The sequence below is a fragment of the Dasypus novemcinctus genome, chromosome 26 (assembly GCF_030445035.2).
Source record: "Dasypus novemcinctus isolate mDasNov1 chromosome 26, mDasNov1.1.hap2, whole genome shotgun sequence".
Lineage (NCBI taxonomy): Eukaryota > Metazoa > Chordata > Mammalia > Cingulata > Dasypodidae > Dasypus > Dasypus novemcinctus.
In genome coordinates this window covers 55,515,973-55,638,436 of record NC_080698.1, presented here as the reverse complement: position 1 = coordinate 55,638,436, position 122,464 = coordinate 55,515,973, and the positions used below count along the sequence as shown (strand labels likewise).

At 49.3% G+C, this 122,464-nt stretch overlaps 2 protein-coding genes across 12 annotated transcripts; one reads left to right on the top strand and one right to left on the bottom strand.

The window, feature by feature from the left end:
* Window positions 1-8,084: 8,084 nt before the first annotated feature.
* Window positions 8,085-41,228, top strand: ZXDC (ZXD family zinc finger C). Of its 5 annotated transcripts, XR_009183615.2 has the most exons (12): window positions 8,085-9,126; window positions 11,686-11,838; window positions 11,938-12,016; window positions 12,929-13,059; window positions 18,898-19,068; window positions 22,463-23,157; window positions 24,240-24,302; window positions 24,974-25,058; window positions 35,829-35,998; window positions 38,233-38,334; window positions 39,614-39,793; window positions 40,924-41,228. XR_009183615.2 is itself a non-coding variant. In XM_004449094.5 (11 exons), exons 1-11 carry the CDS (start codon window positions 8,109-8,111, stop codon window positions 40,960-40,962), a joined length of 2,706 nt encoding a protein of 901 aa, XP_004449151.2. In that variant the 5' UTR covers window positions 8,085-8,108; the 3' UTR covers window positions 40,963-41,228. The 5 variants fall into 5 exon arrangements, 4 of the variants coding, with proteins under 4 accessions (XP_004449151.2, XP_004449150.2, XP_004449152.2 ...); XM_004449094.5 differs by lacking the exon at window positions 39,614-39,793; XM_004449093.5 differs by having other exon boundaries at window positions 39,614-41,228.
* A 303-nt stretch (window positions 41,229-41,531) lies between these two features.
* On the bottom strand, window positions 41,532-100,524 carry CFAP100 (cilia and flagella associated protein 100). Of its 7 annotated transcripts, none has more exons than XM_071212246.1 (17): window positions 100,450-100,524; window positions 99,221-99,325; window positions 78,630-78,755; window positions 69,970-70,064; window positions 68,834-69,026; window positions 65,905-65,972; window positions 65,650-65,813; window positions 65,363-65,443; window positions 58,989-59,173; window positions 58,593-58,634; window positions 58,392-58,515; window positions 49,896-49,944; window positions 49,658-49,809; window positions 44,944-45,079; window positions 43,772-43,977; window positions 42,870-42,963; window positions 41,532-41,813 (listed from the first exon to the last, which is right to left on the bottom strand). In XM_071212246.1, the coding sequence occupies exons 2-17, from the start codon at window positions 99,264-99,266 to the stop codon at window positions 41,700-41,702; spliced, it is 1,875 nt and encodes a 624-aa protein (XP_071068347.1). In that variant the 5' UTR covers window positions 99,267-99,325; window positions 100,450-100,524; the 3' UTR covers window positions 41,532-41,699. The 7 variants fall into 7 exon arrangements, with proteins under 7 accessions (XP_071068347.1, XP_058144556.1, XP_058144550.1 ...); XM_058288573.1 differs by having other exon boundaries at window positions 78,630-78,710; XM_058288567.1 differs by lacking the exon at window positions 42,870-42,963.
* Between the last annotated feature and the right edge of the window lie 21,940 nt (window positions 100,525-122,464).

The following is a 122,464-nucleotide window of genomic DNA, read 5'->3' as shown; positions in this document are numbered from 1 at the left end:
CCTTAAAAGCTATGGAAAAATATATTCCAGAATCTGGCAGTCAGTATGCCTTTTTTATGTATTCACAATTCTAGAATTTTATTAAAGAACAGGTTTTAGACCATGTGGAGGGAAGAAAAAGAAAAACATTTCTTGCATAAACTATAATTGTTTCAATTTTATTTGGCTTGGGTCTAATCTCCCTAGATTTATAAAATACTGATAAAATAAACTAGCATTATATGTATTAAATCCTTAAAATAATGAAAATTGCAAGTTTGTGTTTAATAAAATATAGATCTGTCCTAATATGAAATAACTAGTTTTCACTGAACAGAATGATAAATGTAAGACAAGGCTTATATGGATAAAAGTAAATTTCATTGGTTGCTAATTGTAATTTAGTAAGTTTATTTAAAGGTAAAAGTAACTTATGGTTATAGGAAGTTTGTAAAACCATTTTCTAAACTGAAATATTTAAATGGCTAGTTCCAAGAGGCCATTATTAATTAGAAACTTAAATTAATGTTGATAACAAAAAGTAATTTTGTAACAGGAAAACTTGCTATGGCCACTTCAATCTGCATATTAAAGTAGCAGTAGGGGGAAAATAATCTTAATTCCATTGGGAATATTAGGTTTTCATAAAATAAGAGAAAGTAGTTCTTCCTATACTGCTGAAATAAAATTCCTGTTACTTAATGTAATCATGGTAAAGGTATAAAAGTAAAAAGTAGAATACTAAAGATAGTTGAGTTCATTTAATCTGTCATAAACTGCATTGAAAGTATTTAGAAAATGTATAAAAATTAAAAGAGGTAAACTTCAGTATTGTCAAACTCTCTTGTGTCCCCAGTACCCTGCATACTGCCTCTCCATTTGAGTTACTTGCTAGGTCGGTCACTACTGCCCCTAAAACAATAAAAGTATCTACCACATCTCTGGACATGTTCCTGAGGTGGATGAAAAGTAGGTTGCTGCTTCAGACTCTTGTGGCAGCTGGCAGTGGTTCACTATGGCCATATGCACAATGGACACTGCCTCCAGGGGGTCTCCGTTTCATAGTGCAGAAGGGTGCTATGCACCAGGCCAGTGGAACACTGGAGCTCACTTCCAAGGGCCAACAGTGCTGCAGCACCCTGGCTGCATAACAAGTGGAGCAGTAACTACCAGAGTAATGTGAGTGGAACTTGACCAAACACAATTGGCATTATGGCCTACTCCCATGGAGAGCTGACAGGTATGGTAATGCAAACCTGAAGCTTAGATCTATTAACTGCAGCTCAGAGAAGAACTTGTGCATTAATTAGTGCGTTGATTAGTATTAAGTGCTGTACCTATATATCTGATGAATATAATAATATCTTTTCTATTCTAGATCATATGCAGAAGGGTACTGAGCATGTTAAAAGTCTTTGTAAGCTTAATTCATTTTCTAAGTTTATTTCTTTGAGAATCAGTGCCTTGTAGAACAAGGTATTAGTCATGCAGAGATTTCATCCAGTTCCAACCATGGTTCCGGACCTACATTCCCTCAACCTCAATAGAATAGCAGAGAGTTTTATACCCCATCAGGCAGAAACTATTGCCCTTAACCAGCAGGAAGCAACAGAAGAATGACCACTACATGTCAGCTCCCCCTTAAAAATAGGGTGTAAATTCTCTGAGGAAAAAGTTGAGGCGGATTAGTATAGGGAACAGGGAAGGTGGCTGGTCAGAACCAGGTCCACCAAAGACCCTGGCCTGGTCACAAGGTCCAGTTTGAAAGCTCTGGGCTCAAAAGAAGTTCTGGATAACTATAAACAGAAAGGCCTCCCCATTGATTCACTAAAAGCTGGCAAGTAAAGGTAAAAAGGCAGCCAATCAGGACAGCAAATGGCTGGGGCCCATGTGTGTCTACGTGAGCCCTCCTTATGCCTAAACTAGTTTTTGATGTCGCCACAGAAAGTGCAGGGCATTTAGAAGAGGAAAGTGTATGGCATTTAAAAGCCTCCTCACAGGACTCCCTTACTAATGGAAATATTGCTTATATACTATTAGACCAGCACAATTTGCCTTGAACCATAACTCCTGCAAATTGGGCAGCATGGAACACCTTGCTGGCATAGCAGAATACGACCCATCAACAAGTTTGGAACAAAACCTTCTCACTGAATAACGTTCGACATTGCATATATATTTCTGATCACTCTCACAATGTCTCACAAGCTTTAAATCATATGCAAGAGCACAGAAGTCATACTGATAAATTAGCTGACGAGCCCTTGTCTAACTGCTTTAACTCCCCCTCTTGGCCCTGGCAACATGTCTTTGCAAGTCTACTAGCTTTTGGTGAAAGACTCTTAGTATTCTGTTACCTGCTTTACCGTTCATATGAAATGTAAATGCAGCGTGGGTCCTATGGGAAACACAGGCTGCTGCTTCGGGGTGGATTGTGGGGGCCCTGGCTCCCCTTCCTAAGGAAAACTCAGCCCACGTCCAGCAGCCACCTTCATGCCCAGGACACAAGTTAAAATGTAACAGACCTCCTCACAGGGAAGCAATGCAGATGGTATCACAGGCTGTAATGTTCTCCAGGCTGTATAGTTCTTCTTACAATAGCATCACCAGACCCCATTTACGTAACTCTGGTATGAAATGTCTTTGTTCTAAGACCCTGTATATATTGCCTGTCATTTTCCTGCCTCTTTGTGGAGCGCTATCTTCATTCTCTGGACAGCTGCCACCAAAAAGAATCTCTCCTGCCCACTAGTCCCAACAAATAAGCGCATGTCTGACACCTTCCTGAGGGCATCCTGGGTCTTGCCGCTGCCCTGACCTGTGCCCTCCAGGAGCGGGGTTGCAACACGGGGTCACAGCACACCAGCCTGCAGCCAGCTGCCAGTAGGGAGAGGAGATGGCTGGCATCAAGAAAGGGGCCCCACAAAGATCACTGGGCAGCTCTGGCAGCTGATGATGAGACAGCAAGGCTCCTGCTGTGTCTGGTTTAGTCTTTGGTTTCAGAGGGCAGGAATGCAGAGTTAGGAATGTTTTCATCAAAATGATTAGAAGAGAAGCCAGTGGGCCACTAAGAGTACAGGCTTCCACTACCTCTGAAATTAAAGGTTGCAAAATGGCTCAGGCCTTGGTACTCCAGCCTGGGGAGCATCTCTGTGGGCAGCCTCTGCTCTCTGGGAACCAAATTCTGTGCTTGCTGGCAAGCCCCCAGTGAAGGAGGGCTCTGTCTGAGAAACCTGCTCTGGATCCTTAGTTTTCCCAGAGTATGTTCCCAAATGAGGGGCCAGACCTGACCTGAAGTCATGTCATATGTGGCCTGCTCTGTTTTAAAATGTTTTAATTTGACTTACCAGTTTTAACAAAGAAAGAGCTTTCACTTAAAAAAAAACAAAAACATACCTTGAGTTTACATTGAGAAATCAAAAGATCAGATGATAAACTATAATCCATGATTAGTGGCAATGTTTCAAAATGTGTTCATCGGGCGGCAGACTTGGCCCACTGGTTAGGGCGTCCGCCTACCACATGGGAGGTCCGTGGTTCAAACCCTGGGCCTCCTTGACCCGTGTGCAGCACATACAGTGCTGATGCGTGCAAGAAGTGCCATGCCACAAAGGGGTGTCCCCGCGTAGGGGAGCCCCACGTGCAAGGAGTGCGCCCTGTAAGGAGAGCTGCCCAGCGTGAAAGAAAGTGCAGCCTGCCCAGGAATGGTGCCCCACACACGGAGAACTGACACAACAAGATGACGCAACAAAAAGAAACACAGATTCCTGTGCCGCTGACAACAACAGAAGTGGACAAAAAAGATGCAGCAAATAGTCAGAGAGAACAGACAACTAGGATGGGGGGGGAGAGAAATAAATAAATAAATCTTTAAAAAAACAAAAAACAAAATGTGTTCATCAATTGCAATGAATATACCACACTAATGAAAGAAGTTGTTCAAGTGGGAAAGGGTGAGAGGTGTAGTGGAGAGTGGGGCATATGGGAACCCCTTATATATTTTAATGTAAAACTTTATATAATCTAAGTGTCTTTTAAAAATAAATAAAGAATATATTAAAAAAAAGATCAGATGAGGAAGTGGATTTGGCTCAAGTAGTTGAGCACCTGCTTCCCACATGGGAGGTCCCAGGTTCAGTTCCTGGTGCCTGCTAAACAAAACAAACAAAACAAAAAAACAAACAACAAGCAAACAAATGAAAAAAACCAATTCAGGGAACCAATATGGCTCGGTGGTTGAGCGCCAGCTTCCTGTGTATGTGGTCCCAGCTTCAGTCCCCGGCCCCAGTACCTCAAAAATAAAAATTTAAATAGCCTCCCACGTGGCCAATGGCTACTGCCCTGGACAGTGTGGAACTAGCCACACTTCAGCTGATGTCCACTGTATTATTCCAGACGAGGCTGCTTGTGCTCCCTTCTGGTCTCCCTGCCTCCATTCTCATCCTGATTCTATCTCTTGGCTTCTCTGAACTCAGGGAGTTCATTCTAGAATGCAATGCGATCATGTCACATCTCTGCCTGAGAACCCACAGTGGCACCCCTCCATCCCTCCAAGGCTGTGTCCTCCCCTTAGCACAAGGAATCCTGTTGGCTGTGGTCCCTGCTGCCTTCACACAGCCCTGCCCTCTCCTCTACTTCTGCTCCCTCCCTTCTGCCCTGGCCCATGGTCAGACAAGTTTCTCTTTGGGGCAGCAGAAAGTCCACTTGCCCCTTCTGTGGCTCTGAACTTTCCTCTACAGAGAAAGGAGAGCCATGAGGTGAAGGAGGTGGTCTCCCAGGCCCAAAGAAATGGTGTGTTTGCAGGATTAAAGACTTACTTGGAGAAACATAATAAAACTGGCATAATCCAAGTGCCTGGGCCAGCTTTGCCACAGTTTGCCATTTTTTCTTCATTTTGGGGCAGAGGATGTCTCAACCAAACAGGCTGATGTCAGGGGCTTAACAGTAGTATCTTAGAGGTCCTTGGCAGTCCTAAGTCTGTCCTTTCCTTCCACCCTTCTCATAGAGTGGGAGGGGGCCTGGGAGCAGCAGGTCTGGGATCGAGTCTTGACTCTCTTACAGACTAAGGCTGGAATTAGGTCCATTTCCCATCTGCAAAACGAGTGAATGGAACATTTGATCAGCAGATGAAGCTGGACCTTAGGGCAAGGGACAGATCAGAAAGTGTCTAATGTGCCATGTGTGATAATTTGAGGCTTTTGTGGACCCCAGAATACATCATGTCCTTAGAGCTAATACATTTCTGTGGGTGTGAAACTAATGTAGGTGGGGCCTTTGATTAGATCACTTCAGTGAGGTATGGCCCAGGATGGGTCTTGGTCCTCTTATTGGAGTCCTTTACAAGTGGGATGAATACACAGAGAGAAAGAGAAGAAGCCTCAGAATCTGACAGAAAAAGTCATAGGAGCAGTGAAAGAAAGCTACAAGAGGAAGCAGCTGAAATCAATGGAACCTGGAAGAGAAGGGAGAGACCATTACCTTGATTAATAAATCCCATTGTGAAAACCAACTCATTTCTGGTATATAGCTTTAGCAGCATTTAGTAAACTAAAACACCATCCTAGAGAGTGTGAGGTGGTTTCTCATAGTTTTGATTTACATTTCCCTGTTGACTAACGATGTTGAGCATCTTTTCATGTATTTATTGACCCTTTTGTATATCTTCTTTGGAGAAATGTCTATTGAAGTCCTTTCTCTTTTTAAGTTAGATGGTTTGTCTTTTTGTTGTTGAGTTCTAAGAGTTCTTTATATACTTTGGATACTAGAGTGTCATCAGATATATGACTTAGAAATATTTTCTTCCATTCAGTTGGTTATCTTTTCAGTTTTTTGATAGTGTCCTTTGACATGCACGAGTTTTTAATCAAGTCTAACTTACCTATTTTTTCATTGGTTGCTTGTGCTTGTGGTACCATATTCAAGGAACCCTTCTCTAAACCAAGGCCACACAGACTTTTCACCTGTTTCCTTCTAATACTTTTATAGTTTTAGCTCTTACATTTTTGATGCATTTGAGGTAATTTTTGTATATAGTGTGGTGTGAGAAGGGGTTCAAAGTCAAACTTTTGCATGTGGATATCCAGTTGTCTCAGAACTATTCTTTATCCCATTGAATGGTCTTGGGACAAAATATTTTTGGCGTTAATTCATATGTATACATATATATATGCACACACACATACATATGTATCACATAAAGTTGTACCCTTTTTCAAAAAATATTCTTGATGTATGTGGTGGTGTGGAACAGTGTACCCTGGAAAGAAGCAGGTTTTTAAAATTAATCATTCCTGCATGTGTGAGCTCTTGTAAATAGGATCTTTTGATGATGTTATGTCAGTTAACCTGTGGCTGGGCTGACTCAAAACAGGTCTTAATCCTATTGCTGAAGGTCTTATAGGGAAGGTCACAGAGAAAGAGAATACCACAGAGGAGCAGCTAGAAGCTGAAAGTCAGTGGGCCGCCATGTGCATTGCCATGTGACAGAAAAGTCAAGGACCAAGGACTAGCAGCTCCAGAAAGCCACAGTCTTCTGGGATGCCTTGATTTGAACTTCTCCTAGTCTCAAAACCAAGAGACAATAAATTCCTGGTGTTTAAGCCAACCCATTGCATGGTATTGGTTTTGGCAACTAGGAAACTTAAAACAACGACCTTGTTCTTTAAAAAAATAATTTAATAATAATAAAGCATTATATTTTCCATAAATATATACTAAGAGTTTTTCTTGCTAGGCTCTGGGGTTACAATGGTGAATGAGACAGACACAGTTCTTGTCTTTTGGGGGCCTACACTTTAGATGGGGAGATAGACAATGAATTAGCAGGGAAATGGACAAGTGAAACAATTGCATGATGTGAGCTATAGAAGAAAATGAGTAAGAGCAAAGGTAGAGAATAAGAGGAAGTGGGTAAGGGTCTACATTCTTTGGTCTGTTGGAAAAACTGGGATAAAGTGGTGAGGTGGCAGTAGGATCGTGAGAGAGTGAGCAGTGAGAGATGAAGGCCAAGGGTGTGGGGAGACCATGCGAAGATGTAATTAGGGTAAGGAGTACCCAAATTAAATGAGGGCAGGTCTTAATTCAAAGTGGCTGAATTCAACGAAGCAAAGGAAATTGGTCACAGAGGGAGAAAGTCATGGTGAGCAGCTGTTTTAGTTTCCTAAAGGCTGCCAAGGCAATTGACCAGAAATGGGTTGGCTTTTACAATGGAAATTTATTAACTTATAAGCTTACAGTTCTAAGGCTGTGAAAGTGTACAAATCAAGGAGTCACCAGGGGATGCTTTATCTCCAAGCTGCACTGGTGGGAGGTCAGGCACATGGCGACGTATGCCTGTCTCTGCCTTCTTCTCCAGGCTCCACTGCTTTCGGCCTCCCTCCGGCTTTTTTCTCTCGCAGGGTCCATTAATTTCAGCCTCTGGAAGTTTCTCTCTGCTCATGTCTCTCTGAATTAATCCCGTTTGTAAAGAACTCCAGTAAGAGGCTCAAGATCCATCCTGGGCTACACCTTACTGGAGTAATCTAATGTAATCAAAGGTTCACAAGAGGCTCATATCAGAGGAAGAGAGATTACGTGCCATCTGGCTTGCGGTTTAGTGAGCTCCCTGGAGAAGGTATGCAGCTCTGTGCTCCAATCCTGACCGCACCATTTCCTGGCGGTGTAACCTCGGGCAAGTTACTCAGGCTCTCTGTGCCTCAGTTTCCTCATCTGTAAAATGTGTGTGTGTGAGGATTAAATGAATGTGTGCAATGCATTTGGGACAGTCAACGCTTACCAGACGTTGGCTGTGGTTCTTTGCCCCTTGATCGGCACTACCCAGACGAAAAATATTCTTGTGAATCAGAGGAGCTTCATTTCCCGAGGAGGGAAGCAGACCGGAGCTCAAAAGGGTGGGGATCCGCCTGCGTAGAGCAGAGACTCTCCGGGCTGCGCCCACGACGCCCCGCCCCGGCGTCCCCCGAGGCGCGCCGTCCCCCGGGCCCAGCAGGCCTTGCGCGCCTCCCTCCCCGGGCGCATGCGCGAGGCTCCGGGCCGCGTTCCGCGCCGGACTTTGGCGCACGCCGCGGGGCGGCGCGGGCTCGCGCTTCCTCCGCCGGCCCGGCTTCCGCTGCAGCCTCGGGGCCGCCGACATGGAACTCCCGGGGCCGCTCGCCGCCCGCACCTCGCGCGGGGGCCCAGCTGGCGGCGACGGCTCCGGCCGGCTCCGACGAGGGCCAGGGCCGCCCGGCAGCCCGGGCCCCGCGCGCCGCCGGCTGCTGCTGCTGCGGGGCCCCGAAGATGGCGGGTCCGGGCCGCGGCGCGAGGAGGCCCCGGCGGCTTCCGAGCTGGGCCCGCCGCCCGCGGAGGACGGCGGCGCCGGCGACTCCTTCGTGGTGCTGCTGGAAGTGGCGCGCGGCAGCCCCGCCGAGGCCCCCGAGCGGCGGGATACCGAGCCCGGCCCGGGGCCCACGCGAGGCGGGCGCAGCGCGAGTGCGGCGGCCCGGCCGGGGCAGGGCCCCAGCGGCCCTCCCGCCGCCCCCGGCCCCGCCGCCGCCTTCGCGGGCACCATCACCATCAACAACCAGGACCTGCTGGTGTGCTTCGACAACGGCGTGTTCACGCTGGCCGCGCCGCCGCCGCCCGGCCCGCAGCCTGGGGTTCCTCCGGCGCCGCCCGGCGCCCTGCTCCTGGCTGAGCCCGCGGCCATCCTGACGTCGGGCGAGGAGGCCGCGAGGGCCGCGGAGGGCCGCTGCGGCGCCCCGGGCGCTGGCCCCGGCGCGCCCACCTACCGCTGCCCTGAGCCGCAGTGCGCGCAGACCTTCGCCAAAAAGCACCAGCTCAAGGTGCACTTGCTGACGCACGGTAGCAGCCAGGGCCGGCGGCCCTTCAAGTGCCCCCTGGACGGCTGCGGCTGGGCCTTCACCACCTCCTACAAGCTCAAGAGGCATTTGCAGTCGCACGACAAGTTGCGGCCCTTCAGCTGCCCCGTGGGCGGCTGCGGCAAGAAGTTCACCACCATCTACAATCTCAAGGCGCACATGAAGGGCCACGAGCAGAATCTGTTCAAGTGCGAGGTGTGCGCCGAGCGCTTCCCCACGCACGCCAAACTCAGCTCCCACCAGCGCAGCCACTTCGAGCCCGAGAGGCCTTACAAGTGTGACTTTCCTGGTAACCGCGCGTCGGATGCCGGCGGGAGGCGGGCAGGGGGCTGCGCGAGGTTCCCAGGGCCCTGTTAATGAAAACTGGGGTTACGAGTCCCCGATGGCGGCCCGACAGCCGTGCAGGCCCAGGGTGCCCCATACCGTCCGGGGGAGTAGGCGTAGCATCCGCCCGTCGCTGGCCGCTCTATTCTGGCAGAATTTTAAATCGGGGGGTCTCATAACACGGAAGGGGAATGGTGAGATTTGGAAGCACTCCTGATTCAGGGTCCCTGTTCTTTCCGGGTGCTTAAATGTGCTATCTCAACCCTACCTTGTTGAGGATTTGACAGTCCCGTGGCTACAGATAATCCCAGTTTCCTTTCCCTTGGTGGAGGCATCATCTTTCTTAAGATGTGCCTGTGAGTCAGGTCTTTTGTTTTCCTCCGTCATCAATGACTGAGTCAATAGTGGGTACAAAATCTGGCAAGAGGAACAAGGATGAGTGTGGCCAGATACCAGACCTCAAAGCGCAGTAAAGACACTGAAGTCTGCTAGGCTCTGTGGTTTTTTTTTTTTGCCTTTTCTCCTTTTATTTTCTCAGAGCTGCACAGTGTTTTGTGCTCTTACCCTTTTATTTTCTTTGAACTTCCTGGTGATCCTCACTTTACTGGTGGAGGACTCAGGCAGAGCAGTGTGGAGATGGAGCGTGGGTTCCTTCCCCCACACGCTGCGTCTGCCTGTGGTCACAGTTAATAAAACACTCCCTCACAGTTAACTGGCAGACCAGGCAGGTTTTGGGTGTTCTAGAGGGACAGTGCTCCGGACAGGGAAGAGATTGCTGGCTGTGGACAAGGCTCCGGGAGCCCTTCGGGAAGGATGGGCCGTTCCTGGGGCAGGTGGATGAAACAGCAGAGCCTGGCTGGGAGCTGTGGGCTGACTGTGTAAGAGGTTGGGGGAGTGGAAGTGAGATTGGAAGAGTATGGGAGGGCGGGGGAGAGAGGGGAAGGCCGCCCACTCCCCACTCATTAAAACATCAGAACTTCCAGCGCACACCAGCATATCACCGGCATATGTGTGTACGTGTGTACTACGTGTCTACGCATACTATGTACGTGCTCTGCTCTTCCAATAAAGTGTACAGTATGAAGCATGCACATACAGAAAGTTTGAAAGGGTGAGATGACCACAGATACTAGCAGGTTCTAAGGTTTTCCTCCCTTGTGGTGGTGGACTGTCTTGTGCAGACCTCACCGTAGACAACATGCCACGATTGAAACCTTTTTCATACATCCATTCTTTGGGAATCTGGTGGTAGCTTCGATCCTTGCCCTAGTAAAAGGCGGAAAGAGCATCATTCTGTCCAGCCTGGTGTAAGGCATGAGATCCCCCTGATGGTTTTGAGTTGGATGGTCAGTCTGGGAGATTGATAGAATCAGGTGAGGCCAGTAAAGCACCATAAGGCCTGGGCATGAGTTTTCTGAAGGCCTGAATCAATCGGGCAGCGACAGTGGGAAAGGTGAGGAGGCTCCAGGAAAGAAGGAAGGGGCAGAGGCAGAGGGCGGGATTACTGCTGGAGGAGGTGGGGGGCACTTTTCCCTGATAGACCAGCAAATGATATACCAAAGCCCGAAATAGGAACCTGTGCTGGCAGAGGAGCAGATTCAGGCCGAAGAGGAGGCTTTTAGGGTGTTTAGGGAGACGGGCATTTAAGGTGAAGTGTGGCTGGGCAAAGTGGGATTCCGGGATGCATTCTTTTCCCCAGTGCTGGGTAGTCTCTCTGCTTGGTGATTTGCAGGCCTGATGGTGGCTTGTTAAAGGCTCTGTGAAGAGCTGCCACAAAGAAACCTGTTCCACAGCTTTCAGCTTATCGTTCTCCACCGTACTTGAGCATTGAGCATTTTTGTCAGAGCATTAATATGGCGCCTTTGGGAGTTGCAGAGGTATGCGCTGTTCTGTGGCCGCAGGTGGAGGTGATGGGAAAAGCCAAGCGAGTGAAGATCGCTGTCTTAACTTCGTTAGACAAAACAGCAAACCCTGGAAATGGGCACAAAGTGAGAAACAAGGTGGTGGTCGGTAGCTGCAGGGGATGTCAGGGGGAATGTTTAGAAATGTAGAGAAGTGAAAAAAAAACAAACATCTTCATGTGGTTTGTGGCCCTCCAAAGTTTCACCCTCCACATTAGATCTTGTTCTTTTGTATTTAAATTCTCTCATGTGTTCTCGGGTATCACACAAGCAGCATTGAAATTTGAGTTCACAGAAGATGCACAGATTTTTTTAAAGATCAGTGCTACAAAGCTGGCAAACAGGTGGCTGTGATTGGAGGACTTCCTCTTGATTAATTGTACCATCTCAAAGTCAGCTTGCAAGAGGAGACCTGGGTGTCCTTTTGGCTTCCATTTGCCATCCCGATTTTAGCTGCCCCAGAGCCCACCGTTAATGGTCATGTCTTTAGAGGTGCTTACGCATCTTTTTTTTTTTCCTGGTCTAGTTCAGTGTGAGCAGTGGCCTGGGATTGTGACTTAGCACTAACTGTGTGGTCCTGTCTTCGTTCCACCAGTGGTCAGGGTTTGCTTTTTCTTTGTTAGGCTGTGAGAAGACTTTTATCACCGTGAGTGCACTCTTTTCCCACAATCGAGCCCACTTCAGGGAGCAGGAGCTCTTCTCTTGCTCCTTTCCTGGATGCAGCAAACAATATGACAAAGCCTGTCGCCTGAAGATTCACCTGCGAAGTCATACAGGTAATGGGCTAGAGAATGCCGCTTCATTTGAACACCAGACTTATTCCAGGGGTAGCTTTACATTTATAATTATGCTGTATTGCTTTTTCCTTTTATCAGGTGAAAGACCTTTTATCTGTGACTCTGACAGCTGTGGCTGGACCTTCACCAGCATGTCCAAACTCCTAAGGCACAAAAGGTTGTCTTTACATTTTGGTATACATTATCTGTTTTGAAAATGAATGATTTTTGTCAGTAGCAGAAACCCATGGATGAAATATATTTAGCTCCTAAGTTATAAAAGTAGGAGCTCACTGTAGACAGTTCGGAAAATTCAGAAAATGATAAGAGAATTGCCAGAATTTCATCATGTAAATAATTTTTTTCTGAAAAATACCTTTTTTATACTTGATTGGTATACTTCATATGCAATTTTGTATTTTTTTTTAACCTGTAATTGTAAAACAAGCTTTCCTTGTGTCATTACAAACTTTGCGTAGCGCTGTTGACTACCTTGCAGCGCTAAGCCTGTGTCCGTGTGGGGCTGAGCACCTCACACTCTGGTCTTTGTGCAGGCTCTGCAGCACCTGTGTTCCTGTTAGCCTCCCGTTGTCTGTGGAGATTCAGGGAGGGTGGTTTCTCCAGGTTTATACAGCTGGGTATGAGGGATTGAAAACAAAAATGTTACTTAGGAAAAGACAATCTTCACATGTTGATTTCACAGAGGCTTTCAAGAATTACAGCCTTGGCTCTGCCTTCCTCAGGTAGCTTGGAAAGCTTGTTTATTATGGAGATTTCCAAACAATGAAAACAGCCTCATCAGTACATCTGGGACTCTGGTTCCTATATCGAACGAAGCAGCACTAATTGCTTGCTCTCTGACTCTAGGATCGGCTTCAGCATTCAAGTAGAATTTCTAATTTGGGGATGGTTAAATTGCAAATCTCTCACATGGATTAGCGACAGAATTAGGATTTTCTGAAAGGTACTGATGATTTTTTGGTAATGCAGGGGGTTTGCAGCATGGTATATTTTGCAGAATTTTCAAAGAATCATCTTTGAGACCTTGGGCCTTTGGGGTGTGTCATTAGTTTCTTCTTCTGTTTGGCAGGAAACATGATGATGACCGGAGATTCACCTGCCCCGTGGAAGGCTGTGGGAAATCATTCACGAGAGCAGAGCATTTGAAGGGCCACAGCATCACCCACCTGGGTACAAAGCCGTTTGAGTGTCCTGTGGAAGGTAGATTTTAAAACTTTACTTAGAGCTTTGCACCGAGTATGTCACTGTTTATGTTGTAAGCTTAAGTTGTTCAGAGGTAAGTTTTAGTTGCTTGGAAACAAGATACGTTCAAGTTGCAAGCATTACGTTTAAGTGGCTTGTATTGAGTTAACTGCTGTATTTTGGAAAGAGCATAGACTTCCAGATCAGAGCTTGGTTTGCACTCAGGCCCTCCCACACATCTGATGTGTGACATTACGTTAACCTGCGTAACTTGGGGGCTGTGAAGATCACGTGATCTGCCTATTTTGGCATCCAGCGTGTAGTAGGGCCTCACTGAACAGCAGCTGTTCCTATTGTAGCAGCCCAGCAGCCCAGCCCAGGGGTTTTTGCATTTTCGTAGGGTGTGCATTTTGTGGGCTGGCGCTGGCCTGGTACTATAGACTCCCTGGGGAAGCAGCAGGTGGAGTCAAGTCTGATGGTTGCGTGTTCACATCCTAGCTCCCCTACTTGCTTAGTGGTGACCCCAGGCAAGTTTCTTCTCTGGGCCTGTTTCCTTATCTGGAAAATGGGCATAAAAAGACCCATTTAAAGTGGGGACCAGTTCTTAGAACAAAACAAACGTAATACAGATGGCATTCATGGGACACAGCTCCTGTCATCAAGGTTCCATTTGGGGGTGTGCAGACAGGTGAACACATAGCTATGGGAACACAGAAGGTCCCCCCAGCTGTTCTTGGGATGAGAGGGGCCTCCCAGTCAACCGAAGAATGAGGAAGAGCTAGCAGGCAAACGTGGTCTGGTGTTGGAGACAGAAAAGTGCAACATGGGGGAGGCTCCCGGGGGTGCTGGGTGGCAGGCTGCATGTGCGTGAGGCCAGGGAGGTAGTGGTGGGGGAGGCTCCCGGGGGTGCTGGGTGGCAGGCTGCATGTGCGTGAGACCAGGGAGGGACGTGGTGGTGGGGGAGGCTCCCGGGGGTGCTGGGTGGCAGGCTGCATGTGCGTGAGGCCAGGGAGGTAGTGGTGGGGGAGGCTCCCGGGGGTGCTGGGTGGCAGGCTGCGCATGCGTGAGGCCAGGGAGGGACGTGGTGGTGGGGGAGGCTCCCGGGGGTGCTGGGTGGCAGGCTGCGCGTGCGTGAGGCCAGAGAGGGACGTGGTGGTGGGGGAGGCTCCCGGGGTGCTGGGTGGCAGGCTGCGTGTGCGTGAGGCCAGGGAGGGACGTGGTGGGAGAGGCTCCCGGGGGTGCTGGGTGGCACGCTGCGCGTGCGTGAGGCCAGGGAGGGACGTGGTGGTGGGGGAAACTCCCGGGGGTGCTGGGTGGCAGGCTGCGCGTGCGTGAGGCCAGGGAGGGACGTGGTGGTGGGGGAGGCTCCCGGGGGTGCTGGGTGGCAGGCTGCATGTGCGTGAGGCCAGGGAGGTAGTGGTGGGGGAGGCTCCCGGGGGTGCTGGGTGGCAGGCTGCGCGTGCGTGAGGCCAGGGAGGGACGTGGTGGTGGGGGAGGCTCCCGGGGGTGCTGGGTGGCAGGCTGCGCGTGCGTGAGGCCAGGGAGGGACGTGGTGGTGGGGGAGGCTCCCGGGGGTGCTGGGTGGCAGGCTGCGCGTGCGTGAGGCCAGGGAGGGACGTGGTGGTGGGGGAGGCTCCCGGGGTGCTGGGTGGCAGGCTGCGCGTGCGTGAGGCCAGGGAGGGACGTGGTGGTGGGGGAGGCTCCCGGGGGTGCTGGGTGGCAGGCTGCGCGTGCGTGAGGCCAGGGAGGGACGTGGTGGGAGAGGCTCCCGGGGGTGCTGGGTGGCAGGCTGCGCGTGCGTGAGGCCAGGGAGGGACGTGGTGGTGGGGGAGGCTCCCGGGGGTGCTGGGTGGCAGGCTGCGTGTGCGTGAGGCCAGGGAGGGACGTGGTGGGAGAGGCTCCCGGGGGTGCTGGGTGGCAGGCTGCGCGTGCGTGAGGCCAGGGAGGGACGTGGTGGTGGGAGAGGCTCCCGGGGGTGCTGGGTGGCAGGCTCGCGTGCGTGAGGCCAGGGAGGTAGTGGTGGGGGAGGCTCCCGGGGGTGCTGGGTGGCAGGCTGCGCGTGCGTGAGGCCAGGGAGGGACGTGGTGGGAGAGGCTCCCGGGGGTGCTGGGTGGCAGGCTGCGCGTGCGTGAGGCCAGGGAGGTAGTGGTGGGAGGAGCTCCCGCAGGTGCTGGGTGGCAGGCTGTCCGTGCGTGAGGCCAGGGAGGGACGTGGTGGTGGGGGAGGCTCCCGGGGTGCTGGGTGGCAGGCTGCATGTGCGTGAGGCCAGGGAGGTAGTGGTGGTGGGGGAGGCTCCCGGGGGTGCTGGGTGGCAGGCTGCGTGTGTGTGAGGCCAGGGAGGGGCGTGGTGGTGGGGGAGGCTCCCGGGGGTGCTGGGTGGCAGGCTGCGCGTGCGTGAGGCCAGGGAGGGACGTGGTGGTGGGGGAGGCCCCCGGGGGTGCTGGGTGGCAGGCTGCGTGTGCGTGATGCCAGGGAGGGACGTGGTGGTGGGAGAGGCTCCCGGGGGTGCTGGGTGGCAGGCTGCGCGTGCGTGAGGCCAGGGAGGGACGTGGTGGTGGGGGAGGCCCCCGGGGGTGCTGGGTGGCAGGCTGCGCGTGCGTGAGGCCAGGGAGGTAGTGGTGGGGGAGGCTCCCGGGGGTGCTGGGTGGCAGGCTGCGCGTGCGTGAGGCCTGGGTAAGCTCTGTTTGGTTTCAAGATGGAAAGTAGACCGGACTCTCGGGAGGTGCCACGGTCATCCTGGTGAGGCAGGATGGTGCCTGCCCTGGGATTTGGCTGCGGGGAGGGGCGGAAGGGCGTAGATGACAAGAGAGTTAGGAATGAGGTTGCCAGGGCTCGGTGGTCTATTTGGCTCCAGGTGGGGTTGAGGAGAAGGAGCAACTGAAGTCAGTGGCTTGTTGAGAGGGGCCACAGGAGGGCTGGTTTGCAGGAAGAGGAGTTTGGGTTTGGACGTGTGGCCCTCGAGTCCTTGCAGATTTTCCAAGTGCTTAGAGCGCAGTTGGGGTACAGCTCTGGAGGTGGGTGAGTGGGTGGGGTTGGGAGTGAGGTGAGCGGCATGGGAGACATCCTCTAAACTGTGGAAGTGGAGAGATGCTCAGGGAAGAGTGGAAATGGAAGGGAAGCCATGCGCGTGATGGTTAAGGGCCTGGAGTCTGCAGTCGGGCTGCCTGGATTCACGTCCCGAGCCTGCCATTCGGGCGAGGACTGTAAGCGTTCTGTGCATCTTTTCCTCACGTGCAAAGTGGGAGTAAAACCTCAGTGTTGTGAGGGCTCAGAGAGTTAGGAAGCGTAAAGCAGGTAGTAAACATGAATCAACGCCACTGCTATCGTCACGTGATTGCCACTGAATAAAAGAGAGGGCCTAGGACAGATCTCTTCAAGTGGCAGAATCAGGTGGAGCAGTGGAAGAGGCATCTGGAAGGAGATACAGCAGGGAGAACGAGCGGCAGGGTGGGGTGGCACGGAAGCCAAGGAGAGAAGGTGCTTGGAAAAGGAGGGAGTGTCAATTTGGATGGAGGAGAAATGCCTAGTGGCATTGGATACAGGGGTTAGTTCCTCGAGGTGTGAGGCTCTGAAGCGACAGGACAGGCCTTGCCCAGGTGCCCTGACAGCTTGACTGAAGGTGGACAGGGGGACGGAACCTCTTCCTGGAAGGCCAGATGCTGGCTGCGGGCAGGGGTGTGTTGTTTTCTTGATGACATTGTACTCCAGCGCTTTGAGCAAGTCTGACTGAGGAGCTGATGGAGAGGCTGGCGCTCACAGCAGGTGGAAGTGAAGTCAGAACCCCCTATGGGGAGGGCGCTCCAGACCCTCTCTTGGACTGGCTCTGACTTAATAGTTCTTGATTCTGAGTGGTGGCTCAATTATGCTGATTTCTCTACTTCCGTAGATGTTTGAAATGTTCCATAATGAAAATTAAAAAACAAAAAACTGCCTTTTCCCGTTGTCGAAGGAGTAAGAGGTAGGCTAGGCACAGCGGCATGGTGCATGAGGGGAGCGCTCTGCTCGCAGCTCTTGGGGCAGCTGGGGTCAGTTTGAAGTGGTGGTGGCGGACTGTGTGGGACGCTGTGGGCGACTCCTGGAGGCTTGTGTGCCAGGGCGGTTGTGGTGCAGGTGTGTGGCTGTGTGGTTTCACGTGGAGCCAAGCTTCGGGTGGTGCGTGAGTGGTCCCCCTGTGGGTGGCTGCTTGTGCTCTTGAATGCGGGCTGAGCAGGGGCTCACAGGGTCGGGATTGGAGCCTGTTTGTCAGGGATGGGCTGCTGCTGCCCCACGCCTGGGATTGACTGCTAAAGAACTGGCACAAACCTCAGCAGATGAAGGGTGCAGTTAGGAAAACACAGTATCCTCAGGCACAGAAGAAGGCTTCCTCACCTGGTCCTCAGAGGAGGCCCTGATGAAAAGCAGGTTTTGTTGTGTTAATTAGCAGGTGCCTTTAAAACTGGAGACTGCTGCTGGCGGACACATGGTGGGTGAGCCTTTCCTGGCCCCTGCCCTTGGGGAAAGCAGCCCCCTGCAGCGTGTTCACAGCCCTTGCCCGGGGAGGCTGGAGGCCTGTCTGGAGAAAAGGGGCCAAGGATATCGTCGTCACAGTGCACGCGCAGTGGCCGGAGCGCAGGCTGGTGAGGTGGGGGATCGCTCCCTCTTGTCTTCTCCAAACGTTCTGTTGTGAGCTGGTCCTGGAAGCAAGCTGGCAGCTGTATTTGAAAATGAAGTAAGGTTCAAAACGCCTCTCAGAGCGGTCCAGGTCTTGGTCCGAGTGCTGTGGTGCCAGTTGCTGCTTCGTAGGCAGGGGCTGAAGCTGTAGGTGGTGCTCCATGTGCCTCGGGGCACACCTGCGCGGTTGGTATCATTCCCTATCACAGGAGAGAAAGAGATCGGGCAGGGGGACATTTTCGTCCGAGGCCAAGCAGCCAGCAGGTGGCCGAGCTAGAGTGCAAAGCGGAGCCGGCTCTGTTCTGCCTCGCCCTGGTCCTCGTGGCCGTCCTGGCCGCGCCTGTGCGGCTCCTCGGCTGGCATGGTGGCTCTGGGCGCATTCTTCAAGGCCCTGCCCCGGGAGCCTCCCCACCTCCGGAGGCCCTTTCTCTGTCCACTCAAGGAGGAACACAGCTTCCTCTGTTTGCAGACACACGTCACCATTTCGGCACTGATTTTTTTCTGCTCCTTTTTGTGCTTACTGATTGTTTGCACCTGCCTGCCGGATTACAAGCCTCTGGCTGCCAAGAATCCTCTTCCCTTCTCTGTGTCCCTGTGGAAGAGAAGGACGGGGTGAGGGCAGTTTTGAGTTTGTTTTCCCTCAGACACCCGTGTGCCGGGCCCTGCAGGTTGATGATCTGGTAAGCAGCGAAGTCTGTCTGGGAGTAACAGCCCGGGGCCCCCACTGCTGCTCACTCAGGCCGGCGGCCCGCTCTCTGCTCGTCGTTTCTCAGTGGAGAAATGAGAGGTGCTGGCTCTAAACCTCGTAGCACTGCGGTCGTGTGTGTAGTGGCGCCTTAACAGAGTTCATCAGTACAAGTTTTTAGCAATTTAAGGGATTAGTACTGTGTTTGACTTAATCCCCGGACAGTTGTGTGCAGTGAGTGGAGACGCAGGCTCACCGTTAACTCCCCACAGCCACACATCTCACTCACGGCTGATGCAGGACCTAAACGTCTTACTACATCTCTTGCTTTTTAGAAACTGAGTTTGCCCTTTATTCTAATTCCTCATGGCGCTGCTCTTGGGGCTGTCTGCTTTATGTCCCTTGCCACACCTGGCCCTGGTGTGAAAGTGCAGCGTCTTGTGATTGTGATGTGATGAGGTCCTGTTGACGTTGGTTTCCCGATAATCCTCAGGTTTAAAATGTGTCACTTTTCATTCTAGGCTGCTGTGCCAGATTCTCCGCTCGTAGTAGCCTGTACATCCACTCTAAGAAACACCTGCAGGATGTGGATGCCTCGAAGAGCCGCTGCCCGGTCTCCAGCTGTAACAGACGCTTCACGTCCAAGCACAGCATGAAGACTCACATGGTCAGGCAGCACAATCTGCGCCAAGGTCTTTGTCCTTTTACACCATCTCCGGGGGAGCCGCAGAGTTGTGTGTGCTCGGCATGTGTAAGGGGCCCCTCCAGGAGAGGAGCAGCAGAGCACTGCCCTTCCTTCCTCATCGTGGTTTAGAAACTGCCCGGCTGTTCGGCTAAACGGCTCTTGTCCAGTGCAGGCTTAGTGGCCCCTGGGCTGCGGTTACTAAGCCTGTGGCTTCTGCCAGCCTCTCCTGCTGCTGTCTTGCCTCTGGCCCTCTCTCCCCTCTTTACATTGAAGTGCTTCCCTGCACTTTGTGGGTTTTCCTAGCACCTGTCTCCTAAATCTGTCTTCCACTCTGACCTTTGTCCTGGATTCTGAGCCTGTGCCTCGGACACTTCCATCTCTTTTACAAGTCATGTTTTTCGTTGTAAGCAGTGATGCTTGAGTCTATCTTTTCTTGTCTGTCTTCACTGTGAAGTTGATTTCCAAGCGTCAAGGAATGTTGTTTCCTCTAGGAGGTAGGAAGCCTTTGAAGAGCAAAGCACAGCTGTAAGGACATGCCACTAGCAGGGGATGCAAGGACCTGGAGAGAGAGACACTCCACTAGTCCAGAGGGTACGAAGGGGGTTTCTGAGCACAGGAAGGCTGTCCTCCAGGACCTGATCTGCAGTGCTGCAGCAGGACTTGGGTGGGGCCAGGCTGGAGCACTCAGGCTCTTCTGCTCCTTGGTGCACAGTGGGTGGGTGTAGCTTGCTGAGATGGGGTTACATCTCAGCCAGCCGTGGAGCTGCTGCTGCATCTCCAGCTGATCCATGGCAGGCCTTGTTTGACAGGCAACCTCCTGCTGTGGGCTTGGGGCTCAGCCACCTCCAGCTCTGTTGTCCTGGGCATACCTGTGCCTCAGATCTTCCTCTCGTAATTGAGGGAGGGAGGTAAGTTAGTCGTTCTCAGGACCACTTGACTTGCTCCCTGCAGGAGTGCGGTGGGCAGTGGCGCTCCACGAGAGCACCTGTCCTTCCTCCCCCGCCTCATCCCATTTCTGTGTAGGCACCTACCCCCCTTTGGAATCTCGAACCTTGGATGACAGTCATCACACTAATTGCTGTTTCTCGCCCTCTCCCCTTGGTTCTTCAGTGAGTGGGGCAGGAGTGGCTGTGTCCCACCTGATCCCTCTTGAAGCCTCCTCTTTGCCCCAGGGGGCCAGTTGGGAATACAGGAGCCCCTTGATGATGGGTTCCTGCCTCTTCCCTGAGCCTTTTCTCTCACCAAAGTCCACCTCCAGGTTCATGCTCTGTGGTGCCAGATTCTTAGTTGTTCCCCTAGTAAATCAGGCTTCTCTTCATTTGCTTTTGCTGCTCACAGCACAGCCCCCTTTTCTAAACCATCTAATGCAGAAGTCAGCAAAGGCATGCTTTTCACCCCTGAGGGGATGTGGGGACTCCCCAGGTGCTCCCGTAGTTCCCCGTGCATCGTTCACTCTGTGTGTGCAAGATCATGGTGACCTGCCCTGCCAGGTATCTAGGGTAGGCCGGGTATCGCGGTCCTTGCCAGGGATTCTGCTGGGCACTTGATTCATCCTTGCCATCCACCGTGTAGTGGGCCAACGAGGTTACTGGTGAAGAAACTGAGGCTTCAGGTGAATAACTTGCCCGAGGTCACACAAGCCAGGACTTGAATTGGCGTTTGTTGCCTCCCAGGATCGTTGTTTTAGCCATTATGTTGTATTTTCTATTAATGTTTACTTAATGGCTTTCAAATATTTGTCCTATGCACGTGTCAGTCATCCAGTAGATATTCATGGAATTAAACTGCTAAATAGGAAACTTATAAATAAATCGGTATGTCTCTTTGTACCAAGATTATTCTGAACCTTTCACCAGGAGCTTAATTCTCAAAATAGGCAAGGGAATTTTTGGAGAGTTTCGAAAAAGTGATGTAGTTTCACATTTTTAATTTCTCAAAACAATGATCGCCATTTCCCTTCAAAATATTTCATTGGTACACAGAGAGATTTATTGAAGGAGTGCTAGTATAGTGATCTTTTTTCCCCCAGTTTTCAGGTAAGGACTGCTAAAAAAGGTATTCTGAATTTGGTTTTCCTCTTGGCCTAGGGCTGACCTTTCCCAGGTTTGCCTTCAAAATGATAGGTGTTCCCTGGGTGTTCGCAGCTTGAACTGTGGGTTTGGCGGTAGCTGGCGGTGTGGGGGCATAGAACCGTAGAGCTGCGAGAACCTTCCCCTCTGACAGCTGCACATTCCTCCTGGGCCAGGTACCAGCACCTCAAGCTGCAGTCAGCGGGTTCTTGGGAAAGCACAACGTGTAACCTTATGAGGCTCCTTTGTCTGCATCCACTTTGTCCTTGTGTTCCTCTCTGCTTGGTGCTTGGCAAGAGTCCTTGGGTTTGGCATGCTTGCTGTGGCCTTGCCTGGAATTCCTAACTTGACTATTATTTGAAACCTTTTGGAAGTGTGCTAATATTCATTTTTCCCTTTGAGAGTCATTAGGTTATTTAAATTCCTTAATTGAATGGCACATAATGATTAAATACCTGAAAAGTATTAGGGCCCCAAATTAAGACTCCAGAAGAGGAGGGCGGGATCTGCTAAAAGGAGCTGTTCACGGTGGTTAAGTGCTGATTACAGGAAAGGTGAGGTGCAGCACCCGAGGGTACAGAGATGGGTCACTGGGATAAAGCCTGGGAGGAAGGGCGAGAGTGTGAGAGGCTGGAGGTACTGTGCAGGGGCGGGGTCACAAAGGGTGGAGGGGCTGGTCTTTGGAGTGGGGCGTCCATCAGGAAAAGCTTCAGAGAGAGCCCTGGGCTGGGCCTGATGCCCGAGTCCTGTGCACTGAGCTGCAGCTTTACACCCGCCCCAGAGTGAGGCCAGGCAGACCACTGTTATTCCCGACGGTGCCCTCAGGTGGGGGCGGCAGCTCCCTGCAGAGGGGAACACAGAGTTTGAGGAGACATAAGTTGACGCATGCTGCTTCCACCAGTGAACCCAGAGCCAGAGTCCAGCTTTGCATGGACGTCTTCCGAAGGTTAGTGTTCCATGGAAAGTTTTGCATTTATCTCCAGGGCTAGGTGCTAAGGTATAGAAGGAAGACTAGGTTTTGAAGCCAGAAGGATCTGGACTCAGATCTTGCTTCTTATCAACTAGTATGACTTCAGGGAAAGTTATTTAATCTCTCGAGTCATCTCTGGAAAAATCCCTGTGAGCGGAAAATGCCTGGCACACCACGAAGCCGTCCTTTCCTTTAGCTGTGTTTGTTGGTCACCTCGGTGTGCCAGACGGGTCCCCAGCAGTGGTAACCAGGCCACAGATACGTGGACAAGACAGGAAAAGCTGCTTTGCTGGGTTACTTGTTAGCATTGTGAACAGTCTTCTGAGGTCATCAAGTAACTGGAAAATTCATTCCTTTTTCAGATCTTCTGACTCAGCTAGAAGCCACGAGCTCGCTTACGCCCAGCAGTGAACTTACCAGCCCAGGACAAAATGAGCTCAATAACATAGACCTGGTTTCTCTCTTTTCTAACGCATCTGGTACTGGTAATAGTTCGGCAGTTGCATCAGACATGGCGTTGGTGAACTCTGGAATCTTGACCATCGATGTAACTTCCATGAGCTCATCTCTGGGCGGGAACGTCCCTGCTAATAATAATCCTTTAGGGCAGATGGACCCACTGGTGTTGGTGGCCAACAGTGATATCCCTCCAAGTCTGGAGAGCCCTCTTGTTCTTGGGTCAGCGGCCACAGTTCTTCAGCCAAGCAACCTGAACATGGATGATGTGCACACTGTGAGTGCAGAAGCGTTAGGTTGTCTGGTGTCGCTGCCGGTGAAGAACTCGAGTCAAGACCCACAGGCTTTGACCTCCGGCAGCGGTAATCTAGCACTGAACCTTAACTCGCTGACCCCTGCAAGCAGCCCCAGCGGAAACAGCAGTGTCCCGGGACTGCTGACACCTGTCAAAGTGGAACAGAACTTGCCTGCTGGCTCAGATGATGTTGGGCCGCAAGAAGGAAGTAAGGTGGTGACCCAGTTTGTGTTCTCTAACCCAGCAGAAAACTACAATGCTCAGAAAGACTCAGATCTCAGTGCAGTGGCTGGCAACTTATATTTGGTATGAAGTACTATCGATTTTCAGGATTTTCTGGATTAATCATATATATGCAGACGTTTCTTACTGATTTACAAAAGGACAGAGCCCTGGGCTACAAATCTGGATATCTGAATTCTGATCTTGATTCTGGAACTGACTAGTTTTTGCAACCTTGAGCAAATCACTTATCAGAGCCTTGAATTCTCATTTATTTCTAAAATGAAGAACTAGATGGCTAGATGACTTCTAAGGTCCTTTAGAGTTCTGTAATTCTGTGATAATGTGCTTTTCTTGAAAAACGTTGGGATATTAATTTATTTTGGGATGTGTCGCCTTTGTGCTTCTCATATAGTAAGTCCTAGAGACTATTGGCCAGAGGAGAGGTAGTAGCATATAAACTCTCTCTAAAGGTTTAATGGAAACTTTAAAACCATGCCAGAATATTTTTTAAAAATGAGAATTAACCAGAAAATAAAAAAGGAATGGTTTGTGAGCTTCATTCCGGAAGGGTTATAAAAGTGCTGCTCCAGTTGTAAGGCTGGACTTTTAATATACTTTAATTATATTTCTACCAAACATTTAATATAATTTAATTTAAGTAATTTAAAGACTCTCAGGAGAGTGCCTAAATGACTTTCTTCAGTCTCAGATGGGAATGATCAAAGAGTTTTTTCTTTGTAGCACAGGTTAAATTTGTTGGCAATATTTATATAGTTCAAAAATGTCCGATCTTTTGAATTAGAACACGTTCTGCGGGAGCATAGTCCCTGCCCTCCGTGGACCTAGCTCTTGTTATCTTTAGTCTCCAAGAAGTGCAGTCCCTGTCTCCTTTTCTGGTGTCTTCCTTTGTCAGTGTCATGGCCATGCTTCCTAACACTTGTCTAGGGGGCCGCAACCGCTGCTGAGCAGACAGGTAAATGGGCGCGGGCGGGGGGATGGGCTGCACCTGAGCCAGGTGGGAAGGCATCACTGCGTGCGGCCGGGGCCTCGGCTGCCTGGAAGTGGAGCCCTCGCGCGCCCCTACGTCTCCAGTGCTGGGCCTGGGGGAGCAGGGGCAGCTTGCCTGGGGCTTCATCCTAACCCCGTGTTCGTTTTCTTGCTAGCTGTGTGACCTTGGGCAGCCTCGCTTCTCTGAGTACAAATGGTGTTTGGTGAATGGGTTACAGGTATGCCACGAGCTATTGAGGGATGTTTGTTTGTTTTCCTCCTTTTGTAGTGATAAATATTAAACCATTTTTCTTATGAAATACTCATAAATTTACCACAAGACAGAAGTCCTATTTGAATACCGTTTGTCTTGCTCCCTCAGTAAACGTCTGAATTCAGTAATGTAATTGTTGTCTTGTGTGTAAGACTTTTAGTAAAGTACTGCTGCCAGGGATGCCTCTGTGATGGTTACATAAAATAGGACTCCTCCAGGTTGGCCATATGCAAATGTTACTATGTGGCGGATTATGAAAGAGATTGGGAAGTGCAGTAGTAAATTAATCCTGAGTCACCAAGGAAAGGCTGGCTATTCCTTTCAGCAAGCAGAGAAGTATGTAATTCATTTTATAACCGTTTCTTTGTAAAATATTTTGATATGTTTTAGACTTTGGAGGAATAAACTTCTCTGAATAATAAAATTATATATATCGTCCTAAGTCTGGTTTTGTTTAGCTATCACTATAATTGGATGTAGCATTTGATTCTTTGTATGCCTTTGCTGGAGATCCTAAAATGATTATTGGGGCTTTGATATGTTCAAGAAGCAGTCTTACCAAGCTTCAGTAGTTCACTTGCTACCCTTCCTTCACTGTTTAGCTCAAGTGACTGACACACTTTTCTTTGGTCTCAGGAAAGTGGGGGCTCAGCAAGAACTGATTACCGAGCCATTCAACTAGTCAAGGAAAAAAAGCAGAAAGGAACTGAGAACAATGCAGGTGAGGATGTGTGTGCTTTTGAGGTCATTTCTTCTGATGGAAATAGGGATCTGAGAGCTATCTTGTGTCTTAATTAAGGATAGAAGAAACAGAGTAGGCAATTCTGTGTTCTTTCTATTACTTTTGCTTCCCAAATTCCCTTTTATCAACCCCCAAGTGGACCTAAAGGAAAAAAAATAACAATTCCCAGCATCATTAGGGGCATGTTCTGTCTGCTAAAAGAACTGCGTGAAAGTTAGGGGTTGCTCCCGTGTCTCTTACTTGGAAGACAGACCCTGACTCCCGTGTCTCTTACTTGGAAGGCTACTGAGGTAAATGAGCGAGCAAGCCCCAGGCGTCGGAAAAGCAGAGACAGGATTGGGAAGGGAAATGGCCATTGGCCCTTGACTTTGGCCTTGAGAGCACCTTAGAGTGCGGGGCTGCTGCTGTCTCCAAGGACAGCCAGTACATAGTACCCGCGGGGGAGTGTCCTGTGCCATTAAGGGCCTCCATTTCAGAGTTAGGTCAAAATTTCATTGTAAAACATCAATTTATTTTAATTTTTAAAAAGCATTTCTGTGGATGAAACAAGACCTGCTAGTTTGTTGCCTCATGTGTAATCCAGCTCTGAAAATGCAATTGTGGAATGCAGTGTTTAAAGAACACTGGCAAATCTTTTTGTGAAGGTAACAGTGAATTATTTCAGTATCTGCCCCCCCCATATGTACTTGTGTATTTCATTTGTCTTTTATTTTAAAAACATCATGGTGTATGTAGGATCAGCGATACGATTTTATATCTTGCTTTCTATTAATAATATCACGCCTTCTTATTTAAAATAACAACGTCCTATTTTCTGTTAGTTTCTTGAAGCAAGTATTTCCCTTCAGTGAATGTTGTACATGTCACTGTTCACTATGGTTTAGGAACTTACCTCCACTATTTATACAATACCCAAGTGGAATTTACAGAGAAAAGAGACGTAAGCGTGTGGTGATAGTGGACATCCACAGCCTGCAAGAATTCACCCCGTCAGGCAGAACGATGAAGGAGACCAGGCAAGCTTATTTATCTTAGTTGGTGATCTTGAACTTGAAGGGGAAAGAATGCTAAAAGCATTCAGGCATATGAAGCACGCGTTGCCTTGGAGTAACAGATTTATTTTAAAAAGACTTGTTTTTATAAAGTCTTCATTTTTAAAAAAATAAGGACACTGTTGGGGATTGAACTACAGCCGCCATAGGACACATTCAAGACCTAACCCTGGGTCCTGTGAGTATGAACCCATTTGTAAATGGGATCTTTGAAGACCCTGTAAGATGAGGCCAAAGAGAAAGAGAGTAAGCCTTAATTCAGTATGGCCCAAGGCCTTATGAAAGCAAAAAAATTTGGACACAAGCTGCAGGAGGAGACTAGAGGCAGATGGCCATGTGATCAGAGGCAAAGATGGATTGCCAGCAGGCCACCGTCAGAATGCTAGAGTGTTCAGAGATGGCATGACCTGCTAATACCTTGGTTTTGGACTTCTAGCCCCACACTAACCCCTGAAACAGACAACAGATTCCTATCAGTTAAGCAGACCAGTCCATGGTATTTGTTCTAGCAGCCCTGGCAAACTAAGACAGTTTTTGATACTGAGAGCAGGATGCTGCTGTGACAAATACCTAATTGGAAGAAGTTTGAGGTACTTGCTACAAAAAGCCTATAGTGGTTTGAAGAGACTGCCAGTAGAGATGTGGAAATTAAAGGTGATTCTGGTGAGGGCTCAGAAAAAGGATCTATAGAGAAAGTTTCTATCATCGTAGAGAATGTGTATGTTATCATGAACAGGATGTTGGTAGAAATCTGGATGTTAAAGGTGCTTCCAGTGAGGCCTTGGCAGGAAGTGGCGAATGCTATTAGAGACTGGAGGAAAGGCGATCCTTGTTTGAAAGTGGCAGAGGACTTGTCAATAGTGAATTCTGATGTCAAATGGAAGGCAGAACTTCGAAGTGATCAAGCTGGATATTTAGCTGATGCGATTTCCAGGCAAAGTGTGGAAGGCACAACCTGATTTCTCCGTGCTGCTTATGTAAACTATGAGAGGAAAAAGATAAACTGCAGACTGAATTGTTAAGCAGACAGAACCAGCATGGGGTGGTGACTTAGAAATTTCTCAGCCGGAACAGACAGTGTGCTCTGAGGCTAGAGGCAGAAGCAGTCTAATGGTGTCCTCCTTGAGCTCTCAGGTGAGTCCCCAGAGAATGGGGCTTCATGGGGGTGGCTGGACAGCAGTTTGCTGAGGAGAAAGGGGTGTGACTCAGTGAATCCCGTCAACCTTCTCAGATAAAGTCAGAATGGGAGATCCACTTGTCCAGGAAGGCTCTCAGGAGTCCTCTTATATGATGACTTGGAACCCCTTCAATTGCACAGGAAGCTGGCAAAGTCTTTGGGAATTTTATATGAGAAGAAACACTGCCAGCCTGGCTAGAAAGGGACTGAGATGGGACGGAGGAAGGAAGAGTGACTTCAAGGGCAGAATGGTGGCAGCAGAGGTCTAGGCAGAAGAGATTTCATAAGATGAAGAGAGCGTGTTGTTGCCTGTCATTTGGACCAGGGGGTCAGAGTGTATACGGCCTCCACGCCGGTGTTTGGAGAGAACGTGGCTGCCCTCCGGGTGGCTGGAGGGGTGGGCTGCTGCTTCAGCAGAGGACAAAGCATTGAGCCACAGGCAGTTCTCAGGCCTTGAGTCTAATGGACCTATGACCCCTGTTTTCCTTCTTGTTTCTCCTTTCTGGAACTGGAATGTCCTATACCTGTCCCACCACTGTATTTTGGAAATAACTTGTTTTCTTAGGCTTCACAAGGTCACTGATAGAAAAAGAATAAACTTAAGAAAGTAATTTTTTTAAAAGCAGAGGGGGAACAGATGTGGCTCCAGCAGTTGGGTGCCCGTCTCCCACAGGGTTGGTCCCAGGTTTGGATCCCTGTGCCTCCTAAAGAAGAGTAGATGCAATGAGCTGAAGGATGAGCAGACACAACGAGCAGGGAATGGATGTGGCTCAAGTGGTTGCGCACCTCCCTCCCATATGGGAGGGCTCAGGTATGGTTCCCAGTGCCTCCTAAAAAGAAGATGAACAGACAACAAGGAGACACAATGAAGAGAGACAACAAGCAGACACAGCGAGCCGGCAACAAGTAGACAGATGAGGGAGCTGGGGTGGGTGGCAGGAATTGAATTGTAGCAAGAATTATAGAATGAAACATCCTAAAGTTGAATAATTGACTCACCAGACTCATAAAACAGGGACCCTCCTTGCTCAAGGGGTCACAAATGCAAATAAACACCTGCAGGACACTGTTCTGCTAACGGGAGTCGGTGAGGGGTGCTTGGGGGGATCAGGGGTGTTGTGTGGGCCCCGGGGGTCAGAGGGCAGGGCAGGGCCCGCATCCCAGGACATCCTTACCAGGCAGGCATGTGGGTCCAGCATGGCTAAGGCTGCATGAGTTTAAAGAAGAGTCAGAAACCAGATTTCAGTGCAAAACTTCTCAATGCATGAGTGTGACATCCTATTCAGGTTTTAAGAAGCATTCTGCATAGTCCAAACAACATATCTTTGGGTAATACAGTCCCTGCGTTGTCATTTTTTCACCTCTGAGCAGAAAGAAAAAAAAGCAAAAAGAAAAATTCCATACATTCCTTGGAAAACCAAGATGTAAGCAGATACTGTGTCAAACACAAAAACGCATAATTCAGGAGAAAGGATATCACCGTTTTTCAAGAATAAGAATATGAACAATAACCACAGAAAAAGTTGCACATGTCAGAGGCTAATGCTTGTCTAGATTTTCTGCTCTTTCATGGAATTTGTATGGTAAACACTCTTTCAGACCCCTAGGATTTGGGAAACTTCCCATAATCTGGATGCCAAAACCTAAAGACATGACAAAGATACCCTGCAAAAAAGAGCTGCAGATTGGTGGTTTAGGAATCCAGATGGAAATGTCCTAAATACAGCACAATTAGGATCTGGCAGCATATCTAATATAATAGCTCCAAATAATGGGTTTTAATCACATAGTTTGAAAATGATTTACTGCTAGGAAATCCATTAAACACATGTTCTTCACTCTGTCCCACGCTGTGTTCCAGCGGTACTCAGCCACTGCCCCCTTGACTACTGTAGGCTGCCCCCAGTTTCTCCGCCGCTATGGGCATTCCTAGTCATCCTGTACATGAGTTACTGGATTGTCCTTCCCAGCTATGCCAGTCATTACCAATTTACTGTCACATCCTTGCAAACTCTGTTTCCTCAGCTTACCTGTCAGTGGGCTTCCAGCAAGGTTTGTCCAGTGGGAGGCATCAATAGATTAAGATGTGAGTGGAAGAGAGAGACCAGACTCCTCTCTGCCTCTGTCCCAGCTCTGGTGGGAGTTTGTGGGCAGTCCTGATACAGCCCTGGCTCCTGGGCCCTGACTGGCTCTCACTGCTCTGCTGATGCTGGCTCGCCCCTTTGTCTCTCCCAGTCTTGGGGGCAGGGATGGTGGTGGTTTCCTGTTGTACCAGGCTCTGGGTATTTGGCTGCTGCATGGATGTCCCTCTTTGAAATACCTAGAATGTTCTGCTGTTCCTGATTGGACCCTGAATTACAACCCACACATAGAACTTCTCGAAGGCAGGGACTGTGGTGGCCACTTCATTGTATGTGAAACTTGCCCAGGGTCCCCCCTCAGTGGCGCCCTCTGCCCATAGGGTGCCCTGTACCTCCTCACGCTAGCAGGCATCACAGTGCAGTGTGAGTGTAGGTTTGCGGGCCCCCGAGAAGCATGCATCCCTGTCCCTGGATCACAGCCGGCAGTGTGGACTGACCGTTAGACCACAGTGCCTGATGCCTGGTCAGCATTCAGGAAGTACTCGTTGGTCTCTAAAACCTGACCGGACCATTACCACTGAACAGGTTTCAAATCAAAGCTGTGAAATTAAACCTAGAGGGCCAGCATCAGCCTGGTCCCGAAACCTGACAGAGGTGTGAGAGCTCACATTTTAAGGCTCGCACGCACCCAGCTGTTTCACGTTCCTTACCTCTATCACTTCAGTCTTCACGACAGCCCTTTGAGGTACAGGTACGATGTCTTTATTTTCCAGATGAGGAACTTGAAGTGCAAAGAGATTGACAAGATGGGTGGCTAGCTAGAGTGTGGCAGGACCAGGAGTTGAATCCAAGGCAGTCTAGTTCCAGAGCCTTCACCCAGCCCAGCGGCTACACAGTACACAAGACAGCTGTCCCACCTCCGGCTGGGATACGGAAATCCTGGGAAAAGTACCAGTACATGGGCTTCAGCACAGGTAGGGGCTGTTTGGCTTCGTAAGGCAGTCTGTGTAATTTACCAATCACAGAAGATCAGGAGAACCAGATTATCTTCTAAGATGTGCCCAAGGGCAGTTGATAAAATTCATCACCCACTGCTGATTTAAAAACGATTGTATACCTTCACCAGCTAGGAACCAAAACATTGGGAGAGGAGGGAAGAAATTTTTAAGATGTTTTCTTTTGTGTTGTGCATGGCAGACCTCCATGCTGCTGCTTCGGGAGCTTCATCATGTTTTAAAATGCTTTTCAGGCCATTTGGATGTCAGGCGGATGTTTATTTTATGTATGACCTATGGTGAGATAGGTCACAGGCCCGTTTTTATTAGTGTTATATTTTTATAACATCTATTCAAAGTGTCCATTATTGCTGATGTTTAACTTTGTTAAATCAACTTTTGGACTTTAAACAATGACTCAAAACCTTTCAAGCTTTTTTCTCAATTAACCAAGACTGTTGGAATCCTGACCTTTCCAAGCATGTAAATATCTAAACCAAAGCAAAATACCTAAGAGGAAAAAGGCAGCCTTTGAGCTGTGCATTTGGAAACCCAAACCTACATTACAGCATAATCTTATCACATCAAAAATGCGTTTCATTTTCTAGTTTGTTGAACATTCCATGTTCTTAACTCAGAAACTGACACACAATTTTTGCAGGCATTTCCCAGGGAAGCATTCCAGTAAAATGCCTTCATTATTTGTGATGAAGTACATGAAAGATCTCGCGTTGCTGCCCGTTCCCTTCACATGCCTTCCCCGTCGGATCTGTCTGGTGCCAGCTCCACATCCCATTCCAGCGGGGGGTGAGCCTGGTTGCTCTCGCAGCCCTCATCGTGGACCTCTTTGACATGTCTTTGTTCTGTGTGAATGTGTGGCACATCCTCTCCTTTTTCAGCAATGTCAAAACCTGGGTGTTAGTTTTCCAATCCTTTTCCAGTTCTCTTTGTTTACACTCGGGCATTTCTGGTTATTTTCAAGATGTTGACTACTGGCTGAGGGGCTGATAGGTTCTGCTAGCAAATTAAACAAAAACAAAAAACTGTTGCAAACCTTAACCAAGTAGGAACCAAAAACCTCCTCATAATAGCAGTCAGGCTAACAGCATTTTCAATGGAGAGATACTAGAAGCATCCCCACTAAAATTGGGGGAAAAGGCAATAAAAAGCTACCCATGTGATAATATTTGATGCTTTTATGGAAGATTAGAGAAAAAGGGGCAAGCAAATAGAAATGAGGAAGTGATGATTATTTATAGATGGTGAGATGATCAGGCTTAGAAAACCTAAGGGAATTGACCTAAATAATTAGAAATTAGAAAAATTCACACAAATATTTGCATGTATCGAAGTAGTAGCTTTTCTGTTAGAAGCGTCAGAAAAAATAATGAAAAAAATCAATTTCATTCATAATAGCCATAAACATTATAAAATATCTCAAGATCACTGATGGCAATTATGCTGCACCTGTGTCAGACACCTACTATGTACTTGGGTAGAAATATATAATTCTGCTTAATTTACATGCTTTATTCAGTCCTTTTAAATTCCCGAAGGAACTTAAAAACAGCTCTTAGTTTTAAGTTGATCTGGAAGAATGGAGTGAGAATATCTGAAAAAGAGAAGTTACGGGGCTGGGGAGACTGGTTCTGTTGTTACCAAGATTTCCTGTGACACGTTTGTCATATAACGTGTGGCTGGCGCTGGAGAAGAGCTGGGCAGCAGAATAAAAGAGTGTTGGTACCCTAAGCACGTGATACGGAACCTGTTTTTCAAACCATTGAGGAAGGGATGAGCATTCTGTTGAAGGCCCTGTAATACTCGTTTTCTCTTGGGAAAAAAAGTAATTTGGATTCCTTAGGCACGTTCACCTGCAGTTCCACCACCCAGAACAAACCACTTGATGTTTTCGTGCCAAACATTTTCCTGTCTGCATATATAAAACACTTTACGCCCATGTAATTTTACCTGCTTTTTGCTCTCAGTGATGTGATGTACTCCCTGTGAAGGAATGTATTTATATGTTGCGTCTTTTTAATAGCTGGTTCTGACTAAACAGGACATGGGAATTTTCGGGGTTCTGTGAGAGCATTGAGCCCCAGTGCTTCCGGCATCCCCTCTGTGTATGAGCCAGGTCTCCTGCCCGTGGGAGAGTCGTGAGGATGGCCACTTGGGTCCCTTTCCACACCCGTCAGGAGCAGGGAGGCCCCTGCGGTGGAGGCGTGCACCCTCGAGGACCGGCCTGCTGCCCTGGGGCCTGGCCTTCCCCAGCGGTGAGGAGGATCCCTGCATGTGGCTGGCACTGCGCTCTCCCGAGCTGCCCCGCGGCACCACCTTCAGGGGCCTCCAAGGCAGGGCCGCCAGGCTTGGTGGAGCCCTTGGTCTGAGCCAGGCTCTGTGGTCAGCAGGTTCTAGTGGCCCTGAGAGGCGAGGCGAGGGAGGTGTTGCTACCTTACGTCTAGCAAAGTTACTGGAATGATTTCTCCATGATTCCTTTTTTTTTTTTTAAAGATTTATTTATTTCTCTCCCCTTTCTCCCCACCCCCCCCCCCACCCCCCACCCCCGGTTGTCTGTCCTCTATTTGCTGCCTGTCCTCTATTTGCTGCGTCGTTGGCTTTGTCCACTTCTGTTGTCAGCGGCATGGGAATCTGTGTTTCTTTTTGTTGCGTCATCTTGTGTCAGCTCTCCGTGTGGGAGTCACCATTCCTGGGCAGGCTGCACTTTCTTTCGCGCTGGGCGGCTGTCCTTATGGGGTGCAGTCCTTATGCGTGGGACTCCCCTACTTGGGGGACACCCCTGCGTGGCACGGCACTCCTTGTGCACATCAGCACTGTGCATGGGCCAGCTCCACACGGGTCAAGGAGGCCCGGGGTTTGAACCGCGGACCTCCCATGTGGCAGACGGACACTCTAACCACTGGGCCAAGTCCTCTTCCCTCCATCATTCTTATTTACTTTAGCATACTTGCCTGCACACATTTAGTGGAGGAATGCAATGTTTTTATCCTATCTCTTGCTTCATAGATTATGAATTTACAACTGGTGTTGCATCATTATAAAATAAACAATGAAAAGTGAATGGCACACTGCTTTATCTTGTTCTTAGAAGTAAAAAAGTAGATAATATTAGATAAACATTATTTAAATCTTGACTACTTTTATAAGACCTAAAAAGATGCGTTTTTTTATGCCTTCCTAAGTTTTATTCCTCAGTGGCTTTTATAATATTCCTTAAAACATGTCTCAGTATGTTTGAATTTAAAAAGCAAAGTTAGACTTTTTATGAGAAAATCAGTATAACGTGATTAACTTTTTGTAATAAAGCTTGGCTTTGCCAGTTAAATTTTGTGGCAGGCCTTGTCCCTAAATTGAATGAGCTAATTCTATAGCTCCAAAGCTTTCATGGGATTAGATTTACATTTCATCAAGATGAGCATTTTGCTTTTAAAATAAATATTTTTAATTAGCAAAAGTTCATGCTGGCCATGTCTCATTCTTGGAATAAGTAACATTTATACACAGATAGATGAATTAATTAGGGAAAAGCCAACTAGCTGGTCTCACTCATCTTGAGATGCATTTTCAATACAATCAGGCTTTTAATATTTCATAATAGTCCATCAGAGCATCTAAGGTATTCTCTCGTTCTGACTGATTCTGTGCCACTCAATTGTCATGGTGGCTCAATCCAGAAGAAAAATCTTACCTCTAGGAAGCATTTTTTTTAAAGGAATACAATTTCCATTTAAGTATGTATTTTTATTACAGGGAAATATGCTAGAGCGATAAAGAGTTGACAACACACGGATGTATTAAGGTAAAATTCTTATGCAGAAGCAGAGATCCTCAAGGCTTGGCGCCTCTGCCGTGCTGCCTCGCCCTGGTCCGGGCCCTGCCTGCGGTTGGGAGAGACGACTGCAGGTGGAAAGGGCACTAGACGCAGAGCGCGCCCAGAGCTCAGCCAGCGCCAGGGTTGCTGGGCCCCCTGCAGTATTCCAAGGTGTTAGGGACCTACCTTTCCCCACCACGGCGGGGGAGCTAACTCTGTGGTCCCTGGAAAACCGAAACTTGACCTCAGTCATCCTGGTTAGTGATTGAAAGAGAATTCCTCAGGCATCGGGGGGAAGAACCCTCTGCACAGGAAGAAACCTGAGGCTGCCCGCAGGCAAGAGCGAGCCCTGAGGGCCGGGGAGTGCCCGAGGTGTACCCGCAGCCAGCCACCTGCAGGAAAGCTCGGGACACGGGCCGTGCTGGAGGACCTGGGGACCCAGAGAAGCAGCAGAAGCGTTCACAGTAGCGTAACTCGCCATGAGCAGCTGCAGGGGGTTAGAGCCTCAGAACTGATGTCTGCACCAACCCTCAAGTGAACGAGGGCTGCCACCAGTACAGCTCATCTCCTGTAGCAGAGTCAGGACACGCGATACCAGGAAAGAAATGAAAATAAGCAGAATCTAACCTCTTAATGTGTTTTGTCGATTTTCTTTAACTTAAGATTAATCAGAAGGTCTCACAAAGAAATATTTTTCAGATGTTTGGCGAGCCCTTCGTTGTCACTGGTTTATCTTTTGTTAAATCAACAAAATTAAATACTTTTATTAAAAATAACTTGTGTGATATTTGTTGTAAAATGGCTTTCCTCTACCTGTTCGTATATATGTATCTAGGGATGCCTGGACATAGCAATAATAACAGCTGAAAATCTTTGGTGTGTGCTGCCAACCAGGCATGATGCTAAGCTCTCATGTATTTACTTGTTTAATCCTCCCAAAAACTTCATTTGACTTTATTATGTGGTAAAGACATTGTACAGGTGGAAAACACTGAGGTCCAGAGGCTGTCTGCTCAGGTCCCATAGCAAAGTAGTTGGAGCCCGGGCTTGAGCCCAGGCCACTGGCCTGCGTACAACATGCTCCTCCCTGCTCCTCTAGCCGCCCCCGGAGTTTCTCAAAGCTCACACTGTCATTTCTGGGCCTCAGGGTGGTTTCTTTGTGCTTTTTTTTTTTTCCACATGTATTTTTACAAAGTGGGTGAAATGATTGTTTTTCAGAAAGGAAGCTGGACGGAAGGGTTTGGAAGCTGTTTGGCATGCTCCTGAACTGAGCGAGAGTGGGGTGGGATGGCCTGCTTTCTCGACCTTGTTCTATCACAGTTGTGCTCAGTGCGTCTGTTGGGCAGCAGGCGCTGGTGGAGTTAGGCAGGGTGAGCCTCTGCCCTCGAGAAATGAGAGGTGGCGGAAGATGCGTAATACATTTTTTAACTGTCTCATCAGATCCTCTTTTCCCTTTGCCTCTTACCTCAGGGTTGTCCCTGCTGAGTCATCCCGAGTCTGCCGGGCTGTGCACAGTGACCATGAGTAGAAAGGGTTTCCCACAGTGGGGCCTCAGCTAGGCCGGGGCCTGTAGAGAGTGTCTTCCAGACGTGCAGGCTTGTCTGTTTTATTTTAGGATCTGCAGGGTCTACTCAGAGAAAAAATAAAGGTGGCAAAGTCAGCCCTCCGCACTCCCACCCAAGCCGGAGCAGCTGGTTGTGTGGGAGCCTCGTGGTGCCCAGTGGAGGACTGACCGTTCCAGGCCCAGTGGCCGGGGCGCAGCGTGTTCACATCCAGTTGCTGCAGGTAAGAGCCAGGGGTCTGGGAGGTGGGCCGAGGAGCTGGGGTCCAGGCGGGGCCAGGTGGGCGGGGAGGAATCCAGACAATGGCTTAGGAAGGCCTTGTAGGTGAGGACAGTGTCCCAGCGGCCAGGACGGCTCACCGCCGGCCATTGCCTCATGTTCTTTCTCACCCCAGCTGTGGAAACAGGCCCCAAGACTATTTTACATCCTGAAGAGCTCTGTGCAGTGCAGCCTCACCCCTCTTCCCATCTGGTTGCATGCATTGGTTCACACTTTCACCTTTGGCTTTTACACAGGAGCCTCATAATGGTCTTTACGTGTTGGGGTTCTCTGCCTCCCCCAGTCTTTGGGGCTCTCTTACACTGGAATGGGTCTGTGGCATCAAGACGAGGCACTGCCCCTTGCCCTGCCTGGCTCTTGCCTGGACCTGCTGCTTTTCTGAGAAGGGGTGTCAGCCTCCTCTGACACCTCAGACAGCCCCTGTCGTGCCTTCCTCTGGGCTACACACCAGGTGCTGTGATCGCTCTTGTGCTATGTAGAAGGTGGTTTCATGTCGGGTCTCCCCCCCACCCCCCTTTTCTTGCCTATCAAGTATGTGAGCCCTTAGGGACAGGCCAGCCCCATAAGGACATGGCCTTACACGGACCCAGCAGGGCCTGCCTTCCCTGGCAGCCACTCCCTGGATGCTCTCCAGAAACACTGGTGTTGCAGCTCCAAGCACACTTTGGTGCTCAGGCTTGTTTATGAGCGTGGAAGTGAGGTCACATGGCAGGGTTTTGAGGAAGTAGAGACGTGAAGGCTGAGGACGGCTAGCTTGGATTCTTGACCCAGCATCTCTGGGATTCTTGACGCTCTGCAGGCTGTAGACTGCCAGGCAGACACCAAAGAACACCTGAGTGCTCACCCAACTATGGTTCTGATGCTCAGAAGACGAGTTGAGAGAAAGATGAAATATGTGGGGTTTGTGGTCCTGGGATAGGCCCTTGAGGGAAGGACTGAGCTGGCCATGAAGAGTCCATGGGGTTTAGATGAAGCCAGAAGGGGGAGGGTAGCAGGGGCGGCAGTAATGGGGCTGGTGCGGGGTTCGGGGGGATTCTTGGGAAGATGGGTGCAACTTGCAGCAGCACGTGCAGCAATTGGGAGCTGGCATGGGCACCTGGATGGCGGCGGGGTCCCAGGTTTGGCTGCAGCTCAGAGCTTGCAACAAAATAAACGGATTCTCCAAAGATAGGAGCCATGAACAGGGCAGGGCTGTGACCCGCCTGAGAGCCTCCGACCATGGGACTTTGGAGCATACTCCCTGCCTGGAGATCAGAAGCCAAGAAGAACTGTGAAGCTGGGAGATGGGAACAAAGTGGGTACCACTGGCGGAGCAGGAGCCAGTCGGGGAGGGAGTGGCGGGAGTCTTCTTAGAGACACCGCACTTAGCGAAGCCGAGGTTGCAGCCTTTGCCTGTCCCGTGATACCAGCTGCTGTGACCTTGGACAAGTTACCCATGCTGGGCTTCAGTTCTGTCATCTGTAAAGTGGGAATGGTGGCCCTCGGTGCCTGGCGCACAGAAAAGGTCCTTGAGGGTGTGGGGGAACGAGAAGTGTGGGCCTGGAGAGCTCCTTGAAGGCAACACGGCTGTGGTGGGAGGAGGCTGGGGCCAGACGCCCGAGCCAAGGCAGGCGCAGCCATTGCTGACTCGGGTGACCCAGGGCCTGGCAGGCTTACCCCCTCCCCTTCAGGGAGATCCTTGAGAATCTGGTTCCTTGCCGCTGTCCGTGGGTTGGGCCGAGGTGAGACAGGGCAGCACAGAGAAGGTCTTTTGATGTGGCCCTGTCTAGGTTGTTAGCAGATGAAGGTGGCCTCAGGGCAGGAGGGCCGAGGTGGGCACTTGGGGAGCAGTGTTGGCACCCTCCAACACAAGGAATTCAGGGACCCACAGGCAGGAAGTTGGCATTGGGACCCGGGGGAGGTGTTTTGCATGTAGGAGCCACTAGAAGCACAGGAGAACCCAGGAGAGAAGCCGAGGTGGGCGGAGGAGCCAGACAGTAGAAGTTTCAAGGCTCAGCTGGGATCAAGGAGAGAGAATTGGGCAGAGGAGGTAGGTCCAATCCCTGGTACCAGTTACTGCCAGGTCCTTGGGCCGTGGTGGTGGGACTTGTTCTACTGGGTCTTGCAGGCAAAGGTGAACAGCACTGCTGGGCTCTGTTTAATGACACACATGAAAGATTTTTCCATTGTCCCCTGCAGGATGAGCCCTCCAGTGAAGGAGTCTTGCCACTTGTATCCAGTCTGCAGCCTTCCATGGTCCACCCTGTCTTCGCCGTCGACTTGCCCGTCTATGTCCTCCAGGTGTGGATGCCTTATAGCTCTTTATTTTTATTGTTAAAATTATTAAACAGCTGGCTGGCTTCCTGAAGGCCACCTTGACCACAGCAGGTTGGTGCCCAGGTAGGCCTCCCTGGGAGACACGTTGGGCTGGTTTCCATGGACATTTGCTGCTTTGGGAAAAAGGTGGGTAGATGGCAAGGCTAACAGGCTCTAGTTCATATCTGTTTGTGGTGGAGCTCAGACTTGCCAACAAGGCAAAATTTCATAGACTCTTGGACTTTCTCCTCTGGGAAGTTGGTAGGCCAGCTTTTAACTTATGGGAAAATAGACCTAGAATAATTAAGTGGTTTGCTTAAGTGGTTAATAACAGGTGGCAGTGGATAATTCAGATTTGGATATAAAGTAATGGAAGGATGTAGCTTAGCTAATTTCCAAATTATTTAATATATGTATTATTCAATTGTGCAAGTAGTCATTTTAGTTCTGTCACATTCAAATTGGGCAGTTCAACATTTTTCTTATCATCGGAAGTAACTATTGAATCAAGTAATGGGAAGAGGCAGAAGAGTGGACCCTCGGGCCAGGTGGGGGACGAGGGAACATGTCAGTTGGATGGTGGTTTGGCAGTGTGGATCCAGCAAACCTCAGCAGTGTCTACTCCGTTTTGTCTGGCAACCCCACGCATGCTACTGTATTCCTAGGGAAATACAGGGGCATGCAGACAGCCAAAGTGTGCTTGCTCTGGTGTTGAGTCTGATGGTGAAAGAGTCGGGGCTCGTCTTCTGATGAGAGGAGATGGAGTCAGTGAGTTATATGCAGCCTGGAGGTTGGAATGCTGTTTGGCAAATAAGAAATGACATAGAGGAATTACCTCATAACTTGGAAAGATGTTTACCATAGATGAAGTGGGAACAAAGGGGACAAAAATAAGGATGATCTCATTTGTGCAAACAGATGTGTGAGTGCTTGAACGTGTGTGGGTATATATCAGCATGCAAAGAAAAAAAATCTGGAAAAACAGACTTTCTTCCTTGTTCTGGTTTATCCACATTTCAGTTGTTTGCTTCAAGAGACGTGCTTTTAAAATAAAGGGGAAACAAGTTTTTGTTAATGAAGAAAAATCAGAAATGCCTTCTTCGCCAACCCCATGGGCTTATGCTGTCTGTGGGCGTTTGGGTGAAACAGTGAACGCCGTCGAATCCCTGCGGTTGCACTTGAGCTGCTGGTGCTCAGAACCCAGGCCTACATCTGGCCTGACTCCCGCTCTCCTCTGCCCTCGCCCCCTCTGCTGCTTCCACAGGAGGTGCTTCCTGCTCCTGTCGACACGGCTGGTCCTGAAGGCGCCTGGCTCCCACAGAGTACCATCAACCTGCAGGACCTGCAGTGATGTCATCCTCCTGCTTTGGGAGAGACGAGTACTGTCACCTCCAGTTCGTTCTTCTCCCCCGAAGACTTGAGCTAGATGGTCTCGTGGGCCGGGGTGAGGCTCATCGCCAGTTTCCACTCCAGAGTCCCAGCTCCTCCTACATAAGACATTGTGGTGCACTCGTGGAAGATGCTTTGCTTTTGTTTTATCAGGAACCAGTTTTGGGGGCTGGGTGCGAGACTGCCTTGTCCCCGAGCAGCACTTGCGTGCTGTGAGCGCCCCTGGCGGCGAGGAACGTGCTCAGCTCGTTGTCCTTGTCTAATGTGATATGGGCCTTAGAGCTTGGGTTGCAGCTTCTGCAGGAAATAGGGCAGATTACACCTTGATCAGTAGAAAGTGAAAATGACGTCTTTTAGCTTCCGTGGTTGACAGTTTCACTCCAGAGGTAACTAGAAATACCCTGTTCTTTCTGAGCACTCACGTAACAGGCCATTTCCCAGTGCCTTGGCTGGCGTTTGTGGCGACCAGGGAATGGTGGCCACGTCGTCACAGGGAAGCCCTATCCTAGTCCACGTTGGAACTCTTGTTCTCACTGCGGAGGCAGCGTGGGCAGTGCCAGCTGGCAGCGCGTCGGGGGGCAGCGGCGGGTGGGGTGGGGCCCCCCAGGATCTGCTAGTGAGTCCTCTCGGTAGAACCCACTTGGCAGCTCAGAGTTTAGGAATGGGAGAGTTAAAACTTTAAAAATTTTTCCAGATTTCGTATTTGAGTGTTAACGTTTAACAGTCATTTAAGAACAGTTTGTAAAGTGATGTTTTGAATCCTGTAATTTTTCCTAGGACTGCATTAAGGGTGTGTGCCTATATGTTTTATTGTTGCGGTTGGCGATGTGCATATGTCAACATATATTTTTACAGAGCGACGGCTGTCTCGTGAAGGGAGACAAGTTGATAATCTTGCACATTATTTATTTGTTAACTACAGTTAATGGGAGGGACACAGGGTCGTTTCAGAAATGCTTCCTCTTGCCTTGTGCCTTTCAAAGTGTGTTTGTTCAGATGCTTTTTTGATCTCAGGCTTGGAATCTTCCAGACCCTGCCCGAGCTGTGTCTCCTCCGCTCCTTGAGGTCAGGGGCTTGGGGGATGACACCACCATTCTGCCGCGACCCCTTTCTACCTGTCCTGCTTGGAAGTATGGTCTGCCTGGAAGAATTCAAGCCACATTTGTGTCTGGTTCTTTTCCACAGAATTCTGTGCTGCGCCACAGACCAAAGTCCAGGGGCTGACCCCCTGGCACCGTACCTGCCAGGCCATCCAGGACTGACTGACTCGCAGCCCCTCTGCCCCCTGCGGGGAGCTGGGCCCACCTGCCAGTGCAGCCGCGGAGCCCCCCACCCCCTCAGGCCCGCTGCCTCCCCCGTGCCCCTCGGTGAAGGCCCTCCACAGAATGATTGGCACTGGCTGCCAGTGTTTTCTGGGCACTGTGGTTTGCTGCTGGTGAGGGGCCCGACTTTAGAGCAAATGAATAAAAGTTTTTTGTACGGTCCACCCAGCAGAGGCTTCGTGTGGCTTCATTTGAGGAGCTGTGTCCAGTGTTGAAGTAACTCCTCCCTTCAGTGTGTGGTAATAACCTCCACCGCCGCCCAGCTTGCGTTCTTCTGCCGGGGCCGTGGGGCCAACCCTGCGCTACGTCTGAACAGGAAATGGGAGTTTCCACACAATGCTGTTGTCCCTCTTTTAAAGCTGCCTTTGCAGGCGAGACCCAAGATGCTGCCCGCCCCCCCAGCTGATTAGGGCAGGGGTCTAAGAGGCCGCAGCGGCAGCCTCCTGAGACAGGCCCTCAGGACACCAGCGAGACCTGCGTGAGGTTTATTTCAGGGCCAGTAAGGAAACGTACAGGAGGACACTGCAAGCACGAGTGCCAGTTTAAATCATGACCCAGCCGAAGCCCAGCGCAGCCTCTCCCCCGCTGTCGGCGCCGTTAGGAGCTTCAGCCGAACACCCCAGCCAGGGCTGCAGAAGGTTAAGTGAAGAAGAACAGCAGCTCCTCCTTCTCCTTGTCCTGGAGCACGTGCTCCGACGCCTTCTTCGATCTGGTCGGCAGCGGGCGAGAGCGGCACAGCAGCTTTCTGCCTCTCTGCGGAGAGAGGATGGGAGCTGCTCAGCATTTACCCCCGAGGCCCAGCTGAGCAGTGATTTTTGTCTACCCCGCCCTAGGCGTGGGGCAAGTGTTGGGCTTGGGGACCTTCAAGATCCCTCAGACCCTCTCAGCTGCTCCCCTTAGCAGACTGGGTCAGCCCGGCAAGACTCAGGCTGATTTATTCTGAATAACCTGGGAGTGCCAGCAGCCTTCGCCAGCATTTACTGGTGTCTGTGCCCTGATCACTGGCTCCTGGACGGGGGCGAGGAGGGGGGTGGGTGGTAGCCTGGCCACATAGAATGGAAACCGCCAGAATGCCCCCATTTCCTTTGCTGAGGCCCCTACGGTCTTGGCCCCTTCCCCAGGGCCCAGGGTCCCGTCTCCGGGTGAGAACTGCTGGCCTGGAGATCAGAAGCCAGCTCCCGTATTGTCCGCTGGGTGGCCGCATTCAGGGTCTAGGCCTTTTTTAGGGGCCACACGTTCTGTTGTCAGGGCTGCCGTGGGCCAAGGGACTTGACCGGTCCAGGTGGTGGTGGCAGCTGCGGCCCACTCCATGGGGTGGGGGCTTGGAGACCAGTGCTAAGGGGGCGCCTCGTGATGGGTAAGGAGCTTGACCAGGGGCCTGGCCGCCTTGTAGGTGGGACCGGCAGTGCTGCCGCCTGCCCTGAGCGGGGGGGCACACCCCGGGACAGGGCCTGGGGGACAGGCGTGCGTGTGCAGCCCGAAGGGCCTGGCCCGGCCCACCTCAGGCAGGGCGGCTGCCCCCGAGGCCTGCCCAGCGGGCTCGGCCTGGGTAGAAGGCCTCCCCAGAGCTGAGGGTGTCCCCAGGAGGAGGCCGGTCCTGAGAGAAGGGGGCAGAGCCTGGGCGCAGCGGACGGCAGGCCCCGGGAACTGATGCCTGTCTCGACCCTGGCCTTGCCTGGCCACCAAGTCGCTCCTCGCAGAGCCTCAGATCACTCTGCAAAGTGGGGTGTGCCCCATTCTGGCCCTGCCGGTCCCCTCCTCAGATGCCCTTCCTTGGCAGTGACCAGGACGAGCGAGCGACCCGCCTACCTTCTTCTTGATCTCGGCCTGGGCCCGGGCCTGGGCTCGCTGCAGGCGTTCCTCCTGCAGCTGCTTTTGCAGCCTGACTTTCTCTTCTCGCAGTCTGGGTGGAGGTGGTGGGCAGGAGGTGGCATTAGGGCTGGAGCGGGGTGGGGGGAGCCCTGGGGGTCCTGCCCACCCCATCCCAGCCACACCACGCAGCCCCAGAAGCCAGGCTCCAGCCCTCCCCCGCTCACGGTCCCCTGCCCTTCCCCAGCAGGACCTGCTCCCACCCACAGCCAGAGAACAAGGTTCCTCTGGCGAGGACAGCCTGTACCAGGAGGTGCGCTGGCCCTGCCTGGCCTCTTGTTCCTGCTCCTGCTTCCCGGGGATCTGGCCCCAGCCTCCCTTGCCAGAGGCCAGTGCGCCTCAGTTCAGATCCCGGGCTCACTCACGGCTGTGCCCTTGTGCCCCTCATCTCACCCTTCGAGACCCCTGCCCCCAGTGAGCTCAGCCAGGCCAGGCTCTATCCAGCCCTCCTCCTGGGCAGCAGCCGTTCGCCCAGCGCCTGCCCTAAGCGGGGTCCCTCACCGGGCCCCTCACCCTGCCATCAGGTACATGCTGGCCACACCCTCGCTCTTCTAGGTGCTCTCCCTTCCCTGAGTCTCGGGACTCGACCTCTGCTGACTGTAAATCATCAACCTCACCTTCGCCATCACCTCCTCCAGGAAGCCTTCCCAGTACCCGCAGGCCGGGTTTGAAACCCCCTCTTGGTCCACCCGCCCCCCCCAACAGCCCTGAGCTTCTGTCTGGCAGCAGGCACTCTGGGCGTCCTGTCTCCTCCGTCTGTCCCTAGGGCACTCGGCGTGGAGGCCGCGTGGGGAGCTGGACTTGCGCTCCCCAGGGCCCCTGCTGGCCGTGGAGCCGCTCACCGGGTCCTCCGCTCCTTCTCCTTGGCCTTCTCGGCCTGCTGGATCTTGGCCTGGGGCACGCGCTCCAGGCTCTCGATGAGCTCCTCCAGCTGGTGCTCGATGACGGTGAGCATCTGCACCGTGCCCAGGTTGCTGTCCTGCTGCGTCCCGATGCAGTGCTGGTACACGGTCAGCACCTTGCGGTTCAGGTTCTCCAGCAGCTTGTCCTGCGGCAGGGCCTGGCGTCAGTGGCCCCCGAGGCCCGGCAAGCCCCGCTGCAACACGGCCCGACAGGTGAGCGTGTGCAGGGCCCTGCCTGGCGCAACGCGGGAGCTCAGGGGGCAGACCTTGGAGACCTGGGCTTCCCTCGGCCCGCGCTGCCCGGCTCCTCACCCCGTGGGGCAGCCACGACGTCCCACGTCGCCCTCGCCTGGCCTGTCTCCGGCCGCCCACCGAGGCCCCCTCACTGCACCAACCTCGCTCCCCTTCTCGCCCGCCCTGAGTGCCCCTCAGCCTGAGCGACGATGCAGAAAGGGCTTGGGGCAAGGAGCACGTGAGGAGAGGTGGGCGGAAAGACTCAGGGGGCCTGGGACCTGGCCAGTGCCCACCGAGGGTCAGCGGGACCCCCAGTGCTGCAGCCCGTGGACCCTGCCTGGCACCCAGCGCACAGGGGCCCCGGGTCAGCGCTTGAGTGGTGGACTGGGCATGCCCCTGCCCCAGGCCAGTCCCCACCCCGCTGCCCTCTGTCCCCTCCGCATTCTTCCAGCCTGGCTCTTCCTCCCCACAGGGTCACCTGGCATGTGTCTAAGAAACAGACATTTGTTGAACAAAGGAAGGAAGGAAAGAAGGTGTGAGGTGTGCCAGGCTGCTGGGTCTGCACGTGTGGGAACGGGCGGCCAGTGGTGGCGCCCTCGGCCAGGCCACCAAGGAACCACGTGGGCGGCTAGGCCACCAAGGGGCCACATGGGCAGCCCCCAGCACTCCGTGCAGCCCTTGGGCAGGGCCCCGGCCCCTCTGCCCCCAGGCACAATTAGAATCCAGTCAGGTGTCCGGCCTGAGGGAGGGGACGGCCCCCCAGCCCAGCACCCTCCCCAGCAGAGGGACCCTTACCTGGGCGGTGGCCTCCTGCGTCCCGCGGCATCTCTTCCGGCCGCCCCATCCCCTCGTGGCCGCCCGGCTCGGGCCTGACCTACCTGCTGGTCACCCTGGTACTCTCCAAAGTGGAAGACCCGGGCTTTGAGCTCCAGCTCGGCGGCCGTCTCCTCCTCCTTGGCGATGGACATCATGAGCGTGGTGATCCACTGCTTCAGCTGGTTCACCTCCCTGTCCCTGCGGGAGGACCGGCAGGGCAGCTTACCAGCGAGCCCCCGCCCGCCTGTAGGACGCCGGCCCCTGGCCCCCGCCCGTCTGTAGGGCGCCCCGCCCCTGGCCCCCACCCGTCTGTAGGGCGCCCCGCCCCTGGCCCCCGCCCGCCTGTGGGACGCCCGCCTGTGGGACGCCCGCCCCTGGCCCCCGCCCGCCTGTAGGACGCCCGCCCCTGGCCCCCGCCCGTCTGTAGGACGCCCGCCCCTGGCTGGCCTGAGGTTTAGCTGACAGCAGGGGCACAGTGTTGGCACAGGGCCTGGCATACAGTAGGGCTCAATAATTCTGGGCTGGAACTGGAAAATCTTTTAAAACACAGCTTGATGGAAGTCTAGCTTGCCCATCATGAAATCCACCCCTGACGTGTCCAAGTCAGTAGTTTTCAGCATGTCCTCTAAGTTGCGCAACCATCACCATAATCTTAGAATGTTTTCCTCACCCCTAAAAGAAACCCGGTACCCATTAGCAGTCGTTTCTTCCACCATCTCCTCACGGCCCTTGGAAAACATTAATGAGTCACTTCTGTGGCTTTGCCTCTTCTGGCGGTTTCGCCTAAGTGGAATTGTACAACATGTGGCCTTTTGCATCTGGCTTCTTTTGCCTAACACAGTGTCTTCAAGGTTCATCTGTGCTGTCCCATCAATCAGGACCTCGTTCCTTTTTAGGACCAAATAATATTCCATCACGTGGCCATGGTGCAGGTAGTTTATCCTCTCATCAGTTGGCAGAAACATGGATTGTTCCCACTTTTGGACTATTATAAATAAAGCTGCTATGAACATTCACATACAAGTTTTTGCACTTCTCTTGGGCATACGTTTAAGAGTGAAATTACAGCAGTCAACTTTTCAACCAAAGAGTCAAAAATTCTCAAACACCTTTAAACAGTACGGCACACACTGTGACCATGCTCATTACATACCGGCCCATCATGCCACTGCTCAGCCAGCGGAGCCCGGGGGCGCAAAAGGCGTTCAGGTATCCCCTGATCAGAGTCTCCCATGGTTGCTGATAGAACCTACTGATGTTTTCGCAATCTTACCCCTGAGCATAGGAACGTAGGCCCCGGGCCCCCTGTACTCCTCCCCACCCCCTGGGCGGCGGCATTTGTGGGGGCCGAGGATAGAGCTGACTTGGGCTGGGGAGACAGAAGGCAGAGGCCAGGAGGCCAGCGCCCACCCACAAGTGTCAGCAGGGACCAAGCAGATCTGACCATCTATACTGGACTGATGGACAGCTAAAGAGGCCACAGCAGTTCAAACACAAAGCCACAGCACTGGAGGTTAGACATGAATGTATCTTTGTTGGGGGGCCCTTCTATATTTTGCTGTGGAGGTACAATGGACATATGGTAAAATGCACCCATTTTATGTTGTACCATTTTATGAATTTTGGCAAATTTATACACCTGTGTATGCATCAACACAATCAAGATACAGATCATTCCTATCACCCCCCAAATTTCCTCATGCCCCCTTCATTCCCAAATGGCCCGAAATCTCCCACCACAGATTGATTTTTCCCACGTGGAAGGTAGACCTGTAAGCTGGTCGCCAGTGACACTTGCCTCCTTGCGTTCATACTCCCGTGTAACCTCTTCCCTTGAGTGTGGGCAAAATCCAGTGACTTGCTCCAAACCAATGGCATAAGGAATGGATGTCACTTCTGTGTTTAGGATAGAAAAAAGTGTGACCTCTGTCTTGCTAGCAGGCTCTGTTGTCCTCTTGGCTTGCACACTTTGATAGGGCAAGCTGCCCTGATGGAGAGGCCTACATGGGGGCAAGGGACTAAGGACAGCTCCCAGCCAACCATCGCACAACCCTCGAGGAACTGAGTCGTGCAACAACCACAGGACCTGGATGTGAATCTTCTGCCAGGGGATCCTTGAGATGGGACCACAGCCTAGGCAATCCCACACGAAGCAGAGGACCCAGAGAAGCTGTGCCCAGATTCTTGATCCACAGAAAACGTGCGATGATACATGTACATTTACTATTTTAAGCTGCTAAATTGGGGGGGGGGGGTGGAGGCAGTAATTTGTTATGCAGCAATATATAACTAATATACCCAGTTGTAGAGGTTCAAATGAATAATGTAGTATGTATCCTTTCTGTCTGGCTTCTAGCAGCATCATGCCTGAGGGTCATCCATGTTATCACATATGCTAATAATTTGTTCCTTTTTATGGCGGAATAGTTCATGGTATGTACGCCCCTCTCGGCGCCTGCCTCAGCCCCTGCCCCCGTCTGTGCTCTAATCAGCAGAACCTGTGAGTGTGTTACATTACATGGCCAAGGTGGAATGAAGGTTGCAGGTGGAATTAAGAATGAAGCTTGCTAACCAGGTCACCTGGAGGTGAGGGGATTATCCTGGATTATCTGGGTGGGCCCAGTATAATCACAAATTTCCTTTCAAATGAGAGAAGCAGGAAAGAGAGGTAGAGCGATGGAACGTGAGAAAGTTTCAACCAGCCATTGCTGCTTTGAAGATGGAAGGGTCAGGAACGGGACAGCCTCTAGAAACTGGGAATGACAGACACACGCACTGTCGCTTGAGCCTCCAGCAAGGAACACAGTGCTGCCAGCATCTTGGTTTTAGCCCTTGCGGCCGACTTCTGGCCTCCAGAACAGCAAGGTAATAAGCTTAGGCTGTTCTGAGCCACCCACTGGTAGCGATGTATTTCAGTAGCAGTAAGAACCAATTGCACATGGAGTGGCTACAGCACATTCTGTCGATCCAGTCACCTGCCGCTGGATATTTGGGCTCTTTCCATTCTTGGCTATTAGGAGTAACTCTACTTTGGAGGTGATTATAGTTTTTTTCCTACAGTGTCTCTAACACAGCCACTCCTTCCAAATGTTGGGACAGATTCCTCCTTTGCAATGTTTAAAAACCATACTTTGTTGTTTGCTGACAAAGAGTGGTTGAGGTCACAGAAGTTAGATGAACGTGGCTGTGATTCCCCTGAGAAGAAAGCACTGGCGCTCTCAGCTGTCGAAGTGTCTTGTCCTGAAAGCCAGCTACCTGGGGGCAACCCAGATTCTGCCCTGAGGAGACTGTGTGTGTGTGAGGGCATGTGTGAGTGTGTGTGAGCGAATGTTAGTGTGTGAGTGTATGTGTGTGTTTGTGAGTGTAAGTGTGTGAGTGAATGTGAGCATGGGTGTAGGTGTGCATGTATTGTGTGTGAATGAATGCAAGTGTGCGAGTAAATTGAGTGTGTGTGTGGGTGAATGCAGGTGTGTCAGTGAATGTGTGCCTGAGTGTGTGTGTGTGAGTACGGGTGTATGTGTGCATATATTGTGAATGTGTGAATGAATGCTAGTGTGTGACTGAGTATATGTGTGTGAAAGCGTGAGCGCGCGTGTGTGCGTGCTTGTGTGTGTGAGTGAATGTTACCTGTGAGTGGTGGTATCCGTGCATGTACCGCGTGTGTGCTGGAGGCGGGGCTCGCGCCCTCCAGGGTCCCGGGGAGCTGGGAGGCCCCTGCTGCTCCCCTGCTCACCTGTCTCTCTGCTGTCTCCAGCCTCCCCGGGATTGGAACCTTGTCCGAGAGCTGGTGGCTCCACAGCAGGCTGGAGACTCCCGGCCATGCCGGGCAGGACATGGGCCAAAGGGACGGGAGCATAGGAACGTGGGGGCTCCCACGGGGCGCCGGGGCACCGGCTGGCTCCACCTCAGGGCCCTTGTGCCGGCTGTGACCTCTGTCCAGAGCACTCTCCCCTCAGGCCTTGGTGTGGCTTCCGGCCTCAGGACATCCTTGGCTCCAGTGACCCCTCCTGGAAGCCTTCCTGCCCCCCAGCTCCCTTTCTCACATAACTTTGTTTTCGCCAGCATCTACAAGTCAGCTCTGCTGCCCTTTTTGCCGCCTGTCTCCCCCATTGGCTGTGAGCTCCGAGGGGCTCTCCAGGGTCCTGGCGGCTTGGCCACCCTGGGCAAGCTGGTGCCCCTGGCCTCCTCCAGCAAGGCCTTTCCGGCTCAAGCGGCAGGGCCCCGGGCGTGCCCACCCACCCGGCCCAGCCCCACACGCGTCCTCTCTACCTCTCTGACTTCGCCCCACTCTCGGCCGCCTCCCCCAGACCGCTCCATTTGCTCAACAGTGACAGGAGGGACATTTACAGCTGTGCTACAAGGAGAAGGGCTGGGGGCTTGGGCCCTCCCTGCTCCCTGCTCCCTGCTCCCGGGAGGGCTCCGGAGCTCTGGAAGGTTGGCGACAGCAGCCCCCTCCAGTCCGCTCCGAGCGCCCGCTGGGTGAGCCCTTCAGGCTCTGCCCGGGCCCCTGGGAGGAAGCCTGCCTTGGGGAGCTGCAGTCCGGCCCAGCTTCCTGGAGCCTGGTGTCCCCCGCAGACCCGGTGCCAGCCCCAGCCCTGTGCACCAGGGCACTCCCTCTCTGCAGGGCCAGGCCTGCCCGGTCCACATGGAGGGCCTGGGGGCAGTTTGCACAGCCTGCCCACAGCGGCCGTGGGCGTCCGGGAGCCCCGATGGGCTTGGAGGTTCTCTGCAGAAGGGCGCAGAGCCCACCCTCGCCCTTCCGACCGCGGCACCTACATCCGGTTATGGGTGTTCCTCAGGGTCAAGCGCAGGTCCTCCAGGGTCTCCTCCATCTCCTGCGTGTTCTGGATCAGCGAGAGGTTCTGCTCCTCCAGCTGCGTGAAGACGTCCAGCAGCTGCTGGGGCTCCGTGAAGTACAGCTCCAGCTCCTGCAAGCGGAGGGCGAGCCGGGCAGCTGCGGCCGGGGGGGGCCAGCACCCCGCAGCTCCCGCGCGCCGCGCCCGGAGCCACGCACCTCCCCGTCGCTGTCTAGGTCCTGCTGCGAAAGGTGGGTGCTGCTGGACCTGCGGAGAAACAGTGGTGTCGGGAGCCCAGGAGCTGCGGAGCCGGCGTGGGAGCGGGCACAGTTGGCGATCTCAGGCTTGCCCCGACATTGCTGATGGGAGGTGAGGGACACAGGGACCCGCTTCCCACTCAGCCCACGCCACCCCCTTCCCCTCCCCCCCACCCCACTCCTCGCGCCCCTCCCCAACGGTGCGTGCCCCCGACAGCAGCTCCTCATGGGCCTCGCAGATGCCACAATCACCAGAGGGACATTTTCAAAATTTCAACCAGCTCATCTCACTCCCTACCTCAAGAACGGTTTCTCACTGCAGTTGAAGAAAACTTGACCGCCCTCCTCGGGCTGTCGGCCCCTCCTTATCCGGAACCTGCTGCCTCCCCTCCTCCCCGGACCCCGCCCCTCCGGCTTTCTTTCCCGTCTCTGGGTGCCCAGTCCTACCTCAGGGCCTTTGCACCTGCTGGTCCCAGGCCAGGGTTGGCCCCGCCCCCGTTACAATAGGGGCGGGGTTTGAGGAGCCACGTTAAGATGCCTTTCCTGCCACCTCCCCCACCCAGGTCCCACCACATGTTGACCCTACCCACACCTCAGGACCCCACAGGGGCAGGGATGGCTGCGTTTGCTGCTGCATCCTGAGCCAGCCCAGAGAGGGGTTCAGAAATGCTGCAAGTGTGCAGAGCCCTTGGCCTGCTGGCTGAGCCCTGGAAGGCACCAGGCAAGGGGGGCAGCTGGATGAGGACCAACCTTGACCGATTTCCAAACCAGCTCTGAGCTCACCCCTCCTTGCTGGTCCAGCCTGGGCCTCTGAACATGCAGGTTCTGCTGGTGGGGGTTGGGGGACAGGGGTGTCGGGGGGTGGGAACTGGACCCACCCAGAGCACCCTTGCTCCTTTGTACACAGGCAGCTCCCAGGTTGGTGGGGTACCCCAATGGCTGTGCTTCTTCAAAATTCTTTCCAAGTGTGGCTCCTGACTCTTGTTCCACCAAGGAGGACACCAAGGCCTGGGGCAACAAGGCAAGCCCCCGGGAACCTGGGTGGGGCATTCCCTTGGGGCAAGCCATGGGCTGGAGGTGTGGGGCCCAGGCTGCATGTGGACGCCAGGCCCTGACCCGCCTCTGGGACGGTAAGACCGAAGTGGGGGACAAGTAACCCAAGAGACGTCATCAGTCCAAGGCTCTGAGGCAGGAATTGAAGGAGGGTTTGACTAAACCACTCTCCAAGCTTGGGGTACATGCCTCACACTGTGTATACAGTTGACTCACATTATTTGTGGTAGTTAGGTCTTACAAAGTAGCTGCCAACCCTGAGTTTGTGAATGCTGAACCATTGCCTCCAGGGAAAATACAGGGTTAGGTTCCTGCAAACCTATGCATACCTATCAATACATAACCTTGTTCTGTGTGTGTGTCTGACTGAAGATGCCATTTTTAATATATATGTCTGAATCATTAACATTGAACTCATAGCCAACAGCATCATAACTCATGCCTGAACAAAGTTACACTTGCATTTTCACTGAAAGTCACATCATGGCTATGATGATCTGAAGCTGGAGGAACCCCAGAAAATCATGTTCTTAAAACTGGTTCATTTCTGTAGGTGGGACCTTTTGATTAGATCACTTCAGTAAGGCATGGCCCAGGGTGGGTCTTAATCCTTTTACTGGAGTCCTTTATAAACAGGATGAACATAGAGAGAAACACACAGAAGCTGAGAGAAGAAGTCACTGAAGCAATGAAATCCAGAAGAAAAGGAAGAGCCCAGCAGATGCCTTGCCACTTGAGAGAAGAGTCCAGGATCGCTGGCAGTCTTCAGGGAGAAAGCATCACCTGATGATGCCTTATTTGGACATTTTTCTCAGCCACAAAACTCTAAGCTTATAAACTAATAAATTCCCACTGTTAAAAGCCAACACACTGCTGGTATATTACATTTTGGCAGCCTAGCAAACTAGAACAGTGGACTTCTCATACTTAGGAACACTGGACAGCACTTCAGTCCTACACTTGATTTTAAACAGTAAAATCACCCACAAAAAGCACAAAAAAAAAGCAAAAACCATGACATTAATAAATAGACTGTGAAAAGGATGCTCATTTGCAGTATGAGAGAAGGCAGAGTGTTGCCTTGTTAGACCTCAACTGGGAATGTATGTGTTGGGTGACTCAAATTTTTTGTTTTGCGCATGTCCATGAATGACTGAAAGTGCTGAGAGTATTGACTTTGGGGTCATGAATAAGTTTAAGCAAATAGTCAAATTCACTTCTACGGAATCCATGAATAATGAGGACCAGCTCTGTATTTGCACTCTTCTTACAAAGAGGAACATGGGGATCAGAGATGTGAGCAACTAGCTGAGGTCTCCTCCAGGGCTCTTTTCCTTCTGAAAAGCCGCCTTCCAGATGGATGCAGATTGGGTTGGTGCCTGGTTTGATGAGTGAAGCTAGGGCTGGACTTCTGCCCCCATTTACCTTCTTAGCTAAGCACCCTTGTACAGCCCATGACCTGCCCAACATACTCAACAGCTCTGGTCACATGGGCAATAGTTGGAAGTGCTCAAACTCAGGACGGTGTGATTCCAGACCTCAGCTCTCAAAGATTCTCCCAAGGCAGGGTCCTGAATGGTGAGTGCTCTGGGGGCAAGAGGCAAGGAATCTAGGCAGAAGCAATAGCTTCTATTAGATCTCTTCACCTTCAACCTGGACTTTGCTGATTTCCAAACCAGCTTTAATCCATCCATGCTTTAATCTTTAAGCATCATTTTCCCTGCCTAGTTGAGAAGACCAACCACCATAAGTGTCATTAATGTTGGTCCAGACATTTTGCATCTATGACTTTTTCTGCTAGTGGGAGCTATGAGATCCAATTTAGTGTTAAAGAAATGGAGCCTCCAAAACATGCCTTTGCAGGGGAACATGATTCAATCTCCCATTCTGCCATTTGCACCACCAAAAAGCATGTTCTTTCTACATGCAAAATACATTTATCCTATTCCGACACCCCAGAAGCCTTAAACCATTTCAATAACAACTCTAAGTCCAAAGTCTCATCAAAATCAGTTTGGGAGTGGGCTGTCCTGGGGCAAAATTCTTCTGTGGACCTGAGAAACCTAGAAAACAAGCCATAGCCTTTCAAAATACAGTGGTAGGACAGGAATAGGAGAAACATTTCCATAACAGAAGGGAGATATGGAAGGAAAACAATAGTCACAGATTCTAAGCAAGTCCATAATCCAGCAGGGCAAACTACATTAGATTCCAAGTTCTGAGAATTATCTGTAGATCAAAGCTCTGTTCCAGGCCTAATGGAGTGGCACACCCTTTCCGGGCACTGGAGCAGTAGCCATGTCCTCCCGGAACTCCAGGGAAGATGGCCCACTCATTCCAAACTTCAGGGTGGAAGTTCCTCTCTTAGCCTGAGGAGATCTCTTTGACCCAAACCTCTGCTTCCATGGTTCTGCTCTTGAAGTCCTTCTTTCTTTGTTTCATTCTGCTTCTGTCCTTTCCAGTTCAGGTTGCAGTGATTCTATTCATACAAAATTCTCAAAAATCCTGTTAGCTTTCCATGCATTTCAAGGGGATCCAGGCCATTCGACAAAAGGGTTTTCCACAGATTCTTCCTGAATAGCTGCATTTCCAATCCTGACATCCTCTGAGATGGCTGACTGGTTTCATGAGTCATAAACCTAATTTTAGCAAACAGCTGTTCAGCCTCACCATCTTTAGCAAAGGGTTTTTCATTGACATCCTGGCCCAGAGCCCTCTTCTCTGGGAACTTACCTCTCAGGACTCAGGGAGGGCACTGTTGGAAGTGCCTCTGACCATAGTCTCAGAGCATTCCATCTAGATGGGCCAAGAATTTTCCAAATCATCAAGTGCTGGTTCCATTTTGCTTAGTATTTCAGTCCTCAATTTATCCCTTTCCTCTCTCATTTTACTATAAGCTATAAGGAGAAACTAGGTTGCACCTTCCTTACATTGATTGGAGATCTCTTCTGCTAAATATTCAAGTTCACTGCTTACAAGTTCTGCTTTCCACCTGACATCAGAACACAATCTTGCCATGTTCTCTGCCACTTTATAACAAGGGTCATCTCTCCTCCACTTTCCAATAGCACATTCATCCTTTCCTTCTAAGGCCTCATCAGATGCACCTTTAACATCCATATTTCTACACATTCTGTTCATGATGATATATGTATTCTCTATAATGATAGAAACTTCCTCTATATATCTCATGATTTTTTCTGAGCCCTGACCAGAATCACCTTTAATGTCCATACCTCTATCAGCAGTCTCCTCAAGACAAATTAAGTTTTTCTATCAAATACCTCAAAATTCTCCCAGCTTCTACCCAGTACCCAATTCCAAAGTCACTTCTACGTTTCTAGGTATTTGTAACAGAAGTGCCCCTCTTTTTGGTACCAAAACTGTCTTAGTTTGCAAAGGCTGCTATGATAAATACCGCAGAATGGGCTGGCTTGAACAATGGGAATTCATTGTATCACAGTCTGGGAGGCTAGAAGTCCAACACTGAGGTATTGCTGGGTCTTGCTTTCTCCTGAAGTTGGCAGTGTTCTGATGACAGCTTGCATTCCTTGGTATACCATGACTTGCAGATGCATTTTGCATCTATCACATGGCAAGTTCCCTCTTCCCCTTTGGCGTCTCCTAACTCACTGACAGAATTGAAATTTCCTTTGCTTGTAAGGAACTCAAATCTTATGGATTAAGGCACACCCTGATTTAATTTGGCCTCATCTAAATCCTTTTCACAAATGAGCTCATACCCTAGGACCAGGAGTTAAGACTTGAACAAGTCTTTGTGGGGGTCATGAGTCAATCTACCAGCCCATCAGGAGCTGGGAGTTGTGTGATCCATCTAGCCACACCACTGGGCATGTGAGAAGCAATCTATCATCAAATGGACCTAGAGACTGAGCTCAGGCAGGTCCAAAAGATACAAGGAAGTTGCATGAGCAGGGGGTTCAGACTCTCTCAACATCAAGTCTTGTCACGTTGCCTTCTTTCTCTCAATCCAAGGCCATGGCCCTGGTGTGTTCCTTAGGACCAACAAAACTGTGGAAGAACCAACTCAATATGCTGGTTGTGCCTGAAAGTAAACAGCTTACAGAGATGATCCAAGGGACAGTGGTGAAGGAAAACCCTTCCAGGGGTCAGAACTTCGAGCAGTCCACTTGCCTACCCACTCTGCAGCAAAAATTGTGAATCTATATTTATTCATGGGCAGCTGCTAATAGTTTATCTGGAAGGTTAGGGACTTGGAAGAAAGATTGGAATATTGATGACAAGGAAGTTTGGGTAAGTAGTATGTAGATAGATTTCTAACAGAAAGCATTATTAAAGAAGTAAAGGGAGGTATGGTGACAATGCTACATCAAATATAGACTATCAACAAAGAGAGAGAAATTATTAAAAACAGAACCAAATGGAAATTTTGGATTTCAAAAATGCTGTAACTGAAATAAACAGATTTGAACTGGCAGAAGAAAATAAATGATCTTGAAGACAGACTGGTAGAGATTATGCAAGCCAAGAAACACAGTGGAATAAAATGAAGAAAAATAAACAGAGTCTCCAAAAAATGAGGGAAACCATTAAGTGCAGTGACATATACATAATGTGAGTAACAAAAGGGGGGAGGGGGGAGAGCGGGGGGAGAGAGAGAGAGAGAGAGAGACTAAAGGCTATTTGAAGAAATATTGGCTGAAAACTTCCTACATTTAATGAAAAACTACAATCTACATTTTCAGGAAGCCCAGTGAACTCCAGGTAGAATAACCACAAAGAAGCCCACAAACTGATACATGATAGTAAAAATACTTAGGGAAACAGACTTGGCCCAGTGGTTAGGGCGTCCGTCTACCACATGGGAGGTCCGCGGTTCAAACCCCGGGCCTCCTTGACCCGTGTGGAGCTGGTCCATGCGCAGTGCTGATGTGCGCAGGGAGTGCCCTGCCACGCAGGGGTGTCCCCCACGTGGGGGAGCCCCACGCGCAAGGAGTGCAGCCCGTAAGGAGAGCAGCCCAGCGTGAAAGAGGGTGCAGCCTGCCCGGGAATGGCGCCGCCCACGACAACAGAAGCGGACAAAGAAACAAGACGCAGCAAATAGACAAAGAGAACAAACAATGGGGGGGGGGGAATTAAATAAATAAATAAATCTTTAAAACAAAACAAAACAAAACAAAACAAAAAACTTAAAGACAAAAACAAGGGAAAAAATCCAGAAAGCAGAAAAAGAAAAGCAAGGTGTCACTTACAAGGGCATCCCAGTTAAGGTCAACATCTGACTTCTGAACTGAGACAATGGAGGCCAGGAGGCAGTGGGATAACATATTCAAAGTGTACACAGGAAAAAAAACCCTCAACCAACAATCCTCTATCAGGCAAAACTATCTTTTAAAAACAAAAGTGAAATCAAGACTTCCCAGATAAGCAAAATCTGAGGAATTTGTTGCCAGCAGACCCGCTTTACAATAACTACTAAAGGAATTCCTTCAGCCCAAAAAGCCTGTAGCTCAGAGGCTGCGAGAGTTCTGGTGTGAAGCTTCTATTTTCTGTAGGAGGTGAGAGGTGAGGCACATGAGGAAGAAGATGGGGGCACAATCAGAGGCTCAAGGGAAGCAGAGGTCTGAGATAGCCACGATTCCAGCCCTAGTGGCAGTGGTTTGCACACACTGCTTTAAGGGTCCCCCCTACAGGAGCTCACTCAATGCTCATAGTGGTCCTATCAGCCTCTCCCCATACGGCCGAAAAGAAAGCTAAGCACACAGTGCAGAGTTGGGGATGGAATCAGAAGTTTGGCTGCAGAGGCCATTCTCTTAAGCACTGCCACCTGCTTCAGGGCCCGTAGAGGCCATGTGCCCGGTGGTGGCCTTCGAGGAGTCACTGGTGTTTGGGGGGGGCAGAAGTGGGGGTGGTAACTAGTCATGCTGGAGAGCAAAGGGTCTGTGTAGGACATAAGACGGGGTTGCAGAAAGAGTTTGAGAGGAGGCCAGGGGGTTTGAGGTGGTCCTGGGAGGTAGCTGGTGTGGGCCTGGCGTCGCTGGAACTGAAAGTAGGCCCCAGAAGGAGGTGTGGCCTTCTGTACGGTCGATAGATCCAGCTTTGACTTCCCCAAATACCCCACCCCCTGAGGCTCAGACCTTGTGGAGCGACACATGGGCACTGCCAGGGGCTCCCCTGATGCTTACCAGCCACCTGCATCTCACAGTGCTCTCCAATCCCACCTGACCCTCAGGCCCAAGAGGGTCCAGGCTCCACGGGGCAGGCTACAGGCAGGGACGGGATGCCCACCTAAGGCTGCAGCCAGTTCTCCAGAGGGGCCCCTCTCGCCACATCACGCAATGTGCGTATCGCCCTTGTCGGCACCAAGAGGCCAGGGGTGCAGGCAGGGCACTGTCATGGGTGCACAAACCATAGATGAGAAGGATTTGAGGGGCAGAGAAAGACCATGTACTAGAGGCAGAAAGGAGGGCCTTTTGATCAGGTGTCTCAGGGAAGAATGGCAAATCCACCTACCTTCAAAGCAAAAGAAAAACTAAATGGTGCAGCCACTGTAGAAATCAGTCCTAGAATTACCAAATGACCTGGCAATTCCACTTCTAGATCTGTACCCAGCAGGGACTAGAACAGATAATTTGCACACTAGTGTTCACAGCAGCATTATTCACAATTGCCAGAAGGTGGAAGCAACCCAAGTGTCCGTCTATGGAGGGTTAAACAAAATGTGGTCTACCCATGAGATGGAATATTACTTAGCCCTGAAGAAGGAATGAAGTTCTGGTACATGCTACAGCAGGAATGAACCTCGAAGACATTATGCTGAATGAAACAGGCGAGACAAAAAAGGACAACTATTGTATGATTCTACCTAAGTGAAATGATTAGAGTAAGCAAATTTATAGAGGCAGAAAGTAGATTAGAAGTGATCGGGTGCTGTGGAGAGAGAGGAATGAGTTGTTATTGCTTAATGGCCACAGAATTTGTTTGGGGCAATGGAAAACTTTTGGTAATGGACAGTGGTGATGGTGGCACAACATTGTAGATGGAATTAATGCCACTGAATTGTATACTTAAAAATACTTAAAATGGCAAATTTGTTCTTTTATATATATGTTAACCACTGTAACTATACTTTTTAAGTCTGGAAAAGTTTACATAAAAGTCTCGATGGTCAGCTTGTCTTGAAAAAAATCAGGAAGCTCTGGCCTGTCTTTCCCCAGGGCCGTGGCAGGCTGGCACAGAGGCACATGCTGTGCAGGGGTTGCCCTGGGCTTAAGCTTGCACTGTGGATAAAATATCCTGATTTGGGGGTTTCTGGTAGACACTACCCCGTGGGAGCTGGGCGCTGGCCCCACCTCCCGGCCTGGGCCCCGGCATGGCTCCCGCGTGTGCAGCCCCCGCGACGGCCCTTCCGAGCCCACTCACAGTTTGGAGTCCAGATCGCTGGACACGCTGGGCTGGCTGCCGTGCTGGGGGCTGCTGCTCGACAGGGTCAGCCCTGACCGAATTAACTGGAGGAACTTGGGGATCTTCCTGGAGCCCTGGCCCTCTGGAGGGAGCAGAGGGATGGTTTCCACGGGCCCCGCCCCCGGCGGGGCGCTCCTCCAGCCTCCGGCAGCCACGTACCTTTGGCCCATGGTGAGCCTGTCCTGCCCCTGGCCGCCGGTCCTACAGGAAGCAAAGGAGAAATCCTCGGGGGTGGCCTTGGCTGGAGCCCTCCCCAGCCCTTCTGCGGAAGGTTTCGTTGGCCTCAGAAGGAGAGAGGCGCTCGGGAGGAGCGCCCCGGGATCCGGGTTGACAAGCAGCTCCCTTCCCAGTGGCGCCACCCAGGGCCGAGATGCAGGGTTCGCGGGTGGCTGCGGGGACCACACTGCCCCGGGCCTCAGGGCCAGGCCCGTGGAAGCGGAGGCCCGGCCATCCTCCTGCCCTGCCCCCCCAGGGGCCCTGCCATCTGGGCACAGGGCCGAGGTGGGCCCCTGGCAGATTCCGCCCCCGGGGACGCACCCTCCTCTCTTCTGCTACCTTTGTCCCCTGGCACGGAGGAGACCACGTTGCTCTCTTTGGGGACCTGGACAACCTCCACAGCCTTTTTGAGAGCCAAGCTCTTCTTCTCCCGCTCTTCCAACCACTCCTTGGGTGACAGCTTGTACAGGAACTCCTTGTAGGTCTTGTACTGCTGCAGCATGTCCTCAAATTTGGAGATTTCGCTAGAGCCAGGGGAGGGAAGTGTGAGGCCAGGCGTCTGCCCAGAGCGAGGTCCCTCCAGCTGCCTGGCCGCCGCCTCCTCTGGGCTCCTGCCCCGCAGCCTGGCTGCGCCCCACGGGGGCTCTTTGTTCTCCCAGACAATAGGCGGTGCTGCCCAGGAGGGGATGGGCACGTGGGGTGTGCAGGGCCTCCCGGAGGTGCAGAGTGGTATATTCTGAGCCTGGCCCGTTAGCCTTCTGCGGATGTCAGGTTTTATTTTACCCTGGGGACGCTGTCCCTCTTTCTGGGCGTGGAGCAGAGGCAGCCTTTGAGCCAAGTCAGCCCTGCATCCCAGTTGCCAGCGGTGTGAACCTTCCCTTGGCCTCAGTCACCCCATCTGCACAAGGGGCAACACCATCTCACTTTTAAAAAATTGGTAATACACATGTAACACCAAATTTCCTGTTTTCACCACTATTCAGGACGATTCAACCCTATTCGGCACTATTCAGCACTATTAATTACATTCATAATATTATACCACCGTATCCATCATCCATTATGAAGACTTTGTCACCACTCCAAACAGAAACTCTGCCATTCAGCAGTGGTTATTCTCCCCATTCTCCCTTCCCCTGACCCCTGGTAACCTCCAATCCCCATTCTGTCTCTATGGATTTGTCTTTTCTAGGTATTTCATAGATGTGAAACCATACAATGTTTGTCCTTTTGTGTCTGATTTATTTCACTCCACATGACTTCAGGTTCATCTGTGTTTTCATGTGGCAGAAAGAAGTTCATTCCTTTTTATGGCTGCATCATATTCCATTGTATGGATCGACCACGTTGTGTTCCTTCAATCTTATGTTTATGGGCTCGGGTTGTTTCCACCTTTTGGCAATTGTGACTAATGCTGCTATGAACACTGTATACAAGTATCTGCTTGAGTCCCTGCTTTCAATTCTTTGGGGTATATACCTAGAAATGAGGTTGCAAAATCATGTGGTAATTCTGTGTTTAACTTTTCTGAGGACCTGTCCAACTTCACCACAGCGGCTGCACCATTTTACATTCCACCAGTAACGAAGGATCTCCTAATTCTCACACATCTTTTCCAATGTGTTATATTATTTAAAGATTTATTTAATGTATTTATTCCCCCCCCCACCTCTTGCCACTTGTGCTCACTGTCTGCTCTCTGGGCCCATTCACTGTGCATTCTTCTGTGTCTGCTTGTCTTCTTGTGCTCTTCTTAGAGGCACCAAGAACTGATCCTGGGACCTTCCAACGTGGGAGAGAGGTACTCGATAGCTTGAGCCACCTCAGCTCCCCAGTTTGTTGTGTCTCTCATTGTTTTTCCTCCAGTCTCTTTTTTGTTGCATCATCATGTTGCATCAGCTCTCCATGCAGGCCGGCTCTCCATGTGGGCCAGCTCTGCAAGTGGGTGAGCTCGCCTTCACCGGGAGGTCCCAGGAACTGAACCTGGGACCTCCCGTATGGTAGATTTGAGACACATCTGCTTCCCACTATTTTTTTAAATACTAGCCATCCTATTATGTGTGAAATTGTAGTCATTGTGATTTTAATTTGCATTTCCCTATTGGCTAATGACGTTCTTTGCCATTTTTAATTGCGTTATGTCTTTTCGTTGTTGAATTGTGAAAGTTCTTTATGGATATAAAGCCCTTATTGGATATAGTTTCCAAATATTTTCTTCCATTCTTTAGGTTGTCTTCTCACTTTCTTTATAATGTCCTTAGATGGACAGAAATTTGTATCTCTGATTAAATCCAATTTATTTGATTTTTTTGTTGTTGTTCCCCATGATTTTGGTATAAAGTCTAAGAATCCATTGTCTAATACAAGGTATTGAAGATATTTTCCTATATTTTCTTTTAAGAGTTTTAGAGTTTTGGCTCTTACATTTATGTCACTGATCCATTTTGAGTTTGAGTTAATTTTTTTACAGTGTGAAGTAGGGGCCCACTTCTTTCTTTTGCACCCTGGATATCCTGTTTTCTAGCATGATTTGTTGAAGAGAACATTCTTTTCCCCATTGAGTGGGGTGGATTTGGCACCCTTGCCAAAAATCAATAGGCTATATTAGTTTCCCCACAAGTTAAATATAGAATTATCATGTTACTTGGCTATTCCACTTCTGGGTATATACCCAAAGAAAATGAAATAGGGTCTCAAGCAGATACTTGTACACCAATGTTTACAGCAGCATTATTCACAACAGTGAAAACACTGAAACAACCCAAATGGCCATTAAGAAATGAATGGATAAACAAATTATGGTCCATCCTCATGTGAAAATTCTTCAGCCGTAAGAAAGAATGAAGCTATGAGACACGCTGCAACATGGGAGAACCAGGAAAACGTCAGGCTGAGTGAGACACGGCACATGCAGGCAAACATTGTATGATATCACTTAGATGGTTAGAATAGGCAAATCTGCAGAGATAGGAGGTAGATCAGAGGTTACCAGGGGATAAGAGGAGCAGGTAAGGGAGAGTGTTTGTCTGTAAAAATAAAAAGAGCAAAATGCACCCTGGATTTTGAATACCTAATACAAAAAAGGTAAAATGTCTATTAATTTCATGTTGCTAATATGTAGAAATGATAATATTTTTGACATATTAGTTAAATAAAATGTTATTAAACAATTGGCCATTAATGAGTGAGTTTATTTCAGTTCTATTCTACTTATATATATGTCTGTCCTTGTGCCAGTACCTCATTATTTTGATTACCGTAGCTTTATAAAAAAAGTTTTGACACTGGGAGGTATGAGTCCTCCAACTTTGTTGTTCTTTTTCAAGATGGTCTTGGGGGAAACGGACTTGGCCCAGTGGATAGGGTGTCTGTCTACCACATGGGAGGTCCGTGGTTCAAACCCTGCGCTTCCTTGACCCGTGTGGAGCTGGCCCATGTGCAGTGCTGATGCGTGTAAGGAGTGCCGTGCCACACAGGGGTGTCTCCCATGTAGGGGAGACCCACGCGCAAGGAGTGCACCACGTAAGGAGAGCCGCCCAGCGCGAAAGAAAGTGCAGCCTGCCCAGGAATGGTGCCACCCACACGGAGAGCTGACACACAAGATGACGCAACAAAGAGACACAGATTCCCATGCCGCTGACAACAACAGAAGCGGACAAAGAAACAGGACGCAGCAAATGGACACAGAGAACAGACAACCAGGGTGGGGGGACGGGGAGGGAGAGAAATAAATAAATACATCTTTAAAAAAAAAAAAGATGGTCTTGGCTATTCAGGGCCACTTGCCCTTCCATATGGATTGATGATTGACTTTTTCATGTCTGCTTTTGGAATTTATTTATTTATTAAAAAAACTTTTTAAAAAAATTTCTCTCCCCTTCCTCCCCAACCCCCCCCCCGCCCCAGTTGTTCTGTGTCTATTTTGCTGCATGTTCTTTGTCCACTTCTGTTATTGTCAGCAGCATGGGAATCTGTGTTTCTTTTTGTTGCGTCATCTTGTTGTGTCAGCTCTCTGTGTGTGCAGCGCCATTCCTAGGCAGGCTGCACTTTCTTTCGCGCTGGGCAGCTCTCCTTAAGGGGCGCACTCCTTGCGCGTGGGGCAGTTCTTGTGCACATCAGCACTGCTCATGGGTCAGCTCCGCATGCGTCAAGGAGGCCTGGGATTTGAACTGCGGACCTCCCATGTGGTAGACGGACGCCCTAACGACTGAGCCAAGTCTTTTCCCATGCTTTTGGAATTTAGAATGGGATTGCATTGAAACTGTAAATAAATTTAGGTAGTATTGGCATCTTAACAAGACCAAGTCTAATCCATGAACTTGGGATATCTTTCTATTCATGTAGGTTGTTGTTAATTTCTTTTAGCAATGTTTTGTAGTTTTTCATATACAAGTCCATTACATCCTTCATTAAATTTATTCCTAGATTTTGTTCTTCTAGTAATCATTGTAAATGGAATTAATTTCTTGATTTCCTTTTCAGATTATTCATTGCTGGTGTATAGAAACACAACTGGCTTTTGCAAGTTGATCTTGTAGCCTGCCACTTTGCTGAATTCATTTATTAGCTCTAGTAGCTTTCTTATATATTCTTCTGGGTTTTCTATATACAGAATCATGTCATCTGTGGATACAGGTAGATTTACTTCTTCCTTTCCAATTTGGATGCCTTTTATTTATTTTTCTTGCCTAATTGCTCTGGCTAGAACTTCCAGTACAATGTTGAATAACAGTGGTTAGAGCAGACAAACTTTACTTGTTCCTGATCTTAGACGGAAAACTTGCAGTCTTTCATCCATTGAGTGTGATGTAAGATATAGGTTTTTCATATATTCTCTTTATTACAATAAGGACTTTCCCTTCTATTCCTAATTTTCTGAGTTTTTTTTTTTTTTATCAAGAAAGGGTACAGGATTTTGCCAAATGTCTTTTTCTGTCCCAGTTGAGATGATCATGTGTTTTTTTTCCCTTTTTCTATTAGTGTGGTATATTCTGTTTATTGATTTTTTGTTTAACCACCCTCACATTTTGGGTAAAAATCACACTTTGTCAAGGTATATAATCTTTTGCATGTGCTGTTGAATTAGATTTGCTAGTATTTTGTTCATTATTTTTGCATCTATATTTATAAGGGATATTGAGCTGTAATTTTATTTGTGATTATCTCTGGTATTATGGTGATGCTGGCCTTATAAAATGAGTTCACAGCTCCAGTATTTCTGTTTGGTTCCTTTTTGAAATTTCTGTCTCTTTATTTTGTTCAGACAGTGTTTTCTTAATTTCCTTTTGTTCTTTGTTTATGGATTCCTTTAGCTCACTGAACATAGTTAAGACAGTTGATTAAAGTTGTGACAATTATTTCAATCTACGAGCTTCCTCAGGGATGAGTTCTGGAAAATTCATTTTTCTTGTGAGTGAGCCATAACTTCCTGTTCCTTCATGTGTTTTTTTGTTGAGAACTGGACATTCTAAGAATTATATTATTATAACTCAGGAAATCTAATTCTCCTCACTCTTTGGAGATTGCTAGTTTTTGCTGTTGTTGTTGAGGGCTGCAGCTGCCAATTTGTGACTATTTCAAATTATTTTTGCTCCCAAATGGGGAAAGAGAAAAGAGAATAAAAAGTAGGTACTGCCTCTGTAAGACTCCTCTGCTGCTTTTTTCTTGAAGGGGTTTGGAAAAATGGTCACTGTCGGAGCCAGCCCCCTGGAGGCCTTTTGCTCAGACCTGAAGTGGCAGAAGCCGTGCTCAGCAGTCAGGCCACAGACCTCTGGACTTCGGAGGATCCATCCTGGCACCAGCAAGCTGAATCAGAAGCCTGGGATTCAGTCCCCACAGCTTCCTACTATGCAGCTGGGGGGTAGGGGGTGGAGCTCTTGCAGGGCAGGTCAAAGTCACTTTCATGGTAATTTACCAGTCTCTTCCTCTAGCTCCTCCCTGGGTACTGAACAGTGTTTCGCTAGACCCCCAGAGTTTAAAAACAGTCGATTCAGACAGTTCCTTCCAGCTCATTAGTCGTTTTGGTGGAGGGACTGATTCCTGGACCTTCCTACTCTGCCATCTTCTCATATTCTTTTTGGCTTATAATCTTTTGTTGCACACTGGGCATTTAGATATTTTAATGTGTGACTTTAGTCCCTGATGTATCTGTTCCTTAAGCTTGTATCTGGCTAGTATTATGAGAGAGATTTCCTTGTATGCCAGGAGCTAACGACAGCAAATCAAAAAATAATACCACAGAAAACTTTCATAGTCTTTGCAGATTGGCTCTCTGTTGGTTGGTGCTCTCCTTCAGAGCTGAGCTACCCTAACAAGGGACCTGAAGAATAGTCTGAGGCAAAGGCTAGGGTCCCCCCTGGAGCTCTCTGAGCATGCCTCTTGTTCTGCGTGTGTTCTTACGGTCTTAAGGATTGTCCCTATTTCCAGGAACCTGAATGCTTCCCCTACAGAACAGTATTTCCTACTGGTCCTGGGTTCCTTATTGTATGTCTTGAAGCTGGTAAACCATAGGATTGTTTCTTACACTGATTTAGCCAACCCTCCAGCCAAGTCTCGTGGGATTTTGAGTCCCTGCGATAGTTAAGCCTGAGAGGTAACGCAGTGGGGTTTGCATTTTGAGGGGACCCTTTTGGCCACTCTGAAGAGTGATAGAAAAACTGGTGGCAAGGCCCAGCGCAGGCCCAGCTTGCCCTCTGGCCTCCCACTCAGCTCACCTTTTTATATTCATGATCTGCATGGTCAGCTCCCTGATCTCAGTGATCTTCTCTATCTTTGCTTTGGTTTCCTTCTCAGCCCTGGGATGTGGGGTGGGGACAGGGAGACAATCACAGGCAAAGAGAAGTGGCCACATTGCCCTCAGCCTCCTGGGCTGGGCAGGGCTCAAGGCCAGGCAGGAGGAGACAGGGAGCTGTTGGGGCTGGGCATGGGTGCTACGTGCAGGCCCAGGGTCACCCATGGCCAGCTGGCCCCCCTCCGCTGGCCCCTCGGCCTGCAGGCTCACACTCGCAGAGCCTGCACCGAGCTGCGGTCGTTCTCCCTGAGAAACTCGTCAAACAGAGCCGCGTCCTTCTCCAGAGATTTCTCCGCCCGTTCCAGCTTGGCCTCTTCCATGGTCGTCAGCATCTCCAGCCTCTGGATCTCACTCCGCTTCATCTCTAGGGCGTACTGGGGGCCGCTGGCAGGTGAGGCATGGTGCCAGCCTGGGGACCTCCTCCCCGATCTGGCTCACCCTGGAGGGGGGCGCGGCTGTGCCTACCTGGATGAGGAACATCTGCCGCTTCTGGTGGAGGTAGCCGTCGATGGTATCGGGCTCCATTTTCTTTTCTGCAAGGTAAGAAGCGGGTGGGGGGGGGCAACAGGGAAACGTGGGAGAGAGTAGCCCAGCCCAGGAGCCGCGGAGGGGCGCGCGGCAAATAAGCACCCGGAGCTGAGTGTGCCGCTAGGCCCAGGGTCCGCGGCGGGGCCGGGGGGCTCCCACGCCCGTGGGGCGCTGTGCTCTTGTCTTCTGCGTCCAGCCGAAGGGAGGAGGCTCTATCTGATGTACCCTGTGGTGGGAAACCCTGCCTTGTATCTGATCTCCCCCCTTTTTATTCAGAATGATTTTGTGGACACCCTCACCTTGGAAATTTCACTCAGCTAGACTTGGGACCTGAATGGGGTAGGGAGAGGAAAATGAGGTGGTATGATTTCTCCTTGAGCTCCCAGAGCCCAGTTTGGGCAACAGCAAAGACTACACGGCCGGGGTTTAAACCAGGTTGGAAAAAACCAAGGTGGGCGTCTGTATGAATTTCCTGAGTGCAAGCGGAGAGACAGGGCAAGATAAGTCGGTGCCTGAGGGCTCCTGGGGACTCTTTCCATGGCCTTTCTGAACAAAAACGTCTGGCTCTCTGGCCTTTTTACTTGAATCCTTTCCTTTCCGGAAAAAAAAAAAAAACAGTCTGATAGGGTGGAAAGATTCCTACGTTAACAATCTAGATGCCTGAAGAGACCCTCGCTGGGTCCTTGCCTCTCTCGGGGCCCTTGGAGAAGCTCCTTGTGCAGGAAGACCCGGCTTCTCCCTCCACATGGAAGTTGGGGACATGGGGGAGTTCTGCAGTCCAGACCCCCTGGGGCCCACCCTTCTGGGCGTTCACACCTGTCTTCCTGTCCAGGAAGCCTCCTTCAGGTCTCTACTTTGGGAGCATTACAGTATTTCCCAGGGGAAATACACCCTCTGCGTCTCACGGGTACCAGCAATGGGAGGCCGTCAACAGAAACGTGTCGTGTCCAGTGGTGTGCCCCAAGTGGCGGAGCCGGCACACACACCATCGGAACAAACGCCCCGTTTTCTAACAAAAATAACAGGCCGCCGCCGGCAGGACAGAGGTGGAAGGCTGGGATGTTTCTGTAGCATTTTCATTTACTTCATTTAACATTTCATTTCCCTCATATCACTGCTGCAGTTCTATTATGTTTCAGGACTCTCTGATCCCAAAGATTCCTTTCTGGCTTTGTGATATTATACTTTATTATCTGGGTTGGTAGGATTTTAACATGTATTTAGTATTTAAGAGTTCCTGCTGGGTAATAAAAGTGAAAGTTCACACACATATAGTTCTTTCTGTGTGATAGACACTCTTCGAAGCATGTTAAATGTATGAACACATTTAACCCCTAGTTACCAAGGAGCAGCTAATAAATGGTGGCGCTGAGATGAGAACCCAGGAAATTTGGTTCCACAGCTGATACTCTTTACCACTAAGCTAGCTTGCCTACATTTTATATATTCTGCCTGCATTTTATATATTCCACATGCATTGTATATACTTAATATTCAGAATGTACTCGATGTTGTGATTCATATGGTTTTCTCCTACAAAAGCACTTTCAGTCGGCAATTCACTGGGAATTGACCTCTGTGATTGGTGTGAGGTGGGAGTCCCTTAGAACCTGGTGCCATGTGGGGGAAAGACTGTTCTTTCCCCTCTGCACTGCAGACGCCTTTCAAAGTGCCTTGAGACCAGTTTCGTCCACCTGCCCCATGGGATCTAAACCCCCTCTCAATCAGAAACAGAGTGGGCATCACCATCCCAAAATCTTCAGGACTGAGCAATGAGCAAAGATAAGGGGGAAGGCAACTAGGGACTAAAGTAGACTTATGATTATTCTAGCAATGGAAGAACTTGTAACATTGATAAAAAAAGGCAGTGGTCACCAGAGGTTCTGAGCAGAGGGAGAGGTGCAACATGGGGCATTTTCGGGGCATTGGAATTGTCCTGTATGACATTGCAATGACGGATTCAGGCCTTCATACATTTTGTCACAACCTATGGAATTGTGTGTGGTGAAAGTGTCAACTATCATGTAAACTATAGTTCACGGTTAGTAGCAGTGCTTCAGTGTGTGTTCATCAATTTTAACAAATGTACCCCACTAATGAAAGATGTTATTAATGGGGGAGAATGTAAGAGGGGTGGGGATGGGGCATATGGGAATCCCCTATTTTTTAGGTAACAATTATGTGATCTGAAGCTTTTTAAAAAATAAAAAAATTAAAAAATATATTCCTATTGTGTAAAAAAACCAAAACCAAAACAAACAAAATAAACAAATCCCTTCTGATATCTGTATAAGGAATAGCGTTTAGGCTCCAGGCTGTACAGTGTTAAAATTGCGTAGCGAAAGCTCCAGGGACCCTTCAGTCAGAAAACCCAAGCCCTACCTTTTCTTCGAGGGCTCCCTCTTGAGTTTCTTCTTGAATTTTTTTTGGAATTGGAAATCCAAAAAGGGTGGCAGATCCAGATAGCCAAACAAGCCCCTGGATCCTTACGTTTGACCTGATACAAAATAAAGCCCACCTGCCCTCAACCCACCCCTCTAAGACGGACAAACCCTCGCCCAATCAATCGGAGTCAGTCCAACTTAATTTTAAGACTGTGAAAATCGTTTGCTGCCGCTAGGTACTCGAAGCCACTTCTAGTTTTGCAAGTGATCGGCTTCCTTGCTGCAGCAAGACTTTTGCATCCTGAATAAAATGCTGGACTTGGCAAACCTGACGCCTGTTTGTCTTTCCACGAGAGGAAAAGGGGGCCCTTCCTGTGCCCTGGCCATCTGGGGAAGGCTCGGCACAGGGCTGTCTGTCCAGGCGTGCCCCGGAGCCGTGGCGGGGGTCCGCTTGGCGGCTCCGTGCCTGGAGCAGGCGGTACCTTTGGTGAGGGCGAGCTTCCAGGCCACGTGATCGTGGAACTCCTGCAGCCGCGCCGTCTCCTCGCGCACCTGCTCGTCCTCCGCCAGGTCCTCCAGCTGCAGCTCCCGCCGCAGGCTGGTGTGCTTGGCGGACACTTTGGACGAGTAGGTCATCTTCTCGTGCACCCGCATGGACTTCTTCTGCTCCCGCTCCTGGAGGAGGTGGGACAGTCAGGACCGGGTCCTATTGCTTCCACCGTGGGCTTGAGAGGGCTGTGCAAGGAGCGTGTGCGTGCACACGGGTATGCACACTCGACGGCCTCTGTGACAGGGTGTGAGGGTGCCTGCGAGAACCCCATGCTTTGGGAATGCCCCATGTTCTAGAACACAGAAGGAGTGAAGGGGGCAGGGCCGGAGAGCCCACCTGTCACCTAGCTGCTGCCAGGTGCCTCTGCTTGTCACCCGAGAATGGGAGTCCAGGAAGGGCCAGATAAAATACCGGCCCAGTTAAACTTGGGGGTCAGGGGCATACTTATACTAAAAGATGGCTTGTTGTTTCTCTGAAACGCAGAGTCAGCTGGGCATCCTGTACTTTGATTGGCTAACTCTGGCAACTCTAAGTTCAGGGAAGCAGCTTTGGGGAGTTTTCAAAAGAAGCTCGAAATCCAGAGTTGGATCTGGAAGCTCAGTTTTCCAGGTTGGCCGGCCAGTCCTTGCCATGTGCCCTCCCTTGCTAGTCTGCCCTCTCTTCTGCTCTGCAGCTGCCCTGTGCCACCAGCCTGGCGCCCCAGGGCCCCCACTCTGGCAGGAGATTGGAGGAGGGCAGATGGAACGTTCTGGCTCTTCCTCCTTTCCTGCTGCAGAGTCTGTCTTTGCAGTAGCCACCTCCCCCCTCTCCTGTGGCCCCAGCTCCCTGCTTGGGTGGGGGTACACTGAACCTGAAGTGGGGGGACTTTGGGAGGAAGGCAGGGCAGATCCCTGAGGCTGCCTGAAATAGAGATGGGGAGTGACTGGAGGAAAGAATTGCTCTGAGAGGGGAAATCTGGCTGCTGTGTGTTGGAGAGAGGGAAGAGCTGGGGCCATGGAAGCCGAGCTGAGGCAGAAGCCGGGCCTGGGGGCTGGGGGAAATGCCCCGGCCTTGATCCCAAATACTCACCAGGAGAGCCTTATTCCGCTCCTGGTCTCGGAGCAAGAAGAAATCCACATCTCCAGACATGTGGAAAGGATTAGCTGAGCGGTCAGCACCAACCACTGGGGAGGGAGACACATCCATTGGAGTGGCTCCCCAGCTCCTCACAGCTGGGGACTTCTGCGAATGCGTGAAGGAGTGGTGAATGTTCTCCTGGGTCCAGCCACACCTGACTTCCACCTCTGGCTTTTCCAGCTTCAGGAGCCAATATCTTACTTTTCCTGTTTCATCTAGTTGGAGTTGGGTTTTTGTCACTGGTGCCTGAAAGAGACCTCAGGAACACAGCCATTCAACTTTCTCAGGCATCTGCAGGATCCCTGGTTCTCTGTGGACACCTTTCTCCCAGCATCTCTCTAATTTAAAGTCTCAGGAGAACCTACTCCGTGGACGAGGAACTCAAGAGCCCACGGTTTGTAAGTGGTGGGGCCAGGTTTGACCCTGACCCTGGAGCAGAGGCTCTTCCTTTGCACTCGGGGACGGGGGGGGGGGGGGGGGGCAGTGGAGCCCTGGGTGAATCTGAGTTTGCCTTTACAGGAGTCTCCCAGAGTAAGGGTGTATGAGGCCAGAGTGGCCGAGCCGGGGGGAGCCAGGGCAGGCGTGTGGGAGTCGGATCTTCTGAAGATCCCAATTCTGCAGCACCCAAGAGGTGTCAGGGAGAGGTTCCTGCAGAGACCAAGGTCACTGGCTGGACAGAATTCAGAAGACAGCAAACCTGCTCCCAATCCTCAGAGAAATGAAGGACTTTAAAAACCGGGATGCTTTCTCCTTCCTACCCCCAGTGTAGAAGAAGGGGGTTTCATTGTACAAATCGCCACACAAGTATAAAAATCAACCACAGCTCTGGAAAACAAGGATAATACTGGCAGACCAGAAATTGTTGGGAATCCCTGGCAGATGGAAGGCAGACGGGATGGGCCTGAGGGAGGAGGCACAGCCCACATTTGCAGAAAGAAGAGCTGTGGAAGGCAGGGTGGCTCTGAAAGAGCCCCAAGCCTCTTGGAGGCAGAAATGGGTATGGGGGTTTATTAGTCAGAATTCTCCAGGGAAAAAGAACCAACAGGCTATACCTGTAAATAGTATGAGATGTCACAGAATTGTCTCATACGACTGTGGGGATGCACGAGTCCAAGTTCCGTAAGGCAGGCTGCGAGCCAAGGACCCAGATGGAATTCCCCGTGGAATTCCCCAGGAGACGCTGGCCATCTGAAGCAGAGATGGGGATTCCCTCCCTGAATGCTGAAATCACTTCTCCTTCTAAGGCCTTCAACTAATTGGATGAGACGGCACTCGTTGCTTTCAGCAATCTCCTCAGTTGATTGTAGATGTAACCAGCCATCTGCACAATCAACTCACTGGTGATTAAAGTCCACGAAAGGTCCTTGGACAGACAGCCCAGTGCTTGCTTGACCAAACAACCGAGCACCATTACCTGAGTCAACACATTAGCCTAACCATGACAGTCCACCCCTTGTCAACTCGCAGCCATACACACTGCCTTAAACCACACCTAATCTCTAAATAAAAATAACAGGTACAGATACATATATCCACCTAACACTACTCAACTGTCCTGCACACAACTGGAAACACACTAAACGCCTCCAGAGCCGGGTCCAAGTCCTTGGGTTATATTTACTCTTAGACTTGACATCTTTATATACTATGACATGAAACGAATGCAACTTATATCAGATGATAAAGGGAAAAGATAAAGAAGGAAAAAAAAGATATTCATGTCATGTCCATATAAACACACACTCATAACAAAACAAGGAAGAAATATTTATAACCATTACAGACCTCCTTTCTGGACTGGTCATGTGGTTGATGTGTTTATCACTACCTTCACCCATTCCATGTGCCCTTGACCTTCAGCAAGCCCTTCCGCTGGCCGTGGTTCTTTGCCCGGAGGGGTGACCCAAACTTCATTCCTGAAGATTCTGGGCCATTGTTAGTCCTGCCTGGATTGGGTTGTGGCAGTATTCTATTGACTTTATTCACAGGGCATGGCAGTACTAGATACCCAAGGGCATCTTCTGTATTGCAGGCAAACTCTTCTTTACCCCCATTATGCCGATGCAGTCCTATTTCCTCTTTATAGTCAGGAGCAATCACCCCAGCCAGTACAGTAATCCCCTTATTTCCCTGTTGATTCAGAGGCATGAGGAGCCCGAAGTGGCCAGGTGTCCTTCTGGGGGCCGTGTGGGTCTCTGCTGCTGGCAGGTTGGGCACCAGCAGTGGCTGTAGCCCAGGCAGCCTTGGTGAGGGAAAGCCCATGTTGCTGAGCCCATGCCTAACCTCCATCCCTACCTCCACGGCCACTTTGCTCATGAGCCCACTGGGCAATGACGGGAGTGGTTGAGAGCAGAGGCTGAGTGCTAGCCACAGAGCGGGCCATCTTGTTCACTTGTTAAAATCTTTCTCTGGAAAAAAAAAAAAAATCTTTCTCTGCTGAAGTCACCTTCCAGTGAGCATTCACACAGGACACAAATATTTTTATGCTTTTTGCCCACTCAGAAAGGTCTATCCACACAGCTCTTCCCCAGACCACTTTGACACCAGTTTTCTAATCACCTTCCTTCCTAATCTCTGACCATGCATCTAAACCATTGGAATCAGTGTACAAACACCTCCAACCATTTCTTCTTCCGAGAAAAATGGACAACCAGGTACACTGTGGAAGGTTCTGTCCACTGGGGGGATTTGCCCTCACCACTGTCGACACTTCAGGGACTTTCCAGAAAGGGCGGCAGTGCACAGCCGTCCACTTTCGGGTGGTACCAGCATGTCATGCAGAGCCATCTGTAAACCAGTTCCAAGTTTTCTCTTCCTCAGTCAACTGATTGTAAGGGACTCCCCAAGAGGCCAAAGCTGTGGGCTGGGAAAGAGAAGGTAACTTGGCAGGGGCGGTCCCATGGGCATTTGGGCCACTTCCTCACGCAGCTTACTTGTGCTTTCAGGACCCGCCCAAGCCGTATATTGTACATACCACTTCCACTTTACTATTTATTGTGCATGCCCAACTTTATGGTTTGGTGGGTCAGACAAGACCCAGCTCACGATTCCCAAGGTAACTCGGGGGTCCAAGGTTAAGCACTCAGTGTCTCTACTAAGGCCCAGCAGCAGGCCTAAAGCTGTTTCTCAAGAGGAAACAGTTATCTGCAGAGGATGGCAGGGCTTTGCTCCAAAATCCTAAGGGTCTGTGTTGTGATTCTCCTCTAAGGGCCTGCCTCCAGGTGGTTTCTCTGTTTGCCACTGAAACTTCCAGCACCATTGGCTGTGCTGGATCACATGGCCCGAGTGCTAGTGCAGCTTGCACGGCAGCCTGGACCTGACGCAGAGCCTCCTCTTGTTCCAGTCCCCACTCAGAACTGACAGCTTTTCTGATCGCTCGGTAAATGGGCCAGAGCAGCACACCCAAGGGGGAATGTGTTGTCTCCAAACTTTGAAGAGACACATTTTGCCTCCTTCTTGATTATAGGAGAGCCCAGATGCAAAAGCTTATCCTTCACTTTATTATTATTATTATTTTAAAGATTTATTTATTCCCACCACCACCACCACCCCCCGCCCCGGTTGTCTGTTCTGAGTCTTTTTGCTGCGTCTTCTTTGTCTGCTTCTGTTGTTGTCAGTGGCAAGGGAATCTGTGTTTCTTTTTGTTGTGTCATCTCGTTGTGTCAGCTCTCTGTGTGTGCGGTGCCACTCTTGGGCAGGCTGCACTTTCTTTCATGCTGGGCGGCTCTCCTTACGGGGCACACTCCTTGCGCGTGGGTCTCCCCTACGTGGGGACACCCCTGTGTGGCACGGCACTCCTTGCGTGCATCAGCACTGCGCATGGGCCAGCTCCACATGGGTCAAGGAGGCCCGGGGCTTGAACCGCAGACCTCCCATGTGGTAGGGGGATGCCCTAACCACTGGGCCAAGTCCGCTTCCCTTATCCTTCACTTTAGAGGGAGTATCTTGTCATGCCCCACACCACTGGACATCTAGAAATTTCACTGAGGGGGAAGGTCCCTGTAATTTTGTTGGATTTATCTCCCATCCTCTCTCACACAAATGCCTTACCAATAAGTCGAGTCTTTGCTACTTCTTGCTCACTAGGTCCCATCAGCATGATATTATCAATAAAAATGGACTAGTGTGACATCTTGTAGAAGGAGAGACAATTGAGGTCCCTGTGGACAATATTATGACACAGGACTGGAGGGTTGATGTACCCAAGGCAGGACAGTGAAGGTATATTGCTGGCCTTGCCAGCTGAAAGCAAACTGTTCTGGTGGTCCTTACTAATAGCAATTGAGAAAAAAGCATTTGCCAGATCAATAGCGGCATACCAATTACCAGAGGGTGTGTTGATTTGCTCAAACAATGATACCACATGTGCTGCGATTAGAGTCACCACCTGGTTAAGATTACAATAACCATCATCCTAAAAGAGCCACCTGTTTTCTGCACAGGCCAAATTGGAGAGTTGAATAGGGAGATGTGGTAAGATTCACCACCGCTGCATCCTTCAAATCTTTGATGGTGGCACTGATCTCTGCAATTCCTCCAGGAATCTGGTGTTGCTTTTTACTATTTTGCTAGGCAGAGGCAGTTCTAGTAGCTTCCACTGGCCTTTCCTACCATAACAGCCCTCACTCCACAAGTCAGGGACCCGATGTGGGGATTCTGCCAGCTGCTGAGTATGTCTACTCCAGTTATGCATTCTGGAACTGGGTGAATAACCACAGAAGGGGTCCAGATGGCAGGCACCTGAGCTACAGCTCTACGATCACCTGCCCTCCATGCCCCTACCCTGACTGGTGCATCACAGTGATGTTTTGGGTCTCCTGGAATTAATGTCACTTCTAAGCCAGTGTCTAATAATCCCCAAAATGTCTGATCATTTCCCTTTTCCCAATGCACAGTTACTCTGGTAAAAGTCTATAGGTCTCCTTGGGGAAAGGTAGGAGGAAGATTAACAGTGTAAATTTTTGGCAGTTGAATAGATCCTTCCCGGAGGGGACCTGGCCTTCTCTTCCTTCCAGGGGCTCTGGGTCTGTAAAAGGTCTCAAGTCTGTAATTCAAGTTAGGGTTTTGTTCACTCGACCTATAACTCTTCTGCTTACACAGATCAGGCAGGAATTTTGTAGACTGCCTCTGTTTTACTTCTAGGTGCCCCATGATCTATTAGCCAATGCCATAGCTCTATGCAACTCGGACTCTTGACTGCTGCTTTGAGTCTGCCCTTCATTGCAGGAGCCACGCCCACCTTGTCTTTGGAAATTAAGTGCTGCTGCTTGGCTTCCGCCAGCCTGGTTGCTGATCATCCCCACAGTGTTTGAGGATTCCAGTTCTATGACAGCAGTTCCCACAGTAATATCTGATCTACAGAGTAAAGCAACCACAGGTTTCTTCAGGGAAGATGGAGTTAGTCTTACAAATTTATTCCTTACAGTCTTGGTTACAGGTGTGTCCTCTGGACATTCCTGGGGTGGGTGGCAGGTCTTAAATGGTAAATCCATTCTCGCAGTCCAGTCTCTCTCAGCCTTTGGATCCTCTCATCTACAGCACACCAGGCTAAATTGGGCATCTCGACCTCAGGTACTGTAGGTTAGTCACAGAGTAACCTCATAGTTACCAGGCCACAAAGCATAAGCTACTTCCCTCACAAAGTCTATTTCCACGTGTTGGAGCAAGACGGCTGCTGACATCTGCGAGGGCGAGGGCTTCCTGGGTTCCTCTGGGCTCGGCTCCTCTGTTTTCTTCACAAGGTCAGCTATAGACCGTCAGGTGAACGGCTCTGTCTCTCTCCCTGGGGTTTCTGCCCTGTCTAAGGAGCCATCTCTATTCCTCTGTATTCTCCTGGCTCAGATCCTCTCTTCCTGGGGCTTGCTTCTCTTTCCTCTGTGAGCTGATCCTGGGGCTCCAGCCTAAGACTTCAGCATCAAACTCCAACATCAGAACTCCAACATCAGAAGACCTCATCTCTGTCCTCTGCCATGCCTTTTATCTCAATGCCCTAGTGATGCGGCCCAATCAAAGCCCTAATCATAACTTAATCACACCCAGGTACAGCCCAGATTACAAACAGTGCTTGCTTGACCAAACAACAGGGCACCATTACCTGGCTGAGTTGAAAAGTTAGCCCAACTATCACAGGGGGCCAAGAAAAGTGCCAGCAGAAAGTTAAAAAAAGGGAATTTGCAACAGTCAGTCACTCTCCTCACTTCCTGTCCTCCATCAGCAACTGAGGCAGAGACTTTTTCCCCAAGTGTGGAACGGCGAGGACTGGTGCTTGGAGCAGAGAAGGCAGATGAGTCTTTATGACCCCCAAACCAGCCGTTAGCACACATGGACAGAATGTTCCAGGTGTCCATCAGAAAAATCAAATTATGAAAGCTCACCAGCACTGGGCACTTACCATGCGCATGCGCTAGACTGAGTGTTTTACATGGTGTGATGGTTTGAAGATCTTTATGTTCTTAAAGCTAACCCATACCCATGGGTGTGAACCTATTGTAACTAGGACCTTTGGATTAAGTTACTTCAGTTAAGGTGTGGCCCAGGGTGAGACCTAATCCTCTTCCTGGAGTCTTTTATTTATTTATTTATTTTTAAAGATTTATTTTTTATTTATTTCTCTCCCCTTCCTCCCCCCCACCAGTTTTCTGCTCTCTGTGTCCATTCACTGCGTGTTCTTCTGTGTCTGCCTGTATTCTTGTCAGCAGCACCCGGAATCTGTGTCTCTTTTTGTTGCGTCATCTTGCTGCGTCAGCTCTCCGTGTGTGCTGCGCCATTCCTGGGCAGGCTGCGCTTTTTTTTGCTCTGGGTGTCTCTCCTTACGGGGCGCACTCCTTGCGCTTGGGGCTTCCCTACGCGGGGGACACCCCTGTGTGGCAGGGCACTCTGCGCGCATCAGCACTGCGAGTGGGACAGCTCCACACGGGTCAGGAGGCCCAGGGTTTGAACCACGGACCTCCCATGTGGTAGACGGACGCCCTAACCATTGGGCCAAGTCCGTTTCCCTGGAGTCTTTAATAAGCAGGATGAATATGGAGAGAAGAGAGAGAGAGAAAGCCACGAAAGCAGAGAGGGAGCTGTGACAATGGAGCTGAAGTTGGGGCGATGCACTGTAGATCTGAAGATGCTGTACTGCTGGCTTTGAGAATAGAGGAAGGGGCCATGAGCCAAGGGCTGTAGGCAACTTTCAGAAGCTGAAAAAGGCAAAAGTATCCTTTCCAAGCCTCCAGAAGATACCTTGACATCAGCCCTTTGCAAGACTCATTTCAGACTTCTGATCTCCAGAAAGATAAGATAATACCTGTGTGTTGTTTCAGGCCCTCGGTTTGTGGAAACCGGTTACAGCAGCCATAGGTACCTTATACAGGTATCTGCAAGAACTCTATAGCCATACTCAATGGTGAACTGTTAGATGCTTTGCCCCAAGGTCAAGAACAAGACAAGGACCCTCATGGACTCTTAAACTTCTGTTCCTCACTGGTGTAGTAAGGCAAGAAAAAGAAATATAAGGTAAAAGGAGTGGAAAGGAAGGGGAAAAGCTAATATTCAAGGTGATGTGAGTGAGAACTAAAAATTTCAAAAGAATATACAAACAAAATGATCGCAATTAGACCAATTAGAAGTAGTTTGTTTGTAGAGCTTGAGTGTTTGCACAGTGGTCACCCCGGGGGCCCCCTCTAGATGAAGTCCCCTCTGCTCCCCCCTTCCCCAAACACTTTCATGCTGGGGACCCTTGGGCATAATGTTGACTATCTTGGAGGAGACCAAAATGCCTGTTTCTTAAAGCCACCGGAGAGGAAGAACCTACTTTTTTCCATTGTGCCCCAGATGAGTCAGGGGCTAAAAGGATGGGGCACATACAGCTAACTGCCTACCCTTCTTAATTCCTAACAGGCAGCAGTGATGTGCTTAACTTAAAAGCTGCATTTCTCAGCCTCCTTAGCAGGAACTGATGGCCATGTGACAGATTTCTGGCCAATGGAGTGTAGCCAGAAATTGCTGGATGGGACTTCTGGGAAGGCAGTTGTGTCTTTGCTACCTCTTTCTGCCTGGAACCACTGTGACGGCTGGAGCTGCAGCAGCCATTTTGTGACCATGAGATAACCCTGAGATTGAAAGCCCTGAGGCTAAACAAGATGGAGCAGAAGGACTGGGAAGTCACTGGGATGACTTTGTAGCACTGTTATTCCAGCCCTGGAAGGCCTTCCCCTTACTGGAGGGAAAATTAAATCCTATTTGTTAATGTTCCTGTACTTTTCAGGTCCAGCAACCCAATTCCTAAGGGAAATAGGCAGCATTTCATCTCTGTCCTTAGAACTGGAGTCTAGGTCTAAGTGCAGTTAGGGGCAGATGGGATAGGATGTGCCTCCCACAAACTCAGACTTTCTTTTTTTTCAGGTATGGGGCCATGGATTGAACCAGGGACCTCATATGTGGGAAGCCAGTGCTCAACCACTGAGCCACATTGCTCCCACATTGATTTTTTTCATTTGTTTGCTTGTTTGTTTTTAGGGGGCGTCAGGAACCAAACCCAGGACCTCCCATGTGGGAAGCAGGTGCTCAACCGCTTGAGCCATATCCGCTCCCCAGCTCTGACTTTAACCTCCCAGGTCCAGGGTTACCTTTGCCTTTGCTTGCCTGTTTCTTCCATTTTTCCTCAATGATTGAAGAAGAACTGTTTTCTATGGATTCCAGGCTGCCTTCTGTAGAGACACAAACGTGAGGGCACAGCTGTGAGTCTGACGGACCTGTGAGAGTTGGAGACACAAGGGGAGGCAAGAGAGAGGCTCCAGCCCTGCTTCATCTCCCACCTGCTGAGCAGGCTGGGGAACATTCCCTGACTTCCCTGAGGCCCAGGCTCCACATCTGAGACAATTATCCCGGCCTTTCTGAGAGGCTGTGCGGAAGGCATAAGAAATGGCCAGGAACGCTCCCAGCTCAGCCCCTGGTGCTAGGAGGTGCTCTCGTGCCTGCTCTTGCACATCCTTCAGTTTGTTTTCCAAGAGGAGAGCAGGACCTTTTTGCAGATGAAACACTCCAAGACTTGGGGACGGGGAGGACTCCTGGCCTGGCCAGCCCTCTTGCTGCTGAGCCTTGCAGAGCTGCCTGTGGGGCTTGAGGGGAGGGGTCAGAGACATCGCCCGCCCCTCAGCAGCTCCTGGAGCTTCCCCTCACCCTGCTCCCCTGTGAGAAGCAGCTCACCCTTCCTGGCCTTTTGGACCGACCTCAGTGTAGCAGTTTGATATGGTTATGAATTCCAAAACTAGACACTGGATTATGTTTGTAATCTGGTCTGTACCTTGGTGTGTTTGAATTATGATTAGGGCTTTGATTGGGTCACATTATTAGGGCGTTGATTCCCTGCCCCTTGGTGGGTGGGGACTCACAGATAAAAGGCATGGCAAAGGACAGAGTGGAGGGTTTCTGATGTTGGAGTCTGATGCTGAAGCCTTAAGCCGGAGCCCCGGGAAGTAAGCTCACAGAGGAAAGAGATGCAAGCCCCAGGAAGGGAGGAACCCTGAGCCCAGGAAGAAGCAAGCCCTGGGAAGAGAGGAACTCTGAACCCAGAGAGAAGCAAGACCCTGGAAGGGAGGAACGCAGGAAGCCTGAACCCTCGCAGCCGTCAGCAGCTACCTTGCTCCAAACATGAAAACAGACTTTGGTGAGGGAAGTGCTGTATGCTTTATGGCCTGGTATCTGTAAGCTCCTACCCCAAATAAATACCCTTTATAAAAACCAGCCAATTTCTGGTGTTTTGCATCAGCACCCCTTTGGCTGACCAATACACTCAGAAAACTGAGGTGGGCTGGCCTGGAAGCCAAGGCCCCCACTCCCTTCCCCGAGGGTCAGAAATGCTCCGCCCTTTGGGTGAGCGCCCCAGGGCACCCGCCTTAGCTGACGTGCTCCCTCAGGCTTCCTGTTTCCTTGTTGTTCTCTCTTCAGCTGATGGCCACGGGGAAGGAGGTGTTTGGCCTGAGACTTCCTCCCAGCCCACCCCAGGAAAGGTTTGCAACGGGGACTCCAGTCTGTGCCCAGAGAGGCCGAGGAGGCAGGAGCCACCAGAGGTGTGTTCTGGTGGGTGGTTTCACGTTTCCAAGGCAGGACAATGAGTGTGATTCTAAGGATAATGATCTTGAGATGTTGAGGAGGAAGGTAGGGCCAGGAAAGTGGGGGAAAAGATACAAAAGGCTCAGACCCTCAAAAGATGGGAGGTGGAGTCAGGGAAGATGGAGGAAGAGGGAGGATTGAGGGACCGAAAATTCAGATGCCTTCAGGGCCCAGAAGAATATACAACAGTAGTATTTTTTTGGAGGGGTGCAGTAGGGGGCGGTGAGGCTTGTGGAAAACTCAGAATGCCAGCTAGTTATTGTTGTCTGGGCTGCCAGCACTTCTGATTTTTCATGAAAAACTAGAAATATGAATCTGTGTAGGAATTGCCCGACCTTCTGCCCTGTCGCCCCTGCCCACCTCTCAAGCTCTACGTCTGTTTTTAGATGGCCAGCAGATCAGACCCAAACCACCTTCCCCTCAAATTCCCAGCAGGCCCGACAGACCTCTGCACAGGAGTGGAGGGCCTGGGGAGAGCCTCGTGAAGGCCTCCCAGCCAGAATTAGAGCTACAGCCTCCCATAAAAAAAAAAAGAGTCATGAAGAGACTGAGATTGGCTGACCATATTATTATTTTCTGACTATGTGCTTCTTGTGGGCATATGGTTAAATTTTCAGGTTGTAAAATTTAATTAACCGTTAAAAAAAAAATAGAAATGTTGAAGTCAAATGTCAGAATGTGACCTATTTGGAAAAAAAGACCCTTACGGATAGAATTAGGCAAAGTGGGATCGGAGCGTGCTGGGGCATGCGAGCCTCACTCCATGTAACTGGCGTCCCTAGAAGAAGGGGCGAGGAGCCCTCGTGAGGACGCAGGTGGAGGGCGCCAGCCAGCAACGAGGCCAGGAGAGGCCAGGGAGGACCCTCCCCAACAGGGAAGAGGAAACGTGGCCCTGCGCACACCTGCATTTCAGACCTCTGCTCTCCAGAGACAATAAATGTCGGTGGTTGTAAGCCATTGACTGTGTGCTAGTTTGTTACAGCAGCCCCTAGGAAACTAATACACACCCTAAAAATCAGCAGGCACCACTCATCTTAAACAGACCAGAACCCAAAACAAACAAGCCGACATGCTGTTAAAAATGAACTTTTTTGGTAAGCAGATTTGGGTCAACTGATAGAGCATCCACCTACCACATGGGAGATCCAGGGTTCAAACCCAGGGCCTCCTGGCCCATGTGATGAGCTGGCCCACACGCAGTGCTGATGTGTGCAAGGAGTGCCCTGCCACGCAGCGGTGTCTCCCATGTAGGGGAGCCCCATGTGCAAGGAGTGCACCCTTCAAGGAGAGCCATCCCACGTGAAAAAAGCGCAGCCTGCCCAGGAGTGGTGCTGCACACACGGAGAGCTGATGCAGCAAGATGACGCAACAAAAAGAAACACAGATTCCCAGTGACAGTGACAAGAATACAAGCGGACACAGAGAGCAGACAATGGGGCAGGGGGAGGGGAGAGAAATAAATAAAGAATAAATCTTAAAAAAAAAACAACTTTTTAATGGAAAAATCATTATCCATACATAGCAAACATTCCAGACAGGTAGGTAGGACCTTACCCCAAGCCATCGCTGCAAACAGTTGCTTCTAAACCTATGCAGAAGTATTGTCTGCACACACACTCTCACACTGTGCCTCTTCACTAAAAGTCCATCTTCTCCTGTGCATGGCTCAATGCTGGTTAGGAAAATCCCTCCGACAGGTCCTGAGGTTATTTCCAGGCTTTCACAATTTCCAAACTCTTGGAAGGGCTGCTCTCGCGCCCCACAGTTAGTTGGATTGCGTCTCGACACGCCTGGAATTCTGCCAACCTGACAGGTGAGAGGCCATCTTAGTTTCTGTATTAGTCAAAGGGGTGCTGATGCAAAGTACCAGAACTCTTGTTGGCTTTTCTAAAGGGTACTTATTTGGGGTAGAAGCTTACAGTCACAAGGCCCAAAAGAGTCCAAATCAAGGTACCATAAGAGGTACTTTCTTACCCAAAGTCATTTGCCACGTATTGGAGCAAGATGGCGGGTGACATCTGAGAGGGTTCAGGCTTCCTCCTTCCTCTTAAGGCTCCAAGGTCCCAGTTTCTTCTGATCTCAGCTGTAGGCTGGCATAAGGTTCATCGCTCTCCCCAGGGCTCATTGCTTCCCAGGTTTAGCTGCTCTGGTCTCTTCACAAGGTCAGCTGCAGACTATTGGCTCATCTCTCTTTTGGGGGCCTCTGCTGTATCTAATGAGCTGTCTCTATCCCTCTGTGTTCTTCTCCTGTGTGTCTACTTCCCTGTGAAAGTCTGTTTTATCAGCCCACCAAGGGGACTGGGACTCAACATTGAGTTGCACTCTAATGATGTGATTGAATCAAGCTCTAATCTTAACATAATTTAATCAGATGTCTCAGCTGAATCTATTACAATCAAAGGGTATCACACCCTGAGGAACAGACCAGTTTACAAACATAATCTATATCTCTTTTGGAATTTATAAATAACTTCAAACTGCCCCAGTTTTAATTTGAATTTACCAGTTATATTCATGAATGAGATCTTCTGAAGTTCATCATTTATTTACTTCTCTCTTTTTGTCAGTATATTTTGCCCATATTTTTATTGGGATGTTGAGGTTTTTAGATGGTTTGGGGAGTTTTTATCTATCAAAGCACACTGGCTCATTTATCTGCCAGAGCTGTTGAAAATATTTTTCCTCCAGGTGATGTGCCAATTCCCTTTTGACTCTGTCATATATTTTCCTTACAACAAATTTTAATTTTTGTTTAGTGAAAAAATAGTTTGGGATTTTGTGTCTTGCATTCTGCCTCTGAATACATTAAATATTAACCTTATATTAATATTTTAGCATAAAATGGTTAATACACTTTTTAAAATCTTCATTTTCTTCTGGTACTTTCACAAAATTTAATTTTTTCAATTTGAAAACTGAGCTGACTTTTAGAATAATTCTCAAGAGAATCAGGGAAGGACTGACTGGGCGCACAATGTCCTCGCAAAAAGTGAAAAAATGCACACACCCTGAGCAAATATTTTTTAAAGATAATAGCATTATCTTAAAGCGAAACTATTTTCTAGGAAGGAAGGAAGGAAGGGAGGGAGGGAGGAAGGAAGAGAGGAAGGAAAGGAGGGAAGGTGAGAGGGAGAAAAATATGCAGGTGTTAGCTTTAACACTGAGGTTATGCGATCCAGGCAATGGGCTCTGACCCCTGGTGCAATCCGTGTCCAGCCTCTGCGCCCCAAGAAGGCACTAGGGAGAGCCCCAAAGCCCCCAGGGGCCTGACGAGGAGAGAGGAGGCAGAGTTCCACCATCCAGGAGCAGCCGGGGGTTCTTACATGAGGGGGCGCCACGGGGAAAGCAGGTGTGAGCCTCAGGTATAAGCTCCAAGCATCAAGGGCCTGGGCTTCCTCAGTGGCGCCTCAGTGCGGGGGGCAGAGGAGGACCAGGAGCTGACAAGGGAGCCCCCACGGAGCCCTCCCCTTCCTGCAGCTTCGGCCCCCCATGGCTACTCTCTCTCCCGCCTTCTCTACCAGGCCTCCAGTAGTAGGATGAAGACCCGCCCTGGTTCAGCTGGTCACACCTCAACTAAAAATAACAGCAGCAGTGGGTTCACATCCACAAGAATGAATTAAGGTTAAGAAGATGTTTTTCTAGACCACATAGCCCCAAGCCCCTCTGGACCCCAAAAGGCAGGTTCTTCCCACCCACAGAACGCCTTCGTTCCATCTCAACATCCCAAAAGCCTTAGGTAATTTTGGAACAACGCTAAGTGCAAAGTATGGTCAAAATCCGTTTTGGGTATGGTCTACCCTGGGGCCAAATTTGCCTCAGTCTGGGGTCCTGTAAAACCTAGAAAACGAGTTACCTGCTTCCAATATACAAGGGTGAGACAGGCATAGGATTGACATTCCAATTCAGGAAGGGAGAAACTGGTGGGAAAACAGTTTGGGTCATGGATGTGAAATCCAGCAGGACACGCTCTCTTCAAACTCTAGCTCTGAGAGTGGCCTGAGGCTTGATGCTTTGCCCTCTGATCTTCCAATCTTCCTGGAGCTTCAGCCCCACCCCTTCCAAGCACCGGCAGGGTGGCCATGCTCTCCCTGGGGTGAAGGCTCCACCTTCTCTGAGCAATGAAGTGGTGGCCAGGCTCTTGGCCAACGCCAGGGCACAGGTGCCACCATCTCCAAGCACTGGGGTGGCAGCACTCTCCTCAAACAATGGGGTGCCAGACCTGCCACTTACAAGCACTGAGGCAGATGGCCTGCCCCTTCAACTGCAGGGGTGGGCCTTCCCTGCCCACAGATGTGGATGGACCCCCTCTCGGGGCCCCAGGAGATCTTTCTGGTCCAGATCTTTGCTTCCATGATTGTGTCCTTGAAGTCATTCTTCCTTCCATTCATCCCTTCTCTGTTTCTTTCAGGTATTGCTTCTATTCATGCAAGTTTCACAAAACCCTGTTGGCTGAGCATGCAGTTCCAGAGGTCCAAACCATCCAACGACAGAACACTCCACAGAGGCTTCCTGGGTAACTGCCTTTCCAGTCTTGACCACCTCTGAAATGGCTGTTTCCATGAGTCACTCATCTCTTCTCCTTAGCGAAGCCCTTGCATGGAGCACCATGTTCTCTGGGGCCTCAGAAGCTCAGGAAGGTTCCTGACAGAGTCCTGGTCTCAGAGTATACTTTCTGCACAGGCTCAGAATATTCCACATCATCCCCTTCTGGCTCCTCTGTGCTTCAGAGTCTAGCTCTCAGCTGATCCATTTCCTTTTGCATTTTACTATAAGCTGCAAGGAGACACTAGACTGAACCTACTATACGTTTAGAAATCTCAGCTAAATATTCAAGTTCCTTGCTTACCTGTTCTGCCTTCTAGCCAATATCAGAACTCAATTTCTCCAAGTTCTTGCCATTTTATAAAAAGGATGCTCTTTCTTCCAATTTCCAATGACACATTCATCATTTCCTCCTAAGTACATTTAATGCCCATGTTTTTGCCAACATTGTGTTCATGAAGAATTAAGTATACTCTAAGACCTTCTCTTCAGCTTACGCTCGTTCTCGGGCCTTCACAATTCTTCCAGCCTCTACCCATTTCCCAATTTAAACACCATTTCCATATTTTTTTGTTATTTACAATAGCCACACCCCATTTTCTGATGTCAAAAAGCTATTTTAGTTTCCTTGTGCTGAAACAAGCATCGTACGTGGGTCAGCTTTACAACAGGAATTTATTGGCTTGTGGCTTTGAGGCTAAGAGAAGTCCTAAATCGAGGCGTCAGCAAGGTGATGCCTTCTTGCAGAAGGCGGTGGTGTTCTGGGGCTGGCTACCAGCGATCCTTGCCCCTTGGCTTTTCTGTAACATGGCAACGCATATAGTAGTATCTTCCTTTCTTTTCTGGATATAGATGATTTCCAGATTCTTCCCTTGGCTTTTTTCTTATGGTATTTTCTTTTTCTTTTTTCAAAAAATTATTGTTGTTTTTTTTTTAAAGGTACGTAGATCACAAAAAAATATAACATTAAAAAATACAAGAGTTTCCCATATGCCCCACACCCCACCCCATCCCTCTCCTCCCACATCAACAACCTCTTTCATCATTGTGGCACATTCATTGCATTTGGTGAATACATTTTGGAGTACTGCTGTAGTGCATGGATTATAGTTTACATTGTAGTTTACACTCTCCCCCAGTCCATTCAGTGGGTTATGGCAAGATATATAATGTCCAGCATCTGTCCCTGCAATATCATTTAGGACAACTCCAAGCCCAGAAAATGCCCCACATCACATCTCTTCTTCCTGCTCCCTGCCCTCAGCAACTACTGTGGCCACTGTCTCCACATCAATGATATAATTTCTTCCATTGCTAGAGTCACAGTAGTTCTATAGTAGAATACCAGTAAGTCCACTCTAATCCATATTTTATTTCTCTATCCTGTGGACCCTAGGATGGTGATGTCCACTCCACCTTGAAATCAAGAGGGGCCTTAGATCCCACATGGCTGATGGATGCAATTCTCCTGCTTGCAGTTTTAGGCATCTTGGTTCCCTGGTGTGGTGGTTGGCCATCTTCACCTACCTGTTAGCTGGCCTGGGTAAGTCCAACAAAACAGAGAGTAGGTGTTGCAACTTTGCTGAGGCTCAGGGCCCAGATGGCATATGGCCAGTCCAGACATTCAAGTCTCCTGAGTATACACCAACCCCAGGGCCAATGACAGGTTCAATAAAAGTGACAGGAGAGGCATGTGTAGAAAGGTCACATTTGAGTATAACTCTATCACACTCAGGAGCAAATCCAAAGTAGGGTCCCCTGACAAGGCACTGAACTCCAGAGCCATCTGCCATGACTGTAGAACCTGTGTGTCTCCATAACCCTCAAGACTACCAGTACCTGGGGTTGTATCTACTTTGGCTGTCTCTGGGATCCTGCTGAGATGTGCATAAGCCTGACCCCTCTGATGACCTCCCAACTCATTTTGAAGTCTCTTAGCTATATAAACTCATTTATCTTTACCATTTCCCCATTTTATTTAAGATCTTTTTATAGTTGCATCACCAGCTGATGATGGGTAGTAATCCCTCGGCACCAGGGAGGCTCATACTCAGGTGTCATGTCCCATGCTGGGGGGAAGGTATGCATTTACATGCTGAGTTTGGCTTAGAGAGTGGCAACATTTGAGTAACATGGACACTCTCAGGAGGTAACTCTTAGGCACACTGCAGTTCTAGGCCTAGTTGAAAATTCAGGCACACAGGCTTATGAGCATAGTCATCAGTAACAAGGACTCATCATTGGACCATCCTTCTTCACTGGTCTTTGCCCTTTCACTTGGGGGATTTTTGCTGTTCCATTGGGGAATATTACAGAGCTCCCCTGGCTAGGTACTCAGCTCTCCCTCAGTTGTCATTTGTAATTCTATCTACTATGACAATACCCAACGAATATCCAAACATTTTTATATACCCTATATCCATGCCCTGGAGAACTCCCTCCCAACTATGTGTCCCCCATCAATAACACCCCACACCAGTGCTCCTCTCCTGTCATAGTTGAACACCTCTGTGATTCAAAACTTCTTCAAATATGAAGCCTTATATATTGCCAAATACAATTAGTAGGAAAATGAAATAATAATGATAGGATTAAATATTCGAAATAGAATACATACTAACTTAGAAAAACTAAAATAAAGTAAAAAATAAATTGGGGTACTAAAAAATGAAAAATATAAAACTTTGTTTTTGACATTTTGCCTTCCACCACTGTAATAGGTGTTGCCCTGTATGTACAAGGGCAAGGCAATCCCTTTCATTCCTTCCTCAGTGTCTGCATCCTTTTTCTTTTTTAATTTTTAATTTTATCTTCAAAAAGTTTTAGATCACAGTAAAGTCACATATACAATATTGTGATCACATATACAATATAGATCACAATAAAGTCACATATATCCAATATGAAACCCTTTTCCCCTTCCTCAACAATGATCTTTTTACATGTTCATGTTATATTTGCTACAGCTGATGTTATATATACGTACAATGGAATACTATTCAGCTGTAAGAAGGAATAGGGTATTAACATATGGGATAACATGGATGAATCTTGAGGACTGTATGTTGAGTGAAGCAAGCCAGGCATTGAAGGACAAATATTACATGACCTCTCTGATGTGAAATAAGCAAATCAAGCTGTCTCGGAGAGCTGAAGACTGGATGATAGGCTTACAGGAAATTGCGGGGGAGAGGAAGGATGTGAGCTGATGCCTACATGGGTGAAATCTATAATAAAATGGAGGTAAGTAGTTGTGTAAGGAAGGGAAAAGACAGGGGTACAGGGATACTATTGGGTAGGGCTTTGCAGGCTTGAGGGGGGCTAGGGTTGGGAGATGGACCATGGCCCAAGGAATTGGGTGGAGGGCTGCGGGGAGCAAGTGAACATGGGAGATTGTTGGGTATGTGGTTGAAACTGTAATGTTGAGAAAACTCTTTAGAAAATATAATAGGGAAGGATTACTTGTTTTAGGTGCTTAATGGGGGGCATCTGGCAGAGGGGCAAGCTTCTAGGGAGTGTATGAATGCTCATCTTGTCATAGCGCATTATATCATTGGGTGGAGACCCGTACAATGAGTGGGAAGGTGTACCCCCATCCTGGGGAGGCCTGATGTTCTCAAACAGAAGGAAGGGTGTCTCTCAAGAGTACTGGTGGCTCGCAATGGGGGAGGACAGTCTAGTGTGTCAAGCCCTCAGCATTGTTGCAAGTATCTATGAATTTGGTCCTTCAAGCAGTGAAGCTTGGTTGTTACTGTGGACCCTGAGGGGAGGGGGAGAGAGGAATAGAATAAATGGAAGTGGGGGTAATTGGGGGGCAATGGAAGTGTTTCACAAGATTGTGCAATGATGGGTATAGGACATGTTAAATTTCACCCCAAATTTAGAAAAATGTATAGTCTAAAGTGTAAACCATAAGGTAAACCAAACTGGAACCATGGGTGGTAGCTATGTTTTAATATTTGTTGTATTTTCTATAATGCCTCAAGTAATAGGATTAAGGCCCATCCTGATTCAGTTGGCCACACCTCAACTGAAAACAATCTCTTCAAAAAATTCTGTTTACAATGGATTCACACCCACAAGAATGGATTAAGATTAAAACGATGTTTTTAGGGGGCAGAGAGCTAACTCCAACCTGCCACAGTAAAGAAGACATGACTCTGTCTTTCTCTTTCTGGGATCACCTGCTCTGGAGGCAGTCAGATGCCATATTCTAGGGCACTCAAGTAGCCTATTTGTTTTAGGGTTCTCCAGAGAAACAACCAACAGAGAGTGAGAGCAAGAGAGAAAAGGCGAAGTGGGGGTGGGGTACTTATTACAGGAATTGGCTCACACAACTGTGGGAACTGGCAAGCCCGAATTCCATAGATCAGGCGGCTAGCTGAAAACTCCAATGAAGGTAAAGTTGTATTCCCCAGGAAAAGCTGGCTGGCTGAGGAAGAGGCAGAAACTCTTCTTTCTGACCTCCGAAATCTTCAGGTCTTGCTTGAAGCCCTCCAACTGATTGGATAAGGATACTCCTATTATTTCTGAAGGCAGTCTCCTTTGTTGATTGTAGATGCAATCAACTGAGTATAGGTGTAAATCCATCCATGGGATCCCTTTACAGTATCAATCAGGCCAATGCTTGCTTGACCAAACTACTAGACACCATAACCTAACCAAGTTGACAGATGGACTAAACCATCACACAGCCCTATGGAGAGATCGATGTGGGGGAAAATGGGTGGGTATAGTCAACCAGGCAAGGGCTTCGCAGGCAGAGCACAAAAAGGGAGCATTCTTGGCATGTTGAAGGAATAGCAGAGCCTGGTGTGGCTGGAGAGGCAGGAGCTTAAGGAGCAGGGGACCCGGGGTGCTCTCAAGCCGTGCAAGGACCTGGGTTTTATTGTAAGCAATGGAAAGTCCTACAAAGGGTTGAAGCAGGGGAAATGGCACAAGTCAGTGGAAGCTGTTGTAACTTGGGCAAGGTGTGGGTCAGCTGGTAGAGAGCTGGTGGGGAGGTGGGCTCAGCAGGACAGAGAGGAGTCAAAGATGACCCCCAGGCATGGGGCGTGAGCAGCTGGGTGACATTTTTGAGATGGAGATGCCTGGTGAGGGGCAAATGGAATCAGGAGTTCCCGTGTGCATGTGCTCAGTGTGGGCTGTCTATTAGGCATTCAAGGGGAGAGGCTGAACAGGCAGGTGGATATAAGCCTGGAGCCCAAGGGAGGCATGGGGCTGGAGATCCGACTTTGAGAATCACCAGCATATACTACAGCACATCAAGCCTTCCAAGATGTGTAGAATGTGCCTTGAAACCACTCTGGGTCAGGGAGCTGGGATGTAGTCTCTGCCAGGCATATGCACCAAATTGCAGATGGAGTATTGGGATTCAGGTGAAAATCCCGGATATAACGAGGGAGCATCACCAACACTTCTGGAGGCATAGAGGGCAATCAGATGTGAAACACAGCAACCCCAGGCCAAAAAGTGATGCAGAAGAGTTGAATTTGGCATGCAAAGACGTTTTAGGGCTATTTTTAACTCATTGATTTCATATACTGTATATATATTTATGTATGCAGTGGAGTGACCTGTGATAGAAAGCTGTGCTTAAGTAAGTCTAAAAGAGCTGTTGTGAAATAAGTGAAAAGCCTAAGGCAACCACTGTTTGGCAGCAGTTTTTCTTTCTTAGTGCTTTGAGGTCCCCGGTTCAAACCCTGGGCCTCCTTGACCCGTGTGGAGCTGGCCCATGCGCAGTGCTGATGCGAGCAAGGAGTGCCCTGCCATGCAGGGGTGTCCCCCACGTAGGGGAGCCCCACGCGCACGGAGTGTGCCCTGTAAAGAGAGCCGCCCAGCGTGAAAGAAAGCGCAGCCTGCCCAGGAATGGTGTCGCACACACGGAGAGCTGACACAAGATGACGCAACAAAAAGAGACACAGATTCCAGGTGCCGCTGATAAGGATAGAAGTGGTCACAGAAGAACACACAGCGAATGGACACAGAGAGCGGACAACTGGGGGGGGTGGGATGGGGAGAAAAAAAATTATATATAAAAAAAATGACAGTGGGTCTTAAATTTAGTGAAATGCAGTGTTGGGCTTCGCGGGATAGACAGAGGCTGAAAAGGTGAGCAGAATCCAGAGAGGGGGAGGAAGACCCCAATCTGCCCGCTGGGGCCTGGCTGGAGCCCCCAGCCTGGTCATTAGGGTCTCCGCGCTTGTCCACAGCTTACCCTGCCAGCTCACTGCACCCGTCCTACCCCTCCTTTCCCACTTTGTGTCTTCAGCTGTGGCCCTCCCCAGAGGCATCTTTCCCCTCTCCCCGCCTTCCTCGATCGGCCAACGGCACAGAGATAAGAGTCACCCTGACCGCACGCCTGGTCCTGGGCTCTACACCTGGACCCGCTCATCTCCTCCCCACGTGGCCCTCACGTCACAGATGAGGACCCTGGGAGTCAGGGGCACCGGGTGGCTTCCCAAGGTGCACAGCCAGGGAGTGACATCTGCACACTCCCAGCAAGGGCTCCAGTGCCTTCTGCAAACTCGGGGGCCTCCAGGCCTCCCTTTCCGCTTGCACCATGAGGAAAGGCGTGGAGTCCCCTCTCCCTGGGTTCAGGCAGGACCCACATCTCTGTCCAGCCTAGTCCTCAGCTGAAGCTCTGCCTGGAACAAAGCGACCAGGACACAGCCTGGACGAAAGGGCTGAACCAGAGAATGGAATTTTATCAGCGGTGGCTGCAGAGATGGGGCAGCCTCTGCCGATGGCCTGCTGTTTTAGTTTGCTAAAAGCTGCTAGGAGCAATATATCAGAAAACGGGTTGGCTTTTTTAATGGGAATTTTTGAGGTTAAAAGCTTAGAGTTCCGAGGCTGCGAAAATGTCCAAATCCAGGCATCGTCAGGCTCCTAGCCGCTCCTGGACTCCCTCCAGTGGCAGGGCACATGGGGGCAGCTGCTTCTCTTGGGGTCCCATATATTCAGCTTCTGGCTGCCCCATTGAGGCTTCCTCTCTCCTGGAATCCTCTCTGAGCTCCTGTTCCTTCTCCCTGTCTCTGTGGCTTGTTTCTGTGTCTGCTGCTTTCAGCCCTCTGTTTATAAAGACCCCAGCAGCAGGACCAAGACCCACTCTGGGCCACACCTCACTGAAGCAATCCAATCAAAGACTCCCCAACTAAATCTATTTGAATCTAAAGGCCGCACCCCCTCAGGAATGGATTAGCTCCAAGAATGTGCTCTTTTCTGGGATTCACAAAAAACTTCCAACTGTCACACACTTCCTGCCCCCGAGCGCCTTTCTCCCCTTCTTTCATAGCAAGAGGGCAAGGACTTCATTTCCGAGCATCCCTCCAACTCTGTGTGGCCCTGTGCCTATGTATGGGACATGAGCAGGGGTCATTCAGGGGAGGGGTCCCTTGGTGCCCTACCCCTCCCGTGCTGCTGTCCGGCACAATGAGGCCAGCACAGCAGCAGGTGCAAAGCAACTGGGGCCTGGAGCAGAGCCGCCATGCCAGCCCGCGCACCTGCCCCGACAAGAGGGAAAACACACCCTGCTGCCGCAGCTGTGGTTGTCTTATGCATCAGACTTCACCCTGATGCCCAGGCCTCTCTGGTCTATAACTAGAAAAACAAGATTTCCAGTTCCTTTCAGAATTTCCCAGAAATTCCTCTTCTCTCTTATCCCAGGGATGCATGGGAAAATGCACACGGGGGCAGGTTTTTTTTTTTTACCACTTTGATTCTCGGGGCACACAGACCCAGCTCCCCCCCTGCCAAGGCCAGACCCCCCCAGTGACTTCACACCCCCATCTGGTTGCCTCTCTGGGTAAGCCCAGCCTGTCCCGTCCCTAGGAACTACTGTCTTCCAAGCAGGCGAAACATTCAGAGCCAAATTTGGTTGTCATTTGCTCACCCACAAACCGCTGGTGGTTTTCACGGCAGAGGCCTGAGGCTGCCTCCAGCCACCACCCCGCCTGCTTCAGGGCCCCTCCCTTGGATGCACTCTCTCCAGGCTGGGTCAGCCCATCATTCTCAGGGTCTCTGTTCAAATGTCTCCTCCTCCAGGAAGCCTTCCAACCATAGACTCCTTATGTCATTCTGGAAACCATCTCATCTACTTAGTTATTTAATTCCTTTACTTGACATGTTTTTAATGGAGGAACCATTTGTGCCCCGCTCTGGGGAGGCAGCAGCACACAAGGCAGTTCCCAGAGCTGATATTTTCCTGGGGTGGGGGAGAGACAACAAGATAAGTGAGGAAAAGGTGGGAAGTGCCAATGAGACTAAGAAAACAGGCTGTAAAGGTGGAGCAGGGTGGTGGGTGGTGATGTTTGAATACATTCCAAAGGAAGTGAAGGAGGGAGCCACAGAGGAATCTAGAGCAAGAGCAGTCCAGGCAGAGCACACAGCAGTGCAAAGAGCTGAGGCGAGGTTTGCCTGGTATGTTAGAGGAGCCGTGAGGCGGCCGGTGTGTGGGTGCAGAATGAGCAAAGAGGGGGTGTTGTTTGTAATTAGTCTCCTACTGTAGCATTGTTTATGAATTCCAAACATAGATATTGGATTATGTCTGTGAACTGATCTGTTCTTCTGGGTATATTAGATTGGATTGGATTCAGAGGTTTCACTTGCCCTTGATTAAATAATGATTAAGGCTTTGATTGGTCCATGTCCGCACCGCAGGGAAGGGAGGTTGGAGTTTTTGAGCTGGAACTGGGGAAGTAAACACATGGGAGAAAACAGAGCAACTGAGCCTGCAGAGAAATGAGCCCCAGGAGAGAGACAAGACTTATCCCAGCCTACAGCTGATACTGGAGGAAGCTGGGACCACGGAGCCTCAGGAGGAAGAGGGAAGCTGAATGTCAGCCGCCATCTTGCTCTAACACGCGGCAACAGACTTTGGTGAGGGAAGTAACTTATGCTTATGGCCTCATAACTGGAAGCTTCTACCCCAAATAAATACCCTTTATAAAAGCCAGATTTCTTGTTTTGCACCAGCACCCTTTTGGCTTGAATAATACACCTACAAACTCTCTGAGAGCAGGAATTACCTCTGTTCCATTGACCCCTGTATCCCCCAAACTAGCAGAGTGTCTGACCCAATAAATGTTGGTGAGTGCCTAAATCAACGTGGTCCCCAGAGTAGCCTAATGGGCAGTTGGGCAACCCCTTCTCACTCCTGGACATAAAGGTCAGGTCACTTAAAACCAAGTTTCCCCAAATTGCCAAAATAAAATACTGAATCCAGCTTATCCCCACCGCTACACAGTCAGAAGTGGTAGGGAAAGGCTGGCAATGGGTATGTCTGACAAGGCTTTCTGGACCCCCACATCCTTCCCAGTGTGGAAATGTGGACAGAAGGAAGGGGAACTCAACACTCAGGTGTAATTGGCTGTAGCACGGATGACCCTCTCCCAACCTTCTCCTGGGATCCTGACCTCTTAGGAAATAAACTGGGTCCCTGAATGAACAACCCCCAACTCCCACCCCCTTGAGGCTCAGGGCTGGGTTCCAGAGTGGACGCCTGGAGCCCCAGAGATGGAGCTGGTCCCCCGGAACTGGCTCTGGGTGCGGGGCAGCCACCAGCTCTGACTTGGGCACCTCGTGGTCCACGCTGAGCTTTCCCTGGCTCTTCTGTGTGGTCCAAGCTCTCTTCTCTTTCCTCTCAGACTCTGCTCTGGGCCAAAGAAAGGCCTTGGGCAAACTCTTGCAGCCCCTCTGCCTGTGTCTTAGGAATGGAATTCTAGACATAAATGCCAGAAACTGGACAATCTCCCCGCTTCAACCCTTCCCACTGTCTCAACAGAACCGGACAGTCCTCCCTCTGGACATGAGGTCCACACTGGCCTTCTGTCACTTCATGAAAACTTCAAGTTCATTCCCACCTCAGGGACTTTGTCTGGACTGCCCCCACTGATGAAAATGCCCTGCTTTGCACCCACTCATCCATCAGGAATGCCACGGATATGCAAACGCCACCTCCTCCGAGAACCCTTCCCTGCCCGCTTGTCCATCTGAATTACCCTCATCCCCCAGGACTTGTTCAAAGCATCCACTTCTTTCCTTTACGTGATTTATTGTCCTTTGTAACTATAGACTGTTTATTTTCCTTTGCCTGCCCCCACCCCCTCCACTCCATCACACGTAAGTCCAGTGAGGGAGGACCAATGAGGGAGGACTTCCTTCAGCTTTACTCAGGCCTACCCAGCACATACATGGCACTTAATAAATGTTTGTGAATGAAAGGAAAAACTCAGCGCTCTCCACCACCCAGTCTCCTGTGTCCTGCGCACCCCGAACGCCCTCAGCAGCCCCCGCTTAGCCAGCAGGCGCGCCCCGAACGCCTCCCGTGCCGGCAGAGCGTCTCAGTGTCCACCACGCAGCCAGAGGGCCACCTGGCGTGCCTCCTGCTCGGGTGGCCGGCCTACCCCGGCCCCGGGAGCCGCGAGCTTTCTGAGGAAGCTGGTTCCCCAGGGGCCCGGCCCGTGGACCTTGTGAAGAGGGTACAGGGAGGGTTTCCTGGAGGGGCTCAGCCTGAGCCGGGTCCCGAAAGACAGACCTGGTGTGACGGCGCTGGAAGGCGGAGGAAAGGGACACAGAAGAGCTGGGCCAAGGGAGGGCAAAGAAACAGAGCTGTCCCCACGAGGCGAGCCTGGACGATCGGCCCAGGGGTCCCAGAGCCTGACGAGGGAATGATAAAGCTACCCTACCCAGCGCTTTCCCCCAAAGAGATGACCTTCCCGTATTATTTTTATTAATATTATAAATATCATTTATATTAATGGCACAAAGGTCTATAGGATCATGGAGTAAAACATAATATCAGAGGCTGTGCTGCACAAACAGTCCCTCCACCATACCCGTCTCACCCCCCGGCCTTGCCTGTGCCCACACCCACAGCCACCCTTCCCCCCTCACTCTTTCAGCATCTCCTTCCTTCCCTCCCTCCCTCCCACTCAGGCTTCACACACTGGAGACCATCTTGTGGGGAAGGGAGGAGAGCGTTGGTAGCAAAAATAATAATAGAAAAAGAAATATATCATTAAAGTTACTGTTTATAAAGCACTTACCACCTGTCCGGCAAGGCGCTGAGCCCTTAGCAGGTGTTTTCGCATTAAACCTCGCCCTAGCCCAAGGGAATAGGGATTCTTCCCATTTCACAGGTGAGAAAGCTGAGGCTCTGAGAGGTGAAGTGACTCGACCAGGTGGGCCAGCAAGGAAGCCTCCAGAGTCCTGCTCTGGCTTCAACGAAACAAGCTCCCCGCTGACTGGGGTGGAAGTTCGGTTTGGGATTTCAGCCTCCTCAAGCCCGTCGCATTCCCTCTTACTCTTTGTTTCCCAGCTCTGGCAGCTGAACCCCAGAGACATGGATCTCAGTTCTCCTGGCTTGAGCCCCTGCCCTTGCACCCTGGCCACGCTGACTGCAGCCTGCCCAGCCCGGGCCTGCCATACCGCTGCACAAACACACAGACCATGGCGCTAGCGCAGGGCAGCCTCCTATCTCTATGGGTCTCAACACAGGTTCTACACCCAGTCTCGATGGGCCACCGAAAGCCGCGGGGTCCCAGGATGCCCGCCATCCAGCCATTCCCCTTGTGCTATGGGGTGAATTGATGCGTTGTATAAATCCTTCAGTGATCTTGTCATAGCCCAATTACCTTGCATTGCGTGAGTGCCAAGAGAGCTAATTTGTTATCTGTAGACATTTCCAAGCTACCCTTTTCCTGTAATTCTGTTTCAGTTTTTCATTTTTCAATTTACAATAGAACAAAAAGAGAAAGAGCAAGAGGAATAGAGGGGAATCTGCTAAACACCCATTAAGAGTGGACTGGTTACATTATGATACATCCAGACTATGGGACTGCTGTTGTGCTCAAAACCACAAAAAGTGTAAAGAAACTCAACTGTGTCAGTGAGGCACCATCTCCATGGCATACCACTTACATGGGAAAAGCAAGGTACAGTGTAGCGTATTGTGTGATCATTTGTAGTAGAGAAAGAAAACCCATGTCTATACATATTTACTTGTTTGTACATAGAATACACTTGCAAGGGTACATAAGAGACGGTGGCATGGCTGCCCCCATGGAGTGGGCACGGGTGTCTGGTGACAGGGCAGGAGTCTCTGAACATGCTTTTGAATTTTGAGCCATAGGAAAGCTTTTTCCCATTCAAATGATCTATTCAAAACCAAGAGAATGAAGAATATATGGTTGATAAGGGTTTAATATCCAGAATATATATAAAGAACTGCTGTAATTTAACAAGAAGACAAGTAGCACAGTTAAAACATGGGCAAAAGTCATGAATAGATATTTCTCTAAAGAAGCATGTTGTAACTGAAAAATTAACAGATATGTTTTATCCACTGAATTGTATTTTAGGCAACTGCTAACCTTCTGATATATTACAATGTAGCCAAAAGAAAATGCCAATAGCTGTGATAGCTCATTGAATTATAGCCTTGATGTATGTAACCAGAAGCAGATATCTGTAATTGTTGTAATGCCTTGAACTGTAACTCAAATGCCTTGCTGCTCTATTGCTGATGCTATCTTTTAAAACTGCATCATCTTTGCCCAGTGACTGGGCATTAGTGAGACAACTCATTACTTGTGTCCCCTTATCTGGTTTTGCAACCCTGAAGTTGGGCACCCTTTTGCACACAGCCCCTTGTTGATTAATGATTAAACCCAGAACCAACCACCCCCATTTCTAAGCTTCCTTGCTAAACCAAAGCAGTTCTAATCAAAGTTGGCCTGCTTGATGGGCGCAGGAACCTAAACCTTAAACTTAAGTGAACTACGCACGCAATCAATCCGTGCATGCTCCGTAATTAGGCCATCTCTAACCTTGTCCTCCCTCGTTATCCTAGGCCTGCTGCCTTTGAATGTATAAAACCCTGAAAGCTTTCCAGTTCAGGGAGACAGTCTCATGCCCAACAGGCCTTCTGATTTCCTTGCCTTTGCACTTGGCAATAAACTTTTCCTCTCTTTGAAACCCTGGTGCTGCATAATTGGCTCTTCTTTGTGCAGAGAACCCCTGCATTGATTGGTATCAATGTGAAAAGATGGTGAGCATCATTGTTCATCAGGGAAATGCAAATAAAAATCACAATGAGATACATTTCACACCCACTGGTATGGTTACTATTTTTTTAAAAATGGAAAATAAGCAGTACTGGCAAGGATGTGAAGAAAGTGATACCCTTATACATTGCTGGTGGCAATGTAAAAGGGTACAGCCACTGTGGAATTCAGTTCGGTGGTTCCTCAGAAAGTTGAACATTGAATTACCATATGACCTGGGCAATCCCACACCTAGGTATTAATATACCCCCCAGAAGAATTAAAAACAAGGACTCAGGGAGCAGATATGGCTCAAGCAATTGGGACCCTGTCTACCAGATGAGGGGGGTCCTGAGTTTGATTCCCGGGACCTCCTAGTGAAGGTGAGCTGGCCTGAGTGGAGAGCTGGCCTACACGGAGTGCTGGCCCGCGCAGGAGTGCTGGCGGAGCCAGATGACGCAACAAAAAGAGACACAGAGGAAAGACAATAAAAGACACAGCAGACCAGGGAGCTGAAGTGGTGCAAGAGATTGAGTACCTCTCTGCCACTCTGGAAGGTCCCAGGATCAGTTCTCGGAGCTGCTTAAAGAGAAGACAAGCAGACACAGAGAGCAGACAACGGGGTGGGGGGGGGGGTGGGGAGGGGAATAAGTAAATCTTTTTTAAAAAGCAGGGTCTGGAACAGATATTTGTACACCAATGTTCATTGCAGCATTATTCACACTAGCCAAAAGGTGGAAGCAACCCACGTGTCCATCAACAGATGAATGGAGAAACAAAATATGGTTTATCTACACAATGCAAAAAGAAGTGAAGTGCATGGATGAACCTTGAAGACATCATGTTGAGTGTAAAAGACAAATATTGATATGAAATACCTAGAATAAACAAATTCATTGGGACAGAAAGTACATTACAGGTTGCCAGGGACAGGGGGTGCGGGTGGGAAGGGGAGAGTTCTTGCTTAATGGGTGTGGTTTCTCGTTAGAGGTGATGGAAAAGTTGGGGTAATGGATGTTGGTACTGGTAGCATAACAATGAGAATGTAATTAATATCACTGAATTACGCACTTGAACATGGTTAAAATGGGAAATTTGGGGTTGTATATATGAACTACAATCAAGTTTTTAAAAAGTGTATACTATTTAGTTCTGATATTTAAAAATCCCAAAACACGTACATGGCGGGTGGATGGTACAGCCTCTTGACTCCCCCAACCATGCAACAAAAGTGGCCGCAGAAGTGCCTGAGCTCTGGCGCCACCAAGTGTGATCCTGGTAAGGAGGGTGTTGCCATCTGACCGCTTCACCCGGGCTCCACCTGGCAGGTGCCACTGGAGGAAAGCTGCGAGATGCTGACCCCCAAGCCCCCTTCCTCGGTGCCTTCCCAAGGAGCTTCATTTCTGCCTCACGGCCGGACTTTAGGACCAGCGCAAGTCTAGCCTCCACTGTCCCAGGCCCCGAGGCTGTGAAGGAGAGCCACACCCCAGGCTGGTGGCCCACCCCTGCTGGGTACTCACTGTCAGCGGTTGTGTCTTTGACCATGGTGGACAGCATTTTGGACATCCTGGATGAGGACCAAAGGGTCACTGCAAAGCTTGGCCTCGGCTAAAGGAGATCTCCACCTGGAAAGTGACATGGTGCTTGAGTGGGTGGTCCACCAGCGCCCAGGCCCCTCGCCCAGGTTTCCACCAGGCTCATCACTGGGGACTCAGACTTGCTCAGCTCTCTGCCTCCTCTCCCACCTCCCCTTCGGTCCTAATCCTTCTGTCCCTAGAACATGGCAACGCTGCTGTCTCAGGGCCTTTGCACCAGCAGTCTCTGCCAAAATAGTTCTTCCCCCACGCAGCCCAGAGGATGGGATTGAGTCCTCTTCTGCCTTCAGTGTGAGCTCAAATGTTGCCCCTTTAGGGAGACCTTCTCTTATCATTCCATCCAAACTGGTTTCTTTCTCTCCACCCCCATAAGACCTCTGTTTTCTTCTGTGCAATTACCACTCTGATTGATCTCTTCAAAACATGGGTGAACCGCCTATTTCTCCCTAGCACGGAAACGCCACGAGGACAGGGCCCTTCACGGTTTGTAGCGGCTGCGCCCATCAAATCACCTGGACTCCTTAACCAGCCACCGAAAGAAATGGGGAGGGGTGTGCCAAATAGAGTCAGCGCGGTGCCACGCCCACAGCCAGGAAGGGCGGGGGTAGGATTCGAACCCAGGCTTGCGCCTTTCCCGGGGGGCTGCAGCCCGCGGCTGGGAGAAACCGGGGGGACCAGGAAAACCTCAGGTTAGCAGGCGCTCTGCCTGCCCACACCGCCCACGGGTCCCGGGGAGCGCCCTCGGCTATACACAGCAAGAGAAGTTCAAGGTATGAAGGGACAGGTAAGTGATAAAACGAGTAAGACAGAGTGGAGAACGCGGGGAGCCTTGCCAGGAAGTCTGGCGCGGGGGTCCCGGAGAGGCCTGCGGGCGATGCGGGCGCACCCCGGCCCCGCGCGCACCCCCGACCGCACGCGCACGCCCGATCTCACATGTACCCCCGACCTCTCACGCACCCAGGCCCCGCGCGCACCCCCGACCCCGCGCGCACCCCCGACCCCGCGCGCACCCCCGGCCCCGCGCGCACCCCGGCCCCGCGCGCACCCCGGCCCCGCGCGCACCCCCGACCCCGCGCGCACCCCCGACCGCGCGCGCACCCCGGCCCCGCGCGCACCCCGGCCCCGCGCGCACCCCCGGCCCCGCGCGCACCCACCGGCCCCGCGCGCCGCGGACTGCCGGGATTTTTGTCGGCTCTAAGCGTCCGAATCCTCAGTTTACGTTGCTGTGGCAACCATTGTCCCCGCCGGAGCCGTGACGTCACAGAGGCCGCGAAGGCCCAGCCGAGTGGGGGTGGGGCGGCTCACACGGCGGGGCCAGGGGGCGGCGGGGGCCAGTGGGCGGCGGGGGCCAGGGCAGAGGAGAGGGGGTCCAGGCTCCTACTGCCCTCGCTCCGGGAACACCCAGCACAGTGTCGGTCCTGGCGCCCCAAGGGCAGCGACTGGCACGGGTGGGGGGCCCCGTGCACGGGAGTGTCATTCTGTCCGTCCGCACTCCCTCCTGCTCGTCTTCTTTCACTCTGTGATCATGTGTTTCCCGAGGGCCCCGCACCGAGCTGGGCGCTCCAGATGCTCCTGGAGGGGACCTCACCTTCCAGGGGGCTGGTTCTCAAAGTGCGGCTCTGAGACCAGCGGCGTCAGAAATGCTGGGAATGAATGAAAAAGCAACACTTCCTTCCCCACCCCAGAATCAGAAACTCTGAGGTGAGGAACACCTGGTGACAAATGCTATCGGTAAAAAAGAGAGAGGAGGGCTGGAGGGGATAAAGAGCAGGGGGCAATTTTAGATGGCCCAGAGTCAGCAACTGCTGTGGCCAGGGGTGTGGGGTGTGCCTCCTGGCCCCCTAGCTCCTTGCTCCTGTCCGCTCTGATCATGGTTTTCCCATATACAAGAATTTACATTTCCATGGGAAATGACATTTATAAATCCATATGTGGGGATTTAGAGATTGGCAAAGGCTGCAAGGAGAGGTGGGACGCGGCAGGGCTCTGCACGCCTGTCTTGTCAAGGACATTTAGGGGTCCCTGGGGGAACCTAAAGAAGAGCCTGCAGGACTGTGAAGGGGTCTCGGGGAGAACTTCAGCAGCTCTTGGCTCTGCCCAAGACAGCTGTCATGGGTGGGGAGGCCCGTTGTACATCAGGAGCCATCTGGTAGAGCGGGGGGTGGGAGGGAGGAGGGGGCTTCCACCGGATGGAAGGACTGGGAGTCCCTCAACAGCAACGGGAGGGGACAGCTTTCCAGCCAGCAGTATCCACAGGGTGCCTTGCTCAAGGGCGAAAGAAAGTTGCGTTAAGCCGCATATGTGACTTGTGTGTGTATGCGTGGATGTTTGTTACAGCAGCTAACATTAAACGCCCTGAATAGGCAAGTGACTCCTTATATTGTCATTCAAAGTCCAAAATGATTTAGCTCCCGACTTATCTCCCTACAAACTGTTGAAAAAGAGCTGAACAAAAAGCTGTGTGTTAGAGAAGCAGTTTGTTAACTAGCAACCTGGGTAGGAAAGCAAATCTGTAATGAGACTTCTAGCAATCCAGAAAATAATCGACCCAAAGAAGAAAACGTCCAGAATATTCTTGCCAATTCATTTATAGAGACAGATATAATTTATGAACTCTTGTGAATTTTCACATTAACCCAAACAGAGTGTTTGCTATGCTCCTAGCCCTGTTCTATGAGCTTTAAACCAATTAATTAACTTAATCTGCAAAACAAACCTATGGAGTATATTTATAGATGAAGAGACTGAGTCTTTGAGAGGTTAAGAAATGTGACTACATAGGGCTAGCAAGTGGCAGAGCCAGAATTGGAAGTTAAGCAGTAGAGTGCCCTTATTTGCTTTTAGCTATGATACACTTTGACTCCCGCCAGGACTTCTTTTCTAATTTTATGCAATTATCCAAAACAAGGATGCACAAACTTTGAAAAAAAGCCCATGAGATACATGTGTATTTCACGATAAAGACAAGTTTGTTAGGAAATTTCTACATTCTTGTCTTCTTTGTTTTGGTTGTCAGAGATTTAGAGCAAAAACTGTGGCCTGGTTTGGAACTTTTAATCTTAGCCTAACAAATCTAAGTAGAAAAACAATTTGCCCATTAAAAGCTAATTTTCAGAACAACACGGATGGAGGGGTGTGCATATGGGAACTCTGTATTTTCTGCATAATTTTTCTGTAAACCTACAACTTCTCTAATTACAAAGATAATAATAGCGTGGGTAGCAAGATGGATAGATGGAGAGAGGTGTGATAAAACAGGTATATTAAAATATTAACGATGTAATCAATATTGTGGGGATATTGGTGTTCATTAAGAAATTCTTTCAACATTTGTGCGTGTTTGAAATGTTTTGTACTAAAGTGTTTGGGAAAAAGCACACAGAAATGACTCTGTGAAGATTAATGTGGAAATTCATGAAAGTTCATAAATTAGATCTGTTGGTATAAATGATATTAATGGGGAAATTTACATTCCGATGAATATAAGTGGAATGTTATTCAATGGAATGTTTTCCATTCCTCGAAGAAAGTGCGTCAGTCAGTGTTCTTGGGAACAAATCAAGTCTAGCCAGTTGAAGGTGCTTTCGTTTCCTGGATGCTGAAACTAATGCCATGCCATGGGTTGGCTCAAACAATGAGTTTGTTGCTTCACAGTTTTGAGACCAGCAGTCCAAAATCAAGGCATTAGCAAGGCAATGTTTTCTCCCAGAACACGGTGGCATTCTGGGGACTGGGGGCCGGAGATTCTCGCTGCTTGGCTTTTCTGTCACGTGGCCATGCACTTGATGATGTCTCCTCCATTCTCTTCCAGGTTCCACTGGCTTCCTGCTTCTGGCTGCTCCCGTGACTTCTCCTTCCATCTGAGTTCCCTCTGCCCAGAAAGGACTACAGAAATCTAGGTTAAAGCCCAGCCTGATTCGGCTGGCACAACCTTCACGGAAGGAACATCTTGAAGAGATCCTATTTACAATGGGATCATACCCACCAAATATGGACCAAGACCAAGAGCCTGTCCAAACTGGAGTGCACAATTCAATCCACGTCAAAAGGGGAAAGGACACAGGGGCATTGCCAGGTCTGTGGGAAGCCAGGGAGCCCGGCTTGGAGACTGCATCCAGGAGCAGTGGTGACAGTGGCTGTGAGTCAGTGTCTGGGCTCTGTGGCTCCAACTAGCAGAAGCCAGCTCCAGGCGTGGCCATGGCAAGTTGGCAGGACCCCAAGACCCCTGCCTTCATCCTAGCTGCAAGGGAGCTGGGAAAGAGAGCTTGTGACTTCTGCAGAGGGAGGTGGGGGCTCATAAAGTGAGGAACCCCCCCAACCCAGGAAGGGTACTTGGAGGAGCTGGGTGGTCTACGAGAATGACCTGTGTCACAGTGGAGCAGCTTGTGGGAAACGCTGCAGTTCCTGCAACATCTCAGTCCAGGCTGTTGTACACACACTGTTCCTTTTTTTCTTCTACTCTGCAACCAACACTTTGTTTTGGGTTGTTTGTGTTTTTTAAAGAAATATCCTTTCTTCTCCTGGCAAATTCGTACTCATTTCTCAAAATACAGTTCAGGGAGCTTCTCTTTCCCCTTCCCTTCATCTGTAGACTTGTTTTCCACAGACCCCCGCAGCACTCTATACCAATCTGACCTCACCCTCCTCCTCGCAGGCTGCCTTGCCCTCTGGGAGCTGGAGAAGATTTGCCAATGGGAGGCACTAGTGGATGACGGGAGGGCAAGAGACGTGGAGTGGCCACAGTACTTTCCCAGCATTTCTGCTTCCTGTAACATCTCCCGCAGTGACTGCTGTGGTCCCAGCTTCTGTCAGGGACCTGTCCCCCCTCAACCTGAAGCTCTGCTCTTCCTTATTTCTGATGGGCTTGCCGGTCTCCTTTGGGCATCTAGTTGTGTAGCCAAGACCCTGTCTTAAATTCCTTCTCTTTGAAGCTCCTGGAGGGGTTCTGTTTTCCTGACTGAAACCTGACTGATACCCCTTAGACAGAGACAGGAGGGCATGGTGGCCAAGAGAATGGGCTGTGTGGATCCACGTCCTACCTCTGCTGTTCACTGGCTATGTGAGCTTGGGCAAGTTACTTATGCTCTTTGGGCCTCAGTTTCCTCAACTACAAAGTAGGAATAATAATAACGACCTGATGACTAACAAAATGATGATGATGGACAATGTCCATCACAAAAAACAGAAGGTATCTACAACTGCAAGCAAGACGGTTCCATCCATCTGCCTCACGGGATCTAAGGCCTCTCTCAACTGGGAACAGAGTGGGTGTCCCCTTCCCCCAATCCTCAAGATTGGGGAATGAACAATGGACTAAAGTAGACATATTATTACTCTAGTAATGGCAGAACTTGTAACACTGATATAAAGACAGTGGTCACCAGAGGTTCTGAGGGGAGGGAGGGAGAAGAATAGGTATAATGTGGGGCATTTTGGGGACATTGGGATTGTTCTGCATGATATTGCATTGACAGACACAGGTCATTATACATTTTGTCAAAATCTATAAAACTGTGCAGTGCAAAGTGTAAACTATCATGTAAACTCTAGACCATGGTTAGTGGCAATGCTTCAATATGTGTTCATCAATTGTAACAAATGTACGACACTAATGAAAGATGTTAACAGGGGAAGGCGTGAGGGGGAGGGGGAGGGGGTATATGGGAATCCCCTATATTTTCCATGTAACTTTTATGTAATCTAAACCTTCTTTAAAAATAAAAGAAAAAATAGCCCAGAAGGAATGGTATCAGGTTAGCGCACAGCCTGGCACTTAGTTGGGCCTCAAATAATCCTTGCCTGCCAATATTGCAGTCTAATCTGTGAGGTATGTGACAGGGGTCACAACCAAGGCAGAGGGGCTTCAGTTGATTGAGGGATGCCCATGTGCAGACCTGGGACTGCACCAGACCTTGGGTGTCCCAGCTAGGCTGCAATGAGCTAAGTGAGGAAGTCAAGGATCGGAGACAGGAACCCATTTGCCCAAGGTCACACAGCTCCTAAGAGGCAGAACTGGGATTCAAACCCAGGCAGTCTGACAGCACAAACCAGCTCTTTACCACCAGACCATGTCTCTTCCTGCTGGCCTGGAGAAAGGCAGCAGTCTCCCATTTTGGGGAGGGGGAGGAGTCTTGTGGGGCTTGGGCTAGAGCTGGCCTCTGTCCGTGGGCTCACGCAGGCAGCCTCCCTCCCCAGCCCCACCTGTGATGATGAGTCTTGCATGGCCTGACATCTGGACACCTGTAAGTCATGCTGACTGTAGAACATGTCCCAGGTATGGTGCAGCTCACAGCTGTCAACAAAGCTGTCAACAGTGTGCATCCACTGAGACCTCTGATTCCTGGAGGGTTAGTATGAAGACAGCACTGTAGCAGGGAGTAACTCTTTAGGACTCTCAGAGACTTCCCGTTCGGGACTGAGTAGGCACCTTAAAAGGGAAAACACCTTAAATGCCCAGACATCTTGCATCTGGATTTCCCTTCTGTTCAGTGGTTGTAGCCTGTGGAGAATGACTGAACCATGTCCATTATACTTCACGGTGAGCTCAGGACTTCTCATGCAAAGACTATGTCTGAAGCTCTTCCTGCCCAATCTCCCCCCCTTTCCTCTCCCCCTTTTCAGATGCCATGCTGTGGTGCATGCTCCCTCCCTACTACTGCTTCCTCTGCTCCACTCCCTAGAGAAACTGTCCTGACTCAGAGAGTGAATGGGGGAACAAATAGGGTTGGTTTTAGATGTGCGGAGTCCAAGGGGGCTGTGGGACATCTCCAGAGCCGAGATGTTCAGAGGACAGCTGCATCTGTGGATCTAAGGACCCAGGGTGTGAGAAGCACGGGCCAGGGAGAGGGGTGCGGGTGGGAGGTGGGCTTCTCTCTATCTTAGGTGAGGGTTGAGGTTAAGGTAGTTGGTGAGCTTGCCCTCAGAGAGTTTGGACTGAAAAGAGAGAAGCACCTCCGAAGAAGAGTAGCCACAAAGGAGAAAGAGAACAAAGTACAAAGAGGGTGGCGGACTTGGCCCAGTGGTTAGGGCGTCTGCCTACCACATGGGAGGTCCATGGTTCAAACCCCGGGCCTCCTTGACCCGTGTGGAGCTGGCCTGTGAGCAATGCTGATGCTCACAGGGAGTGCCCTGCCAAGCAGGGGTGTCCCCATGTAGGGGAGCCCCATGCGTAAGGAGTGCGCCCCGTAAGGAGAGCCGCCCAGCGTGAAAGAAAGTGCAGCCTGCCCAGGAATGGCGCTGCCCACACGGAGAACTGACACAGCAAGATGACGCAACAAAAAGAAACACAGATTCCTGTGCCGCTGACAACAACAGAAGTGGACAAAGAAGATGCAGCAAATAGACATACAGAACAGACAACTGGGGTGGGGGGGGGGGAGGGGAGAGAAATAAATAATAAATAAATCTTAAAAAAAAAACAACAAAAAACAAAGAACGAAGAGGTGGTAAGAAATCTAGGAAGCTTGTTCTTTAAAAAGCCAAAGGAACAGAGGATATAAAGAAGCAAGGAGTTGCTAAGACCATTCATTGGGGGAAAGAAGAGTCTATAACAAATGGTGCTGGGACAATTGGTTGTCCATATTCAAAAGAATTAAATCATCCCCCTGTCTCGTATCATACACAAAAATTAACCCAAAATGGATGATAGACCTAAATGTAAAAACTAACCCTCCAAAACTCTTAGGAAGAAATATAGCTGTAAATCTTTGTGGCCTTGAAGTAAAGTCTGATTCCTTAGCTGTGACACCAAAAGCACAAAGTGACAAAATAAAAAATAATAATTGGACTTCATCAAAATTTTAAAAGTTTGTACTACAAATGATGCTGTCAAGAAAGTGAAAGGAACAGGAGAAAAAGTTAGCAAATCATATATCTGATAAGGGACTGTATCTATAATATGTAACGAACTCTTAAAACTCAACAATAAAAAGACAAACAATTCAACTAAAAATGAGCAAAGGATCTGAAGACACATTTCTTCAAATAAGTATACAAATTGCCAATTAGCACATGAAAAGATGCTCACATCATTAGTAATTAGGGAAATGCAAATTAAAATGACAGCAAGATAACACTTCACCCACCAGGATGGCTAGAATAACACAGATAGTAGGAAGTGCTGGGGAGGATGTAGAGAAATCAGATACCTCATATACTGCTGGTTGGAATGTAAAATGGTGCAGAAACTTTGGAAAACAGTTTGGCAGTTTTCATAAAAGCATTGTTCATAATAGCCAAAAAGTAGAAACAATGCAAATATCTTATCAGTGGATGAATGAATAAACAAAATATGATATATCCATAAATGGAATATTATCCAGCAATAAAAAGGAACTAAGTGCTGATAAACACTACAGCATTTATTGAAATTGAAAGAATTGTGCTAAGAGAAAGAAAGTGATCACAAAAAAACACATGCTATATGATTCCATTTATATGAAATGTCCAGAATAGGCAAATCTACAGAGACAGAAAGCAGATAAATGATTATCGAGTGCTTAGGTGGGGGGTGGGGGGGTGGGGGGGAAGTGGCGAGGAGTAATTGGAGGAAATGGGCAGTAGCTGCTAAGGGAGATGAGAGTTTCTTTCGGGTGATGAAAATGTTCTAAAATTACTTTATGGTGATGATTGCACAACTCTGTGAATATACTCATACACTATAAATGGATGCATTGTTTGGTATGTAAATTATATCTCAATGAAGATGTTTAAAGGAAGAAGAAATGTCATCCACATTGGCAAATGCTCTTGAGTAGCCAAGAGAGATTGAAAAGTACTCATTAGATTTGTCAAACAGGAGACCACTGGGGGCCTTGGTGAGAGCAATTTCAGGTAATACCGGGGCCATGTAAGTGGATGACAAGGAAGAGGATACAGTGCATATGGACAGCTCTTTCATGGATGTCGGTTATGGCTCTATCTGGTTCCTGTACAGGTGGGCAGGCACAGACCAACATGGGACTGAGGAAATGAGGATGTTCTTCCCTGAAGATTTGGTGGAGACTAGGTCATCAAAGCCAGATGCAATGTCCCAATTCAGAAGTCAAACCTCCAAGGCTTGGGGTGATCCAACACACCTGGGTAGAGAGTGACATGGGCATCGGTATGGACCAGAGGCAGTGCTCCAATGCCTGGTCTTCACAGTCATAGGGTAGGGGTTGGGGTGCCATGTGGTTAAGAGGACTATGGACTAGCCATGAAGAGGGGCTGAGGCTAGACCACACTTACAGACACAGAGGAAGTCAAAGAGAGGGAGAGAGAGGGTGCAGGAGGCCTGTTGGGAAGAGGAATTGACATGGCTACTGTGGTGGTTTGAAAAACATATTCTTAAAGTTAATCCATTCTGTGGGTGTGTATGCTACTTCAGTTAAGGTGTGTCCCACCTCGTTCAAGATGGTCTTAGTCCTTTTACTACAATCTCTTATAAAAATGAAGAGAGAGAGAGAAAGAAAGAGAGAGCCATGGAAGCAAGATGCTGAAATCAACGAAACCCGTAAAAGAAGGGAGAGAATAGCAGATGCCACTTTGTGCCTTGCTGTGTGGCAGAGGAGCCAAGGATCACTGGGAAGAAAGCATTGCTTCCATAATACATTGATTTGGACATTTCCCCAGACTCTAACCATGAGTGAATAAATTCCCATTGCTTAAACCTGCCCCATTTCATAGTACTTGCTTTGATAGCCTAAAAAACAAAAACAGGTTTTGGAAGCAGGAGAGGGGGGTACTGCTGCTGTAAATACCACCAATGTGGAAACAGCTTTGGAGTTGGGTAATGGGTAGGGGCTGGAAGAATTGTGAGGTGCTTGAAAAGAAAAGGCCTAGATTATTTTGAGACTGTTGTTAGAAATAGGGATCTAAAGTATTTCTGATGAGGTCTTAGATGGAAATGGTACATGTGTTATTGGAAATGGAAAGAAAGGTGATCCTTGTTTTAAAATGGCAGAGAACTTGGCAACATTGAGTTCTGGTGTTCGATGGAAGGCAGAACTTAGAAGCAATGAATCTGAATATTTAGCTGAGGAGATCTTCAAGCCGAGGATGGGAAGTTCAGACTGTTTTCTACTTGCAGCTTATAGTAAAATGAGAGAGGAAAGGAATAAGTTGAGAACTGAATTCCTAGGCACAAAGAAACCAGAAACTGATGGTTTGGAAAATTCGGAGCTTCCAGAAAGTGAGCCCTAGAGAATAGTGCTCCTTGAGAGGACTTAAGTGAATATGGAGCTAATCAGTGCAAGTCAGGACTGGAAATGCAGTTATTCGGAAGGATTTGTGGAAACTTATTTTGTATTATGACTTGAACACCTATGTAATACATGCAAAACTGACAAGTGTTTTTTTTGTTTGTTTGTTTGTTTTGTTTGCAAGTTCTGTGTGAATGGAATCACAGCCAGCCTGGACGAAAAGGGACAGACTAAAGAAAAAATGACTTCAAAAAATAACAACACTAGGCACAAAGCCTCATCAAAATTGGTTCTAGGTGTGGTGTGACCTGGGGAGTAGTGACAATGAGTCCCCATTGTCTAAGCCTGACCCATTTCATGGTATTTGCTGTGAGCAGCCTAGGAAACTAAAATGCTTGTGTAACAAGTAAAATAGTTAAAAAGTAAAAGACATTCTTCTGTGGCACCATTGCCCTTAGGATGAAGTCCGAGCTCTCTGAGGCTGCTGACAAACTTTTCCAGGATCTGGTCTTTTCCCTGGGTTTCTCCACGCCCTCTGTCAGAAGCAGACGAGGCTCCCAGTTCTTTGCCTCGGCTGAGCCCCCTGCCAAGTACTGGCCTCTGCCCTCCCCCTTCCTCTTTGCCCGGCTTCTTCCCAGTCATTCCTTAAACCTCAGCTTGGAAATCCCCAACCAAGTGGTCCCCGGCCCTCCAAGTCTGGGCTTATATGTTCTTATTGTACTTGCTTTGCCATGGCTACTTGTGTGTGCATTTCCTCTGCTGACCTAAACATTTCATGTCCTGCTTCCTACCCCTTGAATCCTGCTATGAGTTGAATTGTGTCCCTCCAAAAGATATGCTGAAATCCTAACCCCCAGTACCTCAGAAGGTGGCTTTATGTGGAAGTAGGGTTGTTACAGATGGAATTAGGCCAGTTAAGAGGAGGTCATGTAGGATCAGGGGGGGCCTTAATCTAATATGACTGGGGTCCTTATGAGAAGGGAAAGAGGACACAGACAGACAGAGAGAGGGGAGAAGGCCATGTGAAGACAGAGGCAGGTGCATCTCCAGGCCGGGGAGCCCCAGGGATTGCCAGCAGGCACCAGAAGCTACGGCAGACAGGAAAGCCTCCCACCGCAGACTTCAGAGGGAGCGCGGCCCTGCCGGCACCTTGATCTTGGACTTCCAGCCTCCAGAACTGGGTGACAACACATTTCTGTAGTTTTAAGGCTTCTGGCTCGTGGTGCTTTGTTACAGCAGCCTTAGGGAATCTGGACAAATCCCAGTGCTCTGCCCAGCACATGGAAGGTTCCCCATGAATAGTTCTGTTAAATATGAGCAGATGGATAGTACATGGAAAGGCGAATATTTACATGAAAGGGTGAAAGTTCCCATGGATGGATGGGTGAATGTGCACATGTATGGCTCCATTATATGTAGGTGGACAAAAGAGTGGATGGACAAATGGATGGATAGATGGGTGAATGGACAAATGGATGAATGAATGGAGGTGGATGGTATATGTACGGGTGGGTGTACATGGGTGGGTGGGTGGATGATGGATGAATGGATGGACAGATGGACAAATGGATGGGGTGGATGAGATATGTATGAGTGGGTTTATTGTGGGTGGGTGGATGGATGGATGGGTGGATGGATGGATGGGTGGATGGGTGGATGGATGGGTGGATGGATGGATGGGTGATGGATGGATGGGGGATGGATGGATGGGTGGATGGATGGATGGGTGGATGGGTGGATGGATGGGTGGATGGATGGATGGGTGATGGATGGATGGGGGATGGATGGATGGGTGGATGGATGGATGGGTAAATGGATGGATGGATAGATGGGTGGATGGATGGGTAGATGGATGGATGGATGAGGGGTGGATGGTATATATGGGTGGGTGTATTATGGGTGGGTGGATGGATGATGGGGAAATGGACAGAGGGATGGACAGATGGACATGTGGCTGGACGTATTGCATGGCTAGATGGTGCGTGTGTGGACTCTTGGGAGAATGGGCAAATGGGTGGATTACTCGAGGGAGCCTCTCTCAAACCTGCAGTACCCAACCGCTCTGTCCGCATCCACCACGAGGTGTCTCCCTGCTCCAGCCTGAGGACCTGGCCCTGGTGAATGCCCCTGCTGCCCAAAAGGGACTTACAAAAGAGGAACCTTTTGTCCCAGGCAGAGGTGAAAGGTTCCCGGTGACGCAGGCTGGTAAACAAGTTGAAAAGACGCTGCGAGCACACGTCAGGGGAGACAGCGCAAACAGCGACTAGCGACCTTGGCTGGCTCGCCAGCGGTCGGTGTCCCCGCTGCTCCCAGCGGCGCGCTCGGGGTGGGTGCGCCGTGCCCGGAGGCGTTCCGCTCGCCGCTCGCGTGGGCCGCAGGGCTTACTCAGCTACCCCTCCCCGGGCCACAGCGTGCCCAGTAAGTGGCCCCAAAGGCGCCTTCTTTGAATTGTTGCCGAAAGGGGCACGATGACGGGAAGGACGTCGGAAAAGGGTCTCAAAAGTCTGCAGAGTCCCTTTGCCCCAGTGCGAACACGGTCACCCGAACCCCACCTCATTTCAAACCTTCAGTCCCAGCTTTTGACTATTCGGTGGGGAGCCAATGCGGCTCGAGCGGTTGAGAGCCTGTTTCCCACATGGGAGGTCCTGGGTTGGGTTCCCTGGTGCCTCCTGAAAACAAACAAAAAGCAAACAAACGAAAAAGCCAACTCAGGTTGGCCATGTGGCTCCGTGGTTGAGCGGGGGCTTCCCACAGAAGAGGTCAAGAGGTCCCACGTTCAATCCCTTGCCCCCTACCTCCAAAACCCTGACCCGGAGAGGGTCTTTACCTCAAAGCAACCTGACCTTTTCGTGCAAACACCATTCCTAACCCTCCACGCCCAGCTCCTGACACTAATCAGAGCATACCCTAAACCTGTAAAGGTACACCCTGCACCACCTCAATTTGACCCAACTCCAAACCCAACAGCAGAATCACAAACTCTTCAAAATATTGTTTTAAAAAAAGTGGACAGGAAATGCATGAACACACTGTGGGTGTAAACAAATCCCGATGATACAAACACAAAGGTGAAAGTGAGCACTCCCTTTTGCCACACATCACCCCTCCCCCATGCCAACCTCACCGTAGAAGTCACCTCCTTTAGCTATTGGAAATGCAGCATTTCCATAATGGAATCGTTCCACAAGTATTTCTCTGCAACTTGCTTTTTAGGCAACAATATATCATCCAGTTCTTTTCCAGTCAGAGCGCCTCCAGATTCTTTAACATGCTTCCTTTAAAGTCCCTGCTGCCATGGATAGCTATTCTCCACCTCCTTTCACCTGAAAGGTGAGCCCCACCTTTCAGTGAAGAATCTATTTTGCTCTCTGCTATATTTCCAATGCTTAGGAAGTGCCTGGCACATAGTGGGTGTACAAATTTGTGCTGAATGCCTGGAAACATTTATGCAGGATTTATGTATTGCCTCTAGATGGTAGATTGCTCCTAGGTTTTCCTTTCCATTATAAAGAATGACTAAGCTTGTACACATACCTATAAGAAGTGGGTAGGCTCACTTGAAATTTAGATAGATGCTGCCAAATTGCCCTTCAAAAAAGCCATACTTTTTTTTCTGCTGTAACACTTTTCACTTACACCAATGGTGTATGAAAGCGACAGGTGCTTTGCACATTTATCAACCCTAGATATTACCTATCTTTCTCAGTTTTGCCGATTTGTTGGACAAAAATCCCCAAATATAATTTTAGTTTGTATTTCTCAAGGCTCCCCCAAACTATTAAAGTATCTATTCATCAAACATTTATTTAAGTAATATAGTGAAAAATCAGCAGTCCCCTGTTTTCCTCTCCCCTCTTCTCACACACTTTTGGCTGGTTCTTCTGGTATATATCACCATTTATCTAATAATTACATACTTCGATTTACTGATTTATCAATTTTGGGTAATTATCAGGAGACTTCCCTTCTATGGGAGGTGAGTGTTCCTATACAAGTGTGGGTTCTATTTGTCAGTCTCCTACATTTGATTAAATGTTTGGGAATCAGTCTTTACCTTACTATTATTACATAATAGTTGTTCCCTCCTGAGACTTCTGTGTGCAATTTTTTATTTTTTCAATTGCTACCTTCTTAGTTTTATTATAAAATACATAAATTACGCAGAACAGTATATAAAACACATATGCATAGCTCAAAAATAATAATATATTGTTAAAAATAATCAACATCCAGTTAAGAAATAAACTTTTGCCAGCTCCTTAGAAATCTCTGGGTGCCCCATCCTGACTTTCACAATATCCATTTTCTTGTCTTTTTAGTTTTATCATCTATGTATGTATTCTTAAATAGCAACTTGTGTAGTTTTGCCTTGCAGTAAACTTTATAGAAATGGAATTGTTCACCCTTATTCTTTAGGCACTACTTTTCTTTTGCTTGGTATTTGTTCATCTGTTTTCATTGCCACATACAGAATAGTATTCTGTTTTACAAACATAGCACAAATTATTTATGTTTTACTGTTGATGAATTTGGGTAGTTTCCAGTTTTTTTCCTTTTATAAGCAATGCTTCTAAAACTAATTCTCTATATAGCTCTTGATAACATACAGGAGTTTTTCTTGTACGTGGAACTGCTAGGTCATTTGTTGTGCAGATGTTCAATTTTACTAGGTAATGCCAAACTTTTTTCTGAAGTGGTTGAACCAATTTATACTCTGCCAGCAGGGGATTTAAGTTCCTTTTAATCTACTGCCTTGCCAATACACTCAGTATTGCCAGGCTTCTAGATCTGGGCTAGTCTGAGGGTAGAGTCATAGCTCATTGTAGTTTTAATTTGCGTGTCCCTCTTGGTGAATGGGGCTGAACATTTTGTCATGTGTTTATTGGCGTCCAGCTTTCCTCTGTTGTGAATAGCCTCTTAAAGTCTTTTGCTCATTTTTCTTTTGGGTTATTTGTCTTTTTCTGACTGGGTTACAGGAGTTCTTTATGTACTGTGAATACTAGTCAGATATATGTATGCAAAATATCTTCATCTCTAAAAATTTTATGGGGATGCCTTTCACATTTTCATCCTTTCTATCTGGAAATTATTTTTGTGTGTAGTGTAAGGTGGCGGTTCACTTTCAGTTTTTACCCATTTGAAGGACCAATCACCCCAGTATCGCTTGAAAAACAGTATCCTCTTCTCTCTTACCTGATGTTTTATCCTTGCCATATATTAAGTATCTATCTACATATATGCCTACATCTGAGCCTTATTTTATTGTATGTCACAATCACTAATCCTCTGAAATGTAATTTCCTGTTCAACAAACACACAAGATACTCCATCATTGCCATAAAAGTATATGTTTTCCTGCAGCCTGGAGCTGACCATACTCCTGCTCTAACTAACTGATTGCTTTCTTAGCTTCCTGTACATTGTCATCTCAGGATCTCCCTCCCTCTCTTTCTTGTTGTAAATCCATGCAAGGAAGTATCTCCAGATGCCTTGATTTACTTTCATGTTTTGGTAAAGCAATCCTCTAGAATCTTTCTGAGGTAGTCATAGGGGACTAATAAACTTTTGAGAACATGCATTTCTAGTCAGTCACTTCATTGATAGTTTAGCTGGGGACAGAATTCTAGGTTGGAAGAATTTTTCTCCTGGGATGTTGAAGGCATTTGTAGCCCCTTGAGGCAAATCTTATTTTCCAAAAATATCCAAGGTAATAAGTACAGTTTTGCATGCTCCTCCAGACTCTTGCTACTCCTTGTCATGATACAGAGATGGTTTACCATCTTCTTGAACCTGGGTACATATTAGTGACTGCCCTGACAAATAGAATAGAGCAGAAGTGATACTATATGACTTTCTAGGTTGGATCATAAGCAGTGATACGGCTACCTCCTGGCTCTCAAGTCTTTCACTCTTGGAACCGGGCCTCCATGTCATGAGCTAGCTCAGGCCACATGGAGAGGCCATGCGTAGATGTCCTAGCTGGCGACCTCAGCTAAGGTCTCATCAGCAATCAGCATCAATTGCCAGGCATATCAGTGAGCAGCTATTTAGGTAATTTCAGCCCCCAGGCCTTGATTTACCCCAGCTGATGCTGAGTAGAGCAGAAGTGTGAGCTATCCTCTCCAAGTCCTACTCAAGTTGAAGATTTATGAGCAAAATAGATATTGCAATTGTTTTAAACCACTAAGTTTTGGGGAATTTGTTATGCAGCAAATGTAACTGGAGCCCCCCTCTTCATGCCAGCTACTGGCTAAGTAGATGCTGAGGGTATGAGGGTAAGCAGTCAATTCCCTATGAACCAAAGGAGATCATAATTTATTCAGTCCAAATTAAATATATTTAAAACTTATATAAAATAAAGGGAATAACCTATACATCCTCCAGTGCCCTAACATTTGTTCCATTTTATAGCAGTGCAACTGAACAGTTTTGCACTTATTAGTTGGCTTTCCCAAAGGGCAGACAGCTTAGCAGTGGTTCTGTCCCTCTGGGCTAACTAGGCCCAGTAAGGAGAATTTAGATAGTGACGTGGAGGTGACAAGAACTTGGAGAGCAAAGACCTGGAATGCTTTCATCTGTGCAGGTCTCTTTTCCTGTGCTGCACTGTGTCATCCACCCTCTACACTTCTGCCTGTTTCAGGTCTTTCTACCCAGGAGGCTGTGTTCAAGGGCAGAGTGATGATTGATTCAAGTGTCAGTCAAGATAGGTATGGCGCCCAGTTGTTTGCTCAAACACTGGCCTACTTGTTACTATAAGGTAATTTTGTAAATGGGATTTGCATCTATAGTCTGTGGGTTGCATCTATAATCAGTTGATTACATCTATATCAACAAAGGAGATTGCCTTCAGCAGTGTGGGTCAGTCTCCTTATCCAAACAGTTGGAGGCCTTAAAAGCTAGAACTGAGTGTTTTGGAGGTCAGAAGAGGAATTTCTGCCTCAACCTCAAAATTGACTCGCTGTAATTTCCAATCAACTGGCTTCCCCGGGGGGTACTTCAGACTAAGGATGCCCACATGACTTCATCAGTGCTTCCAGCTTGTGGCCCGCCCTGTAAAGTTTGAACTTCCAGTGCCCATAGTCACATGAGCCAATTCCTTATGATACATCTCTTATAATAAATCCCTCCCTCCCTCCCTTCCTTCCTATGTCTTTTGGTTCTCTTTCTTTGTAGAACTCTGACTAATAGAATTTTTTTATACCAGGAATGGTTCTTAAGAAACAGAATCTTAAGTATGAGTTTTCAGAATTGCTTTTGGGTTTTCTGAAATTGGTTCCTTAATCTGATTAGATTTGAAGGCGCTGACGATTCTACTCCCAGTGATAAAGTGGGCACTGGTAGCGCATGGGAGTGATTTGGCAATAGAGATACACAAAATATCACCGTTGGATACTCCTACTCAAACTCCATAAGAGATAAGTTTCTGGGTGATCATGTGTTTGAAACCTTAGAACATTCTTGTCAAGCTAACAAGTAAAATGAGATTGACTGGTTTTTCTTAAAGATGCTGGATAAAGCCATGAAACACAAGGATTAGCTTAGGATTTCAAATTCACAACTCAAGTGCCACATGAACGACATGAAATTTTGTTTCTATGTGTTCCCTAAAAGAAACTCTTATTTTTTGTAGCCACAGGTTTGAGATTGTTGAAAAACAAATGAGAGTACTGTTGTATGAGTAGCTGAAATATAATGCAAATTGGATTTCCAATCTTGCAGTGTGTCTACTGTTAAAGTGTGGATGTGATTGAGGAGGAATGGAATCCTAAAAATTGGATTGGGGACCTATAAATAGGTCATGATGGAGATGAGGACATTGAGCTCCTCAGTTCTGCTGAGTCTTCTTTGCTGGATAGGCCTGTCATGGCCACCCATGAAGAAGCAGCTTTCCTAATTCCTATCTGAGGGGATCAACCTTGTTTGCTGGAGAAACCTGGATTTGTCTGCCCAAAGGAAGCAGCCATTCCATTTCTATTTGAGATTAGCCTTGTTATGCCAGACAAACCTATAATGGAACCTTTTGAGATAGGCTGCCTTGCAAGAAAGTGTTTATTCCTCTCAAGACCCATTCTTACCACACCTCTTTGCTTCCAGACCTATAACTTGGTTGAAGATCCCCCAAAATTAGGTATAAAATATGACTCATGAGGGGGTACACTACACTCCAAAACAACTGCATGAATGACCCAATTTACACAAACAGAAATCAGGGGAATTTTTACGGGAATGAATATCAATGGTGTGGGAATAACGACGGAAGGAATAGAAAGTCGAATCAGGCTGAATTCATTGATAAGAACCCACAAAGCAGAGATTCTGGGTTCAATATAGCTCAAGGGGTTGGAAAGGGCTCTAAAAATTTGTTTTTTGATTGGCTGAAACAAGAACCAAAAGGTGGTCTGCATTAAATGAAGTTGAAATGTCAGAACTTTGCAGGCATAATGTAGATGAGGGGATTCAAAGGTCGAGAGGAACTGGAATGCATGAGCGGACTTCTCGGGTAAGACCTGCTCGCCATCCCAGGAGTGTCCAGAGTACACAATTTTCATGCCAACTGTGAGGAGTAAACTCGAGAGCCCCTCCGGCATCCCTGAAGAGCTGTGGAACCACTCTTCTCTAAGGTCAGCTCTTGCAGTGGGAACTGCTGCCCCTGAACCGACATGCTTAAGTGTTACGTGGATGATCAGGTACCAAGTTGGCACAAGCCAAGGGGCACACTCAGTCACCACAGCCAAGGTGGGCGTGGCCGCCCTAACAGACAGGGACCCAGAGCAGTCATCAGAGCAGTCTGACCCGCAGAGACCTATGGCTTTGACCGGTAGAAGATGGGGCACCTAGAAGTGAAATAGTTGGGGAGTCTACTAAATTCTTTCTTTATCTGTATAAGCAGAATAGTTTTGGGTCAAGCAAACAAAAGTCTAACTTGAAACACAAAATCATAAACTCATAGTCCCTCAACCAACTCCCAGACTTGAGACGGTTCACGGACCCAGAGCCCCGTGAACGAAGGGAAAGTCAGGTCTTCCCGAGGAGGGACCTTGCTGCATTGCCAAAAATTTATACTGTTAACCTTTCTCCTAGCCTTCTCCAAAGGGACCGATAACCTTTTACCAGGGTGACTGTGCACTGGGGAAAAGGAAGTCATCAGACATTTCTGAGATTACTAGATACTGTCTGTGAACGGATACTAATTACAGGAGACACAAAACATCACTGTGGTCCCCAATTCAGAGTAGGGGCTTATGGAAGTCAGGTGATCAATGGATTTTTAGCTTAGGTCTATCTCACAGTGGGTCCAGTGTGTCCACTAAGCCCATTCTGGGTTATATCCACAGTTCCAGAATGCATACTTGGAATAAACATATTCAGTTGCTAGCAGAATTACCCCATTTGTCTCCTGACCTGTGGAGTGAGGGCTATTACGGTAAGAAAGGCCAAGAGGTAGGCGCTAAAACTGCCTCTACCTAGGAAAATAGTAAACCAAAGCCATGCTGGATTCCTACGATAGTGATCAGCGCCACCAGCAAGGACCTGAAGGATGCAGGGGAGGTGATTCCCACCACATTCCCACTCCACTCACTTATTTGCCCTATGCAGAGTAGGTCAAATAAGAGACTTGCTGTTGGAGAACAGTAGCAGATTATTGGAAACTTAATCAGATGGTGACTCCAATTGCAGCTGCCGGTCCAGGTGTGTTACCATTGCTTGAACAAATTAATATATCCCCTGGTACCTGGCATGCAGCTATTGATGTAGCAAATGCCAGAGTTTGTTTTCAGCTGGCAAGGCAAACAAAACACCTTTATGGTCTTCCCTCAAGGGTGTGTCAACTTTTCAGTTCTAAGTCAAAAATCTATGGGGAGCTTCATCACCTTTTCCGTCCACAAGACATCACCCTCAACCAGCATAATAATATGGACGACCTTATGCTGACTTGACTTAGTGAGCAAGAAGTAGAAACTACTCTAGACTTATTGGTAAGGCTTTTGTGTGTCAGAGGGTGGGAGATAAATCCAACAAAAAAATCCAGGACTTTCCACTTCAGTGAAATTTCTAGGTATCCAGAGATATTTTTTCTTTTCTTTTCATTTTTTCCCTCTTTATTTTTTTAAAAAAAGTTACATTAAAAAAATGAGGTCCCATATACCCCATACCACCCCCCCCACCACACTCCTCCCACATCAACAACCTCTTTCATTATCATGACACATTCATTGCATTTGGTGAATACATTTTGAAGCACTGCTGCACCACATGAATAGTGGTTTACATTGTAATTTATGCTCTCCCCCAGTCCACCCAGTGGGCCATGGCAGGACATACAATGTCCAGCATCTGTCCCTGCAGTATCACCCTGGAGTGGCTAAGCAGCACATGAAAAAATGCTCAAAATCACTAGCTATTAGGGAAATGCAAATCAAAACTACAATGAGATGCCATCTTATTCTCACAAGACTGGCAGCAATCAAAAAAACAGAAGACTACAAGTGCTGGAGAGGATATAGAGGAAAGGGAACTCTCATCCACTGCTGGTGGGAATGCAGAAGGATCTAGCTATTCTGGAGGACAGTTTGGCAGTTTCTCAAAAAACAGCTATAGATTTGCTATATGACCCAGCAATTCCACTGCTGGGTATATACCCAGAAGATCTGAAAACAAGGACACAAACCAATATATGCACACCAATGTTCATAGCAGCATTGTTCACTATTGTCAAAAGTTGGAATGAACCCAAATGCCCATCAACAGATGAGTGGATGAATAAAATGTGGTATATACATACAATGGAATACTACTCAGCTATAAGAACGAATACACTACAAACACATGTGATAACATGGATGAATCTTGAGAATCTTATGTTGAGTGAAGCAACCCAGGCATTGAAGGACAAATACTACATGACCTCAATGATATGAAATAAGTAAACCAAGCTGTCTCAGAGAGCTAGACACTGGATAATAGGCTTAAAGGAAGATGGGGGTAGAGGAAGGTTGCGAGCTGACACCTACATGGGTGAAGTCTATGATAAGCTGGAGGTAAGTATTTGTACAGGGAAGGGATAAAATGGGGCATAGGGATACATTTGGGTGGGGCTTTGTGGGCTTGAGGGGGGCTAGGGATGGGAAGAGGGGTTAGATGGCCCAAGAAATTGGGAGGAGGGTGGGGGGAACATTTGGACATAGGAGACTGTCAGGTATGCAGTTGAAATTATAATGTGGAGAAAACTCTTCAGAAAATACAACAAGGAAGATTACCTGTTTAAGATGCTTAAGGGGGGGAGGACATCTGACACAGGTCAAGCTTCTAGGAAGTGTGTGAGTGCAGAGATATCTTTTCTAAGGTGAAGGATAAGTTGTTACATCTGACGCCTCTTACAACCAAAGAAGAGGCACAATGTCCAGTTGATCTCTTTGTTTTATTGAAGCAACATATTCCTCATTTGGGTATGTTACTCTGGTCCATTTACTGAGTGACTCAAAAAGCTGATAATTTTGAGTGGAGATCAGAACAAAAGTAGCCCCTACAATAGGGCCAGACTGCTGTGCAAGCTGCTGCTTTGCCCCATGGATCATAGCATCCAGCAGATCAATGGTGCTGGTCGTGTCAGTGGCAAAGAGAGATGCTGGTTGGAGCCTTTGGCAGGCACTTGTAGGAGATTCACAGAGTAGAACCTTAAGGTTTTGGAGCAGGGCCCTGCCATCCTCTGCAGATAAGTATTCTCTTTTTGAGAAACAGTTTTGGGCCTGCTACTGGGCCTTTGTAGAGACTGAACACTTAACCATGGTTCACCAAGTCACCATGAGACCTGAGCTGAACACCATGAACTAGATGTTTTCTGACCCACCAAGCCGTAAAGCTGGGCATGCACAGAAGCACTCCATCACCAAATGGAAGTGGCATGTATGAGACAGGGCTCCAGCAAACCCTGAAAGCACAGGTAAGTTACATGAGGAACTCCTGCCATACTGTGTTCTCTTTTCCAACCCACAGCTATGGCCTCTTGTGAAGTTCCCTACAACCAGTTGACTGAGGAAGAGTAAACTTGGGTCTCATTTAGAGACAGTTCTGAGCATTCTGCATGCACACCCAAAAGTAGACAACTGCAGCCCTGCAGCCCTTCTCTGGGACATCCCGAAAGTGTAGAAATGAAGGGAAATCCTCCAAGTGGGCAGAACTTGGAAGAGTGTACTTTGCTTGTTTAGATTGGAAGGAGAAATAGACTGGAGGTGCATGTGTACACTGATTCATGGGCTGTGGCCAATGGTTTGGCTGGGTGGTCAGGGACTTGGAAGGGACATGATGGGAAAATTGGTGACAAAGAGGTCTGGGAAGAGGTATGTGGACAAAACTTGAAAATATTTGTGTTCCATGTGCTTGTTCACCAGAAGGTGACTTCAGCAGAGGAAGATTTTAATAATCGAGTGGATAAGATGACCTGTTCTGTGGAGAGCAGTCAGCCTCTTTCCCCAGCCACTCCTGTCATTGCCCAAGGGGCCCATGAACAAAGTGGCCATGGAGGCAGGGACGGAGGCAATGCGTGGGCTCAGCAACATGGACTTCCTCTCACCAATACAGACCTGGCTACAGTCACTGTTGAGTGCTCAATCTGCCAGCAGCAGAGACCATCACTTAGTTCCCAATATGGCAGCATTCCCTGAGGTAATCAGCCTGCTACCCAGTGGATCCAAGTGGTCCAAGACAGACCATTTCCATCATAGAAGGGACAGCTTTTTATTCCTCCCGGTGTGGATACTTTGGATACAAATTTGCCTTCCCTGTATGAGATGCTTCCATAAAAATTACCATCCACCTTCATGGAATTTCACACAGCACTGGTCCTGATCAAAGAACCCACTTCACAGGAGATGATGTGTGGGAGTGGACAAGTGCTCATGAACTTCACTGCTCTCACCATGTTCTTCATCATGGGGAATGGACTTGCCAGCCCCCAGGGTCATGTGAACCAACTCCTTGCAATACATCT

Bases quoted from the DNA above. Each gene is read 5' to 3' on its own strand.
- ZXDC (XM_004449093.5), top strand. From the start codon at position 8,109: ATGGAACTCCCGGGGCCGCTCGCCGCCCGCACCTCGCGCGGGGGCCCA. The intron at 9,127-11,685 runs GTAACCGCGCGT...TTTCTTTGTTAG, and splicing joins TTACAAGTGTGACTTTCCTG to GCTGTGAGAAGACTTTTATC. The intron at 12,017-12,928 runs GTTGTCTTTACA...TCTGTTTGGCAG, and splicing joins AAACTCCTAAGGCACAAAAG to GAAACATGATGATGACCGGA.
- CFAP100 (XM_058288567.1), bottom strand. From the start codon at position 99,266: ATGTCCAAAATGCTGTCCACCATGGTCAAAGACACAACCGCTGACA. The intron at 49,945-58,391 runs GTGAGTGGGCTC...GTTTCTCCGCAG, and splicing joins AGCGATCTGGACTCCAAACT to GTCCAGCAGCACCCACCTTT. The intron at 43,978-44,943 runs GTAGGTCAGGCC...GCCCTGCCGCAG, and splicing joins AGTACCAGGGTGACCAGCAG to GACAAGCTGCTGGAGAACCT.